The sequence below is a fragment of the Neoarius graeffei genome, chromosome 27, assembly GCF_027579695.1.
Source record: "Neoarius graeffei isolate fNeoGra1 chromosome 27, fNeoGra1.pri, whole genome shotgun sequence".
NCBI lineage: Eukaryota > Metazoa > Chordata > Actinopteri > Siluriformes > Ariidae > Neoarius > Neoarius graeffei.
Genome location: NC_083595.1, coordinates 9,506,774 through 9,650,952, shown reverse-complemented (window position 1 = coordinate 9,650,952; position 144,179 = coordinate 9,506,774). Strand labels below are relative to the sequence as shown.

Sequence of the window (144,179 nt, the reverse complement as noted above, 5' to 3'; positions counted from 1 at the left end):
ACAAGCTACAAGGCGAGAAAATACCCATATGCTCGCGGTGAATGGCAAATCGCAGTCTTAAGAGGGCGAAAAAAAAAAACGCAGCTCCAACCCGTTAAGGGTTTCCAAGACTCCAGCGATTGCTCTTAGAAAATAGTACTACTCGAATAATCTGCTCTGCACAAGAAGATGCAAAGAGAACGCTTCCGGGGTGAACGCACCTTAAGTACCGGTGCAGTGACATACATCACCCCCTGTCGCAAGCGACCTTGTTGGTATACACACTCTAACTGCATGCGCATGTGATGGACATCCGGGTGCTTAAAGCACCGCCTCTGGCGGTCAGGAGAAATGAAATAGAACAGCTGTTTGCATGCCTCTAGTTTTCACCCTGAGCCCACCAAACGTGGGCTCCCCTATAGTCAATTTTTACGTGTAAGGCGGATTTGCCAGAGGGATGAGCATTTCCTGATAGAGGCAGACAAAATGTACAAACAGTTTATCCAGCGTGGTTATGCCACTGATGTCCTTGTTTCTGCCCTGGGCCGGGTGAAATTTGAGGGCAATTCAGGTCGCACTTGTTCAGGTGCAAAACCACCGCGCAAGGATCCTCCTCTCATCTGCTGCACCACGTACACATCCTTTAGTCATCAGATAAAAAACATTGTTAAACAACACTGGCATGTCCTTCAAACTGATAATGTATGTTCTGAACTTTTTTCCCAGCTGCCTCTTTTTACATACTCTAGGTCTCCAAACCTTAAAGATAGGCTGGTACATTCAGATACCATTGATCACTCCAAACGCCCGTGCGCACGACTGGATGACATTACTGTTTTTTTCCCCTGCCGTAATTATGTGTCTTGCAATAATATTCATAAAACGGACTATTTTACCAGTTTCACAACAGGAAGACGCTATAGAGTGCTCAGAGATGATGCTAAAAATAGTAACACTGCGGTCTGCACGGCCATCTTGGAAGTCACTCGCTCCAGAGCGCTCATAGAGTACACATCATAGAGTACACATTCACAGATTCGTTTCCGCGTTAGAGGGCTTAGAAGCTTGGATTTTTTAAGAATTTAGACATCTGAAGTGATGGAGCACTACTGTGAAAGTTTGGATAAGCAGGCACGGGAGCATTATGCTGAGAAGGTACGTTTCATTGGGAATGTAGATCCATACACTGTTAGTGAGAAGGAATGGAAAGCTGACCCCAGCTTGTTCCCGCATGTGACATACATCGATCTTGTGAACTACCTAGTGTTTCACCCAAGTCCATTTTGTGAACTAAAGCATGTGTACATAATAGGGTTGCCACCTGTGTCTGACAAAAATCCTGGACATTTCGACCATCCAATCGACCTTTTTGCTTGTAAGCAACGGCGCCCTTCGCACATCTAACCCAAGACAAAAATCGCCCTTCTACGCTGAAATTGTATTGCTCTAATTAGTAAAAATGACGCTTTTGCTAGTTATTTGTTTAGTTAATTGCTTTACATAATAAAGCAGGTCTTCATTATTTTGGTTTATTTCCAACAGTTTTTGGTTGTGGACACATGGGGGCAGTAGTGGGCACAGGTAAAAGGGGAATACATAATTAAGTTCTGTTTGTTTGCTTATGTGGAATAAAAATAATTAATTTTTCATTGTATCTAAGAATACCTGAATGTAACAATGTAAGGTGTAGTGTCAAACAGCTTACCTGATTGCTTAGAGTGTGGTGTGTGCTTTGCTTGTGCTTGCCTGTGCCTCTGCTGCTTGCTGCTCTTGGCTAAACAAATACATAGGAGGACATGTAACTGATATAACTGGGCACATACAGGAGTATGTACTACACTATTTCATTTAATTCACCAAAACCTTACCTAATCTTCCATTTATATTTGGTGTTTTTCTTTGCTGCTGCTATGAGTCCTGGCTGATTTTCAATGAATGTCTTGAACTCAGTACAGGACAACTGAAAGTTTAGCCTGACTTGAAGCTCAGCCTTCACCATTGCAACAGAGAGTCTGTTTCTTTTATCAGTCCAAGCATCCTCCATTGCCCCTTTTCCACCAAAGTAGTTCCAGGGCTGGTTCGGGGCCAGTGCTTAGTTTGGAACCGGGTTTTCTGTTTCCACTGACAAAGAACTGGCTCTGGGGCCAGAAAAAACGGTTCCAGGCTAGCACCAACTCTCTGCTGGGCCAGAGGAAAGAACCGCTTATGTCAGCAGGGGGCGGAGTTGTTAAGACCAACAACAATAACAAGACTGCGAAAGATCGCCATTTTTAAGCGGCGAGAAGCAGCAGCTGTACAAACGCGAAGTCAGCCATCATTATTATTGTTGTTGTTGCTGCTGCTGCTTCTTCCATGTTTTTGCTTTGATATTCGCGCCAAGGTTTATGCAAACGTAGCGCCGTAACTGACGTATACAGCGACGTAAGTGACGTATACAGCAATGTAATGACGTATTCAGCGACATAATGACGTGGCCCCGCTTAGCACGGCGAGCTCGGAAAAGCAAACTGGTTCTCAGCTGGCTCGCAAGTTGAAATACACATTTTGCCCATTATGTATAAAAAACGGGATATTCAGTGTCCCGGATTTTTTTTTTTCCCGGGACAGACCATGAAAATCTGGGACAATCAGGAAAAACCGGGACAGGTGGCAACACTAGTGCATAAACATTACTAGGCCTAGATCTTAAATGCCATTTGATACAACAATGCACTGCTGTAGACATAAGCTACCTAATGTGACAAATATATCCATTAATCATTAAAAGATAATAGTTTGTATCACATTTATTTTAGTAACTATGGAATTCAAGACAATTTAACCTACCTGTCACAAAGTGATCAGAACAAATCCGGATACAGTCTAGTTGTCCTAAATTTGATCGGTTAATGGCAGCCAGCCACTGTCGTCTCCTCCGTTAGCTTTTCTCCTGTGCTGCAATTCCCTGGTTAGTCACGACTTTAGGGAGTCTGTGGAAGCTTTTGCCACCCTTTTCCCCCCGGCTACTACAGCCAACAATGACACACATATTTGGCATTGTCACCCCTTTTTGCTTCGCGGAACAACAACAATGCACTGACACAGCGACTTTTGACTTCCAATATGGCTGCCGCTGGGTTCGCGCTGACCTCGAAGCACTCTATAACATTAGAAAATTTCTCATCTCATCTCATTATCTCTAGCCGCTTTATCCTGTTCTACAGGGTCGCAGGCAAGCTGGAGCCTATCCCAGCTGACTACGGGCGAAAGGCGGGGTACACCCTGGACAAGTCGCCAGGTCATCACAGGGCTGACACATAGACACACAACCATTCACACACATTCACATCTACGGTCAATTTAGAGTCACCAGTTAACCTAACCTGCATGTCTTTGGACTGTGGGGGAAACCGGAGCACCCGGAGGAAACCCACGCAGACACGGGGAGAACATGCAAACTCCGCACAGAAAGGCCCTCGCCGGCCACGGGGCTCGAACCCGGACCTTCTTGCTGTGAGGCGACAGCGCTAACCACTACACCACCGTGCCGCCATTAGAAAATTTATAACATGTAATTCTATTAATGTGATCTACCTCCTAAGCTGTCCCTGTGGTTTACAATATGTGGGGTGCACCCGCAGACAGTTGAGAATCCGTCTCAATGAGCATCGGAGCGCGATATATGGGGGGGACTCTAAATCGCCAGTTGCAAGACACTTCAGTGAACTTAAAATCATTGTTTTATTTTATGGCCTTGGTGCCCTGGCTTTTGGCCTTTGTGCCCTCAAAAAATTGACCGCACAAAAGGCCAAGTGGCTTTGCCCCTAAAATGACAAAATTCCAGGCCTGCTTATGATGTACGCTACTCATCATAAACACCTCCTTTTATGTACCTTATATGGCACATTACTTTTACTTCACAGTAGCACATATGAATTACAGTCAATGCCTAAAACATTCTTCCGTTATAAGGCACAGCTTTAAAAGGTTTCATGACGTACATGACTCATCCAAGGGCATTGAAGGGGTTAAAACCATTGATGCTGTATCATTTTACTGGAATCTTATCAGTAAAGAGGATAGAAGTGGATTGAATTACTCATGGTTCATGTCATGAGATGATGTTCTTCGGATGTAAAGGTGAAACAGTGTTATCTATCTTTGTTGCTAAAAAGAGTGTCTATCTTTTGAACTCCTGAAACTGGCTTAAAATGGACAGACACGTTGACAGACAACAAAAAAAGTATGAAACATTCTGTGAGGACAGTGAGGAATATTTAAGCTCTGGATTGACATGCACGAACAGTAGTGTTGTGCATGAATGCGTTCAAAAGAACGCGTTCACTGAACACGCTCGTTTTTCCATGAACTTTGAACTGAACGCAACAACTTTGTAATGAAAGAACTTGAACGTGAATTCGTTCAAATTATGCGACATGAACGACAAACATGAAGATGAACGAAACATGAAACCTGATGAATCGAGTGGCACGTCTACTTGCAAGATATTTTACGTTCTACTACTTCACTGTCAGTCTGATGTTGTTGTCACTCACTGCCCTGAGGTGCCGCGTGTGTGCAATGCATCATGAATAACGCAGTGTGAAGCCGGAGATAGTGGATGGCTCTATGATTTGGCGCCATACTCCATACATGCTCCATACATGAAGCAGAGCAGAGTAGGTGTAACCCAGCGTTCCCTAGCTACAGGCAGCAGACAGCGTGCACACCACAGCCGGCGCACACTCACAGCAACATGGCCAGTGAAAGTTCAAGTAGCGGCACGGAGAACACAGATGAGACGAATTCTCCTGATGGTTATACAGCAATTTTACACAATTTCACACAAAGACTCGGACGGTAAAAACCTTACCTTTCTGTGTAAGCTCTGTCCACCTGCTCTGAAAAAACAAGTAAGAACATCGACAACGTCGTTCTCAAATTTGAAACGACACATTGAGTTGAAGCATCTGTCCAGTTTCAAAGCATATATGCAAGTCTTCGAGGATCAGAAGGGAAACCTGCATGTCTTTGGACTGTGGGGGAAACCGGAGCACCCGGAGGAAACCCATGCGGACACGGGGAGAACATGCAAACTCCACACAGAAAGGCCCTCGTCGGCCACGGGGCTCGAACCCGGACCTTCTTGCTATGAGGCGACAGTGCTAACCACTACACCACCGTGCTGCCCCGGAAAGGGCAAGAAGATCCCCTGCCAAAATCCAAGTCACACTGCCTGCAGCCTTCAAGAGTACCACTGTCTCCCAGCAGCAGGTAGATAAACTGATTATTGACTACATTGTGGAAGATTTACAACCACTAAGCAAAGTTGAGAAACCCTCGTTCATCAGACTAGTGACTGGCTTGCAACCACTTGAAGTCACGTGTAACGTTTTGGTGCAGTGGTTGAGTCAGTGAAGAAAACAAAATATTTTGTCCTTCTTCCATATATAGTATGTACAATAACTTCCATTTTGTGTGATAGAATATAATATCTATTAGGGTTGGGCGGTATTACGGTAAGAAGGTATCCCGAGGTATCCAAAAGTACCAAAGGTATCGGTCTCATTACCGTCATTTTAAAAAAATATATAATATCTAAATAAATATGGAGTACATGAGGTCATAATATAAAATAATAAATTGAAGATCATCCCGAATAACTGTGTGATCGTATTTTCACTAATTCTATCAATTTCCTAAAGAAGTTCTCATCGCGTGCAGGGTTGTTTATGTCGTTACCATGGCAACCCTGCGTGACATTGGGAGTCTGACAGAAAGCTTCGCAAGAGACTGAGACCGCGGTTGAAAGATGGCAAGTCAAGATAACGAGTTAGTGGCAAAAAAAAAATACAACATCGGCAGTGTGGCAGTATTTTGGTTTCAAACCAAACGAAAAGGAAGAGCCAGCAATAATGTAAATGACCGCGCAAAATCGAAAAAAATCTAATATGTCCCCTAAGGCACACCATAGCCTGGGGTACTCCACTTCCACGAGATCTCTCCAATGAGTTGTGTTTTGAGTAGGTTACATGAGTAACAACAAGGTAAAATAATATAACGTATGACATTTGGGATGTGGGTAATAAACGTTTGAAATGTCATCTACTGAAGAAACGGAAGAAAACATCGTAGCGTGAACTGTTCGGTTTCTGGTGGGAATTAGCAATGCGCTTGCTATCTTTGTTGGGTGTGTTAAACCGTATGGATTTAAGTGGAATAATTGTAAGGAGTTATGTGATCAAGACAACGTTTTAAGCAAGGTAAGGCCATTTGATTATTAATTTCCCCGCCATGGCATGACGTGGGCCCATATGATTTTGCCTTGTGCAGCTATCACGCATTTGAATTAGGTTCCCCTCATTTGCGCTGAAGAATATGGTTTATCGCGCAGTCTAAACGGACTTGGGTGTTGGTTGATTCTTTTTCTTTTATTTTTTTTATTTCCCATGCTTGAAAGGGTATGATCCTGCTCATCGTGTACTTTTTTTGATGGAGTAGGTGAAATAGTGCTGCAAATGGCGTTTCAACGCAGACGTGTAAACGACAGTTGAATGCTATTTTCAAGATGAAGGAAGAGTTGCGTGATGCTTTGAAATATCTCTTAATCCATTCATCAATGCACAAAATTCGCTTTGCTGCTTAATCCATACCACAATGCACATAATTCGCTATGCTGCTTTTAAATAGTACATTTGAGGCATAGGCGCAGGTCTGGACAAGGTCCGCCGGTATAGGCGCACGTTACACAGTAGGCCGAAACAAAATATTTTTTCTCGGTAATACCGTATACCCCGGGAAAACACAGACAGTTTAAAGGTATCAAAATTTGGATACCGCCCAACCCTAATATCTATAATATGTGAGTAATTTTGAGCTAGAATGTAGCATATGATTTTAGTCTTTATTTTCATCTCATCTCATTATCTCTAGCCGCTTTATCCTTCTACAGGGTCGCAGGCAAGCTGGAGCCTATCCCAGCTGACTACGGGCGAAAGGCGGGGTACACCCTGGACAAGTCGCCAGGTCATCACAGGGCCGACACATAGACACAGACAACCATTCACACTCACATTCACACCTACGGTCAATTTAGAGTCACCAGTTAACCTAACCTGCATGTCTTTGGACTGTGGGGGAAACCGGAGCACCCGGAGGAAACCCACGCGGACACGGGGAGAACATGCAAACTCCACACAGAAAGGCCCTCGCCGGCCCCGGGGCTCGAACCCAGGACCTTCTTGCTGTGAGGCGACAGCGCTAACCACTACACCACCGTGCCGCCCCCTTTATTTTCATATCCCACCTAAAAGTAAAATGAACTGAACTTTGAACTAGTTCAGAATTAAAACTAAACTATGAACGTGACCAGTTCACTTTTAACATGTTTGAACTGAACTTGAACTAGTTCAAAAAAAGTGTGAACTTGCACAACACTGACGAACAGTGGCTCGAAAGAGAAAAACATTTTCTCTCGCCATTCTATAAAGTCAAGTTTATTTCTATAGCGCTTTTAACAAGAGACATTGTCACAAAACAGCTTTACAGAATTTTAATGACTTTAAACATGAGCTAATTTTATCCCTAATCTATCCACAATGAGCAAGCCTGTGGCGATGGTGGTGAGGAAAAACTCCCTCAGACGACATGAGGAAGAAACCTTGAGAGGAATCAGACTCAAAATGGAGCCCAACCTCATTTGGGTGATAACAGATAGTGTGATAACATTTTTAACAGTTTTAACATGAAGTCTGTTTTGTTGATGTTATAAACTGCTCATTGATGGAAACTTGAGTGCAAAACTGTTCATGACAATCTCAGTCCCAAAGTTAGCAAGTCAACTGTAGTCCTCAGCCATAAAAGCATTACTGTAAGTGTCCAGAGCATCTTCCAAGTGTGACTTTCGACTGTCCATATGTGGCCGTTCTCCACAGGAACGATGTGATGAGACTCCAGCCAGACGTAGGGCATCAGGATGGATCAGGCAGGTCTAAGGAGCAGAAGAGGTCAGGATCTCGATCTCAGGATTGACACGTAACTCAGAGGGACAGACGGGGGGAGGGGAGAAAAAGAGAGAAAACACAGGTTGTTAGTGTGGCCTTGGGCAGAGAAGCAAGTGTTGACTAAATTTGACCTTAGACAGAAGAGCAATTACTGACTACGCCACCAGGGGACTTTCACCCCAGGAATATTAACCAGAAAACACTTCACAATGTTGACACGCAAGGTTCGTTTGACTAAAGACACCAGAGACCAAAGTTATGAAAATACAAAAAGGCTATTTTATTTTATTACAATGTTTACAAAAATAAAAATTCTTTCCTTTACTTCACAAACAGTCACTTTCATTCACACTCACAATCCAAAGATTTAACTGACATGTATGTGGGGCAAGGATAAGGGAAAAATCAATATTAACGGGGCTGAAGCCTACCAGCAGGGGGCAAGATACCAAGAGACAAAGGAGGAATCCAAGGAGGCACACCATACAAGCATACGTGTCACACTCACTGCAACAAATCGAAATAAATCAAATAAATCAAAAACACAGCAAAAAGAGAATTCCACGCAGGCACACGTGAACACACACACGGAAAATAGGGGAACACCACCACCTAAGGGATCAGCTGCCACCCCGCCTTGGGCACTCAGCACCTGAAAAGTAAATAAACAGAAAAAAGATATAAGAAAAGAAAATCAAACAAAGAAACAAAGAAATAACATACAGCTTGATCACAACAAACTAACCAATTAAAACACACAACCACACACGATATAAACTAAGGGAGGGAAACTACGTGGACCACTGATGATCCACAGCTTGCAATGGCCTCCCACCAGTACTGGCATACAACTGACAACAAAAGGCTGCTTGCCACAACAGAAAAATTGGGCAGACGTGGTTGCTAGCCGCACACAAATTCACATAAAATAAGCTCTTGTGAGCATTAAACCAAATAAACAGATAAGAAATAAAGAAAAAGCATTAACATAAATCAGGCCCAATAAGATAGCCCACTGGCTATCCACAGCTATAGAAAAAGAGCCTCCTGCCAGTAGGTAAAACCTGAGCAGGACTAAAGCAAATAAACAAAAATACCCAATTTAAAGGGATAGTTCGGGATTTTTGACATGAATCTGTATGGCATCCCCATCAATAGTGTCGTGCAAACACACTGACTTACCCCTGACAGCATCCTGTGAGTCCAGTTCTTGTCCAGTTTTGGTCCAGACGAAAGTAGTCCGGCAAGTTTGTTGGGGTCACGAAAGTAAAACGTTTTTCGTCTCAAAACAGTGTGTGTTCAAAAGAGTGATATAGTTGCATCACAAAACCGTTGCCAAATAAAAAGTCAGAACTCGAAATCGCTTGGCACTATTTTCTCTCCCTTCTTATCACTGCGCACTGCCGGCTTCATCCAGCTGCGGCTCCAGCTTCAAGGATAAGCTGGAGCCGCATAAGTAGGAGTCCCGGCGGGTGGTTTGTATTCGATTCGTTTATATCCCGACCTTGTCAGCTGTCACATTTATGTTCATGGACCCGGTAAGCTGGTAAATAATATTTATTTATTTTTTTCTTTACCAAATTCTAACAGAAAACGAGAGCGCCCGAAAGGGAAAACCGAGAAGAGCCGCCTCACGGCTGTAATGCAAATTGCTTTCCTCCTCAGTATACAAGTGCGCTTCCATGGCAGGGAAAAAGAAACTACCACTGCTGCCTATGTAGTGCCCTATTTATACAAATAGGAGTCATTCAGGATTCAGCCATGTTTTTGCTCCGCGTCATGGCTGAATCCTGAATGACTCCTATTTGTATAAATAGGGCACTACATAGGCAGCAGTGGTTGTTTCTTTTTCCCTGCCATGGAAGCGCACTTGTATACTGAGGAGGAAAGCAATTTGCATTACAGCCGTGAGGCGGCTCTTCTCGGTTTTCCCTTTCGGGCGCTCTCGTTTTCTGTTAGAATTTGGTAAAGAAAAAAATAAATAAATATTATTTACCAGCTTACCGGGTCCATGAACATAAATGTGACAGCTGACAAGGTCGGGATATAAACGAATCGAATACAAACCACCCGCCGGGACTCCTACTTATGCGGCTCCAGCTTATCCTTGAAGCAGGCAGCGCGCAGTGATAAGAAGGGAGAGAAAATAGTGCCAAGCAATTTCGAGGTCTGACTTTTTATTTGGCAACGGTTTTGTGATGCAAATATATCACTCTTTTGAACACATACTGTTTTGAGACGAAAAACGTTTTACTTTCGTGACCCCAACAAACTTGCCGGACTACTTTCGTCTGGACCAAAACTGGACAAGAACTGGACTCACAGGATGCTGTCAGGGGTAAGTCAGTGTGTTTGCACGACACTATTGATGGGGATGCCATACAGATTCATGTCAAAAATCCCGAACTATCCCTTTAACAGAAAAGCAAATATCCCTCATACCACACTCCAAGCACACATACACGCACACTAATTATAGGTGAATAATGATCAAGCACACAAACAGTCTCACACACCCTACAAAAGTTAAAACTAGTGTTAAAGTACTGTGGTGGTTTCGCAGCCTTCTTCATACAGGCAGCTGCACCAATCAAAGAAAGCAGCACTTGGTAGAAACGCGCTGGCAAGAACAGCAGCAAACCTGGACCAAAACCGGCAACACCTAAAAAACACGCAAAATACTCAATTAACACCACGCTTAATAAACTCAGAGTAGTAGGAATTCAAGGGGGAGGGGCACATACCACACGATCCAAAACTTCTCGCCTAATCCCAGCGAGGCTCACAGAATTCCATGGGTCATCTGCACTTAATACAGATGCCAAGAGAACATTCGGAAGTCACTGCACACAAAATGCACAGCTGGACAAGACCGGAGGAAAGCCAAACAGTGGATACACTGAAAAGCAACCAGAGCCGGTCACAAATAAACCAAACGAAAGTTAGCCAGAGTAACAGAGTTCCAAACAAGTGTGCTTACCGGCCACAGGTAAACGGGAAGGGGTGTGACAGGAAACAGCAGGGGGGGGGGTCGTCACGCCTCCAGAGTTCAAAATCACTCTACCATAAATAGGCTCGTGACGCACGCCATTGATTAATTGGACTGGCCCCTCCCAATGCAGCCAGATCTCAAGGAAACTGCGGAGCAAGAGGTAATTCCACCTGCTACATTCGGTATGCCCAATGTCACCTGATGAGTAAGAACAGTATACATTTTGCACTGAGTGCAAGCAGGGACTCTGGCAAAACTAACAATGACAGCATAACTAAAAGGAGAGAGGCAGAAGGTAACACAGGCATGAGGGCACCCCGGGACATAAAGCGGCAGCCACTACACCATCAACAAACTCGAGTGAGCAAGTGCGTGGGGGACTGACAGCATCCTTACATCCCAGTTTATCAAAACACTCTATTTCTGAGGACCCTCCAGATCTACTCCTTTACTGAATAAACACTATTAACAAAAGGCTTGACTAAACAGATATGTTTTCAGCCTCGACTTAAACGCTGAGACTGTGTCTGATTCCCGAACACTACTTGGAAGGCTGTTCCATAACTGTGGGGCTTTGTAAGAAAAGGCTCTGCCCCCTGATGTAGCCTTCACTATACGAAGTACCAGTAGATAGCCTGCACCTTTTGATCTAAGTAGATGTGGCGGGTCATAAAGGATCAGAAGTTTGCTCAGGTACTGTGGAGCAAGATCATTCAGTGCTTTAAAGGTCAATAGCAGTATTTTATAAACAGTACGGAATTTTATTGGGCGCCAATGCAGTGTGAATATTGCAGGGGTGATGTGGTCATATTTTCTAGTTCTAGTAAGGACTCTTGCTGCTGCATTTTGAACTAACTGGAGCAAAACTCTTAAAGCCAATCTTCCACTCGACTGGCATTGTCTGATCACATAATTATGCAAAATTAAGGTAGGAATAAATTTTTCAATAATGAAATGGCATCCTCCAATGGGTGGAGCTGTGATCCAACCACTATGTAACAATGTAACTTAGCCAATTTTGTATTATCACAGCTAAAGCAATTTCTTCTTGCTTATCTAGATTTCTGTCATATTTTAATATGTTGCACACCCCAGTGTACATCAGAGTGTACAATGCAAAACACGTAGTCTGAACTCGAGGAACCTGTCTGGTGTTACCTGTCAAAACTACAAATGGTTTTCTCATCTCATCTCATTATCTCTAGCCGCTTTATCCTTCTACAGGGTCGCAGGCAAGCTGGAGCCTATCCCAGCTGACTACGGGCGAAAGGCGGGGTACACCCTGGACAAGTCGCCAGGTCATCACAGGGCTGACACATAGACACAGACAACCATTCACACTCACATTCACACCTACGGTCAATTTAGAGTCACCAGTTAACCTAACCTGCATGTCTTTGGACTGTGGGGGAAACCGGAGCACCCGGAGGAAACCCACGCGGACACGGGGAGAACATGCAAACTCCACACAGAAAGGCCCTCGCCGGCCCCGGGGCTCGAACCCAGGACCTTCTTGCTGTGAGGCGACAGCGCTAACCACTACACCACCGTGCCGCACAAATGGTTTTGTGCCTTTTATTTATTTTTTTTAACACAGGCTTAGTTTTGCTCTGTGTCTCTACAGTATTTCTCCCTACTGATCAAATCAAATCAAATCAAATCAAGTTTATTTGTACAGCGCTTTTAACAATAAACATTGTCGCAAAGCAGCTTTACAGAATTTGAACGACTTAAAACATGAGCTAATTTTATCCTTAATCTATCCCCAATGAGCAAGCCTGTGGCGACGGTGGCAAGGAAAAACTCCCTCAGACGACATGAGGAAGAAACCTCGAGAGGAACCAGACTCAAAAGGGAACCCATCCTCATTTGGGCAACAACAGACAGCCTGACTATAATATTAACAGTTTTAATACTGATGTTATTGAGCTGCTATCAGGAAGTATTATTCCCCTGAACTAGTGTGTCTAGGTGTAAAATAGTCAAGTCAAAGTCCCTCTCATGCTAGAATCTGGTCTTCCCAGGCAGACTCCTGTCCCAGTACTAACCAACTCTTTAAGACGTATGAGTGCGTCACCAATCTCTGTTTTGATAGCCCTCTGCTTCTTGCCTATACAGCTAGGGTTACAGTGAGAGTTTGACTTCCCCACTCGCATCTATATTGCAGCGTGCTTTGCCAGATGGTAGTAGGCACCATTTTTATGATGGTCTTTGGTGTGACCCAACCGCAAGTAGAGCTCGCAATCTCATGGTTAAGAGGTGGACACACCAACCATTAGGCCAACTCGCAGTTGGTGTAAAACAGCCCACACCAAATTTCTCTCTATCTTGAAACTGAAGAAGGTGAGATCTCTGAACAGGGGAAAAACATTCTTGAGGGAGTTTCTGGAGCTGACAATATAGCTAAGCTGTGGAGGCAACGTTCCTCTGCTTTATTTAACTCCTATAAGGTGGATAATATTGACAATACATTGGGAGTTATAGCCAATGAGGTCTATCATGCAGTAACCTGACAAGAAAGCAAGTGTTTCGGATCAAATCACTGCAGAGCATCTCAAGTTTGCAGTTCTTCTTGCCATTTGTTTTACAGGCTTCATGACTCATGGACTGTTGCCGGACTCTATGCTGTCAGTTACTCTGATGTCTGTCATCAAGGATAAAGCTGGTAAAGTTGGGAGCCTTGCTATTTATCAGCTAGTGTGGTATCTAAAGTTTTGGAAAGGATTTTATTAGCTCATTGATGTGATTGTATTGGTACCACAGATCACCAGTTTAGTACTGAAATGTATCCACGCCTTGCTGAAATGTGTATGAGATCAAACTTGTCTGTCTTAATTGGCTTTATTGAGGCTTCGAAGGCTTCTGATTGCAGCAATCATCAAAAGTTGTCTTTGAACTTGAGTCAAAGGGGCATGATAAGAATCTTAACATACTGGTATGCAAATCAGAGTATGCGGGTCTAATGGGGCACCCTCATTAAGCATCTGATGTATGCTGATGATCAGGTTATTTTCCCCCCTCCCACGCACAGCTGTTGAATATATGCTCTGATAATGGGGTCAGATAAGATATATAATATAATGCCAAAAAAGATTATCATGATATGGAGAACAAAATGGAATAAGGATCTCATCTTTAGAAATTTATTTCTCAGGGCAAGTTCTGTCATGATGATGATGATGATGATGTGTATAGACAGTGCCTAGACAGTGCCATACATTATACAGTATGCTCAAGCTAACATGCTGGAAAGAAAATTTAATGTGTTCCAATCAGGTTAAGTATTTTTAAAGTGTACTGCACGCCTCTCTATACTGCCCCCTTGTGGCTCAAGTTTAAAAAGAAGAGCATGCATCAGCTGCAGGTTGCCTGGATGACTGGATGCAGATATTACTTAATCCTTTGGTGCCTGACCCTCCAGGAAGGATGAGGTAATGGTTGCTATGACAAAATAAAAATACCTTGAAAAAAAATTGTCTTACAAGACTTCTTTGAAATGGTATATAGAATAGAATAGAATAGAATAGAATGCCTTTATTGTCACTATACCCATGTACAATGAGATTAAAAGCAACTCCAATAACAGTGCAAACAGTGTGTATGAAAAAAAAGGTGAGGGTGTAAGGTGCACAGTCCTGAGGTGTATGTGTTGTGTTTCTCATTATGGAGTGAGGTATTGCACATTATAAAGTATTGCACAGAGAGAGTCATATTATAAAGTATTGCACATTATAAATTATTGTACGAAGAGAGTCACATTATAAAATAAAGTATTGCATGGGGGGTTAGACTATAAAGTCAGAGCATATTCAAGTTCAGGGTGGTTATGGCTTTTGGAAAGAAGCTGTTTTTGAATCTATTTGTTTTTGTCCTGATGCACCTGTAGCACCTCCCTGAGGGCAACAGGTCAAACAGATCAAAGGCAGGGTGGGAGCTGTCCTTGATAATGTTCTTAGCTCTGCTAAGGCAGCGGGAGGTATAAATGTCCATCAGGAAGGGGAGAGGGCAGCCGATGATCTTCTGTGCTGCCTTTACTTCTCTCTGGAGCCTCTCCCTGTCTGCAGCAGTGCAGCTGCCGTACCATACTGTGATACAGTACATCAGCAGGCTCTCGATGGATGAGCGGTAGAAGGTCAGCAGCAGGTTGGAGTTCAGGTTGTGCTTTCTGAGAACTCTCAGAAAGTGTAGCTGCTGCTGAGCCTTCTTAATGACTGCTGTAATGTTCTCTGACCAGGAGATGTCGGCGGAGATGAGGACGCCGAGAAACCGGAAGGTGTGGACCCTCTCCACATACACATTGTTTATGTAAAGGGGGGCGAGGTCAGTGCTGTGCTTCTTGAAGTCAACGATAAGCTCTTTGGTTTTCTTGGTGTTCAGGGCGAGGTTATTCTCTGAACTCCAGGCTGCCAACTTCAGGACCTCCTCTCTGTAGGCTGCCTCGTCTCCCTTTGAGATGAGTCCAACCACTGTGGTGTCGTCAGCAAACTTGACGATAAGGTTGTTGTTGGGGGTCAAACTACAGTCGTGGGTGTAGAGGCAGTACAGGAGGGGGCTCAGCACACAGCCCTGTGGAGAGCCGGTGCTCAACGTGCAGGTGGAGGAGAAATGGGGGCCAAGTCTCACAGTCTGGGGCCGGTTGGTAAGAAAGTCCTTTATCCAGGCACATGTGAGAGGGGGGAGGCCGAGTGTCCAGTTTACTGATAAGAATGTCCGGGATTATTGTGTTGAAAGCTGAACTGTAATCCACAAAGAGTATGCGGATGTAGCTCTGCTGCTGCTCCAGGTGGTTCTGTGCAGAGTGGAGAGCTACGGCAATAGCGTCCTCTGTGGATCTGTTCACACGATATGCAAACTGGTAGGGGTCGAAGTCTGGGGGGAGGTGGTCCTTGATGTGCTGAAGAACTAGTCTCTCGAAGCACTTAATGATTACCGGGGTGAGGACCACAGGACGGTAATCATTCAGGCTGGTGACGGGAGACTTCTTCAGCACTGGGATTATTGTTGCTGATTTTAGGCAGGGCGAGATGACTGCCTGAGCCAGGGAGAGGTTAAAGATCCTGGTGAAGGTAGGGGCGAGCTGGTGGGCGCACGCTCTAAGCACCTTACCAGGTACACCATCTGGGCCGGCAGCTTTCTTGGGGTTCACTGCCAAGAGCACCCATCTGACATTGTGCTCCTGTACAGTGAATGGAGTGGTGTAGGAACTGTGTGGTGGTGGGGGCAGGGCTGAAGCAGATGAGTGCTGCTGAGATGTTTCAAAGTGAGCAAAGAAGCAATTTAGCTCCTTTGCCAGCAGCATACTCCAGTCTCCTGTTGACGCATCACAGTCTCTGAAGTTTGTGATGTCTTGTATGACCCGCCACACGTCCCGTGTGTTGTTGCTGGACAGGTGGGACTCTATGCGCAGCCTATGGTCTGCCTTGGCTTTATTTATTCCTCTTTTCAGATCAGCTCGAGCAGCTCTGTACAGAGCTCTGTCACCTGACCTGAAGGCAGCGTCGCGAGCCCTGAGGAGTGAGCGGACCTGGCTGGTCATCCAGGGTTTCTGGTTTGGGAAAACCCGGATGTTTTTATCCTCCATCACATTCCCGATGCAGAACTTGATATAGTCCAGCACCATTCCTGTGAATGTCTCCAGCTCCTGGTGTTCAAATAAGTCCCAGTCTGTCTGATTGAAGCAGTCTTGTAGTTTGGAGAGTGCATTGTCAGGCCAGATTGTAACATTCCTAATGGTGGGCCTGGCTCTGTGTCTGAGGGGGGTGTAGGCTGGGGAGAGCAGGAGGGAAAGATGGTCTGACTGGCCGAGGTGGGGGAGGGGTATGGCTCTGTACGCGTGCTTGATGTTGGAGTAAACATGATCCAGAGTGTTATCCCCTCTAGTGGAACACTTAGCATGTTGGTAAAACTTTGGCAGTACAGTCTTTAAGTTGGCCTTATTAAAGTCTCCTGCGATTATGTGAACACCATCAGGGTGAGCTCGCTGCTGTTTGTTTACAGTGTTCAGCGGGAGAGAGAGCGCTGTGTTTACGCAGGTGTCGGGTGGAATATACACAGCTGTGACAATCACTACAGTTAGCTCTCTTGGTAGAAAAAAAGGCCAGCATCTTACAGACATGAACTCGAGGTCTGGGGAACAGTGTTTGTCTATAATTGTTCCGTTGTTACACCAATTATCATGCACGTAAATACAGAGCCCCCCTCCTCTGCTCTTACCAGAGTCCTCAGTCCTGTCCCAGCAGAGCAGAGTGCGACCTGCTAGCTGCAAGCTAGCATCGGGAATTTCTGGATGAAGCCAGATTTCGGTAATAATCAAAATACAGCAGTCACGAACATAGCGATTTCCAGCAAATTGTAATTCCAAGTCATCCATTTTATGCCCCAGGGATCTGGCATTGGAGAGATACAGGCTCGGTAGAGGTGGCTTGTGTGGTTGTTTTCTTAGCCTTAGCATAGCACCGGACCTGCGGCCCCGCTTCTGCTTCCTCTCCCTCCTCCGTCTGCGCCGCCTCTTAGACCTGACAACAATCCACGGAGAGCCCGGCGGTCTCACTATGTCATCTGGGATGTTATGCGTGTAGTGAAAGTCGCTCGAAACAGATATCTGATGTTGGTCACTGATGGACAAAAGTGTCTGGCAGGTGTACTGGATGTTCGCAGAACCGATGGTGCACAAACAAGCAAGAGAGAAATACAAAAACAAACAAAAAAAGAGCACTGAAAAGGAGAGCAGTGAGCCGCTGCAACCACACATGCCGCCATGTTAATATAACATGATGGGTCTCCTGAAGTCCAACCTCAAGCTATTTTTGTTTGAAGAGGCATTGGTGAAAATAGGGGAATTTTGAGCAGGCACCAAAGGGTTAATGGATTTTGAATCTGTCAATAAAGTTAAGTGTAAGTAAGTGTACTTCAAATTATCTCTACACCTTTCAGAGGAACAGAGTTGACCAAAAGTTGTTCTATGCACAACTCTATCAGAGAGGGTGAGAAGTTGAACCCCTTCAGAAAGCTAAAAACCAAAGTGTAGTCCTTCAATGTCTATATCAAGGACTATAGCAGTATTGAAATTTCCTTCCTGCAGTATTTGAAGAATGCCCCCTTGTGGTTTGTGGTAAAACTCCAACCAAACCACTCTGTTTTTAATGACGGGTCTCTTAATACTGTATACTGAAATTGTTGAGCTGAAAGAGTTTATGGAGATAGTTGTCCATTGCAAAAGGTTGCCTGATTATGCAAAGTCTTCAAAATATGTTTCATGAACTCTGCCACTTTTACTCTTCCTTGCAAAAGTGCTCCAAATCTGTCAGATTGCGAGGGCGTCTCTTGTGCACAGCCCTCTTCAGGTCACCCCACAGATTTTCAATTGGATTTAGGTCTGGGCTCTGGCTGGGCCATTCCAAAACTTTTTTGGGGTCATTGTCATGCTGAAAGATTAAATTCCTCTTCATCTTCAGCTTTCTAGCAGACACCTGAAGCTTTTGGGTCAAAATTGACTGGTATTTAGAACTGTTCATAATTCCCTCCACCTTGACTAAAGCCCCTGTTCCAGCTGAAGAAAAACAACCCCAAAACATGATGCTGCCACCACCATGCTTCACCGTGGGCATGGTGTTCTTTTGGTGATGCGCAGTGTTGTTTTTGTGCCAAACATATTTTTTGGAATTGTGGCCAAAAAGTTCAACCTTGGTTTCATCAGACCATAACACATTTTCCCACATGCTTTTGGGAGAGTTGATGTTTTTGTTTGTTTTGGGGTTTTTTTGCAAAATTTAGCCGGCCTGGTTTATGCCAAGGAAGAGCATATCAGATGCAATTTTTACTTTAAGAATGTTAATGGAGAAGTACAGATAAAGCTACATTGTGTATTTGTAGACCTGGAGAAGGCATACGATAGAGTGCCGAGAGATGAGTTATGGTATTGTATGAGAAAGAGTGGAGTGAATGAGAAGTATATTAGAGTGGTGCAAGACATGTATGAGAACAGTGAAACAGCAGTGAGGTGTGCAGTTGGAACGACTGAATGGTTCAAGGTGAAGGTGGGACTCCATCAAGGATCTGCTTTGAGTCCTTTCTTGTTTGCCATAGTGATGGATACACTACCGTTCAAAAGTTTGGGGTCACTTTGAAATTTCCTTATTTTTGAAAGAAAAGCACTGGTCTTTTCAATGAAGATCACTTTAAACTAATCAGAAATACACTCTATACATTGCTAATGTGGTAAATGACTATTCTAGCTGCAAATGTCTGGTTTTTGGTGCAATATCTACATAGGTGTATAGAAGCCCATTTCCAGCAACTATCACTCCAGTGTTCTAATGGTGCAATGTGTTTGCTCATTGCCTCAGAAGGCTAATGGATGATTAGAAAACCCTTGTACAATCATGTTAGCACAGCTGAAAACAGTTTAGCTCTTTAGAGAAGCTATAAAACTGACCTTCCTTTGAACAGATTGAGTTTCTGGAGCATCACATTTGTGGGGTCGATTAAATGCTCAAAATGGCCAGAAAAATGTCTTGACTATATTTTCTATTCATTTTACAACTTATGGTGGTAAATAAAAGTGTGACTTTTCATGGAAAACACAAAATTGTCTGGGTGACCCCAAACTTTTGAACGGTAGTGTAGCTTGATGGACGAAGTGAGGCAAGAGTCACCATGGAACATAATGTTTGCAGATGATATTGTGATTATATAGAACTGCCACCTTATTGTGGTGGAGGGGTTTGTGTGCTTGAATGATCCTAGGGGCTATGTTGTTGGGGGCATTACGCCCCTGTTAGGGTTTCCCAAGGCAGACAGGTCCTAGGTGACAGGCCAGACCAAGAGCAGTTCACCAAACCCCCTTATGGAAATGAGAAAATCAAGGATCGTGACATCGCCCGGTATGGCGCAGCCAGGGCCCCACCCTGGAGCCAGGCCCAGAGTTGGGGCTCGTATGCGAGCACCTGGTGGCTGGGTCTTTGCCCATGGGGCCTGGCCGGGCTCAGCCTGAAGTGGTGACGTGGGTCCGACCTCCTGTGGGTTCACCACCCACAGAGGTAGCCATAGGGGGTCGGTGCAGTGTGGATTGGGCGACAGTCAAAGGCAGGGACCTGGATGACCTGATCCCCGAACACAGCGGCTAGCTGTTGGGACATAGAATGTCACTTCGCTGGGGGGTAAAGAGCCTGAGCTTGTGCGGGAGGTTGCGAGGTACCGGCTAGAGATAGTCGGGCTCACCTCCACGCACAGCTTGGGCTCCGGAACCCAGCTCCTCGAGAGGGACTGGACTCTCCACTTCTCTGGAGTCACCCACGGTGAGCAGCGGCAGGCTGATGTGGGCTTGCTTATAGCTCCCCAGCTCAGCCACCATGTGTTGGAGTTTACCCTAGTGAATGAGAGGGTCGCCTCTCTGCGCCTTCGGGTCGGGGAGAGGGCTCTTGCTGTTGTTTGTGCCTATGGGCCAAATAGCAGTATAGAGTATCCGGCCTTCTTGGAGTCCCTGGGAGAGGTACTGAGAGGTGCTCAGACCGGGGACTCCATTGTTCTACTGGGGGACTTTAACGCTCACATGGGCAATGACAGTGACACCTGGAGGGGCGTGATTGGGAGGAACGACCTCCCTGATCTGAACCTGAGTGGTGTTTTGTTATTGGACTTCTGTGCTAGTCACGGTTTGTCCATAACAAACACCATGTTCAAGCATAGGGGTGTCCATAAGTGCACGTGGCACCAGGACACCTTAGGTCAGAGGTCGATGATCGACTTTGTTGTCTTTTCATCTGATCTCTGGCCCTATGTCTCAGACACTTGGGTGAAGAGAGGGGCTGAGCTGTCAACTGATCACCACCTGGTGGTGTGTTGGATCCGCTGGTGGAGGAGGAAACCGGACAGACCTGGCAGGCCCAAACGTATGGTGAGGGTCTGCTGGGAACGTCTGGCCAAGCACTCTGTCGGGGAGATCCTTAACTCCCACCTCCGGGAGAGCTTCTCCCAGCTTCCGAGGGAGGTGGGGGACATTGAGTCTGAGTGGACCATGTTCTCTGCCTCCATTGTTTGGAGTTGTGGCCGCAAGGTCTCCGGTGCCTGTCGTGGCAGCAATCCCCGAACCCGGTGGTGGACACCGGAAGTAAGGGATGCCGTCAAGCTGAAGGAGTCCTATTGGGCCATGTTGGCCTCTGGGACTCCTGAGGCAGCTGACGGGTATCAGCAGGCCAGGAATGCCACAGCAAAAACTCAGAACTGGGAGGAGTTCGGTGAGGCCATGGAGGAGGACTATCGGTCAGCCTCGAGGAAATTCTGGCAAACCGTCCGGTGCCTCAGGAGGGGGAAGCAGTACTCTGCCAACACTGTTTACAGTGCGGGTGGGGAGCTGTTGACCTCGACTGGGGATATTGTTGGGCGGTGGAAGGAATACTTCGAGGATCTCCTCAATCCCACCGTCACGTCTTCCATTGAGGAAGTGGAGGCTGATGACTCAGAGGTGGACTTGTCCATTACACAAGCCGAAGTCACTGAGGTGGTTTGCAAGCTCCTTGGTGGCAAGGCACCGGGGGTGGATGAGATCCACCCTGAGTATCTCAAGTATCTGGATGTTGTGGGGCTGTCTTGGCTGACATGCCTCTGCAACATCGCGTGGCAGTTGGGGACAGTGCTTCTGGAGTGGCAGACCAGGGTGGTGGTCCCTCTTTTTAAGAAAGGGGACCGGAGAGTGTGCTCCAATTATAGGGGAATCACACTTCTCAGCCTCCCTGGGAAGGTTTACTCCAGGGTACTGGAGAGGAGAATTTGGCCAATAGTTGAACCTCGGATCCAGGAGGAACAATGCGGTTTTTGTCCTGGTCGTGGGACACTGGACCAGCTCTATACCCTTCATAGGGTGCTCAACAGTTCATGGGAGTTTGCCCAACCAGTCCACATGTGCTTTGTGGATCTGGAGAAGGCATTCGACTGTGTCCCTCATGGTATCTTGTGGGGGGTGCTTCGGGAGTATGGGGTTCGGGGCTCTTTGCTAAGGGCTGTCCAGTCCCTGTATGAATGGAACAGGAGTCTGGTTCGCATTGCCGGCAGTAAGTCAGACCTGTTCCCAGTGCATGTTGGACTCTGGCAGGGCTGCCCTTTGTCACCGGTTCTGTTCATAATTTTTATGGACAGAATTTCTAGGTGCAGCCAGGGGCCGGAGGGAATCCTGTTTGGGAACCACAGGATTTCCTCTCTGCTTTTTGCGGATGATGTTGTCCTGTTGGCTTCTTCAAACCAGGACCTTCAGCATGCACTGCGGCGGTTTGCAGTCGAGTGTGAAGTGGCTGGGATGAGAATCAGCACCTCCAAGTCCGAGGCCATGGTTCTCGACTGGAAAAGGGTGGCTTGCCCTCTTCAGGTTGGTGGAGAAGTCCTGCCTCAAGTGGAGGAGTTTAAGTATCTTGGGATCTTGTTCACGAGTGAGGGAAGGATGGAGCGTGAAATCGACAGGTGGATCGGTGCAGCCTCCGCAGTGATGCGGTCACTTTACCAGTCTGTCATGGTGAAGAAGGAGCTGAGCCAAAAGGCAAAGCTCTCGATTTACCAGTCAATCTACGTTCCGACTCTCACCTATGGTCATGAGCTTTGGGTAATGACTGAAAGAACAAGATTGCGGATACAAGCAGCCGAAATGAGTTTCCTTCACAGGGTGGCTGGGCGCTCCCTTAGAGATAGGGTGAGAAGCACAGTCACTTGGGAGGAACTCGGAGTAGAGCCGCTGCTCCTCCACATCGAGAGGAATCAGCTGAGGTGGCTCGGGCATCTCTTTCAGATGCCTCCTGGATGCCTCCCTGGGGAGGTGTTCCAGGCATGTCCCCCTGGGAGGAGGCCCCGGGGAAGACCCAGGACACGCTGGAGGGACTGTGTCTCTCGGCTGGTCTGGGAGCGCCTCAGTGTTCTTCCCGAGGAGCTGGCTGAGGTGTCTGGGGAGAGGGAAGTGCTGCCTCCGCGACCTGGCCCCGGATAAGCAGAAGAAAATGAGATGAGATGAGATTGTGATATGTGGTGAAAGTAGAAAGGAGGTTGAGTTGGGTTTGAAGAGATGGAGGTATGCATTGGAATGAAGAGGAATGAAGGTGAGCAATAGCAAAACAGAGTACATGTGCATCAGTGAGAATGGGGATGAGAGTGTAGTGGAGATGCAAGGAGTAGATGTAAAGATTCAAGTACCTGGGGTCAACTGTGCAGAAAAATGGGGGCTGCGATAGTGAGGTGAGAAAGAGAGTGCAGGCAGGGTGGAGCAGTTGGAGAAGGATTTCGGGAGTCATTTGTGATAGGAAAGTCCCAGCAAAAGTGAAAGGTAAGATGTATAAGACAGTAGTGAGACCAGCTGTGATGTATGGATTGGAGACCATACCCTTAACGAAGAGACAGGAGGCAAAGTTGGAGGTGGCAGAATTGAGGATGTTAAGGTTTGCGATGGGAGTGACAAGGCTGGACAGGATAAGGAACGAGCACATCAGAGGGACAGCACATGTGGAGAGCTTGGGAATTAAGCTAAGAGAAATGAGACTGAGATAGTATGGGCACATCCTGAGAAGAGATGCAGAGCATGTTGGAAGGAGAATGTTGAGGATGGAGCTGCCAGGCAAATGAAAACGAGCAAGGCCAAAGAGGAGATACATGGATGCGGTGAGAGAGGACATGAAAGTGGCAGGTGTGGTAGAGAAGGATGCGGAAGACAGGCAGCAATGGAGATGAAAGATCCGCTGTGACGACCCCTAATCGGGAGCAGCCAGAAGAAGAAGCTGGGCCTGGATGTTTCTCTTTGACCCTCCCTCATAGTCCAGACATATGGAAAATATGGGAGATTATTGTCACATGTAGTACACAACCAGTACTTGGCAGAAATTCCTGCAGCTCCTTCAGTGTTGCTGTAGGCCTCTTGGCAGCCTCCCTGACCAGTTTTTGTCTCGTCTTTTCATCAATTTTGGAGGGACGTCCAGTTCTCGGTAATGTCAGTGTTGTCCCATTTTCTCCACTTCTTGATGACTGTCTTCACTGTGCTCCATGGTATATCTAATGCTGTGGAATTTTTTTTTTTGTACCCTTCTCCTCTGATGCTTTGTAAGCTTTCTGTGAACCCTGGCTTTTGCTGGAGGATGCAACTGAGTAAATGCCTGAACTTTATTTGGGGTTAATCAGAGTCATTGTAATTGATGGCAGGTGTGAACCCAAAAAGACTGAACACTAATTAAATCAAAAGGTGCTTCAACAAAGTATTAGTTTAAGGGTGTGCACACTTATGCAACCAGCTTATTGTATGTTTTTTATTTTTTACATTATTTTCCCCCCGAACAGATTTATTTGTTTTTCAATTGAATTGTACAGGTTTTAGGTCACATTAAAGGGGGGAAAAGTTTTGAAATTATTTATCGCAGTCTAATTTTTTTACATCAGAAAAACCGATCATTTTAACAGGGTGTGTAGACTTTTTATATCCACTGCACGTAAATAAGGAAGTAATTCTGTTTGTAAACAAATGAACTGATAATGTTCAACCTGTGTCAGAAAATGTTTTGTTCTACTTTCAAAGTATTTTCGTAGATCATGCTTTGTTCATCATTCGTTGTTGTTTGTATTAATTTCTAGTTTTGTAGTTTAGCAATAAATGTCAACAGGCAACTGACATTGTAACCACATAAAAATCCAGGTCAAAGGTCGCATGTCATTCCTCGAACCAAAATATAAAATGTCTACTGATATTGTAATATGTGGCTCTGATTGCTGCTGATCTGCTCTCTGCCCATCGAGAAAGTATGCCAGCTTGGTCTTTGATGAGGGTTTGTCCATCAGCTGTGTATAATGGTCTCAGCTCCCTTTGAAGTCAGCAATGGCACCAAACAAGGATGTGTCATGGCTCCCTTGCTGTTCAGCATAGTTTTCTCTGCCATGCTGCATGTTGCTTTCAGCAAGTGTGACACAGGAGTGATGATTCTCTTCAGGAGCGATGGAAGCATCTTCAACTTAAGAAGACTCAAGGCAAAAACCAGAACCTCTTCTATGCTGCTCCATGAATTACTGTATGCTGACGATTGTGCTCTGATTGTTAATTCCTTCGAAGATGCTCAGCACATCGTTGACGCCTTCTCAAGAGCATGCACCCGATTTGGACTCACAGTCAGCATCAACAAGACCGAAGTGTTGCACCAACTAGGACCTGGATCACCTCCTTCTACTCAAACCATCACTGTGAATGGAGAACCACTGAAGTCTGTGGAGAAATTTTGCTACCTTGGAGGAATCCTAGCACAGAATACAAAGATAGATGACGAGATCACCACACGCATCAGCAAAGCTAGCTCTTCTTATGGTCGTCTTCAGCACCGCCTTTGGTCAGATCGCGGCATACGACTGAGCACAAAAATTCAAGTATACAGGAGAGTGGTTCTAAGCACATTACTATACGGCTGTGAAACGTGGACACAATACCGATGCCACATAAAGAGGCTGGAGCAATTTCACCAGCGCTACCTTCGCAAGATCTGCAACTTGACATTGAAGGACAAGGTCCTGAACACCACCGTTTTAGAGCATTGTAACATCACAAGTCTGGAGGCCTTCATCACCCGAGCCCAACTGCGATGGTCAGGACACGTCACGCACATGGGAAAGGAGCGAATTCCAAAGGCCCTTATGTTTGGGGAACTGGCATCAGGCAGCCAATCCCAAGGAGGACAACGCAAGCGCTATAAAGATGTCCTGAAAGCCACCCTGAAGGCCTACAACATCGATCCTTCATCTTGGGAGAGGAAGGCCCAAGACCGTGCCCAGTGGCACAAAATATGCCAAGATGGCTGCAAAACCTTTGAAGAAAGAGGACTACCAGGCTGATAGAGAAACACCTGTGAAGGCATCATGCTGCTGCTTCCCCCGCCGCTGCACCTCAACCCATCACCCCCACACCATCATTTCATCTGTGATGTCTGCCAATGCGTGTGAGCTTCACGCATTGGACTCCTCAGCCATCGCAGGCATCGTCACTAAATGACCGGGAGAATGAGATTCGTTGTCTGTGACGACTCAGTCCACCACCACCACCACCACCATGTGGTAGATATTTACAACAAACTGCAAAAAAAAAAAATTATGAATGGAATAGAAAAATCTGAAGCATGTAATTTTTTATATGCTAGGAATTTAATTCTGGCCTAATTCTATTTATTGCAATCAGATTCCAAATACTCTATAAACATTCCATTCTGTTATGGATCAGAAAAAAATAAATTATAAATTACAGCACTTTTTTTTTTTTAAAGTACGTCATCTACTTCAACAATGTTACACAAAGATTGATCCATAACAGTTGTAAATGTCCCTTAATTCCACAGGGTGTCGATAACGGTGGACACTGGTGAAAGTGATCACTATTATCGATACCTCACGTGATGTCTCAAACGCAAGTTTAGATACAAAATGGCGACTGTCAAATGAAAGAGTAAGAAACAAAGTAGGTTTCGACAAGGAGATCATGAAATATAGGTGAATTTGATCAGTAAAAGCATGTCCATGATCTTTCCACCATGCTTACCTGTGATGATGACGTCCGGGTTTTCTGAAAAATTGCTGATCGTGCTGAAAAAAATTCCATCTCTGGTAACGAGCAAGACCATCAGACGACAAGATCAAAGGGCAAGGCAGGTCTTCCAGTTGATTAATTAACCAATAATAACTGTTGTAACTGAAACGCACCTTTGTAAAATTGTTTTTATTGGTAAATCTGAAAAGGTGTCGATAATTATGGACTGTCGATAACTGTAGCCACAGCTCTGGAAAAATTAGTTTCTTTATACAATTATGCAATTACACGACTATCACCATAGTCCAGCAGCTGAATTGAAAGAAACAGCCTGTTTGCTAATCGTTTTTCCAATGCTAAATTCCTGTGTGCACGGTCTGTTCAAAATCTGGTGCAAAAGTTAGTTTTCAGTGTACTTGAGGAAGAAATTCCAGGAGGTGTTTCGCAAACACATCAGTGATCACAGAGGTTCAAATAGGAAAGCATGGACTTCCAGTTGCCTTGCATACATACTTACACTCAACGGCCACTTTTATAAGAACTTGTTCTTGATTCTAAGGTTCTTGTTCTTGACTGGCAGGAGTGGAACCCAATGTGGTCTTCTGCTGTTGCATGCTCAGATGCTTTTAAGGTAGGTAAGGTAGGCAGATAAAAATGTGGATTTAAATCTGTTTATTATTATTATTATTATTATTATTATTATTATTATTATTAAACAGGCACACAAGTCCAAAAAAGTGATGCAAAATCATGGTCAAAACTCAGGTACGAGCTCAGGCGCTCGCTCGGCAAACAACATATATACTCAGTGGCCACTTTATTAGGAACACCCACCCACCCACCTGCTGTTTTATGCCATTCTCTAATCAGCCGATCCCTCGACAGCAGAACAATGCATCAAATCATGCAGATACAAATCAAGAGCTTCAGTTAATGTTCACAATGTTCAAACAAAAGAATGGGAAAAATTGTGATCTCAAAGTGTGACTGTGGCACGGGGGTTGGTTTGAGTATTTCAGAAACTGCTGATCTCCTGGGGTTTTCACACACAACAGTCTACACAGAATGGTGGGAAAAAACAAGTGAGTAAGCGAGAGTTCTGTGGGTGGAAACAAACGCCTTGTTGATAAGAGAGGTCAGAGGAAAATAGACAGATTGGTTCGAGCTTTTTTGCCAAGAAGGATAGAGTAACTCATAGCAACTCTTTACAACCATGGTGAACAGAAAAGCATCTCAGCATGCAACAGCAGAACAGAAGACCACACTGGGTTCCAGTCCTGCAGCCAAGAACGAACAAGTTCCTATTAAAGTGGCTGGTGAGTGTAAATACTTGGGCAAAATTTGTTAACAGCAGCTCGGTAAAGTCAGACAGAGTGCTGAAATCGTGTGACTGTGATTGGGTGCAGTGTGGAACAGGTGTACATGATCAGAAGTCCTGTGACTGTGAACAGTCACTCAGCATGTTGTATGGGTGTTGTAGTCCATGGTGGCCATGTTTGTAGGCTGCGGTGCATTCTGGGAAGCATAGTCTGGCGCTGACATGACCGTATACTCAGTAACTTAGTTAAAAGTTCAGTTGTGGGAATATGCAAATTAGTGTAATACAACCCCGATTCCAAAAAAGTTGGGACAAAGTACAAATTGTAAATAAAAACGGAATGCAATGATGTGGAAGTTTCAAAATTCCATATTTTATTCAGAATAGAACATAGATGACATATCAAATGTTTAAACTGAGAAAGTGTATTATTTAAAGGGAAAAATTAGGTGATTTTAAATTTCATGACAACAACACATCTCAAAAAAGTTGGGACAAGGCCATGTTTACCACTGTGAGACATCCCCTTTTCTCTTTACAACAGTCTGTAAACGTCTGGGGACTGAGGAGACAAGTTGCTCAAGTTTAGGGATAGGAATGTTAACCCATTCTTGTCTAATGTAGGATTCTAGTTGCTCAACTGTCTTAGGTCTTTTTTTGTTGTATCTTCCGTTTTATGATGCGCCAAATGTTTTCTATGGGTGAAAGATCTGGACTGCAGGCTGGCCAGTTCAGTACCCGGACCCTTCTTCTACGCAGTCATGATGCTGTAATTGATGCAGTATGTGGTTTGGCATTGTCATGTTGGAAAATGCAAGGTCTTCCCTGAAAGAGACGTCATCTGGATGGGAGCATATGTTGCTCTAGAACCTGGATATACCTTTCAGCATTGATGGTGTCTTTCCAGATGTGTAAGCTGCCCATGCCACACGCACTAATGCAACCCCATACCATCAGAGATGCAGACTTCTGAACTGAGCACTGATAACAACTTGGGTCATCCTTCTCCTCTTTAGTCCGAATGACACGGCGTCCCTGATTTCCATAAAGAACTTTAAATTTTGATTCGTTTGACCACAGAACAGTTTTCCACTTTGCCACAGTCCATTTTAAATGAGCCTTGGCCCAGAGAAGACGTCTGCGCTTCTGGATCATGTTTAGATACGGCTTCTTCTTTGAACTATAGAGTTTTAGCTGGCAACGGCAGATGGCATAGTGAATTGTGTTCACAGATAATGTTCTCTGGAAATATTCCTGAGCCCATTTTGTGATTTCCAATACAGAACCATGCCTGTATGTAATGCGGTGCCGTCTAAGGGCCCAAAGATCATGGGCACCCAGTATGGTTTTCCGGCCTTGACCCTTACGCACAGAGATTCTTCCAGATTCTCTGAATCTTTTGATGATATTATGCACTGTAGATGATGAGATGTTCAAACTCTTTCCAATTGTACACTGTCGAACTCCTTTCTGATATTGCTCCACTATTTGTCAGCGCAGAATTAGGGGGATTGGTGATCCTCTTCCCATCTTTACTTCTGAGAGCCGCTGCCACTCCAAGATGCTCTTTTTATACCCAGTCATGTTAATGACCTATTGCCAATTGACCTAATGAGTTGCAATTTGGTCCTCCAGCTGTTCCTTTTTTGTACCTTTAACTTTTCCAGCCTCTTATTGCCCCTGTCCCAACTTTTTTGAAATGTGTTGCTGTCATGAAATTTCATATGAGCCAATATTTGGCATGAAATTTCAAAATGTCTCACTTTCGACATTTGATATGTTGTCTATGTTCTATTGTGAATACAATATCAGTTTTTGAGATTTGTTAATTATTGCATTCCGTTTTTATTTACAATTTGTACTTTGTCCCAACTTTTTGGGAATTGGGGTTGTATAAGGATAAGCATACCTGGAGTTTGAATATGAACTGGATTGTGCGAGAGAGTGCCACAATCCAGTTTTACCAGCTAATATGAGAAGGTGTAAGGAAATCAGATCTATTTGTGACCTCCACTTCCTCCTCGCAGTACATTTCCACCACCAATAACAGGCTCAAGAGACCAGTGTGCATATGCACTTTCTTTTGCTTACTTCAGACCTTCCGATGAGATCTGCCCATGAGTGCAGATAGAGGGGGGGACGGGGGGGATTCGTCCCACCCAGATTTAAATTCACCTCGTTCGGTCCCCCCCACTTATAGGGAGGAAAAAAACGTCTATGCTGTCTTTCTTTGCATAAGGCAAACCTCACGGAAAAATCAAAAGACTAATTACCATTTGGTTTATTGAGGTGCACAGCAGTACATACATAGTTGCAACTGCGCAGACTGCACAGGTTGCGAGCTCGAGCTTGGTTGCTATGGTTACCCACAACAAGTTTGACAGGCATATCGGGGACATCTCCTCCTAGTTCAGGACCCCAACACGGCATGATGAAGGGTGCCAAAAGGCAGAAAACGATTGCATCGTTTTTTTCAAAAAACAACGACTGTAAGTAAACTGTGCCTTACTTTATCATATCACCTTGCAATTTTTTGATAGTCTGTTCAAAGTAATGTCGTAGTGAAAGTAAAATCGTACGGAGTAGAGATGCCTTTCTGGTAGCCTCCTTCTTTCGGTGGCAGCCTGTAGATACAGTGCTCAGAAGGCAGTTTTAATGTTTAATCTGGCGTTCCCTGCCATAATTTCAGCGAGCATATTGTTTCATAAGGAAACTTTGCGAAGAGTTGTTGACTGACTGCCGCTCATGCAACACACAGGCATAGTTAGAAAGTCAGGATGCACTGGTTTACACTTTATACACACACACACGTAGCCCAGCCTCTCGCTATGTTTAACAGTTGGAACTTAGCGGTTTTAAAACTAGTTTTGCAGTTTTGCAATTTCTGTGCGTGATGATAATGTGTAAACTTTGGATTTCCATAGGCTATGTTAAAATATTATCATTGTCCTGGCCTGCAGGTAGTTCCTGGTGATGGCAGTGAGGAAGGTGAAATAAAATGTATACACACTACCGTTCAAAAGTTTGGGGTCACCCAGACAATTTTGTGTTTTCCATGAAAAGTCACACTTTTATTTACCACCATAAGTTGTAAAATGAATAGAAAATATAGTCGAGACATTTTTCTGGCCATTTTGAGCATTTAATCGACCCCACAAATGCGATGCTCCAGAAACTCAATCTGCTCAAAGGAAGGTCAGTTTTATAGCTTCTCTAAAGAGCTCAACTGTTTTCAGCTGTGCTAACATGATTGTACAAGGGTTTTCTAATCATCCATTAGCCGTCTGAGGCAATGAGCAAACACATTGTACCATTAGAACACTGGAGTGAGAGTTGCTGGAAATGGGCCTCTATACACCTATGGAGATATTGCACCAAAAACCAGACATTTGCAGCTAGAATAGTCATTTACCATATTAGCAATGTATAGAGTGTATTTCTGATTAGTTTAAAGTGATCTTCATTGAAAAGAACAGCGCTTTTCTTTCAAAAATAAGGACATTTCAAAGTGACCCCAAACTTTTGAACGGTAGTGTGTGTACACACACACATATACATATTATATATACAAAATGGAATCATTTGCTGACAGCTCAGTCCCCCCCAGTTCAAAAATCCTATCTGCGCTCCTGGATGTGCCTGTTTTGTTTTGCACCCGTTTTCTTTTTAATCGATTGACAGGTCCTTATTAATCCTTTATGTATCTTGTGTTCTTTTTTTTACATTGTAATTTATTGGACTTGTTCTAATAAAGCATTTGAGTAACATCTCATCTCATTATCTCTAGCCGCTTTATCCTTCTACAGGGTCGCAGGCAAGCTGGAGCCTATCCCAGCTGACTACGGGCGAAAGGCAGGGTACACCCTGGACAAGTCGCCAGGTCATCACGGGCTGACACATAGACACAGACAACCATTCACACTCACATTCACACCTACGGTCAATTTAGAGTCACCAGTTAACCTAACCTGCATGTCTTTGGGGGAAACCGGAGCACCCGGAGGAAACCCACGCGGACACGGGGAGAACATGCAAACTCTGCACAGAAAGGCCCTCGCCGGCCACGGGGCTTGAACCCGGACCTTCTTGCTGTGAGGGGACAGCGCTAACCACTACAACACCGTGCCGCCCCATTTGAGTAACATGATTTTTTAAAATTATAAATAATTATACCCCCGCTCCCAAGGAGGGGGAGTAGACTGTTTTTTTACCTCTGTCCATCCGTCCATCTGTATCTCCGTCTGTCCGAAACACCCTTTTTCTCAGCAACCACAAGTCATAGCCACTTGGTGCCAAACATCAGCTTGGGGTTCTATACCGTGTATACCATTTTCAGGTCTGTCGCACATCGACTTCCTGTTTACCGACTGAATGTATTTACGAAATATATAGCGTGTATTTACAAAATTATCATAACACTTTTCTCAGCAATTACAAATCATAACTGCTTGATATTTGGTGCTCAGCTTCAGCTTGGGGTTCTATACCGTTTCTACCGTTTTCAAGTCTGTCACACATCAACTTCCTTTTTACCGACCGAATGTATTTACGAAACATATAGCGTGGATTTACAAAAATTTCCTAACTTTTCTCAACAACTACAAATCACAACTGCTTGATATTTGGTACCGAGCTTCAGCTTGGGGTTCTATACCATTTATACTATTTTCAAGTCTGTCACACATTGACTTCCTGTTTACCGACTGAATGTATTTACGAAACGTATAGGGTGGATTTTGACGCTATTTCAAGAAGCAAAATGCTATTTCAAAATGACAGTTTACCAGGATGCTATTTGAAATCCCTGAGGAGAGACACTGCTCTTTACTTAGTTGTTTCAGGGTTCATTATTTGTTGAAGTCAACATTCATAATAAGTCTCCTATTCCGTTGATCGCTTGCATTCTGATATAAGTGAGAGCGGGAGGATACATAAGTGAGCAGTAGCTCATAGTTGATCTTGTTATTTATAAATTTAATTATGGAACCCTTAACTGCCGCTTTCAGTCTCTTCAGTCTCATCTTCTCTGATTGCAGGTATGTACCAAGTAGGGCTGTGATTGCATTTCAGTGTAGCACGACTGCAATTCAGTGATGAAAAATGACCTTCACTTCTGATTTAAAAAAAAAGGCAGCATACAATTCTTTAAACAGGCAATCACCTGCTGATTTATTTTTCACTTGAAGAGCACAAGTGACATCAGAGCCATCAGAAACAGCTTTACTTTTCAGTGTGGAATATTTTCTGCAAGTTACTAACAGAAAGCGTATTCACCAGTTCAATTTTTTGATAAAATAACTCATCTATAAATACTATAAAAATATGATTTAACAGAACAGTTTTGTACAGACTGTATATAAATATTTCAGTCACATTTACTGGGCACTTTTTTTTTACAACTTGGTCAGTTACAATTTACAGATGTACAAAATGTAATCAGATTAAAAAACAAAGATATTCAGAAATCTTTTTTCTTTTGTCAATGAAATAAATACCACTGTCGAAAAATAAATAATGTAGAACATAAATGCTTAAGGAAATGGAAAAAATATACTTTTAAATAAATTGTAAATTTTACAACAGAGTTGATGCATGATAGATGATTACAGCCTTCTTAGTGTTTTGAAATTATGAAATATGTAACTTTACTTTGAACAGATAATAGTCTGTCGAATAGCCATCTTTTGTCGACTGCAGCTCTGCATATTGAAGCAAGATAAACCAATTAAAGGGGACCTGAAGGCAAATTTTTTTATCATCAAAATTCTATTTATCTCATTTTATTAAATACAGGAATGCATTTTGATCGCTATTTTGTCACTGCTAGCAAGGTACAAGTGTTTGAAATATGCTATGTAATATATCAGTCCATATGTCAAAGCAATGGCCATAAATGAGATTCGTTGAGACCTGTGCGAGACATAGTAGGACAGAAGTAAAACGTACAGCGGAAATCAAACCCTGTGTCCAAAATCGCTCACTCGTTCATGACTCCCTACTCCCTATATAGGGAATTACTATGAAGAGTACTATATAGTGAGCTCATTGGTAAAATGAAAAAAACCCTTTCGGACACTAGTCCGTCGCGCTGATATTTACGTCATTACTGTCGCACAATTAAAACGTGCCAGATCAGTCGGCTGGTGGGTTTCAAAATAATAAATACATGCATGTATTTTTGTGATAAATCCATATTATACTGAGCGCATTTCCCACATTAATCAATACAAAGTACGTGCATCTTTCAGTTCTTTTAAATCAAGGCTGAATACTTTCTTCTTTTATTAAATTCAATTTGAGACTTAATTTGATTTCTTTCAGCGCAACCACAATGCATGATGGGATAATATTGCTTTGGTTAGTGACTATCGGTTGTACACTACTTTTCGTGATGCATTGTGGGATACTTTGAGTGCACTATAAAGGGTGTAAATAATCCTCACTCAGGTTTCGGACAGCACTACAAAATGGCGTCCTCACTGTATAGTGCCCTATATAGTGAGTAGGGAGCGAGTTCAGACACAGGGAAAGTAACCAGCGTCTGCCAGCGTTGTCAAAAGATGCGCGTGCCCTCTTTTGAATGCTGATGTAATCAAACCGGAAGTTTTGTGTGTTTTGATAGCAATCAGGACAGTTTGAAAAAAGTAGGCAGTAATCATCATTTAAACTCGTTTTTGTGCAATATTTCGTTTGGAAAACAGTTTTCAAAATGGCGGCACTGACACCTGGCTGACACGTCACGTTTTGAAGTCTCACGCAAGTCTCGTGAAGATCACCCAGATAAGCGACGCCTGCCGTGGACCAAATGAACTAAATTCAACGTGGCTAAAAAACTAATAGGCCGATAAGTATAATATTTAATTGCAATTAGTTGCCAATACGAGTCATGATATAAGGTTACTAAAACCGAAAACGTAATTGAATAACACGTTAATTAAGAAATAAAGCAATTTTAAAAATGACTTCAGTTCCCCTTTAAAAATGGGTCAATATTTAATTAAATTTGATGAGCACCAAGAAACAACAAAATAAAAAAAACGGGGGGTTTTCTGTGGAATTCTATTGTCATTTTCAAACAAAAATTAAATTAACAAAACATGCATGGACCTGCAAGCTATATAAGGGGGATGAACATTGTTGTAGTAATTATTTTGTGTTATTTATTTATTTATTTATTTATTTTTGGTTGTACTGGACAGGCTCATGGCGGAGCAGAGTCTGTCCATGGAGTACTGGGCACGAGGAGGGAATACTTTGTAGGGGATGGCAGTTCATCACATACATTATACAACCATCATTTACACTTCAGGACAATTTAGAGTCGCCAATGTGCCTACCAGAATTTTTCAAGGGGAGTTAGAGGACCTGGAAGAAATCCACAGAGACATGAATTTTATGTAACATTTGACAGTGCATTAAGACCTGAGGGTTTTTTTTTTCTCCCAATGATTTTCCCCTGAATTTAATCATGGCCAATTCCCGGTCACTCGTGAATATTTTTATTGTGCTCTAAAGACGTATTGCTCTTGATCATGTCGGCCGTTTTAGGTCCTGCCAGAATGTTACTAGCTGCTGTGGGGAGCTGAGGATAGTTGTGATGACCCTGGCAAACTCACTGCGTTTATATACACCATTATAATAAGCCTTGAACTGGGACGGGTTGGGAGGATTCGAAGGTGTGAGTCCCAGTTTTTTCAAACATGCACCCACGTACGCATCCTCAATGTAAAATGGCTGTATGTCTTTCGAGACATTGACAAGCTTCTCTGAAAGATCATTGGAAAAGACATAACCCATCCCCAACAGGTATGGAGGGTAGATGTCCTCTGGGTACATTTCCTTTGGCACGTACCACTTGGATTGTCTGTTTCGAATGACAGGCCGGTTCCACATAACCATCCCAGTCATGTAGTTTTCTTTGGGCGTGTCTGGTGCCAGGAGCAAGCTCATGAGATTTTCCAGATTTAAGAACATGTCAGAGTCTATCTTCATGGCGTAGGATGCTTGAGGACAGTGTGTGGCGAGCCAGTGCATGATCACCATGGTCTTTGTGGTCAGGTTATTGTATGTGTCTATGAAGTTACTCTGGATCAGGTCATGGTACTTCTGGCTTTCCAAACTCAACTGCTTTTGCTGTTTCTCCCTGTCTGCTTCTCCCCTTAAGCCGAGTATGAACAAGACATTGACTTTTTTCTCTTGAACAACACTCTCGTTACCCCACGTGCTCCGGATGGCGTTGCGAGCCTCCAGTTGTTGAGGAGCCACTGGTACCATGAGAACCAAAAATGGCTTCTGTTGAGCACATATATCTGGCTCATCTATGATGAAATGGTAGTTTTGTGGATATGCTTCGTGGTAATGTTGTGTCATCGGAACGCTTGTCATTGTTACGTTCTGATTGATCGAATCTGTGGTGTTAAGTCCACTCGTCACAGTCACTACTACATGTGTGGTATTGAGTATCTCTTCCCCAGCTGTTTGGTTGTGGTGGAGAAAAGGAGGCTGCTTTATCAGCATTCGGTTGCCCATCCTTTGGATGTTTATTGAGAAGGGAAAAGAGTGAAGCCGTCGACCAACACTGGTGAGCCACACTTTGGAAGGTTCGAAGGAGATGTTGTACATGTTGACAAAGGCGAGCCCAATGAAGGCTACAAGGAGCAGGAAGATGAAGCAGGTTTTAAACCAGCCCTGGACGATGAAGGCCATTGTCTAAAAGAGAGAAAAAGTCACAAGGAAAGAGAATAGGTCATATAATGTTAACATTTGTTGAAGATGTTAAAGATAAATTCATCGCTACACTGTTGAAGACTCAGTCCATTTGCTCCAGGTCCAGTGTCCTGAAATAAACTGTTTTTATGCACCTTCGATTTCACATAGATTTTTTTTATACCTCCATGATCTGGACTTGTCCTTGTATAATATCTCAGTTGTATGCTACTTTTGTACCTTGTATATGTCCGCTCTGTGCTAGCACAACCGGGGTGCTTCTTTGATGTTGAACTTTTATGATTTTACACTTGTTTCAGTTGATTCTCAAATTGGTGGAAATGTGCGTGGGGGGGGGGGGGGGGGGGGATGGAGGACTGGCAGTAATAGCTGCATTAAAAAAAAAAAGCAATCAACTAGAGCCATCAACTTTTAAGATGATTTACACAACTAGTTTGTCAGTCTCTACAGCGGTCACAGATTGTTTATCAAATACGACTTTGCTGTTGAGGGCGGCACGGTGGTGTAGTGGTTAGCGCTGTCGCCTCACAGCAAGAAGGTCCAGGTTCAAGCCCCGTGGCCGGCGAGGGCCTTTCTGTGCGGAGTTTGCATGTTCTCCCCGTGTCCGCGTGGGTTTCCTCCGGGTGCTCCGGTTTCCCCCACAGTCCAAAGACATGCAGGTTAGGTTAACTGGTGACTCTAAGTTGACCGTAGGTGTGAATGGTTGTCTGTGTCTACGTGTCAGCCCTGTGATGACCTGGCGACTTGTCCAGGGTGTACCCCGCCTTTCGCCCGTAGTCAGCTGGGACAGGCTCCAGCTTGCCTGCGACCCTGTAGAACAGGATAAAGCGGCTAGAGATAATGAGATGAGATGAGACTTTGCTGTTGTTCAGTGCTGTTCACTGACATGGCATTCACTGACTTTAAGAAAGCTGTGCCTCAGCTTCATTCAGCCCTCGTTACCTTTATTCCCTCGAAGTGAGTCGCTAAGCTCGGGACCCTCAGCCTAGACAACACGCTGCAGTTGGACACCTTGATTCATGGCTGTGAGACTTTTATGCAAGGCATCTGTTTTTGCAACTCGCACTAGAGCTCCACAGGTCTGTGGTCAATGATTATGGCATCAAATTTGAAGGTTAATCCAAGTGACAGGACCACATACATTCTTAAATGATGATGCCAGCAATCGAAGTTGAGTTAATGTGTGTGAAATATTTAATGGCTATGATCTTTCAAAGGTTATCATCTCAGTTGCTTTGCTGCTTGACAGAAAAGAGCAGACGAATTGCAAATATGTCTGTCATCTCTGTTAGTTGTCTGTTGATGTTTTCCGAGGTGTTCACCAGTTACAAAGCTAGGTAAATTGGTACTAGAGGTAGTGTAAAAAAAAAAAGCTTGAGCCTCCAATCTAAGAAATGATTCATGGGGTTAGTAAGTATAGCTCAAAATCAAGGGCTTTTTCTGCATAAAAAAATAAGTTTATGTGTATGCATTATAATGAGTTGATAATTTAATAAGTTGGTCTAAATGAAAATAAATAAAATAGTCTTAACTCAATAATACATGAATTTTCAACAGATATTTCTGCCTTAACTCAACATAGAGGTGTATTCAGTTAGCACAACTTAAAAATTTGTTAAAAGCTGAGTACAAGGCCGACCTGCTCGGACAAGTTTAGCGCGAACAGAGCATGCACGTGCCTGTTGGAAGCATAAGGCTGGAAGACACAACTGAGCAGAGCACAGAGTTGGAGAAACGCGTTTGCAAGCTTTACGGTTTGGTGATTACAATTTTGACTCATTTTATTCACAACAGCTAATAACTGCATCAGCAGACAGTACGACAGTACAAGAAATCGTTTTACACAACACTAGATGCTTTTTCTTGGTCAGCAGTGGTAATGTGTAATTTTTTTAGTAGATAACTGTGGTGCTGTGGCTATGTAATGAGTTCTACAATTAAACAAAAAATAGCGAGGGCATGTTTACATAAAAGAACTGTGTGTCTATGTGGAATTTCCCCACTACAAATCCTTAAAACATTTATGTTTTTTATATTTTATTTTATGGGGCGGCACGGTGGTGTAGTGGTTAGCACAGCAAGAAGGTTCCGGGTTCGAACCCAGCGGTCGATGAGAGCCTTTCTGTGTGGAGTTTGCATGTTCTCCCTGTGTCTGCATGGGTTTCCTCCGGGTGCTCCGGTTTCCCCCACAGTCCAAAGACATGCAGTTAGGTTAATGTGGGGTGGCCTTGGGCTGAAGTGCCCTCGAGCAAGGTACCTGACCCCTGACTGCTCCCCGGGCGCTCTGGTGTGGCTGCCTACTGCTCTGGGCGTGTGTGCATGTGTTCACTGCTTCAGATGGGTTAAATGCAGAGGATGAATTTCACTGTGCTTTAAGTGTGCATGTGACAAATAAAGGTTTCTTCTTCTATATTGATTCTGACCTACCAGGATGGTGATGGGAATATTATGGGTGAACTGATGAAGATTGTCACAACACGAGGTGGCATGCCTGCAGCCCATGCAAAGATTGTCCTGGAGGGAACAGAGGTCCTAACAGATGTGGATATTCCCAGAGCCTGTGCCTTGCTAATGGGGCTGATATACGCACTCAACCTCAGCTTCCCAAAAGAACTGAAAAATACTTTTGTAGTGTTTCAAAAGATATTCTTTGAGTTGGATGATCTGAAAGCAAGTCCTAAGGTAACGTTGCTAAAAAATAAACTGCTGTGTGTGGCAGCGGGGGCGTGGTCAAGCACTGGTCTGTGAATGGAGGGCAGAGTCAGGGAAGGTAAGTGGCAGAATCACTGCACCTGACGGGAATTAACCTGTGTTTGTGTGTCTTCCCCAGTGACCGTGCCCTATAAGAGGAGAGGGAGAGCAGATGAAGGGAGCTCTTTCCCGAACCAGAATGCACGCACGCGCGTGTGTGTGAGTGCGCGTGTGTGACTGGGAGAGCGAAAGCTGAAAAGCTAAAATAAAAAGTTTTTTTTGAGAACTCAGTTCTGGCCTGCCGTGCTTCTGTGCTCCACCCACCTTAACACTGCAACAGTGGTGCCGAAACCCAGGACCGAGTACAGAAGAGAACAGCCTCATGGAGTCCTCCCCCTACCAGGACCTGGTCCATGCCCTTGCCACGGCCCAACAGAGCCAGCACCAGGCGCTGGCCACCCTCCAGAAGGAGCAGGAACAACGGTTCGAATCCCTGGTGCTGGCACAGCAGGAAGATTGCCAGGCGTTCCGGCACCTGCTCACATTGGCGGGGTCCACCGTCCCTACTGCTGCGGACCCTCCCCACCTCACCCTAATGAAGATGGGCCTGCATGATGACCCTGAGACCTTCCTCGCTCTTTTTGAGCAGGCAGCAGAGGCATGGGATTGGCCGGTGGAACAGCGCGTGGCACGCCTCCTCCCCCTGCTAACGGGCGAGGCGCAGCTGGCTGCGCTACAGCTCCCCACCGACAGCCGGCTGGTCTACGCTGACCTCTGCAGAGCCGTCCTCCAACGTGTGGGGTGCACTCCGGAGCAGCAGCGGCAGCGCTTCCCCGCACTGCGCCTGGAGGAGGTCAGCTGGCCATTCACGTTTGGCCAGCAACTCCGGGATGCCTGCCAGCGGTGGCTGAGGGCCGACAACTGCGATGCCGAGGGAATCATCGACCTGGTGGCGCTGGAACAATTCATTTATCACCTGACTTCCGGAAGAAACAGCGGAGTGGGTCCAGTGCCATCGCCCGGTGTCACTGGATCAGGCCATCGAGCTGGCGGAGGACCATATGGCAGCTGTTCCGACAGCAGGACAGCATGTCTCCTCTTCTCCCCTCTCCTCTCTCTCTCTCTCCCCCCTTCTGTTTGCCGTCCTCGCCCCATTCCCCCACCCTGGAGGCGGGGGCCGACTCCACCCCAGCCGGCCCGCCGCACCTGCGGTGCCCTACCATTTCCTACTTCCGTGTCTGTGTCTCCCCCCCCCCCCCAGGTGAGTGAGCTCCGGAACACCAGTGCAGAGGGAAACCCTGGGCCGGTATGCTGGTGCTGCGGGGAGCCGGGGCACCTCCAGCATCAGTATCAGCATCCTCAGCAATGGAGGTGGGTTCAGTGGTCCAGATACCCGACGCGCCAGGGACCGCCCTCGATCGGGCCGGAGCATATTTACCACCTCAATCTATTAAAACTTTGGAATGAGGAGGTCCCCGTGGCATTGGTGTCAGTGGTTCCAGAGAAGGCGGAGCTGGGGCCGGAGGTTCAAAGGGGAAAATTGACATCGCCCACCGCTCCTGTCCCCTGTGGAGACCACCTCTCCCCGACCCAACTCACGGAGGTCGCCCGGTTGCAGACAGAATTTTCTGACATGTTCTCACCCCTGCCCGGCCACACTGACCTCATAGAGCACCACATTGAGACACCCCCGGGGGTAGTAGTGTGCAGCCACCCTTACAGACTGCCCAAACACAAGAAAAAGGTGGTTCGGGAAGAACTCGAGGCCATGCTCGAAATGGGCATCGTCGAGGAGTCCCACAGTGACTGGAGCAACCCGGTGGTCTTGGTTCCCAAGGCTGACGGGTTGGTCCGGTTCTGTGTGGACTATAGAAAAGTCAATGTGGTGTCTAAATTTGATGTGTACCCAATGCCTCGTATTGATGAGTTGCTCGATCGACTAGGCACGGCTCGTTTTTATTCGACACTGGATTTGACAAAGGGATATTGGCAGATCCCCTTGACTCCACTTTCCTGAGAGAAAATGGCCTTTTCCACACCGTTTGGCTTACACCAGTTCATCACACTTCCCTTTGGGCTGTTTGGGGCGCCCGCTACGTTCCGGCGGCTTATGGATAGGGTTCTTCGCCCCCATGCCACCTACGCGGCCGCATACCTGGATGACATCATCATTTATAGTAATGACTGGCCACGGCACCTAGAACACCTAAGGGCCGTCCTTAGGTCGCTGAGGCAAGCAGGTCTCACAGCCAACCCAAAGTGTGCGCGATTGGGCGGGTGGAAGTACAGTATCTGGGCTTCCACTTGGGCAATGGGCAGGTGCGTCCCCAAATTAATAAGACCGCAGCGATTGCGGCCTGCCTGAGGCCCAAGACCAAAAAGGGGGTGAGACAGTTCCTGGGCCTGGCTGGCTACTATCGTAGGTTTATACCTAATTATTCAGACGTCACCAGCCCGCTAACAGATCTCACTAAAAAGGGGGCACCAGGTCCGGTCCAGTGGACAGAGCAATGCCAGCGGGCTTTCTCTGAGGTAAAGGCTGCACTGTGTGGGGGGCCACTGTTACACTCCCCTGACTTTTCTCTCCCCTTTGTTTTGCAGACAGATGTGTTGGACAGAGGGCTGGGGGCTGTTCTGTCCCAGGAGGTGGAGGGGGAGGACCGCCCAGTGCTGTACATCAGCCAAAAGCTGTTGGTGCGCGAGGGCAGGTACAGCACCATAGAAAAGGAATGCCTTGCCATCAAATGGGCAGTCCTTGTCCTCCGCTACTACCTGCTGGGGCACCCTTTCTCCCTCTGTTCGGACCACGCGCCCCTGCAGTGGCTCCACTGCATGAAGGATGCCAACGCACAGATCACCCGTTACCAATCTGGCATTCCAGCCGTTTAAGTTCAAGGTGGTCCACAGACCAGGGGCGCAGATGGTCGTGGCAGATTTCCTCTCTCATCAAGGGGGGGTCAGCTGCAGGCCTGACGGCTCCCCGGCCTGAGTCGGGCAGTGGGGGTATGTGGCAGCAGGGGCATGGTCAAGAGGCGGTCTGTGAATGGAGGGCAGAGTCAGGGAAGGTAAGTGGCAGAATCACTGCACCTGACGGGAATTAACCTGTGTTTGTGTGTCTTCCCCAGTGACCGTGCCCTATAAGAGGAGAGGAAGAGCAGAGGAAGGGAGTTCGTTCCCGAACCAGAACACACGTGTGTGTGTGTGTGTGTGTGTGTGTGTGTGTGTGTGTGTGTGTGTGTGAGAGAGAGAGTGCGCGTGTGTGACTGGGAGAGCGAAAGCTGAAAAGCTAAAATAAAAAGGTTTTTTTTTTGAGAACTCAGATCTGGCCTACCGTGCGTCTGTGCTCCACCCACCTTAACATTGCAACACTGTGCAAAAAAAAAAAATGTGATGAGTTAGACATTTAAGCTGTCCTCAAATTAAAGACGAAATGTTGCACTGTTATTTGCAATGTGTTGTTTACATACTGTACAGTCGGTGCACTGTTGAGAGTTTATTAACTACACCTAGTTCAAAGTAATGTACTTTTATACAAAAGAACTCAAATCAGTCTCAAGAGCATGACTGTCGATATGTTCAATCTTTCTGAGACAGTTTTACAGGGCTATTTTATGTTGTAAGTTTCCTGATTTATTTTATGAAGGCTACATTTTTGTGTACTATTAAAATGTCAGTATACACTCAGTCCTGTTACTGTAAGTGAGATGCTGACTGGTGTTTAAATTACCAGATCATAAAACTAGAATTTAAATGTGTGATTTATTCTGATTTAGATAAGTTCTTGTACTAAAAAAAATTAAGGTAACAATTTGCATGGACATTTCTGACTAGAATGAAAGGAAAAGAAATAAGTTGGAATAACTAAAAGGAGTAATTTTAACACAATTAAAATTAAGTTTCAATTTAAGCCCAATGATAAATTTGGCTTTTTTGGGATAGTTGTTGAAGTTGAACTTCCTGCAAAATTTTGCTTGCACCATTTTGAATGATTTTGTTTCCAAATAAGTAATAACATGGCGGCACAGTGGTGTAGTGGTTAGCACTGTTGCCTCACAGCAAGAAGGTCCTGGGTTCAAGCCCAGCGGCCGGCGAGAGCCTTTCTGTGTGGAGTTTGCATGTTCTCCCCGTGTCTGTGTGGGTTTCCTCTGGGTGCTCTGGTTTCCCCCACAGTCCAAAGACATGCAAGTTAGGTTACTTGGTGGCTCTAAATTGACCGTGAGTGTGAATGGTTGTCTGCGTCTATGTGTCAGCCCTGCGATAACCTGGCGACTTGTCCAGGGTGTACCTCGCCTCTCGCCCATAGTCAGCTGGGATAGGCTCCAGCTTGCCTGCGACCCTGTAGAACAGGATAAGTGGCTACAGATAAAGGATGGATGGATAAGTAGTAACACAAAATATTTTTCCTCCTTTTTCCAAGGCATTTTGACTAATAATTATTCGTTATGGTCTCCTCTCTTCAAATCTGAAAAATTAGAACAAGAACATTAATATAGGCAGAATTATTAGCCATGGCATGGGTTGCATGTATTTTCAGACACCCTGTATTTCTGTTTCTGGTTGAGAGTACACTGTATGCATTTTGGCTGCCACTTCTCACCAGAGCTTTTTCTTTTTCCCCTTTGTTTTTCTTTTTGTGATTGTATGATTTGATGTTTGTCCTTTGTTTGAATGTTTTGTCTGCCAGTTGTGGTGTAGCTCCAGACCCAGTTTTGGGCGTTGGTTCCCTTCAGGCCTTAGTCCGCCATGGGTGATGCCTGTGCTCCTCGCAAATGGACTGCAGTGAGCTTGTTGCTCTTTTTACGATCAGAGTTGTCCAGCGCTCTGTGTAGCAGTGTTTCTGTGCTTGGTTCGATGTTCCGAGCGATGTTACCTGGTGGCATCATGGTGGCTTTGCAGGCAGTTTGGGACATACTAGCGCTGTATGTGGCAGTGCTTCTGTGTTCGCTTTGTGGCTCCATGGCGCAGTGTTCCAGGTGATGTTGCCCGGTGGCACTGTGGCAGCTGTGCAGACAGTGTGAGACATACCTTTATGGGCCTTTTGGTGGGACTGTGGGCAGCTACGCCACTGGAATTACATCCTAACCCTCTTTTGGTGGACTTTTTTTTTTCTCTCCAATTGTAAAGCTACCTTGGAGGTGGTAATATCAGAGTAGCTTGGCAAGGCCTTAAATCAATAGCCTGTATTAATAAGCAGGAAGATGAGGCCAAGCAACATATCGCCATTAAAGGAGTATTGGATACCGAGTTACCAAATGCTTTCAATTGTTTTTTTTTTCGTTTCGAAAGTTGTGATTTTACTCAGAATGTCTCTGCATTGAAGAATTCTCTTGTACCCCGAACTGATTTTGTGATATGCAAAGATCAGGTTACAGCTTTGTTGAAGAAAACCAACATAAGGGAGGCTGCTGGCCCTGATGCTGTCTGTGGGCGCACACTGAGGTACTGTGCTAACCAGCTCAGTGGAGTTTTCTCTACACTCTTTCAGATGTGTGCCAATCATTGTCAGCTTCCTTCCATTTGAAAAAGTTCAACAATAATTCCAATCCCCAAAACAAAAAATCCTGGGCAACTAACTGAGTTTAGGCCTGTTGCTCTCATCACTTATTATGAAAATCTTTGAGAAAATCATGAAAGATGAGATTGTCTCTTTAGTATGTGACAAATTAGACCCCTTAGAGTTTGCATATCAAGCTGGAAAGGGGGTAGAGGATGCTAAACTCCTCATTCTTGACAAAATCTACAAGCACTTGGAGAAGCCAAAATCACATGCGAGACTTTTATTTGCTGATTTTTCTTCAGCTTTTAACAAGATGCAACCGCATAGTTTAATTCAACGACTCTCCTCTTATTTTAATTTATCTGATCAGTTCTTATTGTGGCGGCACGGTGGTGTAGTGGTTAGCGCTGTCGCCTCACAGCAAGAAGGTCCTGGGTTCGAGCCCCGTGGCCGACGAGGGCCTTTCTGTGTGGAGTTTGCATGTTCTCCCCGTGTCCGCGTGGGTTTCCTCCGGGTGCTCCGGTTTCCCCCACAGTCCAAAGACATGCAGGTTAGGTTAACTGGTGACTCTAAATTGACCGTAGGTGTGAATGTGAGTGTGAATGGTTGTCTGTGTCTATGTGTCAGCCCTGTGATGACCTGGCGACTTGTCCAGGGTGTACCCCGCCTTTCGCCCGTAGTCAGCTGGGATAGGCTCCAGCTTGCCTGCGACCCTGTAGAAGGATAAAGCAGCTAGAGATAATGAGATGAGATGAGTTCTTATTGTTGCTTTTAAACTTTTTAACTGATAGGAAGCAGCAGGTTTTAGTTAACGGAGCTTTGTCAGATGTCATGGTTTTAAACACAGGCTCCCCTCAGGGTTGCGTTTTATCTCCCCTTCTTTTTATCCTGTATACAGACAGTTGCAGGTCTCATAAAGAGGGCAGCTACTTGGTAAAATTTTCAGACGATACAGCACTTCTGACTCTCCTTCAAGGGTCAGAGTCGGACCATGGTAGAGCCCTGCCTGATTTTATTAACTGGTATGATGAAAATTTTCTTGACCTTAATGTGAAAAAAACAAAAGAGCTTGTCATTGATTTTAGAAAAAACGGTGTAAAACCTAGGGCAAGTTCAATTCATGGGAACGAGGTCGAAATTGTTTAAACTTGCAAGTACCTAGGTACTGTGTTTGATTCCCAGTTGAAGTCTGATAAAAAATACTGAATGTATTGTCAAACGAGGCCAGCAAAGAATGCATTTATTAAGAAAGCTGAACTCCTTTAATGTCTGTAACAGAATTTTGTGTATGTTTTATCAGTCTTTTATCGAGAGCATTTTAACTTTATCCTTCATCTGCTGGTTTGGTGGTTTGTCTTTAAAAGACAAAAACAGCCTTTGCAGCATTGTAAAGGTCTGTTCTAAAATAACTGGTGTCCAGCAGAGGGATTTGAGTCTTTTGTGGGAGAGGCAGGTGGTCCATAAAGCTAAAGGAATAACTTCCCAACATAGCCATATCCTGTTCTCTGAGTTCACGGTGATGCCTTCAGGCTGCCGTTTTATAGCACCTATTACGAAGACAAATAGATACGCTAAATCTTTCATTCCATCTGCCATTAGGCTCTTAAACCTGGATAGCCATATCTTCATATTTTGTAACTTTGTATTCATGTATGTGCAATGCATCTCTGTATGCCCACTTATTTATATTTATTTATTTATTTATTTATTTTATTTCATTTCTTCCCCTGTTACTTAACTGTGCCACTCCATACAATTATGTACTGGCCTGTTGTTTCTGACATATTGTACTCCAGCCCTGTGATGACCTGGCGACTTGTCCAGGGTGTACCCTGCCTTTCGCCCGTAGTCAGCTGGGATAGGCTCCAGCTTGCCTGCGACCCTGTAGAAGGATAAAGCGGCTAGAGATAATGAGATGAGATGAGATATTGTACTCCTGTCTGCTGCTTGTTGTCATGGTTGTTGTTGGTGGTGTTTTTTTTTTTATGTTCAGGAACTGCTTGAACTGAATTGCCCCCTTGGGGACTAATAAAGTTGTCTGAATTGAAAGGTGCTATATAAACTTAATAATAATAATAATAATATTAATGCTGAAATAATATTGCTAGCATGATTAAGTTAGCCTTTTTCCTATTAAATCTCTCAATGTTTCAGATGTTTTTAATAGAAATGGCTAACAGTTTGTGTCCAGAAAATTTCAAATAAGTCGGTATATGATGGTAAAGTCTGTGGTGAAGTTAGCTGGATAGCTATAGCTGATCTCTTCCAGGAAAGCTGTCAATCACATTATTCCCAAGTGTGTTCATGTCTTCTAACTTTATAGTCAAATAACGTTTTAAAACTAATTTCTGGGGAAAATAAAAAATGTGGAGATATCAGCATTGTGAAAACTAACTGTTCGAATTTGACACTATAGATGACAGACAGTTTAGACAAGAAAAGTGAGATGGAAAACAGGCTGTTTTGTCACTGAAACTCATGGAGATGAGCGGAGCTAAAAAATTGTACCGTAACCAGCCAGCAGGGGCACTAGACTTTTTGAGGTGGCTTCACTTTTTAGAGATGATGCGCTGTCCATGGTTGATACAGTCGATGACTGACTGACTGGTCCCAACCAAAAGCTTCTTGTTCTTATGCAGTTTGCCAGGCACTCTTAAATAAATGCGATATTTTGCTTTGCACCATCGTGGAGGAAACAGCAAAGCTCTTTTGCAACCTGACCAGCGACCCTGTTAATCAGTTGATCTGGAATCCTATGAAGGTTGAAAGGGTTCTGCATCTCTTCCACAGTTGCCATTCAAAGTCAAGTCAAAGTCCCTTCCACACCAGGATCTGGTCTTCCCAGGTAGTCTCCTGTCCCAGTACTAACCAGCTCGTTGAGGTGCATGGGTGTGATGCTGATCTCCATTTCCATAGCCCTCGGCCTCTCGCCTATACAACTAGAGTTACAGTGGGGGGCTAGTCCTCTGGTAATCGTGAGAGTTTGACTTCCCTACTCCCATCTGTATTGCAGCGTGCCTTGCCAGATGGCAGTAGGTACCATTTTTATGATGGTCTTTGGTATGACCTGACCGCACGTAGAACTTGTGATCTCCCAATCAAGAGGCTGACACCCTAACCATTAGGCCAGTTCACGGTCGCAGTTGCCAACACCTTCACGCTTATTTCTGTCTGTTTTGGATGCCCCAAGTTCCTGATAGATTTTTTTAACTCTTTTCATCAGGATCACGAAGGTCTTTCATGGCATCCATACAGTGGTGATTGAAAGTTTGTGAACCCTTTAGAATTTTCTATATTTCTGCATACATATAACATAAAACATCATCAGATTTTCATACAAGTCCTAAAAGTAGATAAAGAGAACCCAGATAAACAAATGAGACTAAAATATTATACTTGGTCATTTATTTATTTATTGAGGAAAATGATCCGATATTACATATCTGTGAGTGGCAAAAGTATGTGAACCTCTAGGATTAGCAGTTAATTTGGAGGTGAAATTGGAGTCAGGTGTTTTCAATCAATGGGATGACAATCAGGTGTGAGTGGGCACCCTGTTTTATTTCAAGAACAGGGATCTATCAAAGTCTGATCTTCACAAAACATGTTTGTGGAAGTGCATCATGGCATGAACAAAGGACCTCAGAAAAAGCGTTGTTGATGCTCATCAGGCTGGAAAAGGTTACAAAACCATCTCTAAAGAGTTTTTGAACTCCACCAATCCACAGTCAGACAGATTGTGTGCAAATGGAGGAAATTCAAGACCATTGTTACCCTCCCCAGGAGTGGTCGACCAACAAAGATCACTCCAAGAGCAAGGCGTGTAATAGTCGGCGAGGTCACAAAAGACCCCAGGGTAACTTCTAAGCAACTGAAGGCCTCTTTCACATTGGCTAATGTTCATGTTCATGAGTCCACCATCAGGAGAACACTGAACAACAATGGTGTGCATGGCAGGGTTGCAAGAGAAAGCCAGTGCTCTCCAAAAAGAACATTGCTGCTTGTTTGCAGTTTGCTAAAGATCACATGGACAAGCCAGAAGGCTATTGGAAAAATGTTTTGTGGATGGATGAAACCAAAATAGAGCTTTTTGGTTTAAGTGAGTTATGTTTGGAGAAAGGAAAACACTGCATTCCAGAATAAGAACCTTATCCCATCTGTGAAACATGGTGGTGGTACCATCATGGTTTGGGTCTGTTTTGCTGCATCTGGGCCAGGACAGCTTGCCATCATTGATGGAACAATGAATTCTGAATTATACCAGCGAATTCTAAAGGAAAATGTCAGGAAATCTGTCCATGAACTGAATCTCAAGAGAAGGTGGGTCATGCAGCAAGACAACAACCCTAAGCACACAAGTCATTCTACCAAAGAATGGTTTAAGAAGAATAAAGTTAATGTTTTGGAATGGCCAAGTCAAAGTCCTGACCTTAATCCAATCGAAATTTTGTGGAAGAACCTGTAGCAAGCAGTTCATGTGAGGAAACCCACCAACATCCCAGAGTTGAAGCTATTCTGTATGGAGGAACGGGCTAAAATTCCTCCAAGCCAGCATGCAGGACTGATCAACAGTTACCAGAAACGTTTAGTTGCAGTTATTGCTGCACAAGGGGGACACACCAGATACTGAAAGCAAAGGTTCACATACTTTTGCCACTCACAGTTACGTAATATTGGATCATTTTCCTCAATAAATAAATGACCAAGTATAATATTTTGTCTCATTTGTTTAACTGGGTTCTCTTTATCTTCTTTTAGGACTTGTGTGAAAATCTGATGTTGTTTTAGGTCATATTTATGCAGAAATACAGAAAATTCTAAAGGGTTCACAAACTTTCAAGCACCACTCTATATGCTCTTATCAGCCATCTCGTAATATTTTACATAATGCAAAGCCAACCAGTCAACCCTGACCTTTGCCCCAACAGTTGAAGCTTTGCTCCTCAGACAAGCAGACATCAAATCCTCCTTTTGTTGCATGAATGTTTTTGCTTCTGCCAAAGACTTTCATTGCATAGTCTGTTTGTTAAGCAGCTGAAATAAGATCCATCCATCCATTATCTGTAGTTGCTTATCCTGTACTACAGGGTCACAGGCAAGTTGGAGCCTATCCCAGCTGACTATGGGCAAGAGGCGGGGTACGCCCTGGACAAGTCGCCAGGTTATCGCAGGGCTAACACAGAGACAAACAACCATTCATGCTCACATTCACACCTACCAATTAGCCTAACCTGCATGTCTTTGGAGTGTGGGGGAAACCGGAGCACACGGAGGAATCCCACGCAGACATGGGGAGAACATGCAAACTCCACACAGGACATGAGTGTCATGGTAGTATTGGGCTTCAATATGGGATTTCTCTGAACTGCTCTTTTTCTCTGGCAGAATTATTAAATATTTAAGTTATTAAACTATTAACTTGTGAATCAAATCTACAAAAGTGAAGCATTTTCCTTATCACATAATGCTCTTAAAGGTTTACCTTGGACAATTTAATATATTACATTACATTAATCATTGGGCAGCACCAGTGGTGTAGTGGTTAGCGCTGTCGCCTCACAGCAAAAAGGTCCGGGTTCGAGCCCCGTGGCTGGTGAGGGCTTTCCTGTGTGGAGTTTGCATGTTCTCCCCTTGTCCGCGTGGGTTTCTTCCAGGTGCTCCGGTTTCCCCCACAGTCTAAAGACATGCAGGTTAGGTTAACTGGTGACTCTAAATTGACCGTAGGTGTGAATGTGAGTGTGAATGGTTGACTGTGTCTATGTGTCAGCCCAGTGATGACCAGGGTACCCCGCCTTTCGCCCATAGTCAGCTGGGATAGGCTCCAGCTTGCCTGCGACCCTGTAGAACAGGATAAAGCGGCTAGAGATAATGAGATGAGAGACATTAATCACATTTAGCAGATGCTCTTATCCAGAGCAACATACCCAGAGCAGCCTGGGGAGCAGTTGGGGGTGAGGTACCTTGCTCAAGGGCACTTCAGCCATTCCTGCTGATCCAGGGAATCAAACCAGCAACCTTTTGGTCTTGAAGCTGCTTCTCTAACCATTAGGCCATGGCTTTCCCCATAGATAATATCTATGAAGACTGTGGTTCTATCAAGGAGTCTAATTGGAAGTTAAAAATGCATAAAATATGGGCAACACAGTGGTGTAGTGGTTAGCACTGTTGCCTCACAGCAAAAAGATTCTGGGTTCGAGCCCAGCAGCTGACGAGGGCGTTTCTGTGTGGAGTTTGCATGTTCTCCCAGTGTCTGTATGGGTTTCCTCTGGGTGCTCTGGTTTCCCCCACAGTCCAAAGACATGCAGGTTAGGATAATTGGTGGCTCTAAATTGACTGTAGGTGTGAGTGTGAATGGTTGTTTGTCTCTGTGTGTCAGCCCTGCGATGATCTGGTGAATTGTCCAGGGTGTACCCCGCCTCTCACCCACAGTCAGCTAGAATAGGCTCCAGCTTGCCTGCAACCCTGCACAGGATAAGCGGTTATGTATGATGGATGGATGCTTGTGTAGGTCTGTGTTTGTTGGACTGTATTTCCTCAATGCATCTAGATATTCACTTTCAGTTTTTCACAGATGTAGGATAGCCCCCCGCCCAATAGCACACCAATGTTGGGATCAATGAGAGCTTGCATTGTGAAACTACATGGATTCAGGTGTGGCTTTATTTTGGAATAGGTAAATTTAACCAGGTCTGGAGTCAAATACTTTTATTCAAGACTCCATATATTGTATGTAGGGGTATCTCGAAAACTAAAGCACTTTTAATGTACTCAAGTGAAAGCAAGACAACTTTTAAATGTACTCAAGTATTAAAAAGTGAAAGGTTTAACTTGTGAAATGAAGGTAGTGTCACATTTTCATTGAAAAGGAACATTTATTACTTTTATAATAAAGCAATGATGCCGTTTTGCCTGAAAACATTTAATCTGTAAGTTGAACGATGGAAGTGCTACTCATGTACATGACTGTGGCAGCGGGGGTGTGGCCGAGTGGCAATCTGTGAATGGAGGGCGGAGTCAGGGAAGGTGAGTGGTCATGTTACTATGCCTGTTGTCAATTAACGTGTGTTTGTGTGTTTCCTCCAGTGACCACGCCCTATCAGAAGAGAGTGAGAAGGGGAGGTCGGGGCCGAGGGCTCGATACTTTCCTGTGTGTGTGTGTGAGAGAGAGAGAGAGAGAGAGAGAGAGAGTTTTTTGAGTCCTATGCTGAAAAGCAGCAATAAAGACAAATACTTCAAACGCAAACAACCACCTGCCGTGCTTCTGTGCTCCACCCACATCAGGGTCTCGCTACAATGACTAACCCAATAAAGATTGCTAATGAATTAACCAAAACTTAAATATCCCGTGAAGAACCAGGAGCTGGAACTGAACCTCTCACCTTGCTATGTTAAGCTACTGGAATCGATGCTAGTCTAACCTAGCATTAACAAAGAAAAGGCTAACTTGGTTAATTTGAGTCAGTTAATGTGAGCAAATAGCAAAACGTCCCTCAACATGCTTGTGGCATATGGGGTGCCAAGTGTCACCGGGCCCATTTCGTGGACGAAATGCATTCTGTGATGGACGAAATGCATTTCGTCCACGAAATGAGCCCGGTGACACTTGGCACCCCATAGTGGCAGCGGGGGCGTGGTCAAGCATCGGTCTGTAAACGGAGGGCAGAGTCAGGGAAGGTAAGTGGCAGAATCACTACACCTGATGTTAGTTAACCTGCATTTGTGTGCCTTCCCCAGTGACCACGCCCTATAAAAGGAGAGAGAGAGAGAGCAGAGGAAGAGATCTCTCCCCAACCAGAACGCTTGTGTGTGTGTGACTGGGAGAGTGGTACCGTAAATGACAGCTGAAAAGCTAAAATAAAGAGTTTTGAGAACTCAGTTCTGGCCTGCCGTGCTTCTGTGCTCCACCCACCTTAAACCAGTGCAACAATGCTATTTTGTTTTTCACATTAGATTAGTTCATGCCTTTTCTTAAGTCAAAGGAGACACATACAAGTCTTTACATACCCCAGCATTTTCAAACACAACCCTATATTGTGTGGCATGAGAAGACGACAAACTGCCACAATTCACGATTCTTGATTTTTTTTTTTCTACACTGATTGGATGTTTTAAACTGAAATGTAAATGAAATCTATTGTATCGAGTTATTGGGTGGATTAGAGAAGAGACTTGTAAAGGAATAAATTAAAGTTTTTCTCTTGAAGTATAGGAACGAAGTACAGTTACTCAAGGATATTCCATCCCTGAATATAAATATTGACATCCTGGACAGCTTTGTGCTGGATACAGAGTATAATTTAATATGAACTGATCATAAGTTTTATATGTAAACATGCAGATGATGTTTTCTCTTTCGCACCTGCCATAGGTTTATAAAATCCATGTCACTGGACAAACTGTAGCAGAGCCTCCTACTACAGAACAGCGCGCACACACACACACACACACGTATTTAACAGTTATTACATGGAATTGAGTCATACATGAGCTGATAGCTGACGAGACACGTAGCACCCAGTTGGCTTTAATCCATGTATGACAAGATTGAGTTTTTCTCTTGAAGTATAGGAACGAAGTACAGTTACTCAAGGATATTCCATCCCTGAATATAAATATTGACATCCTGGACAGCTTTATGCTGGATACAGAGTATAATTTAATATGAACTGATCATAAGTTTTATATGTAAACATGCAGATGATGTTTTCTCTTTCGCACCTGCCATAGGTTTATAAAATCCATGTCACTGGACAAACTGTAGCAGAGCCTCCTACTACAGAACAGCGCGCACACACACACACACACACACACACACACACACGTATTTAACAGTTATTACATGGAATTGAGTCATACATGAGCTGATAGCTGACGAGACACGTAGCACCGAGTTGGCTTTAATCCATGTATGACAAGATTGAGTGGAATAACTGCTTTATTCTATCCACATTCATTGGATTTTGAGAAACGGAGCATTTTTATTTTTTACAAATTCGATAAATAAAAGCTTTATACAAAACATCCAACAAAATCATTTCCGCTTAGAATGTAAACAAACTGGTGAAATGACAGGAGCAATTTGTGAAAAATGCGATAATCTCATCTCATTATTATTTACAGAACATATCTCGAAAAATGTCTCTGGCTACTGTGCTAGTGAGCAGCTTGATTACCACTGGAATTTATCTCATCTCATCTCATTATCTCTAGCCGCTTTATCCTTCTACAGGGTCGCAGGCAAGCTGGAGCCTATCCCAGCTGACTACGGGCGAAAGGCGGGGTACACCCTGGACAAGTCGCCAGGTCATCACAGGGCTGACACATAGACACAGACAACCATTCACACTCACATTCACACCTACAGTCAATTTAGAGTCACCAGTTAACCTAACCTGCATGTCTTTGGACTGTGGGGGAAACCGGAGCACCCGGAGGAAACCCACGCAGACACGGGGAGAACATGCAAACTCCGCACAGAAAGGCCCCCGCCGGCCACGGGGCTCGAACCCGGACCTTCTTGCTGTAAGGCGACAGTGCTAACCACTACACCACCGTGCCGCCCAAATGCAATAATAATAATCATAATAATAATTCTTGAAAAATAAAAAAGACATTCTTACCATCAAATACAACCCCAATTCCAAAAAAGTTGGGACAAAGTACAAATTGTAAATAAAAACAGAATGCAATAATTTACAAATCTCAAAAACTGATATTGTATTCACAATAGAACATAGACAACATATCAAATGTCGAAAGCGAGACATTTTGAAATTTCATGCCAAATATTGGCTCATTTGAAATTTCATTACAGCAACACATCTCAAAAAAGTTGGGACAGGGGCAATAAGAGGCTGGAAAAGTTAAAGGTACAAAAAAGGAACAGCTGGAGGACCAAATTGCAACTCATTAGGTCAATTGGCAATAGGTCATTAACATGACTGGGTATAAAAAGAGCATCTTGGAGTGGCAGCGGCTCTCAGAAGTAAAGATGGGAAGAGGATCACCAATCCCCCTAATTCTGCGCCGACAAATAGTGGAGCAATATCAGAAAGGAGTTCGACAGTGTAAAATTGCAAAGAGTTTGAACATATCATCATCTACAGTGCATAATATCATCAAAAGATTCAGAGAATCTGGAAGAATCTCTGTGCGTAAGGGTCAAGGCCGGAAAACCATACCGGGTGCCCGTGATCTTCGGGCCATTAGACGGCACTGCATCACATACAGGCATGCTTCTGTATTGGAAATCACAAAATGGGCTCAGGAATATTTCCAGAGAACATTATCTGTGAACACAATTCACCGTGCCATCCGCCGTTGCCAGCTAAAACTCTATAGTTCAAAGAAGAAGCCGTATCTAAACATGATCCAGAAGCGCAGACATCTTCTCTGGGCCAAGGCTCATTTAAAATGGACTGTGGCAAAGTGGAAAACTGTTCTGTGGTCAGACGAATCAAAATTTGAAGTTCTTTGTGGAAATCAGGGACGCCGTGTCATTCGGACTAAAGAGGAGAAGGACGACCCAAGTTGTTATCAGCGCTCAGTTCAGAAGCCTGCATCTCTGATGGTATGGGGTTGCATTAGTGCGTGTGGCATGGGCAGCTTACACATCTGGAAAGACACCATCAATGCTGAAAGGTATATCCAGGTTCTAGAGCAACATATGCTCCCATCCAGACGACGTCTCTTTCAGGGAAGACCTTGCATTTTCCAACATGACAATGCCAAACCACATACTGCATCAATTACAGCATCATGGCTGTGTAGAAGAAGGGTCCGGGTACTGAACTGGCCAGCCTGCAGTCCAGATCTTTCACCCATAGAAAACATTTGGCGCATCATAAAACGGAAGATATGACAAAAAAGACCTAAGACAGTTGAGCAACTAGAATCCTACATTAGACAAGAATGGGTTAACATTCCTATCCCTAAACTTGAGCAACTTGTCTCCTCAGTCCCCAGACGTTTACAGACTGTTGTAAAGAGAAAAGGGGATGTCTCACAGTGGGAAACATGGCCTTGTCCCAACTTTTTTGAGATGTGTTGTTGTCATGAAGTTTAAAATCACCTAATTTTTCTCTTTAAATGATACATTTTCTTAGTTTAAACATTTGATATGTCATCTATGTTCTATTCTGAATAAAATATGGAATTTTGAAACTTCCACATCATTGCATTCCGTTTTTATTTACAATTTGTATTTTGTCCCAACTTTTTTGGAATCGGGGTTGTATATTTATTCCATATTTTGTTGCTTTTTTGTATTTTTTGGAGTTTTGTTTTTGAGTAGAGTTTTTATTTCATCCTTGGTTGGTTCAGCAACACGCGCCGCCATTTTGTTTTTCTCTACTCAAGGTATATGAGCTGATATCCTAGTAGTACTGTAGCCAATCAGAGCGTGCGATTGCTCATATCCAGTGAATGTGGATAGAAAATAAATTTATTTATTTATTTAACAATTATTCACCGATATTCATTGAGCCTGAGGCAGATAATTGTTTTAGTATAAATGCACAGGTGATTTTTTTTTTAAATCATTTAAAAATCTTTTATTTCAAACCTCAAAAGTGGCGTACAAATGGAATAACGGCATGGCACAGACTTGTCACTTATCTACGCCGAGTCACGTAAAATACTTTTGTTTTGAAATCGATAAAATAAATCACAATCCCACCTTACCTTTGAATAGTTTTAGACTGAACTTCATAGCATTTTTAGAGCTTTTTGGAACAGCATTTTCTTTCTTAATTTGTAATTCTTCCTCATTTACGGTGACAAAGTGATTGGCCGCCATTTTGCCGAGTTGCTCGAGGTGATTATCAAGAAATAGTCTGAATCTCTCGACCAATCAGTGCACACGATTTCTTGTAAGCGCCTGCATACTAAATATACACACACGCTCGCTCTCTCTCTCTCTCTCTCTCTCAAACTAAAACACACAATCATTAACATACAGTTAGGTCCATATATATTTGGACACTGACACAAATTTTCTTTTTTTACCTGTTTACTGAAACATATTCAAGTTATAGTTATATAATGAACATGGACATAAAGTCCAGACTTTCAGCTTTCACTTGAGGGTATCCACATTAAAATTGGATGAAGGGTTTACAGTAGGAGTTTCAGCTCCTTAACGTGTGCCACCCTGTTTTTAAAGGGACCAAAAGTAATTGGACAATTGACTCAAAGGCTATTTCGTGGGCAGGTGCGGGCAATTCCTTCGTTATGTCATTCTCAATTAAGCAGATAAAAGGCCTGGAGTTGATTTGAGGTGTGGTGCTTGCATTTGGAAGATTTTGCTGTGAAGAAAACATGCGGTCAAAGGAGCTCTCCATGCAGGTGAAACAAGCCATCCTTAAGCTGCGAAAACAGAAAAAAAACCATCCGAGAAATTGCTACAATATTAGGAGTGGCAAAATCTACAGTTTGGTACATCCTGAGAAAGAAAGAAAGCACTGGTGAACTCATCAATGCAAAAAGACCTGGATGCCCACAGAAGACAACAGTGGTGGATGATCGCAGAATAATTTCCATGGTGAAGAGAAACCCCTTCACAACAGCCAACCAAGTGAACAACACTCTCCAGGAAGTAGGTGTATCAATATCCAAATCTACCATTAAGAGAAGACTGCATGAAAGTAAATACAGAGGGTTCACTGCACAGTGCAAGCCACTCATAAGCCTCAAGAATAAAAAGGCTAGATTGGTAGCCTAGTAAACTAGACCCACCCGCCTAGCGGGCAAAAATATTTTTGCCTACGAGTGGGTCTAGCCTCGGACCATATCAACAACACACCCCGGGCATCAAATCGTGCCCGCCAATCACAACGCAAGGTTTTTGTTTGGATTCTTTGGGCGGGCTTTTGCAGGAGTGACGACAAGGCTGCGCGACGCTGGAGAAAGCACAACAGAAAAGATGGCCACGGCTATTGAACAGCGCTCGTTTGACTCCGCTTTGGAATCAGTTTTAGAAGAATTAGACTTGGAGTTTTCATTGAAACATGAGCAGGAAGAGGCTCTCCGCTCATTCCTTTTCAAGAAGGACGTTTTCGCTGTTTTGCTGACCGGCTATGGCAAAAGTCTGATCTACCAGCTGGCTCTCCCACTGCTTTCTGTCGCTCTGACTACGTCACAGTCACTGTTGCGCTGATTGGTCAGAGCGTTGGCCTATACTCATAGAGACAGTTTGAAAGACAACGGGTTGTTCCTACCCACACCCTTCGGAAATGTCTACGACCGAGACCAGACTAAATATTCACATTTAGTCTGGCTTGCCAGGCTACTAGATTGGACTTTGCTAAAAAACATCTAAAAAAGCCAGCAAGGTTCTGGAAGAACATTCTTTGGACAGATGAAACCAAGATCAGCCTCTACCAGAATGATGGAAAGAAAAAAGTATGGTGAAGGCGTGGTACAGCTCATGATCCAAAGCATACCACATCATCTGTAAAACACGGTGGAGACAGTGTGATGGCTTGGGCATGCATGGCTGCCAGTGGCACTGGGTCACTAGTGTTTATTGATGATGTGACACAGGACAGAAGCAGCCGGAGGAATTCTGAGGTATCCAGAGACATACTGTGTGCTCAAATCCAGCCAAACTGATTGGTCGGCATTTCATAATACAGATGGACAATGACCCAGAACATAAAGCCAAAGCAACCCAGGAGTTTATTAAAGCAAAGAAGTGGAATATTTTTGAATGGCCAAGTCAGTCACCTGATCTCAACCCAATTGAGCATGCATTTCACTTGTTAAAGACTAAACTTCAGACAGAAAGGCCCACAAACAAACAGCAACTGAAAACCGCTGCAGTAAAGGCCTGGCAGAGCATTAAAAAGGAGGAAACACAGTGTCTGGTGATGTCCATGAGTTCAAGACTTCAGGCAGTCATTGCCAACAAAGGGTTTTCAACCAAGTATTAGAAATGAACATTTTATTTACAATTATTTAATTTGTCCAATTACTTTTGAGTCCCTGAAATGAAGGGATTGTGTTTAAAAAATGCCAAAAAATGCCATTTTTATGCAATCATTTTGTTCAACCCACTGAATTAAAGCTGAAAGTCTGAACTTCAACTGCATCTGAATTGTTTTGTTCAAAATTCATTGTGGTAATGTACAGAACCAAAATTAGAAAAATGTTGTCTCTGTCCAAATATTTATGGACCCAACTGTATGCTATCCTGGAAATATTCTCTGCTTTGCCTGTTCTTATCTCTTATCTGTTGCTCATTCATGGTCTATTTATAAGAATAATTCCGGTATTGCAAATAAGGTAGTTCATTGTAAAACCAGCCCTGGTTCTTAAACCAGATATGACCAAGTACAATAATTGGTCTATTTAATGTAACTGTAATCTGATGAGGTGGCACGGTGGTGTCAGTGGTTAGCACTGGTGCCTCAGAGCAAGAAGGTTCTAGGTTCGAGCCCAGTGGCCTGATGAGGGCCTTTCTGTGTGGAGTTTGCATGTTTTCCATGTGTAATAAGAGGTGATGGATGACTGGGTTCATAAACCACATAATCATCCCAGACAAAGGTCAACTTTTAGTGAAACAATAACCAGGTTCAACTACTTTTTGCCTTGTGTAAGATTACTAAGTAATAAAACACAGTGGCGTCATGCCTATTTCACCATCGGTCAGTGTAACTTTACTATTTATTTATTTTTCATTACATTATGTTACATTACATTGCAGGCATTTAGCAGATGCTCTTATCCAGAGGTAAACATACCCAGAGAGCAGCCTGGGGAGCAGTTTGGGGTTAGGTGCCTTGTTCAAGGGCACTTCAGCCATTCCTGCAGTCCAGGGAGTCAAACTGGTAACCTTTGGTCCCAAAGCTACTTCTCTAACCATGGCTTTTCCACATCATGTTTGTGTTTTCTTCCTCTTATCGGACAGCAATTTTTCAGCGACTATGTTTTTAGTTTATTAAGGAACAACATGATGTACATTTTGTCCTGTGATACTCGCATTTAATGTTGTGGAATATTAGTTTCTTGTCATCACTTACATTATAGCAGCCATTAATCACATTAATATATAAACAACTTTTTTTTGCAGTTAATAAGAGAGAAAAATGTCTTTTGGCTTTTTTTTATTTCCTGGTAACAACCTGTATGGCTTTCTTTCATCCATTATCTGTAACTGCTTATTCTGTGTAGGGTTGCGGGCAAGCTGGAGCCTCTCTCAGCTGATTATGGGCAAGACGTGGGGTATATCTTGAACAAGTTGCCAAATCATCGCAGAAACAACAATTCACACTCACGGTCAATTTGGAGCCACCAGTTAGCCTAACCTGCATGTCTTTGGACTGTGGGGGAAACCAGAGCACCCAGAGGAAACCCACGCAGACACGGAGAGAGCGTACATACTCCACACAGAAAGGCCCCTGTTGGCCACTGAGCTCGGACCCAGAACCTTCTTGCTCTGAGGCAACAGTGCTAACCACTACACCACAGTGCTGCCTCATCAGATTACAGTTACATTAAATAGACCAATTATTGTACTTAGTCATATCCTTTTTTTTTCTTATATTATTCTCCAAGTTTAATAGATCCACACATCCTAGCTCAGGGTGTTTTGCTTCCAATTAAAATGCAAACTCCACACAGAAAGACCCCCATCGAGTGACAGGTTCAAACCCAGGACCACTGTACCACCCATTTTAAACACTACTGCAGCGTCATTCATTCATCCATCTATCTTTACTTCAAGCATTGGGCTCATGTTCCACACAATAAAATTGAAAAGTCTTAAGAATCTAGATCAAATGGAAATCTTTTATCAAACCGGAAATATTCTAACGAGGCACTTGTGTACTCCCAATGAGTTCACGATGACACTTTTAATGACTGCGTAAAACGAAGCGCTTTCTGCTTCATCTTTCTCTTTTCCAGAAAAATTAGTCGTCATGTCGGCATAGTTTCCTCAAGAACCAAATGAACAAGTGATCGAAGAAGACTTACGGAACATTGTGCTGAAATCTTAACGGTCAGCAAACAGCCAAGGAAAAAGAAAACAATTCAACCCTACGAATGAGCTGAGAAAGTACAATTAGATAGAGAAAAATATGTTACAATACTCTGAACAGTACAGAATGATTCGACACAAATGTCTGTTGAAACCAAATCCATGACTGAGATCAAATGAAACTTTTTTTTTTTTAAAGGAAAATTTTGTACAGGGTTACATTAGTGATTACGTCTTTAGTCCAATGTACAGTCAAGATGTATTATGCAGCATGATCACAAAGCAGATGAGTGGGAAACTCAAATCTGTTATTCTTTGTTTGTTCAAGCCTGACAGACTGTAAGGAGGCTTTATGAAAATGTCATAGTGCTCTTGGCACTGGAGTCTGATTCATGACCTGCTTAAGCCTGGACTCTAAAATCGAACAAAAAGATGCAAATTGAGATGCAAAAACATCAAGGATGAGGATTAAAACACATGTGAGAGACTTAAGAGTTAAGAGAGTACATTTGTGTCTATAGTAGAACATATTTATTATAATGGTACAAAAGGAAATGAGATGAAAGAAAAAACAATGCTCACCTGAGCCAGTGGTGTCTGTTCGGTGTGTGTCTGTGAGTTATAAGGAGAGAACTGAGATACAGATGAATAGAAAGAGCAGAAATATCGCCCTGCCCCACAGATGAATCCTGTGAGATCGGCATCCCATGGAAACTCAGGTGTAATACCTCCCCCTTCCTCATCTGGAGTAACTGCATCACTAGTGAGATCCTTATTTAACCCCACCACACACACACACACCCTGTAAAAAAAACTATGCACATACAAACTTGGTTAATAAAAGGTGTGGAAATATTTAACGTTCTTGTGTCCTCAGAGAACAAAGAGGACTCAGGTTTATTCTTTTGTGTTGGTGTAACCTGCTGCAATTAGCGCTGAAAGGAGTTGTGTTTCTCAAACGCAACTGCTGGCTTTCTGTATTTTTGGCTCAATTTGGCTTCTCCAGCTTCATGTTTGCTCGAACGTACTCAACTTTGTACTGTACTTTTTTTTGTATTTTGCCCACTTTGGCATCTTGACTGTCCGTCGTTCACTAACTGCACTCTGTGTCGTGTGATGCCCATGATCTCTGATTGGGTCACAGAAGTGTTTAATATGGATTGGATTGGATGTAGACTAGTGGACATAGATAGTACATAGAATGTGCTGCATCAAAGTCCTTCTAAGGCTATACAAGTGTCTCTGGCTGCATTCTCACACAGAACGTTGGTGCAAAATATTTATAAACATCTGATAAAAACCCGCCGAACTAACATCAAACCCGCCCAATTTTTGTCAACCAGCCCAAGCCATTTTTTCCCTGCAAAGTAGAATTCAAAACTGCCCAATCTGGCAACACTGGGGAGAGGGGTGGTAGCAGGTATGGGAGTGCTGCTTCAGGATATGGCCTTCAGCAAGGCAGGACTGAATTCCTGTCCTGGATCCGGCGTGGAAGTCCCACAATCTATGGCGTGGATGGACTAGACCGGACTGTGACAACATGTGTGCACACACTGCCAGAGCTGCGTCAGAACACTACCGTGCTGCTTTGTGTGACAATTTTAATAATAATAATAATAATAATAATAAATGAAAGACAATGGCTCTTTTTCAGTTCAGTTGTTTCATTTTGTAGCATTCTACCAGGTGTTTATTCTACAGTTTCTACAAGCTAGTCAGTAAATCCAGTCGTTTCAGAGGCGTTAGGTTTTGTAAGCGTTGTGGCAATAATACAACAATGCATTGACAGAAAATGTACGGTACTTTTAATACTTAAGTATTTTGAAAAGAAACTAATTCAGTACTTAAGTAAAAAATTGACTGTACAACTTCCACTTGTGGCGGCACGGTGGTGTAGTGGTTAGCACTGTCGCCTCACAGCAAGAAGGTCCTGGGTTTGAGACCAGCAGCCGACAAGGGCCTTTCTGTGTGGAGTTTGCATGTTCTCCCCGTGTCCGCGTGGGTTTCCTCCGGGTGCTCCGGTTTCCCCCACAGTCCAAAGACATGCAGGTTAGGTTAACTGGTGACTCTAAATTGAGCGTAGGTGTGAATGTGAGTGTGAATGGTTGTCTGTGTCTATGTGTCAGCCCTGTGATGACCTGGCGACTTGTCCAGGGTGTACCCCGCCTCTTGCCCATAGTCAGCTGGGATAGGCTCCAGCTAGCCTGTGACCCTGTAGGACAGGATAAGCGGCTACAGATAATGGATGGATGGATGAACTTCCACTTGTATTGGAGTAACATTTCACCAGTGGGATCTTTACTTTGACTTAAAGGAGATAAGCAGAGCCTTTATTTTTAAATACATTTCTGAGTGGATAGTATCTCCACCCTTGACTCTTGTATGCTGTATAAATGGGAATTAAAAAAATATATTTTTGAGAGTTAAAATCGACCGCAAAGTTGGCATTCAAGCTGCCCCGCTGAGCCAGCCAGCCCCAAGTGTGTGGCATCACAGCAGGAACCGGTTTTAAGGCCGAGGCCTTTTACAGCTATAGACTAAAGTCATATAAATAAAAATGTATGGTGAAAGTAAGAAATACCGTGACCAACTTGTTCAACTACAACTGATTTGACTTCACTGATTGTGGGTTGACTCTCATTAAAACAGGATACAGAGCCTTGCAAAAGTATTCATACCCCTTGAACTTTTTTACATTTTTCCACATTACAACCACGAACTTAAAAGTTTTTTATTGAGATTTTATGTGATAGACCAACACAGAGTAGCACATAATTGTGAACTGAAACGAAAATGATAAATGGTCTTCAAAATTTTAAACAAATAAAAATCTGAAAAATGTGGTGTGCATTAGTATTCAGCCCCCTGTACTCTGATACCTCTAAATACAATCCAGTGCAATCAATTGCCTTCAGAAGTCATCTAATTAGTTAAGAGTGTCCTACTGTGTGTAATTTACTCTCAGCATAAATACACTTGTTCTGTGAAGGCCTCAGTGGTTTGTTAGAGAACACTGAAGAACAAACAGCATCATGAAGACCAAAGAACTCACCAGACAGGTCAGGGATAAAGTTCTGGAGAAGTTTAAAGCAGGGTTAGGTTATAAAAAAAATCCCAAGCTCTGAACATCTCAAGAAGCACTGTTCAATCCATCATTCAAAAATGGAAAAAGTATGGCACAATCGCAAACCTACCAAGACATGGCCATCCACCTAAACTGACAGAGCGAGCAAGGAGAGCACTGGTCAGAGAAGCAGCCAAGAGGCCCATGATCACTCTGGAGGAGCTGCAGAAATCCACAGCTCAGGTGGGAGAATCTGTGCACAGGACAACTATAAGTCGTACACTCCACAAATCTGGCCTTTTTGGAAGAGTGGCAAGAAGAAAGCCATTGTTGAAAGACAGGCATAAGAAGTCCCATTTGCAGTTTGCCAGAAGCCATGTAGGGGACACAGCAAACATGTTGAAGATGGTGCTTTGGTCAGATGAGACCAAAGTTGAACTTTTTGGCCTAAATGCAAAGCGCTATGTGTGGTGGAAAACTAATGCTGCTCGTCACCCTGCACACACCATCCCCACTGTGAAACATGGTGGTGGCAGCATCATGCTATGGGGATGCTTTTCTTCAGCAGGGACAGGGAAGCTGGTCAGAGTTGATGGGAAGATGGATGGAGCTAAATACAGGGCAATCCTGGAAGAAAACCTGTTGGAGGCTGCAAAAGACTTGAGACTGGGAAGGAGATTCACCTTCCAGCAAGACAATGACCCTAAACATACAGCCAGAGCTACAATGGAATGGTTTAGATCAAAGAATATTCATGTGTTAGAATGGCCCAGTCAAAGTCCAGACCTAAATCCCATTGAGCATCTGTGGCAAGACTTGAAAATTGCTGTTCACAGACGCTCTCCATCCAATCTGGCTGAGCTTGATGTATTTTGCAAAGAAGAATGGGCAAAAATTTCAGTGTCTAGATGTGCAAAGCTGGTAGAGACATACCACAAAAGACTTGCAGCTGTAATTGCAGCAAAAGGTGGCTCTACAAAGTATTGACACGGGGGCTGAATACTAATGCACATCACATTTTTCAGATTTTATTTGTTTAAAATTTTGAAGACCATTTATCATTTTCGTTTCACTTCACAATTATGTGCTACTCTGTGTTGGTCTATCACATAAAATCTCAATAAAAAACTTTTAAGTTCGTGGTTGTAAGGTGGAAAAATGTGAAAAAGTTCAAGGGGTATGAATACTTTTGCAAGGCACTGTAGGTGTTATAACTTATGCAACATACATGTACATGCATACATTTTCACTGATAAAACGTAAAAGGCTCATTAAATAATCAGATGAACTGAGACAATCACATTCTGAAGCAAATTAAATAATCTTATACCAGTAACTTAAACACACAATACAAGTTACATGTATTAATCTACGGTAAATGCAGGTAAACAACATGTTTTTGTTGTTTTATATCCAAATGAGAGTCGGAGCTTACCTGTCTGCATTCTCACTTCTTGAAGGCCGGTCTTGTGGCCGATTGTTTTGAAACAATCTGACTTTCAGTTGTTCGTTCAGTTCACCATTCATTCGCTTCTTCCATGTAAGGGTGAGATGGCAGCAATATCCAGTGAAGAAATCAAACAGCTGGTCCACTCATTCTCCATTTTCTCCATACTCAATACTCCGCCATTACTGCTCGGCTCAGGCAATTACTAAAACCCGGGACAAAACAGAACGTCACCAATTTTAGCAACAACTGCGGGGAGGTCACTGCCCGAGCATTGCCTGAGTATATCAGGCAAGAATGAGACAACATTTCTCTTTCAGAACTACAGCAATTGGTCTCCTCAGTTCCCAAACATTTACAGAGTGTTGTTAAAAGTAGAGGTGATGCAACACAGTGGTAAACATGCCCCTGTCCCAACTTTTTGGAAACGTGTTGCTGACATCAAATTCAAAATGAGCAGATATTTTTCAAAAAACAATAAAATTTCTCACTTTCAACATCTGATATGTTGTTTTTGTACTATTTTCAATGACATATACAGTAGGGGGCGACACGGTGGTGTAGTGGTTAGCGCTGTTGCCTCACAGCAAGAAGGTCCGGGTTCGAGCCCCGTGGCCGACAAGGGCCTTTCTGTGCGGAGTTTGCATGCTCTCCCAGTGTTCGCGTGGGTTTCCTCCGGGTGCTCCGGTTTCCCCCACAGTCCAAAGACATGCAGGTTAGGTTAACTGGTGACTCTAAATTGACCGTAGGTGTGAATGTGAGTGTGAATGGTTGTCTGTGTCTATGTGTCAGCCCTGTGATGACCTGGCGACTTGTCCAGGGTGTACCCCGCCTTTCGCCTATAGTCAGCTGGGATAGGCTCCAGCTTGCCTGTGACCCTGTAGAACAGGATAAAGCGGCTAGAGATAATGAGATGAGATTTTTAAAATCCAGACCACAAAAGGAGAACAGGACAAGCAAAGGGATATGCTGATGCACTTTACTGTAAGGCTCCATTCTGGAGATGTGAATAATTTGATTTGACACACCTTGGTTAAATCAAACAAAACACACTACCTTTGTGTAAGTCGAGGCTAATGACCTGAAGTTTCCTACTGATTGCAGGTGTTCAAGGTTCATAGGGTCATTTCGTGATAAGGTTGTAAGCTTTGATTCTTTTGACTCACCTTATATTGGAACAGGAAAATCGTCACATTGAGCTGAACTCCAGATGCTCTTGACAGTTGGTTGATCAGACTTGTTTCGTTGAATTTCCAGGAATCTCACATTCAATCAATCATTACAGCCAGGGGGATTTCCCCTTACTGCCTGTAAAGACCTACAACAGTACAAGGAGTGTACGAATGAGGGTGAATCCCTGGGCTTGTCCCCTGCTCCCTGGAGTGAAACAGCTCTGGGGAAGATTGAACATACTAGCTGGCAGAGATGGGACCAAGTCACACATGTGCAAGTCTCAAGTAAGTCTCAAGTCTTAACCTTCAAGTCCCAAGTAAGTCCCAAGTCTTTTTTGTCTTGGGCAAGTCAAGTCAAGTCACAGGCTATGTCAAGTCAAGTCAAGTCCTATAATAAGTCAAGTCAAGTCACCTTAGGCGTATTGGCGTAATTTTAGCAGCAGAATATGAATTTAATACATTGAAAAGGCAATACATAAGTAAATGTCAGTAAACATCCCTGGCACATGTGCCCAACCTGTTAAATATTTGCATTTTAAATACTCATGTTCTGTAAAATACATAAAACAAAACAGTATTAATGTCACAAAGTTATTTATTGATGGCAAAATTGATTGCAAGATTGAAAGCCAACCAAGTTTCTCACATTGTCATCAGCCAACAAGAAAAATAAACAGAGAATTGGCATTCTGTTATGTGCGTAGTTAAAAGAGGGTAGGACGACACCTTGGGTTAACAGGGGCATGAGCTCCTCCAATCTCTAATCACGTCAGATGAGATGATTATTAATAATAAGATACACGTGGAGAAACCTGAAGTGACTTCGATGTATGTTTGCGCCAGTAAAAAAAAAAAAACAAAGGATAGAGAAATGTGTCAGACATAATTTAGGTCTCAAAAAGAAGACCTGTTCGCCCGTGCAAAAGTGACATCATCTTACCCCATATGACAAGCTACAGAGGTGTGTGCAAAAGCGCTCTCTCCCTCTCCGAGGCTGCCTCAGCCTGTGCGGAGCGGGGACATATAGAACGACTTTGGCGCGGGAGTCTTGGTTCCCGCTATAATAGATTGTTATGAAAATAAATGTTAAATGAAATATGCATCCCATGCATTCCTTTCCACAGGAACTTTGCTCACAACGTTTCGGTCGTGGCTAACGCACTGTCCTCCTTACCACAAGTGCAACGTTTCGGGAACAATACGGAAAGGACAGTGCGCGGGATTCATCTTTCCTTGAACAATTACCCAGAGACTTTTTAAATAACCTCACTGGGAAATATCCAATGCACCTGTTCAGTTACAGAGTTGTGCTCTCTAAATTGTAGTCATTCAAACCATTGTTTTGGCGGCCTGGTAGCCTGATATACTAAATGTAAATTCACGGTTTGGATGACTGCACAATTTATTTTCGTAACACTGTGTTACAGCGGGAACCGAGACTCCCGCGCACAGTCAGCCTATTTTGCAGAGTTTAGTATTGCTGCTAGCCTGTATTCAAACAGCGAGTGGCATGCCGGGGAATCCAAATCGTGGCGCTTTTTTCAATAGTGCATGATAGGCAGTGGGACGGAGTTTTCTTTTCTTTTTTGATCGGGTAGTGTGACGAAAAAAATGTGCAGGTTGCTGCACTGCTATTTCAAACGGCTATGATAAACTCCCCTGCCTCTATGCCCTATGGACAGTCTGGCTAATGTACACGAACACATTTACACGAATTTGTACTGCTCATGAACGTGTACATGTTCACAAGCTGACCATTAGCTTAACCCTGAAACAGAACAACAGGGTAGGAAGCTGCTTATGTTATTCAGCATCACGACTGCAAAGTGCACAATCAACTTACTACTACTGATATACAATATCATTAAACTTGACGTAACTACATTGCTTACCAGCATTCACATAAGAATTTCACAATAATAAACTGAATCCCTAGCTACATCTGCAACGGCTAAAATCCTCCTACCGCTCACTCTCGTGGCTAACATTGGCTAACGAGGAGTTTAGCTGCTATCACCAAATAACAACACATTAATAAACTTACTGGGCAGAATGGATCTTCAAATGCCGGACGAAATTGGAGGTCGTGGTCTGGCTGTCAGAAATCGTCACGTTGCAAATCTTGCACTGCGCCGTTCGTCGGTTACCTTCTAGGCAGTAGCCCTTGAAGCCGAAAATGATGACTCTTGAAATGGCTGACATGATGATATGATGTGAAATCTGTGAACACATCGTGGCATGGGGCGTGCCGGTATATAGCCCACGCAGAGAGCGTGCCTGATGGACAGGGCAGTGACAACGCAACGGCAGTGCAATCAAAATTACTGAAGTATGTGCATATTACATTTTATTTTCACAATAAAAACACGATGGAAATAACACTCAAGTCACTCAAGTCATCGTGTGTCAAGTCAAGTCAAGTCCCGAGTCTTAAACTTCCAAGTCCGAGTCAAGTCTCAAGTATTTTCATGTTTTGTCAAGTCAAGTCACAAGTCATGAAAACAGTGACTCGAGTCGACTCGAGTCCAAGTCCCCAAGTCCCCACCTCTGCTAGCTGGAGTACTGTGGTGAGGGATGGCTGCAAACGAAAGGCAGTCCTAGAGAACTCTGATCACCGGCATGCTGTTAAATCTCGTGTTGTGAAACTTCAAGTTAGGTATACACAGAAAAAAACTGCCATTACTGGGACTGCCATGACCAACAATGTGGAACTGTCTACTGTAAAAATGAAGATGATCAGTGTATTTGCTACGAGATTCAATTCGAACCTTGATGCAGATACTCTCTGTCTCTTTCTACAAGGACAGATGAACCATGAGGTGAAGAGTAGGAAAATAGAGACTTCACGCAGTAGATATAGCTCCTTTTGCGGTACAGCTGAATGGGGCGACTGGAAGAAAATGTATAATCCCCTGTTTTGGTCTGCTGGGTCAGTCGTCAGACTTTACTTCGAGCCTCGCCGTACTAGAGGAGCAACTGGTGGGGCGAATCACCCAGAGAGAATCGGAGGGGGATTGCCCTGCCTAGAAGAGAGTGAGGGTCTGTCGGTCCCTGGTGCAGGAGCGTCCGCAGTCTCTACGGGCGTTAGCGGAGACTGAGGAGACCAGCAGCCCAAACGGGAATAACACAGACTCATAATGCAGGTGGTGTCCTACAACTCTCGTGGTCTCCAAGTAGGACACACAGCTGCAAACAAGGCAAGGTGACTGGTTGTGGATACACTTCTGGACGATTGTGATATCTTGTGCATTCAGGAGAGCTGGCTGGCCAAGCAGGACTTGGATAAATTAAGTAACCTGCACCCAGACTTCCATGGTGTGGGTGAATCTACCACGGACCTCAGTCCGAGAATCGTCATTAACATATGTTTAGCAAACAACGACTTATTATCTGTCAAGTCTGAATTAAAATCACCCAAAACATAGATGCAAGACAAGTTGTTATCTTCAATAAAGGATTTTACAAAAGCAAGCCTACTGACATATTCATCAACATGATCATATAATTCGTATGGAGCATATATACTAAGAATAATAAAAATCTTTCCATTGCATTTAACTTCAAGACCAATGGCCCAGTCCACATTAAGACGCACAACTTTAACCATAGGGTCATAGTTCATATTCCATAAAATAGCCACACCCCCAGCTATTTTGGTCTCATCCATCCACAAAACATTTTTCCAATAGCCTTCTGGCTTGTCCCCATGATCTTTAGCAAACTGCAAATGAGCAGCAATGTTCTTTTTGGAGAGCAGTGGCTTTCTCCTTGCAACCCTGCCATGCACACCATTGTTGTTCAGTGTTCTCCTGATGGTGGACTCATGAACACGAACATTAGCCAATGTGAGAGAGGCCTTCAGTTGCTTAGAAGTTACCCTGAGGTCCTTTGTGACCTCGCCGACTATTACACGCCTTGCTCTTGGAGTGATCTTTGTTGGTCGACCACTCCTGGGGAGGGTAACAATGGTCTTGAATTTCCTCCATTTGTACACAATCTGTCTGACTGTGGATTGGTGGAGTCCAAACTCTTTAGAGATGGTTTTGTAACCTTTTCCAGCCTGGTGAGCATCAACAATGCTTTTTCTGAGGTCCACAGAAATCTCCTTTGTTCGTGCCATGATACACTTCCACAAACATGTTTTGTGAAGATCAGACTTTGATAGATCCCTGTTCTTTAAATAAAACAGGGTGTCCACTGACACCTGATTTGTCTTCCCACTGATTGAAAATCAACTAATTATGTGACTTGTGAAGTGAATTGGTTGGACCAGCTCTTATTTAGGGGTTTCATATGAAAGAGGATGAATACCTATGCACACTCCAGATTTCTGTTTTTTCATCTTAATTAATTACTGTTTGTGCCACAATAAATAAATAAATAAATATCATCTTTAAAGTAGTAGACGTTGTGTAAATCAAATGGTTCTAACCCTCCAAAAAATCCATTTGAGTTCCATCAACAAAACAAGACAAATTCTTTTGCAAGACACTGTAGAAAATGGTGGTCATATTATAGTAAAACTTAAAAAAAAAATTTAATAATACACAAAGTTGTGCTCAAATAAAACAGTCACATTTCATGTTTATCATATGCCTCTGTTTTTATTAGACACTGCCAGTCATCGTCATAATCATAATTGTCAGTATCTTGCATGACAATATCTCTTGGAGCTCGCATTTTGAAATATTTTGCATGCTCATTATTCGAACACATGTCAGGGAAAATATACATGTTGGCATATGTGACATTTAGCTTCCATCCAGTACATATAGTGTACAAAACAGCTGGAATGCTAACTTCCAGGTGGACCACCTTTGTTAGCATTTCCAGGTTTGTCCTTTGAAGCAAGCGCGTCTTGTGTCTTGGCTGCAGCAAGTCCTGTGTAAGTCGTGGCAGTATCCTCTGGTCTCTTTCAGGGCAAAAAGGACAGCTTTATCATTGTACACAAAAGATATTTACATATTCTAAATTGAATCCAAATATGAATCTTCAAACATCCAAATGTCATTCATGGCGTACTTAATGTATCAAGGAAAGTGTTGTTCCAAGAAAAAGTTACATTTACAATTGTTGAGAAAATCTTGCCACCTGTTGCTGAAATTGCGCTTGCGTGTCTCACACGTGCAGAAACTAAACAGTAACCTGTCACCTTATCGCTCACTACTGTTAACCTGATAATCCGTAAACAGCGTGGCATGATTTTGTGACAACTCCAAACCATTCCACTGTTTGGACACATTACATAATGTGTTTGATCATGTCTTTAGAAACGGTACGCCTGTGTTTAAAAAGCAGACCTTCAAGAAAGAGACCACTTCAAGGTGCAATTACATGCCCAAGCCAGTCAACTACCAAACAGCTCAGCGATACGATAAAGCTCATGATAAAGGCACTTGAACTGCTTGCTGAACTATATAATGATGATGGAGGTAATGGGTAATGTCAACGATTGTGCAAAACTAGTCAGGAGCTGGTCATTATGGACCATGGTCTGTTATCAGGACGGCTCGAAGAATGCTGCCTCGGTCAAAGTTTCCTGGTGAAACTGTCATGTTATGATGCAAACAAGGAAAAAAAAAAACCTTAACCATGAAATATTAAACCTCTACATTTCGTCAACACTGGGTGTGTATCGTCTAAAGTTCAACAGAGTCAAAAAGATCATATGCTCATGATTTGCTCAGGGTGGTCTCGGACTTAAGTAAATATCATTGTCTCACGTTTGTAGCCTGTTCGTTTCCTCGTTTGAGTTGTCAAGTGACGTCATACCGCCCTCATCTTTCACATCAATAAGGGCTTGTGAGCAGGATGTCGCAGTGAGATCAGTGCACGTGCAAACCATCTGCATTCCTGCACTAGAAACCTGCATCAGGTTTTCGTCATCCATATTATATTCTCAGTTCCTTGTTAACACTTACACTGTGCTGATCTGACAAAGAGCTACATGAGTAGAAAACACACGCACGCATTACACACACACACACACACACACACACACACACTAGTGCATCTCAGAAAATTGTGAAAAAGTTCAATATTTTCCATCAGTTATTTAAGAAAGTGAAAATGTTATATATTATAGACTCATTACACATAAACTAAAATGTTTCAATCATTTTTCTATTTTAATTTTAATCAGTATGGCATACACTACAAAAACAAAGCCCATCTCAAAATATTAGAATATTTCATTTCGAGTGTGAGTAAAACAGTATGAAGCACGGGCGATTGCTCTAAGACAACGAGGGAGGCTCAGCCTCCTCTAAAAATGACGAACATCGTGTAGGATGAATTGCGCTAGGCTTATGTTATAGTCGACCTTATAACATTGCTATTTCAGATCCAGAATCATAGAAATATATGTGCTCAACCCAACTACAGTGCGAAATCATTCCGTTATAACTTTCCCCAGTTCGCCTAATGTGTGCGTGAGTTTTTCCCCCTCGTGACAGCGCGATGCAGCCCAGCCTCAGTGGACTTCAATGGCATTTGGGAGCTATGCACTTTTCAATATCAAAATGCAAGACGATTATTGGACAAATACTGCGAAAACGCCTGCCCACCGGACTCCCAGCCTCAGTGGACTTCAATAGCATTTGGGAGCTATGCGCTTTTCAATCTCGAAATGCAAGACGGTTATTGGACAAATACTGCGAAAATGCCCGCCCACAGACTCCCAGCCTCACAGTGGGAGGGACATGGCAAAGCTTTCCGCGAGGAGACTGGTGATTGGTGAAAGCGGCCGGATATTTTCTTTGATTGACAGCTCGTTTCAACTATAGACAGGCAGCGGTGAATCTCAGTTCAGTCCCATGCGGATTCGCAAGTGGTGTATTGTAAGAGATCGGCTTACATTTCGATTTCATTCATTACATACGGTTTCTACCAGCTTTTTTAGTTTGTATATATTTTCATTGTAAATAAAGTGTAAATATAGTGTTGTCAAGTTTGCTATCTTAGTTCCGGAAATTTCGTTTATTTGAGTGACTGAACTTGAACTTGAGGGGGCTAGTCAGCTAGCAAGAAAGATGCACACGGATGCCAAGCATTGCTGATTTAATTTTGGCGAAGCCATTTGCCAGTCTTCCTTTCGAGGAAAAAATTAAAATTAAAGAGCAGGGTAGACCAACGCCTCAAATTGACTTGGTGAAAAAGGTAGGGAATAATACTCGTTCCTTTCAGCTCTCCTGGTACGAGAAAGTGAATTGGCTAACAGCAAGTGACCCACATCAAAAACAGTAAATAGGCTACTTTAGTAATATGTCATGGATGGACCAAAAATATAGAATCTATTTAAAATGTTTATGCTGAGTATATTATATTGGAATATATATTTTTCTGGATACGAATTAAACAGGGCGGCACGGTGGTGTAGTGGTTAGCGCTGTCGCCTCACAGCAAGAAGGTCCGGGTTCGAGCCCCGTGGCTGGCGAGGGCCTTTCTGTGCGGAGTTTGCATGTTCTCCCCGTGTCTGCGTGGGTTTCCTCTGGGTGCTCCGGTTTCCCCCACAGTCCAAAGACATGCAGGTTAGGTTAACTGGTGACTCTAAATTGACCGTAGGTGTGAATGTGAGTGTGAATGGTTGTCTGTGTCTATGTGTCAGCCCTGTGATGACCTGGCGACTTGCCCAGGGTGTACCCCGCCTTTCGCCCGTAGTCAGCTGGGATAGGCTCCAGCTTGCCTGCGACCCTGTAGAAGGATAAAGCGGCTAGAGATAATGAGATGAGATGAATTAAACACAGCTACAATTTGGAAAACATTTTTAAACAAAAACACAGCTGAGAACATTTCACACTACAGACCTGGATTAAAAGTGAAGGGTTATCAAAATTCTCAATAAAACATTTCTCAGTCAAAATAAGTAAAATATAGGGAAAGTGTCATTGAATGAAATGTGTGGCACCCAGCTCTATGTTTGGCTCCCCAAGGTCAGTGCTTGTGCCTATTCCAGAACACGCTGCTGTTACTGCTGAGGTTCCTGACAAAGAGCTGCTTTCAATAATGATCAATTTTTAAACAACATGCCACATGCCACAATTTTAAAATATAAAATATTAAAATATACCCCCAACACTACCATCATGTATATTGGACAGTAGGCTAATGGGCCAAAAGAACCTGTTATTTCACAGTTTGTGACCCTGCCAACAATCAGCCAGATCAGAGGCAAGAGTATGGGCAAAATTGATGTGTTTTTTTCTTTTAAAATCTGGAAATATCGTAACCAACCAGCCTCCCCTGTTTGAAAGACTACCAGCCGCCACTGGTATGAACACAGTGTATCTCTCGGTCTAATTCAGTACACACAACCACAATTATGGGGAAGACTGCTGACTTGACTGTTGTCCAGAAGATGATCACTGATGCCCTCCACAAGGAGGGTAAGCCACAAAAGGTCATTGCTGAAAAGGGTGGCTGGAAAAGGTGCACAAGCAACAGGGATGGCCGCAGTCTTGAGAGGATTGTCGAGAAAAGTTGATTCAAGAACTTGGGAGAGCTTCACAAGGAGTGGACTGAGGCTGGTGTCAGTGTATCAAGACCCATCACGAACAGACATCTTCAAGAAAGGGGATACGACTTTTGCATTCCTAATATCAAGCTACTCCTAAGCCAGAGACAAATGTCAGAAGTGTCTTATCTGGGCTAAGAAGAGAAAGAAATGGACTGTTGCTCAGTGGTCCAAAGTCCTCTTTTCAGATGAAAGTACATTTTGCATTTAATTTGGAAATCACGGTTCTAGAGTCTGGAGGAAGAGTGGAGAGGCACAGAATCCAAGGGGTTTGAAGCCCAGTGTGAAGTTTCCACAATCTGTGATGATTTGGGGTGCCATGTCATCTGCTGGTGTTGGTCCACTGTATTTTATCAAGTCCAAAGTCAACACAGCCATCTACCAGGAGATTTTAGAGCACTTCATGCTTCCATCTGCTGACAAGTTTTTTGGAGATGCCAATTTCCTTTTCCAGCAGGACTTAGCACCTACCCACAGTGCCAAAACTACTACCAAATGGTTTGCTGACCATGATATTACTGTGTTTGATTGGCCAGCCAACTTGCCTGACCTGAACCCCATCGAGAATCTAGGGGGTATTGTCAAGAGGAAGATGAGAAACACCCGTCCCAAAAATACAGATACGCTGAAGGCCACTATCAAAGCAACCTGGGCTTCAATAACACCTCAGCAGGGCCACAGACTGATCACCTCCATGCCACACTGCATTGATACAGTAATTCATGGTAAAGGAGCCCCAACCAAGTATTGAGTGTATAAATGAATATACTTTTCAGAAGTTGGACATTTCTGTATTGTAAATCCTTTTTTTGATTGATCTTAGGGAATATTCTAATAATTTGAGATACTGGATTTATGATTTTCATGAGCTATAAGCCATAATCATCAAAATTAAAACAAAAAAGGCTTTAAATATTTCACTTTACATGTAATGAATATAGAATATATGAAAGTTTACCTTTTTGAATTAAATTATGAAAAAAAGGAACTTTTTCATGGTATTCTAATTTTTTGAGATGCACTAGTACACATGATCACACTGCATCCTGCATTCTCTGTTTGTGGACTGAATTTTTGGATCAAACATTAACTCGGAGTTTGTTCTTCGTGGGACAAAAGAACAACAATTACAAGAAGTACATTCATGTCTGATTAACACTTTTGCTTTGGCTTGGCAGAGAAATAATTATTTTCTTTCTTAAATACTGGAGGAATAGATTGTACTTTCGTCCAGGGAAGGATTAAATACGTGTCTGAAGGACTGTGAGAATACTTACAGTGTGTGTGTGTGTGTGGGGGGGGGGGGGGGGGGGGGGGGGGAGGGGGGGGAAATACTGCATGTTTCTTTGGGTTTCTGCCCAGAATACACTTCAAAGCTTGTTCGGTAACCAGATTTAAGACTTTTAAATGAGCTAAATTAGCATGGTGGCGTCAACGTTTTAGATTACACCATTTTTACACATAATGTGACTTATGGCATGACTTATGATGGTCTAGCTGACCACCGCCTGCTTGAGCATCATCATACCAGGTGGGACAAACACCCAGGACAAAGCGCTGCACCCTTCTTCTACCTCCCTGTTATCATGATGATCCTCACCACCACCACCCTTCTTCTTCAAGACCCTTTGCTTCGCCTCCAGCCCAAACGAAGGAAGCATTAAAGGATCAAAGAGAGGCATCTTGCCCAGCCCTGGAGCCATGTTGTTCTGACGGAGCACAGCTTCCGCCCCCATGTGCCCTGCAGACATGGAGAGATCGAGTGGAGAGGCACCCAGAGCCATGAGTGGCCCCGTGAAGGCGTGCAGGAGAGCCAGTGCAGCCCCAGGCAACATCAGATGAGCTCCTGCTGAAGCAGCAGGGGTTGAAGGATCTGTGGTTGTCGTGGTTGGTTCTGCACCTGTTGAGACAGAGTGGCCGTGGGCCTTGATGTGCTTACGGAGGGAACTGGGATCTGTGTAGCGCTTGGGACAGCCGGCCATCTTGCAACAGTAGGGTCTGTCCTCGTAGTGTGTTCGCGTGTGCTTAAAGCGGTCACTGGAGTTGGAGTAGCGCTTTCCACAACCCTCGTACGGACACGCGTATGGCTTCTCTCCTGAACATGAAAAAGTGGAAGGAGACAGATGATGAACGAATAAAGCAGTGTTACAATGACCGTCATAATGAATGATGCATAGCAGTGGTGTGAATGAACTAAACTGAAAAGGAAAGCGGTTCAAAATGGTATTGCCTTGAATAATTGTTAGACACAACGAGCATTCGGGGTACAAAGGAAAGGAAGAAACATGGATGCCTTGAACTAAAACCAAATACTTAAATAACATTAGCTGGCACTGAGTGGTCGAGTCCGACTCGTGCCCTAATTTTAAGGACTCGTGACTCAACTTGGACTTGAGCACTGATGACTCTGACTTTTTTTGTTGGTAACATACCATAATTTGACAGACGATATAAATATCTACATTAACTTTGTACTCATTTTGTGCAAGAGTGTCACACCTGCGCACCTTGGCGCGTGCATCAGAAACTCTCGGGTGCGCTCCGGACAGCGCGCGCTCCAAGCGGACTCTCACACGCGCCATAAACAATTCGCACCTGCAGAGGATTAAGGCGCAATCAGTGCGCCGATATAAAAACTATCAAAACACACTTACTTTGCAAAGTATTGAGTTGCATTCCTGACACATTACCAAGCCTTATTTCCTTGTTTGGTTTCCTGATCCCTGATTTCCTGTTTCTCATCTTTGATTCTGCCAAGTCTACAATAGCCTGTTTGTGCCTCGCTCGACCTGTCGCCTGTTTCACCGTTTTACGATTTCGCCTGCCGTTCTGGATTGTTTACGTGTCTTCACTTGTATTAATAAACACACCTTCTGCGCTTACATCCGTCTCCCAGCCGTCTCGGACAGAATACTTCACACTCCCTGATAAAGAGAAGCACATTCACCTGTTCATACGTCACGCTCAGGAACAAACTAATGTTAATGATGCTGAGACAGCCGCCGTCACATGGTGCGGTTGGAGTCTTGTTCTCAGACTCGACTCGGATCAATAGCGGAGTCGACTCGAAATTTTTTTTAATGACTTGGACTTGAACACTGGGGACTCGAGACTGGTCTCGGACTGGTGGTATATCAAATATATTCCATTCAGATACCATGATACTGAACGAGTCGAAGACAAGTAGTTGAATGGAATATATTTGATATACCATGAAAAAAAGCCAACCAATATTATTATTATTATTATTATTATTATTATTATTATTATACATACACTTTACTTTTGGGTGTTCAATGCGTCTTTCTCATTCAAAATTCTCTCAAAATCTTCTGTATTTAATGAAGCAAACCTGGAGACCATGTTTGTTTACAAATTGTCACAGTCGCTCGCTAGTGCGGAAGTTTTACATCTCTGACATGTGACGCCATGTTGTCTTGACAACCATGCAATATCGTAAACCATATTCAATGCTCATTCTCCATTGGGTAGAGTAATGTCATACACATTATAGGATAAGCGATATGCTAACAATATTGCATGGTATCAAACCAAATGAATGAAACCCGCTAGATCTCTGAACATGCTGAACTCTGCTTCCCAAGTTTTCATTAATCTCACCATTTGTCTCACTAAAACAAGGACTGACTGTGATGATACGATAATTGGTGTGGCTGTAAACTGTGGTATGATGTAAGCAGACTGTGGTTGCCTCACCTGTGTGTGAACGGGTGTGTATTTTGAGGTTCTCCAGCCGGGAAAAGCTCTTGCTACAGATGGGACACTGATGGGGTTTCTCATTGGTGTGTGTGCGGATATGGATCAGCATTTTGTACCTAACCCAAGAGACATGTGTTATTATCATCACCACCTTATTTTTATATTTTATATATACACACACACACACACACACACACACACACAAATTGCACATTGTTTTATTGTGACACAAGCAATAATTAAGATGAAAAAACAGAAATCTGGAGTGTGCATAAGTATTCACCCCCTTTCGTATGAGACCCCTAAATAAGAGCTGGTCCAACCAATTCACTTTATAAGTCACATAATTAGTTGATTAAGATCCACCTGTGTGCAATCAAAGTGTCACATGATGTCTGTATAAATCAACCTGTTCTGGAAGGACCCTGACTCTGCAACATGACGAAACAAGCAACATGAAAACCAAGGAGCCTCCAAACAGGTCAGAGACAAAAGTTGTGGAGAAGTATAGATCACGGTTGGGTTATAAAAAATATCCCAAACGTTGAATATCCCACAGAGCTCCATTAAATCCATTACAGCAAAATGGAAAGAATATGGCACCACTACAAACCTGACAAGAGAAGGCCCCACCCACCAAAACTCACAGACCGGGCAAAGAGGGCATTAATCAGAGATGCAACAAAGACAACACTGAAGGAGCCGCAAAGATCCACAGCGGAGATGGGAGTATCTGTCCATAGGACCACTTTAAGCTGTACACTCCACAGAGTGGGGCTTTATGGAAAACTGGCCAGAAAAAAGCCATTGCTTAAGAAAACACGTTTGGAGTTTGCCCAACAGCATGTGGCAGACTCCCCAAACACATGGAAGAAGATTCTCTGGTCAAATGAGACTAAAATTGATCTTTTTGGCCATCATGGGAAACGCCATGTGTGGCGTAAACCCAACACCCTGAGAACACCATTCCTACAGTGAAGCATGGTGGTGGCAAGATCATGTTGTGGGGATATTTTTCATCTGCAGGGACAGGAAAGCTGGTCAGGAATGAAGGAAAGATGGATGGCACTAAATACAGGGCAATTCTGGAGGAAAACCTGTTTGAGTCAGCCAGAGGTTTGAGACTGGGACGAAGGTTCACGTTCCAGCAGAACAATGACCCTAAACATACTGCTAAAGCTACACTGGAGTGGTTTAAAGGGAAACATTAAAATGTCTTGGAATGGCCCCGTCAAAGCCCAGACCTCAATCCAAATGGGAATCTGTGGCACAACTTGAAGACTGCTGTACACCAACGCAACCCATCTAACTTGAAAGAGTTGGACCAGTTTTGCCTTGAGGAATGGGCAAAAGTCCCAGTGGCTAGATGTGCTAAGCTAATAGAGACATACCCCAAGAGACTTGCAGCTGTAACTGCAGATTTCTGTTTTTTCATCTTAATTTTTGTTTGTGTCACAATAAAACAACAATTTTCACTTTAAAGGAGAACTGAAGGCAAATTTATCATCAAATTCTATTTATCTCATTTTATTAAATATCGGAATGCATTTTTGATCGCTATTTTGTCACTGCTATAGCAAGTTATGAGTGTTTGAAATATGCTCTGTAATATATCAGTCCATATGTCAAAGCAGTGGCCGTAAACGAGATTCGTTGAGACCTGCGCGAGACATCGTAGGACGGAAGTAAAACATACAGCGGAAGTCAAAGTGACCGACATCTGCCAACGTTGTCAAAAGACGTGTGCGCCCTCTTTCGAATGCTGATGTAATCAAGCCGGAAGTTTTGTTTGTTTTGATAGCAATCAGGAAAGTTTGAAAAAAGTAGGCAGTAATCGTCATTTAAACTCGTTTTTGTGCAATATTTCGTTTGGAAAACAGTTTTCAAAATGGCGGCACTGACACCTGGCTGACACGTCACGTTGCAAAGTCTTGCACAAGTCTCGTGAAGATCGCGCGGATAAGCGACGCCTGCCGTGGACCAAACGAACTAAATTCAACACGGCTACAAACCGAACAGGCCGATAAGTATAATATTTAACTGCAATTAGTTGCCAATACGAGTCGCAATATAAAGGTTACTAAAACCGAAAACGTAATTGAATAACACGTTGAGAAATAAAGCAAGTTTAAAAATTACTTCAGTTCTCCTTTAAAGTGGTAGGCATGTTGTGTAAATCAAATGGTGCTAACCCCCCAAAAATCAATTTTAATTCCAGCTTGTAATGTGACAAAACAGTACAAACACCAAGGGGGATGAATACATTTGCAAGACACATTTTATATATGCACACAAACACACACACACACCTTTGCATTTGGGGATTTGAATTGTGCTTTGGACAGTTTGCTCGGGACAGAACAGAGCTGTCATTAGGATTATTTAAACATCAGTCTTCTCAGATTCACTCTCATGACAGCATGCATGATGGTTCCAAAAAGGAACAAACAGAAACATCTCATCTCATCTCATCTCATTATCTCTAGCCGCTTTATCCTTCTACAGGGTCGCAGGCAAGCTGGAGCCTATCCCAGCTGACTACGGGCGAAAGGCGGGGTACACCCTGGACAAGTCGCCAGGTCATCACAGGGCTGACACATAGACACAGACAACCATTCACACTCACATTCACACCTACGGTCAATTTAGAGTCACCAGTTAACCTAACCTGCATGTCTTTGGACTGTGGGGGAAACCGGAGCACCCGGAGGAAACCCACGCGGACACGGGGAGAACATGCAAACTCCGCACAGAAAGGCCCTCGCCGGCCACGGGGCTCGAACCCGGACCTTCTTGCTGTGAGGCGACAGCGCTAACCACTACACCACCATGCCGCCCTCAAACAGAAACATGATAAAAGCAAATATTCAGGGATCTCAACAAGCAGCCGTCTTTATTTGTCCTCACTGTGCTCGTCATACCCAGGGAAATAAATAATTTTTTAAAAATTCACAACTATTCCACGAAATCGAGTCGTACACGAGCTATAATCCATGTACAATGAGATCGAGTGGAATAACTGTTTTATTCTATCCACATTCACTGGATTTTGAGAAACAGAGCATTTTTATTTTTTGCAAATTCGATAAATAAAAACCTTATACAAAACATCCGACAAAATCATTTCCACTTGGGCGGATTTCTTAAAAACCTATCGATGGCTGCACAAGTTGACTTTAGTGTTGTTTTCCTTGTAGAAAGCGCCATTTTGGAATCGTGCCGAGGTATAGAATAGCTTTAGACATGTATTTAATTCTTCCTTGAACATTTCAGTTCTGTAATTTTCAAACTTCTTTGAGCTTTTGAACCAGTGTAAATAAAAATTCAACAAATTTTAATGCTTAAAGATGAAGAATGTAAACAAACCGGCAAAATGACAGGAGCAATTTGTGAAAAATGCGATAATAATAATAATAATAATAATTATTGAAAAATAAAAAGGTACATTCTTACCGTCAAATACTTTTTATTCTATATTTTGTTGCTTTTTTTTTGTATTTGTCAGTGTTTTGTTTTTGAGTCGAGTTTTTATTTCGCCCTCGGTTGGTTCAGCAACACGCGCCGCCATTTTGTTTTTCTCTACTCATGGTATATGATCTGATAGCCTCGTAGTAGAGTAGCCAATCAGAGCGTGCGATTGCTCATATCCAGTGAATGTGGATAGAATAATGATGTTTGTGCGATGTGGAAATCCATCCTTTTAGAGAAATTAAACAACTGTTTGTTGGAAATAACACGTCTTGCGGACGTTCCACAACATTACACGTCACTATAACTGGATAAAAAGCATGATGTGTTGTTCGTTTGAGAATTTGCTGTGGGATGAGAAGAATAAAGCACGTGCTGTTGTTGGAAAATAATCCACTTGGGGTTGGTGAGAGTAAAATACCACTTGGGTGGATGAAATAAACATTTCCTTTTCCTCCTTGAACTTAGAATGCCTTTTATTTCTGTGATATCGATGTTTTATTCTGCTCGTTCATAGTAAAATGAGTAATAATTGTACAAACACTTTGAGATGCATTGTAAGAGTCTGTCACCTGGCGTTGAAGCCGCGGCCCTTGCGCGCGCACCCCTCCCAGTGGCAGCAGTAGCCTGAGCTCCTCTCTGGCTTTACATGGGACTCGGTCACATGATCCACCAGATCCTGCAAGCACTCGAACAGCAGGTGGCACTACAGAGCCATGCAGAAAGACAAAATGGAGGACAGCGTGTTAAAACTGACACCAGGGGCCACTAGAACTTGGTTTTATTCCTGATTCGGAGGAACCAGCAGGAACATCACTCCATTTATAACTCAGCAGTGAGGTTGAAATAAAGCTACGTTTAAATTCTAGTAGTTTTCAAAAAGAAACACTTCATGCAGGTGTAAATACCTCTTTAAGGGTGTATTCAGACCAGGATAGTTCGATAGTTCACTTGCTTTGGTCCGAACCAAATGTTTTTTTTATTTTTTCATTTTGGTGCGGTTCGCTTTCACACTGTACATTTTAGTAAGCGGACCAAAATCTGTCAACAAAGCCACGCGCCCTGAGGTCGTTCAGCTATTGGTCAGAGACAACACGCGCACAAAGCGTTAAGTTCAAAAGTAGTCACCGTGCTGTTATTCTTTTTAATGTCATCAAAGCTATAGGTTTTTTCCAGTTTTTACTGTTTTCACAATTGTGCGATTACTATGCTGTTGTACAAGTAATTTATCAACGACGACGACAAAGGGCAAGGCGGCTACGGAGGATAGCGCTGATGAGCGCACATCATGTTGTGACAGTTCTGGCTCTTCATGCAATAGATGAATTTCTTTTTTGCGTCGCTAGTACCGCCACTTTTTGAAAGAATGCCCCTGATTTTAATGTAGGTCTGACGGAGTTTCTTCACTTTTAGCCGACATTGTTCTGGGGAGCGCATGAACCCCTTTCTCCTTCATTTTCTCACTGAATACAGCAAACACGTCGGCATTTTTGTGTGTTCTCTCCAAAAGCTCAGATATGTGGACATCTGCCCATATATCCACAAGGGTACGCGTTTCTTCCTCGGCCCACGTTTGCCCCCTACTCATTTTTTGTACTCGCCTACCACTGGTGACTGAACGACCCTTGACAACCGAAACAGTGTTTGCACTTTGCGGTGGAGTGTCAAGACTCTGTTTCCCATAATGCTCGACAAACGACGGAAGCTCCCAAGGTACAAAAAAGCAAAACTGTCGGATTAGGTCCGGTCTGTTTTCACACCTCCAAAAGATCCGCACCAGGGTTCCTTTGGTCCGGACCGAGTCCGACCTTGCAACTCGGTCTCGGTCCGCTTGTTTGGTCCGGACCAGAGTTCGGTGGTTTGTATTCAGACCAACCCAAAAGGTCCGGACCAAGGGAAATTTGGTTCGTTTGGTCCGGACCAAACAACGTAGGTGTGAATACGCCCCAAGGCAACCCTGGTTTGTATATTCTCTGTCCTTTGACATTTACTACAGTGTGATTACTAGAGTGGCGGCTTCAATTATCGACAGTCCATAATTATCAACACCTTTTCAGATGTACCAATAAAAAACAATTTTACAAAAGGTGAGTTTCAGTTCCAACAGTTATTAATGGTTAATTAATCAACCGGAAGACCACTGTCACCCTTTGATCTTGTCGTCTGATGACATAGCTCGTTACCGGAGATGGAATATTTTTCGGAAAACCCGGATGTTATCATCGCAGGTAAGCATGGTGGAAAGATCATGGGCATGTTTTTACTGATCAAATTCACCGATATTTCATGATCTCCTCGTTGAAACCTACTTTGTTTCTTCAGTCGCCATTTTGTATCTAAACGCGCGTTTGAGAAGTCACGTGCGTGAGGTGTCGATAATAGTGATCACGTTCACCGGTGTCCACCATTATCGACACCCTGTGGAATTAAATGACATTTACATCTGTTATGGATCGATCTTCGTGTAACATTGTTGAAGTACTTTAAAAAAAAAAATAAATAAATAAATAAATAAATAAAAAGTGTTGTAATTTATAACTTTTTTCTGATCCATAACAGAATGGAATGTTTATAGAGTATTTGGAATCCGATTGCAATAAATAGAATTAGGCCAGAATTAAATTCCTAGCATATAAAAAATGGCATGCTTCAGATTTTTCTATTCCATTCATAATTTTGTTGTAAATATCGACCACATATTACGATATCAGTAGACATTTTATATTTTGGTTCAAGGAATGACATGCGACCTTTGACCTGGATGTTCATGTGGTTACAACGTCAGTTGCCTGTTGACATTTATTGCTGAACTACAAAACTAGAATTTAATACAAACAACGAATGATGAACAAAATGTGATCAACGAAAATACTTAGAAAGTGGAACTAAAAGATTGTCTGATGCAGGTTAAACATTATCAGTTCATTAGTTTACAAACATTAGAATTACGTCCTCATTTACGTAAACACAGACATTGATATATTTATAGAAAAGATATTTTGTACTAAATATAAGTCTATGGAAAACAAATTTACTTAACACCACATACCGATTTTTTTTTTAAAATAAATTATCATCTGGGTGTCGATAACTGTGGACAAAGGTGTTGATACTTGTGGAACGCTGTCACGTGATCTGATACGCTAAGTAATCAGGAATCAACTCATTTTTTGTCCAGTGGAAGTTTGAGTAATTATTCATGCACAATTTATGTAATGAAAGTCTTTTCTCCTTTTGCAACGGCCAAAAGATCGTTAAGGTGTCAATAATTGTAGCCACAGGTCTACTTACTTGGACCTAGCAAGTTGATTGATTAAATGATTAATTACTGAGATTTTAAGGATCCTCAGCAAGGTCACTTGTCATGGGCTGTCCAGGATATCATCACTCAAAGGGATGTGTCCTGACATAGCGTTTTTGCATTTCGAACAAATCTGTGAACAGCCTATTTATTGTTGTAGAGAAATCTGGTATCGAGTGTTTAATGAAGGTTCTTCTACTCTTGTTGCTCAAAGGAATCTGCTTGCTCACCCGGAGCCAGCGGCAGGCGAGCTGTTCATCCGCTGGTTCAGGAGATTCCCGTCTGTCCCGGCGCTGAGCACTGAGTATCGAGCTGGGTGGGAGGAGGCTACCCCCTGCCCCGATCGGCAGGAAAAACTGGAAACCCGGAGGACGTAGAGGAGGAGGAGGAGGAGAAGCAGCAGCTTCACCCTCCAGGTAACCCATCGTCTCTGAATCCTGTGTGTGAAGGACAAGCTAGTGTTGGTTTGTGTCTGTGTGTGTGCACAACCATAGAAAAAACAAAATCAACTATGCGCTACTGCTCACTTGTGTATCCCCCCACTCTCGCTTATATCAGAATGCAAGAGATCGAAGGAACAGGACACTTATTATGAATGTTGACTTCAACAAATAATGAATCCTGAAACGAGTAAGTAAAGAGCAGTGTCTCTTGCCAGGGATTTCAAACAGCATCCTGGTAAACTGTCATTTTGAAATAGCATTTTGCTTCTTGAAATAGCGTCAAAATCCACCCTATATGTTTCGTAAATACATTCAGTTGGTAAACAGGAAGTTGATGTGCCACAGACCTGAAAAAAATAGTATACACGGTATAGAACCCCAAGCTGAAGCTCCGTACCAAACACCAAGTAGTTGTGATTTGTAGTTGCTGAGAAAAGTGTTACGAAAATTTTGGAAATCCACACTATGTTTCGTAAATACAACCCCAATTCCAAAAAAGTTGGGACAAAGTACAAATTGTAAATAAAAACGGAATGCAATGATGTGGAAGTTTCAAAATGCCATATTTTATTCAGAATAGAACATAGATGACATATCAAATGTTTAAACTGAGAAAATGTATCATTTAAAGAGAAAAATTAGGTGATTTTAAATTTCATGACAACATCTCAAAGTTGGGACAAGGCCATGTTTACCACTGTGAAACATCCCCTTTTCTCTTTCCAACAGTCTGTAAACATCTGGGGACTGAGGAGACAAGTTGCTCGAGTTTAGGGATAGGAATGTTAACCCATTCTTGTCTAATGTAGGATTCTAGTTGCTCAACTGTCTTAGGTCTTTTTTGTCGTATGTTCTATTTTATGATGCGCCAAATGTTTTCTATGGATGAAAGATCTGGACTGCAGGCTGGCCAGTTCAGTACCCAGACCCTTCTTCTACGCAGCCATGATGCTGTAATTGATGCAGTATGTGGTTTGGCATTGTCATGTTGGAAAATGCAAGGTCTTCCCTGAAAGAGACGTCGTCTGGATGGGAGCATATGTTGCTCTAGAACCTGGATATACTTTTCAGCATTGATGGTGTCTTTCCAGATGTGTAAGCTGCCCATGCCACATGCACTAATGCAACCCCATACCATCAGAGATGCGGGCTTCTAAACTGAGCGCTGATAACAACTTGGGTCGTCCTTCTCCTCTTTAGTCCGAATGACACGGCGTCCCTGATTTCCACAAAGAACTTCAAATTTTGATTCGTCTGACCACAGAACAGTTTTCCACTTTACCACAGTCCATTTTAAATGAGCCTTGGCCCAGAGAAGACATCTGCGCTTCTGGATCATGTTTAGATACGGCTTCTTCTTTGAACTACAGAGTTTTAGCTGGCAACGGCGGATGGCACGGTGAATTGTGTTCACAGATAATGTTCTCTGGAAATATTCCTGAGCCCATTTTGTGATTTCCAATACAGAAGCATGCCTGTATGTGATGCAGTGCCGTCTAAGGGCCCGAAGATCACGGACACCCGGTATGGTTTTCCGGCCTTGACCCTTACGCACAGAGATACTTCCAGATTCTCTGAATCTTTTGATGATATTATGCACTGTAGATGATGATATGTTCAAACTCTTTGCAATTTTACACTGTCGAACTCCTTTCTGATATTGCTCCACTATTTGTCGGTGCAGAATTAGGGGGATTGGTGATCCTCTTCCCATCTTTACTTCTGAGAGCCACTGCCACTCCAAGATGCTCTTTTTATACCCAGTCATGATAATGACCTATTGCCAATTGACCTAATGAGTTGCAATTTGGTCCTCCAGCTGTTCCTTTTTTGTACCTTTAACTTTTCCAGCCTCTTATTGCCCCTGTCCCAACTTTTTTGAGATGTGTTGCTGTCATGAAATTTCAAATAAGCCAATATTTGGCATGAAATTTCAAAATGTCTCACTTTCGACATTTGATATGTTGTCTATGTTCTATTGTGAATACAATATCAGTTTTTGAGATTTGTAAATTATTGCATTCCGTTTTTATTTACAATTTGTACTTTGTCCCAACTATTTTGGAATCGGGGTTGTACATTCAGTCGGTAATGCCCAGGTCAGATGGCAGAAAGACGCATGCTGCGACCTGCAATCGGTCGGGTGGCGATCGCAGGTGGACGCAGGCGTTTTGCATCAAATCCTTCGTTGTGGTCAGACGTATTGCAAGACGCGGAGTTTTTAAGCTGAATCAACCAGACGGAAGCAGATGCAGCTAGACGCAGGTTGACGCAGTGCACAGAAAACCTTTATATAAGGCCATAAGACTGCTCACATGTTGCTGTAAACTATTTGCAGGTGCAGTCTGCGTCTACCTGCGATGCATTGCAGCCATCTCTAAAGACTTGTCTTCCCCTGCGTCTAGCTGCCACTACCTGCTTCAACCTGCGATTGGTCATTCAAGCACTGCATGACCGCCTGCCTCTACATGCGTCAACCTGCTATATGCACTGATTGGAAGCGAATCGCAGCTGAAATGCGAACAGATCGTGATGCACTTGCATCAACCTGCCTCTACTAAAGACCCTCTGCAACAATCTGCCATTACCTGCATCATCTTGCGTTTATCTGCGATTTTATCATTGTGGGTAGATGCAAGTAATTGAAAACTAGTTGAAACAGGAAGTTGATGTGCGACAGACCTGAAAAACGGTATGCATGGTATAGAACCCCAAGCTGAAGTTTAGTACAAAGTGGCTATGATTTGTGGTTGCTGAGAAAAAGGATGTTTCAGACGGACGCAGATACGGACGGACAGAGGTAAACCAGTATCCCCACCCTCCTTCGGAGCGGGGCTATAATTAGGAGACCACTTTTAACGGTGGTACCCAAAAAAAAATTCTTCTTGTTTTTAATACAAGATCTGTTGATGTGACTTGGGGACGGATGTACTGGGCTTTTCAAAGTGGACTGTTCGCATCCCAGTCTGTAATTAGAACAGGCCAGTTACAAAAGTGCATGTTGCTTTTGTAGAATCTCCTCTGAGATTTTTTTTTTCATGGTACCGCCCATCATTAACATATAACCACTTATTGCAGTATGAATCAAGAAGATAGAGCCGTGTAAACTCGAGTCCACGAACCACAAGTAAAACATTCAAAATTTCCAAAAAAATCAAACATTAAGTGCTGTATTGGATATTGTAACAGATTTCTGATTTTGGATTAAACCTTGGTTCACTTGAATGACCAGTCAAAGAACTTTAATAGCATTATCCGCTCAATTAACATTAACATTCTTTCCATGACGCTAGATTCAGATAAAACATGTGATTTGACGTCTACGGTTTGCCAGGCGACATTATCTGAACTGACCACAGTATCGGAGTCATAACCAACTCCCCGTTTTGATAAATTTCTGAGCCACCATGCACTGAGGCAACTCCCATAAACACTCATGTTCCCCAGGGTTCTTTTTCACCACGTAAGGCAGTTAGCTGTTGCTAGTTCAGGTTAGCTTGGCATGATGGCTTACCCAGTCTTCGGGATGTGATAGCTGTAGAAATATTGTATGAATGTATATTTATTCTGGATCATTTGTTTCAAATGTACACAAGACTCTGGATGTCATCATAAAAACCCGACACGTGAAAACTGTGGTAAAACATTCCGTGGATGTGGATGACGGAGTTCTTGTTTAGCCAATCAGAGCAAAGGTATTTACATATTTAATATTTAAAAGCACAGCTGCAAAATCAGCTTGCCTTATCTGAAAAGGTTTTCATGCACAGAAGGCGGGGGGGGGGGGGGGGGGGGGGGGGGGGGACAATAGGTTTTTTTAATAAAAATAACCACAAATCTCAGGGAATAATATAAAATTGAGAAGCGTATTGCATGTCCCCTTTCATATTTTCATCGCTGTAATATGAATTCGTGTCCTTTTTGTTTTACGGGAAGATGTTGGAAAGTTGGGCGGCACGTTGGTGTGGTGGTTAGCGCTGTCGCCTCACAGCAAGAAGATCCAGGTTCGAGCCCCGTGGCCAGCGAGGGCCTTTCTGTGCGGAGTTTGCATGTTCTCCCCGTGGGTTTCCTCCGGGTGCTCCGGTTTCCCCCACAGTCCAAAGACATGCAGGTTAGGTTAACTGGTGACTCTAAATTGACCGTAGGTGTGAATGTGAGTGTGAATGGTTGTCTGTGTCTATGTGTCAGCCCTGTGATGACCTGGCGACTTGTCCAGGGTGTACCCCACCTTTCACCCGTAGTCAGCTGGGATAGGCTCCAGCTTGCCTGCAACCCTGTAGAACAGGATAAAGTGGCTAGAGATAATGAGATGAGATGTTGGAAAGTTAGACGGTTGTTCTCGGTGGAATCTGGCAACAAAACCACAATCCAAAACTTAAATAATGAATAGTAACAAGTTTAAGTTCTGCCATTACTCTCTCAGCCCACAGAATGGCAAGCATACATAAAGACTGGGAAATATAAAAACTGAGAGGATCCAGAAGTAGTAATGAATGCAAAATGAAGCATGGTGGTGGTGGTGGTGGTGGTAACACCATGTAGTGGGGATTCATTTCATGAGCAAGTTAACTAATTAACGTTAAGGGCATGATGGACAGAACCAAATATAGTGAAATCAGAGAAGAAAACCCTGTTCTGGTCTGTATGAGATTTGACACGGTTTACGGTTATTTAGCACAAGTCTTTTCGCACAAATCCAAAGTCTTTTAGCGCACGTTCTCAAGTCTCTTAACACAACTTCATCTTTATTATGAATACTTACTGATCATGTTTAAAGATGTTTGATGGATTTTTTTTAATGAAAGTTGCCAATTCCGATCGAAAAACGAGCGATTGTATTTCCCCACTCCGCCATCTTGAAACTGCCGTGTTTAATGTAGTCTGTATGTTAGTCACCAATCCTCCCTCCAAATTATTTAAACACAGCACATACCCTGACCCGGTACACCGCTACAGCCAACTTCCAGGTTTGTTTTGTCTTTATTAAGTCAAGTCAATTTTATTGTCAAATATGCTATACATGCTTGACATACAGCACAGATGAAATTATAGTCCTCTCTGATCCACAGTTCCATGGTGCAAATAGGCAATGCAATAAATAAAAATAGAATAATTGAAATAAACAAACAGTATAAACACTCTAGATAAGAACTAGACATAGACTAAACACTCACTCACATACACATTATTATTTTATATATATATATGAGCAAATAAACAGTTAAGGGCACTTGAGGTATAGCAGGTAAACATGAAATAAGCAGTATAAACAATAAACTAATAACTGTTAAGGTGAGGTAGTGCGGAATAGTGCAAATGAGCGAGGGAAAGTGAAATGTGCAGTCCCTGAGTTCAGTGTGTGAATGAACGTTGAGTGTGTGTGTGTTGGGGGGTGGGGACTGTGAGGGTGACATGTCAGATGCTGAAGGGGGGCAGGGGGATGTGCAGGCAGAATCTGTAGCAGGGGGCAGAGGGGGGAGGAGGGGCAGAACATGCAAACTGGAAAGGGTCCAGGGTGGGGGGGTGGGGGGAGGGCAGACTTGATATGCCGCATGACTAGCCGCTCGAAGCACTTCATGAGGATGGGAGTGAGTGCGACAGGGCGGTAGTCATTGAAGCAGGATGGTGACTGCTTCTCCGGGACCGGGATGATGGTGGTGGCTTTGAGGCACGTGGGGACAACAGCCTGGCTCAACAAGATGTTGAAGATGTCTGTAAAGACATCTGTGAGCTCCTCGGCACAGTCTCTCAGGACACGACCAGGAATGTTATCAGGACCCGGGGCTTTCCGTGCATTTGTCGTCCTGAGAGCTCTCCTCACGCTGTCTGGGGACAGCGTCAACACCTGGTCGCCGGGAGGTGGTGGGGTCTTCTGTGCCGTGGTGCTGTTGTCTGCCTCAAAGCGAGCGAAGAAGTCGTTCAACTGATTCAGCAGAGATGTGGAGTTGTCACAGGTCTGTGGCGAGGGCTTGTAGTCTGTGATGGTCTGAATCCCCCGCCACAGGTTCCTGGTGTCTCTGCTGTCGTTGAAATAGTCAGCAATGTACCTGGAATACTGTCTCTTGGCCACCCTGATGCCTCGTGACAGGTTGGCCCTAGCTGTCCTCAGGCCCAGCTCGTCCCCAGCTCTAAAGGCAGCGTTCCAAGCCCACAGGAGCCTGTGGACTTCCCCTGTCAGCCATGGTTTCTGATTGGCCCAAATGGAGATGGTTCTGGTGACTGTAACGTCGTCCATGCACTTCCTCATGTAGGCAGTGACTGTCTCTGTGTACTCTTGGAGATCTGTGGAGTTGTTGTAGGTGGCCGCCTGTCTGAACATGCTCCAGTCAGTGGTGGAAAAACAGTCCTGGAGTGCCTCTGAGGACCCCTCTGGCCACACACGTATCTGCTTTGTAGCTGGTTTGGTGACTTTAACCAGCGGCCTGTATGCTGGCATTAGCATAACAGTGGAGTGATCTGAGGCCCCAAGGTGGGGGAGGGGGAGGGCTTTGTAGGCGTCTTTATGCATGGTGTAAACATTGTCCAGATTATTGTTTCCACGTGTGGGAAAGTTGATATGTCCATTTATATTAAAAAGTGCTAAGCTTAAATTATATCATATTTACAATTTGCTAATTTGATAAAGAATGAAAAGTCAAGCGAAATTTACAAGATAAGAGGGTTTTTTTTAAAGATTTTTTGGGGGCTTTTTTCACCTTTATTGGATAGGACAGTGTAGAGACAGGAAATGAGCTGGAGAGAGAGACGGGGAGGGATCGGGAAATGACCTCGGGTCGGAATCGAACCCAGGTCCCCGGATTTATGGTATGGTGCCTTAGTCGACTGAGCCACGGCTCCCCCAAGATAAGAGTCTAAAGAAAGCTTTTTGTTTGGTTATTTTAATTTTTTACAAAAGAAACACGTGTTGCCAGACAAAACAAACCTCGCCCGTCAGCACTTATTTCATACCTATAGAGGTTTTCAACCCACGTGACCGTTGCCATGTCAACAAGTAGACGGCGCCATTCTGATGGTCACAAATATGGTGACTACCGGTAGCGATACACTGTTGATCATGACGAAGTCTCATTGTCGAGTATTTTATCCGGCCTAGATGACGCGAGTAAGAAGCGATATCACCAGAAAATCAATGATGCTGGTGTATGTGATCCGTACACGTTACCAGGCTATCTTTTTCTGGCTTTGCAGCGCTGCAGCGCGGGTGATCTTCCTGACCTGCAGTCAGGCGTGTGGGAAATACCAGGGAAAAAACATAAAAGAAAAAGGAGCGAGATGCAGAAAACACCTTCACTATCCAGCGACATAGGGCATTTACAGGGCGAGCAGAGGGAGAGGTATTTGCAAAAATTGAGGTTAGCAGGCTTAGAGAATGACATTTACCTGCTTCCACCAGGATTGTTCACTGACGTACGGAAGTACACGAAGCCCTCGTCTTTACCTGACTTCGGCCCACATGATCTGTATACTTATGTCGTTAAAAACCAGGCTGGGTAACATGCCTACATCAGCGGGTCGTCCCTGGAGCCGGTGGTCGCCATCTTATTACAGCTAAGGTTTGTTTACATTTTCATTTACTTTCGGTCCTCAGGATAAATAAAATGTTATTAAATGTCATTGAAATAACTTCTTAGTCTGTTGAGACATGGCCCGTTATAAATTTGCTGTTACCAGGCAATGACCAAGAACTGTATTATTAGGGTCGGTGTAGTTGTAGCAGTGCACTAGCAGCTAGCTGTTAGCACTAGCTAATGTCAACAACATAGTAGCTGGTATGTTACTGTAGCAATGTTTACGTTCAGTCATTTGGATGACTGTTAAAACCTTTCAGTCTCAAGTTTTTCCTTTACTGTATTTACTAGTTTACTGAGCTAGCGCGCTCGCTCCCAGCCTGCCCGAGCTAGCGCGCTCACTCCCAGCCTGCCCGAGCGCGCTAGTTCAGTAAACTAGTAAATACAGTAAAGGAAAAACTTGAGACTGAAAGGTTTTAACAGTCATCCAAATGACTGAACGTAAACATTGCTACAGTAACATACCAGCTACTATGTTGTTGACATTAGCTAGCTTGACCTTCAAAATGGCAGACACCGGGGCGTCACGTGACCTGTGACGTCACGTCGAAATCCTCTACATGTTGATGATGGTAATATTTCTCAATCATCAGCTGTCAGGTTACAGTCCTATGAAAATCCATGACCTTGAGCTTGACATTTCAGAAAGTCATTCAAAGTCAAAGGTCATGGTGCCAAATGAAAGCCAGCATGGCACTTCCTATAAGTTGATAACAGTAAATATCTGTCTGCCATCAACCATTTTCAAGTTACAGCCCTCTGAAAATCCGTGACTTTGAGTTTGACCTTTCAGGGTCCAAGGCTACGGCAACTTGGCAGGCAAGTCCATAGAAAGTCATTTCTCTCACCAGACTGTATAGTTATTGCAACTCACTTTAAAAGCACAGACAACTTTGTTGCAAGCTTTCTCTTGGAATAAAATGTTGACATGCCTCAATATGCTCCCGCAGGTTGGACGGCGAGTTTTGGTAGGCTGTAATGTGCTCCATTTTAGGCAAACAAAGCAAACATTTAAAACGAAACAAATATTTAATCCTTTCAAAAAACTGAAACATGGGTTCATGGGCCATAGGTGCATGCATTCCCCAGAAGAACCGCTTCCTTCCATTCTACCATCAACTGATTGTGTTTAAATAATGCTGCGGAGAAATCATTCAACTTGATTTTATACAGTCTATGGACGTGACGTGACCCTAGTGATTTACTGATTGGCTGTCTCAGTGTCACCTGCGAAAAAAACAATCACGATTTAGAAAAGAAAAGAAACGAGTGCTCTGAGAGCACATCCCCCGCTGGCAACTCGGCCATAACTCTGGTAAAATGCGACTGAATTGAACAAAGTTACAATCTGCGCATTACCGACATATAACAAAGAATCCTGCAAAGTTTTGTGAAATTCCTCCAAAAATTGTGAGAGGAGTTGATTTCAGAAGGCGAGTACCCTTCCCGGGACAGATGGACATCGCCACGACATAATCCCCCTTCGAGCCTTTCAGCCAGCGGGGGATAAAAATTGTTTGGGAAGTTGATTTCAGAAAGCAAGCACACCTTGATGAAATTGCCAAAGTACAAGTTTGTTAATAATCAAGGGCATAACTCTGGTAAAATTTGCCCAAATTAAATGAAATTTCAGTATGCGTATAACTGTCAGATAACAAAGCCTTTTGCCAAGGTTGGTGAAATTCCTCCACAAATTGTGAGAGGAGTTGATTTCAGAAGAATGTACACCCTCATGAAATTGTCAAAAGTACAAGTTATTTAATCAAGGGTCAAAACTCTGGGGAAATTTTCACAAACAAAATTAATTCGCAATATGCGTAATACTGTCACATAACAAGGCTTTTTGCCAAGCTTCGAGAAATTCGTCCAAAAATTGTGAGAGGAGTTGATGTCAGAAGGCAAGCACACCTTCATGAAATTGTGAAAGGACAAGGTTGTTAATCGAGGGCTGTAACTCTGGTAAAATGCGACCGAACTGAACGAAATTACAATATGCGTAGTACCGACATAACGATATCTTTCGCCAAGTTTTGTAAAATTCCTCCAAAAATTGTCAGAGGAGTTGATTTCAGAAAGAAAACACACTCATGAAATTGTCAAAGTATAATTTTGTTAATCAAGGGCTGTAACTCTGGTAAAATGTGACCCAATTTTACAAAATCACAATGTGTATTAACGACATAACAAAGAATCCTATCAAGTTTCGTGAAATTCCTCCAAAAATTGTGAGAGGAGTTGATTTCAGAAGGTGAGCACACTTCCCGGGACGGACGGATGGACATCGCCACGACATAATCCCTCTTCGGGCCTTTTGGCCAGCGGGGGATAAAAAACAAACAAACATTCACTTTCAAAGCTGCTTCACAGTAATGAATAACGAGGACCTTGATAGAAATGTAGTGGAGTGAAAAGTACGATATTTATCTTTCAAATGTAGTGAAGTTAGTCATAAGTTTCCAAAAAAATAATACTCAAGTAAATGTCCTTCATTATCGTCCACCTCTGGTGATTAGTATGGTGATTAGCCTGTTTACTAACTCACTATCTAGCATGCTACTTGATAAAACAGTGTAATAATGCGACATTAAAACCAGTTTTAATGAAGAAAATGTAATATCTTATTAATTTTCTTTCGATATTAAGTAATTTATCATTCCTGCTTTGCTAAAATGTCCTCTTTATCCATCGTCTTCTGGTCTCTCTTGCGGTTTCGAACAGGAAATTGCATCATCTGGCAATGCCTTGTGGGTAAGTTCTGTTCCTGAAATCTATCCTGATGATTCAATCCTTTACTTCCCTTCAGCTGATTAAGTCTGGGATCTGTCTGGAACACAGCGATGGGGATTCGAGAACAAATTAAGGAGAATGTGTTAAAACCAATATTGGAACACAGCCCAGGAGGGAGTGTGTTTAATTTCCCTCTTGTCTGTGATGGTGTGCGTGTGTGTGTTAAAGCTCACCCTGGCCTGAGGGGGCGACAGGGGACCACAGCTGGAAGAGGAGTGTTGAGGAGAGGGAGGAGATGAGAGACACACACTGAGGTCTGGCTTCGAGGATGTGGGAGAGTCCACGATATCTGCAAACGCAAAATCGGGATTAAAACCCCAGCTCTGTATAGTGTGTGTGTGTGAGAGACTTAAATATTTACATATTCAAATGTGAAATATGAACCTTTGACTGTTTTAAGGTTAATCTATTAAAACACACGTTTCGCCAAAGTCGAGTCAAAGTGTTCTGAGTAAACGGCACACTGTCCGCTTTCCCACCCAACGTTACGCAACATCATGCTGCTATATTTTCTGATGAATTTCTCAATACAAGAGTCATCAGGAGATGATACAGTGGATATAAAAAGTCTACACACCCGGTTAAAATGATATTTTTTTTTTACATCAGAAAAAAAACAGAGACCATGATAAATAATTTAAAACTTTTCCCACCTTTAATGTGACCTATAACCTGTACAATTCAATTGAAAAACAAATAAATCTGTTGGGGGGACACCAAAAAAAAAAACGTACAATAAGCTGGTTGCATAAGTGTGCACACCCTTAAACTAATACTTTGTTGAAGCACCTTTTGATTTCATTACAGCATTCAGTCTTTTTGGGTCAGAGTCTATCAGCCTGCCACATCTAGACTTGGCAATATTTGCCCACTCTTACTTGCAAAAGTGCTCAAAATCTGTCAGATTGTGAGGGCGTCTCTTGTACACAGCCCTCTTCAGGTCACCCCACAGATTTTCAATTGGATTTAGGTCTGGGCTCTGGCTGGGCCATTCCAAAACTTTTTTGGGGTCACTGTCGTGCTGAAAGATGAAATTCCTCTTCATCTTCAGCTTTCTAGCAGACACCTGAAGGTTTTGGGCCAAAATTGACTGGTATTTAGAACTGTTCATAATTCCCTCCACCTTGACTAAAGCCCCTGTTCCAGCTGAAGAAAAACAACCCCAAAACATGATGCTGCCACCACCATGCTTCACCGTGGGTATGGTGTTCTTTTGGTGATGCGCAGTGTTGTTTTTACGCCAAAACATACCTTTTGGAATTGTGGCCAAAAAGTTCAACCTTGGTTTCATCAGACCATAACACATTTTCCCACATGCTTTTGGGAGAGTTGATGTTTTTTTTTTTTTGCTAAATTTAGCCGGGCCTGGATGTTTCTCTTTGACCCTACCTCATAGTCCACACATATGGAGAATGCGGGAGATTGTTGTCACGTGTAGTACACAACCAGTACTTGGCAGAAATTCCTGCAGCTCCTTCAGTGTTGCTGTAGGCCTCTCTGCAGCCTCCCTGACCAGTTTTCGTCTTGTCTTTTCATCAATTTTGAAGGGATGTCCAGTTCTCGGTAATGTCACTGTTGTCCCATATTTTCTCCAATTCTTGATGACTGTCTTCAATGTGCTCCATGGTATATCAAATGCTGTGGAAATGTTTTTGTACCCTTCTCCTGACTGATACCTTTCAGCAATGAGATCCCTCTGATGCTTTGTAAGCTCTCTGTGAACCCTGGCTTTTGCTGGAGGATGCCACGGAGTAAATGCCTGAACTTTATTTGAGGTTAATCAGAGTCATTTTAATTGATGGCAGGTGTGAACCCAAAAAGATTGAATGCTGTAATTAAATCAAAAGGTGCTTCAACAAAGTATTAGTTTAAGGGTGTGCACACTTATGCAACCAGCTTATTTTCTCCATGTTTTGTATTTTTTTATATTTTTCCCCCCTAACAGATTTATTTGTTTATCAATTGAATTGTACAGGTCATAGGTCACATTAAAGGGAGGAAAAGTTTGGAAATTATTTATCATAGTCTCTCTTTTTTTTACATCAGAAAAACCAATCATTTTAACGGGGTGTGTACACTTTATATCCACTGTATATCCCCCCTCCCCCCACATGAAACCCCAGTCCAAATTTTCCTAAGTTGAACTGGTTGCCATGGAAATACAGAAAAAATAAAAACCACAGAAATCCCAAAATGTCAAAAGGCACAACTCATCTAGTCACTTAACATAATAGGTTTCGTGGGAAAAAAAAATCCTAATAGTTTTTGAGTTATGCTCCGGAAACTAAAATGTTTACAGATGAACAGACAAAGTGACAGCTATAATAATCAGACCATTCCCATGGTAACGAGTTAACATAACACCACCCATTCGCGTGACTTTGTGTTCAGGTCTTCTCTTTTATACACATTGCTACTATGTAGTGAGCATATGGAGTGAATATTGGGGATTTGAGCACACAGTACTATACATGTTCCAGGTCAGATGGAATTTTTCAACCGAGGTTAGAATTTGTAACCCAGTTTATAATTTGCTACTTGTATTAGAGAAAACGTACTATATCTAGGGTTCGGATTTGGGAACACTTTGGATTTTAAACTACCTGATGATGTAATAATACTGTTCAAAATATACATCACTCACTCCTTCCATCGCAATCATCGCTGGTCTAGTGGTTAAGGTGTTGGGTTAAGAGTCTGAAGGTATAAAAATGCTAAACGTACCGTAGATAGGAATAGACAGACAGACAAGAGGAAATACTAGGTAGGTGTAGAGAGAGAAGAAGTGGATGGAATAAAGAGAGGCAGAAGAAGTGATGGAAAATCCCTTTAGGTAATCCAAAATTTTACCTTGGCTGGAAATTATGAACTAGGGGAAACATTTTTAACCCAGATCAAAAATAAATCACCGAGGTTGAAATGTTTTGACCTGGAACATACATTCTGAAACCCTAACGTACACATCTGTATTCAGACATAACTCCAGACTTGATGAGACAGAGAAAGCAGGGTTTGAGTAAATCAGAGAAGGCAGGGTTTGAGTAAGTCAGAGAGGGCAGGGTTTGAGTAAGTCAGAGAGGGCGGGGTTTGAGTTGATCAGAGAGGGCGGGGTTTGAGCAAGTCAGAGAGGGCGGGGTTTGAACAAGTCAGAGGGCAGGGTTTGAGTAAGTCAGAGAGGGCAGGGTTTGAGTAGATTAAAGAGGGCAGGGTTTGAGTAAGTCAGAGAGGGCGGGGTTTGAGTAGATTAAAGAGGGCAGGGTTTGAGTAGATCAGAGAGGGCAGGGTTTGAGTAGATCAGAGAGGGCAGGGTTTGAGTAAGTCAGAGAGGGTGGGGTTTGAGTTGATCAGAGAGGGCAGGGTTTGAGCAAGTCAGAGAGGGCAGGGTTTGAGTAGATCAGAGAAGGCAGGGTTTGAGTAAGTCAGAGAGGGCAGGGTTTGAGTTGATCAGAGAAGGCAGGGTTTGAGTAAGTCAGAGAGGGCAGGGTTTGAGTTGATCAGAGAAGGCAGGGTTTGAGTAAGTCAGAGAGGGCAGGGTTTGAGTTGATCAGAGAAGGCAGGGTTTGAGTAAGTCAGAGAGGGCGGGGTTTGAGCAAGTCAGAGAGGGCGGGGTTTGAACAAGTCAGAGGGCAGGGTTTGAGTAAGTCAGAGAGGGCAGGGTTTGAGTAGATTAAAGAGGGCAGGGTTTGAGTAAGTCAGAGAGGGCGGGGTTTGAGTAGATTAAAGAGGGCAGGGTTTGAGTAGATCACAGAGGGCAGGGTTTGAGTAGATCAGAGAGGGCAGGGTTTGAGTAAGTCAGAGAGGGTGGGGTTTGAGTTGATCAGAGAGGGCAGGGTTTGAGCAAGTCAGAGAGGGCAGGGTTTGAGTAGATCAGAGAAGGCAGGGTTTAAGTAAGTCAGAGAGGGCGGGGCTTGAGTAGATCAGAGAGGGCAGGGTTTGGGTAGGTCAGAGAGGGCGGGGTTTGAATAAGTCAGAGAGGGCGGGGTTTGAGTAAGTCAGAGAGGGCGGGGTTTGAGTTGATCAGAGAGGGCGGGGTTTGAGCAAGTCAGAGAGGGCGGGGTTTGAGCAAGTCAGAGAGGGCGGGGTTTGAGCAAGTCAGAGAGGGCAGGGTTTGAGTAGATTAAAGAGGGCAGGGTTTGAGTAAGTCAGAGAGGGCAGGGTTTGAGTAGATCAGAGAGGGCAGGGTTTGAGTAGATCAGAGAGGGCAGGGTTTGAGTAAGTCAGAGAGGGTGGGGTTTGAGTAGATCAGAGAGGGCAGGGTTTGAGTAGATCAGAGAGGGCAGGGTTTGAGTAAGTCAGAGAGGGTGGGGTTTGAGTTGATCAGAGAGGGCAGGGTTTGAGCAAGTCAGAGAGGGCAGGGTTTGAGTAGATCAGAGAAGGCAGGGTTTGAGTTGATCAGAGAAGGCAGGGTTTGAGTAAGTCAGAGAGGGCAGGGTTTGAGTTGATCAGAGAAGGCAGGGTTTGAGTAAGTCAGAGAGGGCAGGGTTTGAGTTGATCAGAGAAGGCAGGGTTTGAGTAAGTCAGAGAGGGCGGGGTTTGAGCAAGTCAGAGAGGGCGGGGTTTGAACAAGTCAGAGGGCAGGGTTTGAGTAAGTCAGAGAGGGCAGGGTTTGAGTAGATTAAAGAGGGCAGGGTTTGAGTAAGTCAGAGAGGGCGGGGTTTGAGTAGATTAAAGAGGGCAGGGTTTGAGTAAGTCAGAGAGGGTGGGGTTTGAGTTGATCAGAGAGGGCAGGGTTTGAGTAAGTAAGAGAGGGTGGGGTTTGAGTTGATCAGAGAGGGCAGGGTTTGAGCAAGTCAGAGAGGGCAGGGTTTGAGTAGATCAGAGAAGGCAGGGTTTAAGTAAGTCAGAGAGGGCGGGGCTTGAGTAGATCAGAGAGGGCAGGGTTTGGGTAGGTCAGAGAGGGCGGGGTTTGAATAAGTCAGAGAGGGCGGGGTTTGAGTAAGTCAGAGAGGGCGGGGTTTGAGTTGATCAGAGAGGGCGGGGTTTGAGTTGATCAGAGAGGGCGGGGTTTGAGTTGATCAGAGAGGGCGGGGTTTGAGCAAGTCAGAGAGGGCGGGGTTTGAACAAGTCAGAGGGCAGGGTTTGAGTAAGTCAGAGAGGGCAGGGTTTGAGTAGATTAAAGAGAGCAGGGTTTGAGTAAGTCAGAGAGGGCGGGGTTTGAGTAGATTAAAGAGGGCAGGGTTTGAGTAGATCAGAGAGGGCAGGGTTTGAGTAGATCAGAGAGGGCAGGGTTTGAGTAAGTCAGAGAGGGTGGGGTTTGAGTTGATCAGAGAGGGCAGGGTTTGAGCAAGTCAGAGAGGGCAGGGTTTGAGTAGATCAGAGAAGGCAGGGTTTGAGTAAGTCAGAGAGGGCAGGGTTTGAGTTGATCAGAGAAGGCAGGGTTTGAGTAAGTCAGAGAGGGCAGGGTTTGAGCAAGTCAGAGAGGGCGGGGTTTGAACAAGTCAGAGGGCAGGGTTTGAGTAAGTCAGAGAGGGCAGGGTTTGAGTAGATTAAAGAGGGCAGGGTTTGAGTAAGTCAGAGAGGGCAGGGTTTGAGTTGATCAGAGAAGGCAGGGTTTGAGTAAGTCAGAGAGGGCGGGGTTTGAGCAAGTCAGAGAGGGCGGGGTTTGAGCAAGTCAGAGAGGGCGGGGTTTGAACAAGTCAGAGGGCAGGGTTTGAGTAAGTCAGAGAGGGCAGGGTTTGAGTAGATTAAAGAGGGCAGGGTTTGAGTAAGTCAGAGAGGGCGGGGTTTGAGTAGATTAAAGAGGGCAGGGTTTGAGTAGATCAGAGAGGGCAGGGTTTGAGTAGATCAGAGAGGGCAGGGTTTGAGTAAGTCAGAGAGGGTGGGGTTTGAGTTGATCAGAGAGGGCAGGGTTTGAGCAAGTCAGAGAGGGCAGGGTTTGAGTAGATCAGAGAAGGCAGGGTTTAAGTAAGTCAGAGAGGGCGGGGCTTGAGTAGATCAGAGAGGGCAGGGTTTGGGTAGGTCAGAGAGGGCGGGGTTTGAATAAGTCAGAGAGGGCGGGGTTTGAGTAAGTCAGAGAGGGCGGGGTTTGAGTTGATCAGAGAGGGCGGGGTTTGAGTTGATCAGAGAGGGCGGGGTTTGAGTTGATCAGAGAGGGCGGGGTTTGAGCAAGTCAGAGAGGGCGGGGTTTGAGTAAGTCAGAGAGGGCGGGGTTTGAGTAAGTCAGAGAGGGCGGGGTTTGAGTAAGTCAGAGAGGGCGGGGTTTGAGTAAGTCAGAGAGGGCGGGGTTTGAGTTGATCAGAGAGGGCGGGGTTTGAGCAAGTCAGAGAGGGCGGGGTTTGAGCAAGTCAGAGAGGGCGGGGTTTGAACAAGTCAGAGGGCAGGGTTTGAGTAAGTCAGAGAGGGCAGGGTTTGAGTAGATTAAAGAGGGCAGGGTTTGAGTAAGTCAGAGAGGGCGGGGTTTGAGTAGATTAAAGAGGGCAGGGTTTGAGTAGATCAGAGAGAGCAGGGTTTGAGTAGATCAGAGAGGGCAGGGTTTGAGTAAGTCAGAGAGGGTGGGGTTTGAGTTGATCAGAGAGGGCAGGGTTTGAGCAAGTCAGAGAGGGCAGGGTTTGAGTAGATCAGAGAAGGCAGGGTTTGAGTAAGTCAGAGAGGGCAGGGTTTGAGTTGATCAGAGAAGGCAGGGTTTGAGTAAGTCAGAGAGGGCAGGGTTTGAGCAAGTCAGAGAGGGCGGGGTTTGAACAAGTCAGAGGGCAGGGTTTGAGTAAGTCAGAGAGGGCAGGGTTTGAGTAGATTAAAGAGGGCAGGGTTTGAGTAAGTCAGAGAGGGCAGGGTTTGAGTTGATCAGAGAAGGCAGGGTTTGAGTAAGTCAGAGAGGGCGGGGTTTGAGCAAGTCAGAGAGGGCGGGGTTTGAACAAGTCAGAGGGCAGGGTTTGAGTAAGTCAGAGAGGGCAGGGTTTGAGTAGATTAAAGAGGGCAGGGTTTGAGTAAGTCAGAGAGGGCGGGGTTTGAGTAGATTAAAGAGGGCAGGGTTTGAGTAGATCAGAGAGGGCAGGGTTTGAGTAGATCAGAGAGGGCAGGGTTTGAGTAAGTCAGAGAGGGTGGGGTTTGAGTTGATCAGAGAGGGCAGGGTTTGAGCAAGTCAGAGAGGGCAGGGTTTGAGTAGATCAGAGAAGGCAGGGTTTAAGAAAGTCAGAGAGGGCGGGGCTTGAGTAGATCAGAGAGGGCAGGGTTTGGGTAGGTCAGAGAGGGCGGGGTTTGAATAAGTCAGAGAGGGCGGGGTTTGAGTAAGTCAGAGAGGGCGGGGTTTGAGTTGATCAGAGAGGGCGGGGTTTGAGTTGATCAGAGAGGGCGGGGTTTGAGCAAGTCAGAGAGGGCGGGGTTTGAGCAAGTCAGAGAGGGCGGGGTTTGAACAAGTCAGAGGGCAGGGTTTGAGTAAGTCAGAGAGGGCAGGGTTTGAGTAGATTAAAGAGGGCAGGGTTTGAGTAAGTCAGAGAGGGCGGGGTTTGAGTAGATTAAAGAGGGCAGGGTTTGAGTAGATCACAGAGGGCAGGGTTTGAGTAGATCAGAGAGGGCAGGGTTTGAGTAAGTCAGAGAGGGTGGGGTTTGAGTTGATCAGAGAGGGCAGGGTTTGAGCAAGTCAGAGAGAGCAGGGTTTGAGTAGATCAGAGAAGGCAGGGTTTGAGTAAGTCAGAGAGGGCGGGGTTTGAGTTGATCAGAGAAGGCAGGGTTTGAGTAAGTCAGAGAGGGCGGGGTTTGAGCAAGTCAGAGAGGGCGGGGTTTGAACAAGTCAGAGGGCAGGGTTTGAGTAAGTCAGAGAGGGCAGGGTTTGAGTAGATTAAAGAGGGCAGGGTTTGAGTAAGTCAGAGAGGGCGGGGTTTGAGTAGATCAGAGAGGGCAGGGTTTGAGTAAGTCAGAGAGGGTGGGGTTTGAGTTGATCAGAGAGGGCAGGGTTTGAGCAAGTCAGAGAGGGCAGGGTTTGAGTAGATCAGAGAAGGCAGGGTTTAAGTAAGTCAGAGAGGGCGGGGCTTGAGTAGATCAGAGAGGGCAGGGTTTGGGTAGGTCAGAGAGGGCGGGGTTTGAATAAGTCAGAGAGGGCGGGGTTTGAGTAAGTCAGAGAGGGCGGGGTTTGAGTAAGTCAGAGAGGGCGGGGTTTGAGTTGATCAGAGAGGGCGGGGTTTGAGCAAGTCAGAGAGGGCGGGGTTTGAGCAAGTCAGAGAGGGCGGGGTTTGAGCAAGTCAGAGGGCAGGATTTGAGTAAGTCAGAGAGGGCAGGGTTTGAGTAGATTAAAGAGGGCAGGGTTTGAGTAAGTCAGAGAGGGCGGGGTTTGAGTAGATTAAAGAGGGCAGGGTTTGAGTAGATCAGAGAGGGCAGGGTTTGAGTAGATCAGAGAGAGCAGGGTTTGAGTAAGTCAGAGAGGGTGGGGTTTGAGTTGATCAGAGAGGGCAGGGTTTGAGCAAGTCAGAGAGGGCAGGGTTTGAGTAGATCAGAGAAGGCAGGGTTTGAGTAAGTCAGAGAGGGCAGGGTTTGAGTTGATCAGAGAAGGCAGGGTTTGAGTAAGTCAGAGAGGGCAGGGTTTGAGTTGATCAGAGAAGGCAGGGTTTGAGTAAGTCAGAGAGGGCGGGGTTTGAGCAAGTCAAAGAGGGCGGGGTTTGAACAAGTCAGAGGGCAGGGTTTGAGTAAGTCAGAGAGGGCAGGGTTTGAGTAGATTAAAGAGGGCAGGGTTTGAGTAAGTCAGAGAGGGCGGGGTTTGAGTAGATTAAAGAGGGCAGGGTTTGAGTAGATCAGAGAGGGCAGGGTTTGAGTAGATCAGAGAGGGCAGGGTTTGAGTAAGTCAGAGAGGGTGGGGTTTGAGTTGATCAGAGAGGGCAGGGTTTGAGCAAGTCAGAGAGGGCAGGGTTTGAGTAGATCAGAGAAGGCAGGGTTTAAGTAAGTCAGAGAGGGCGGGGCTTGAGTAGATCAGAGAGGGCAGGGTTTGGGTAGGTCAGAGAGGGCGGGGTTTGAATAAGTCAGAGAGGGCGGGGTTTGAGTAAGTCAGAGAGGGCGGGGTTTGAATAAGTCAGAGAGGGCAGGGTTTGAATAAGTCAGAGAGGGCAGGGTTTGAGTAAGTCAGAGAGGGCAGGGTTTGAATAAGTCAGAGAGGGCGGGGTTTGAGTTGATGAGAGAAGGCAGGGTTTGAGTAAGTCAGAGAGGGCAGGGTTTGAGTTGATCAGAGAAGGCAGGGTTTGAGTAAGTCAGAGAGGGCAGGGTTTGAGTTGATCAGAGAAGGCAGGGTTTGAGTAAGTCAGAGAGGGCGGGGTTTGAGTCGATCAGAGAAGGCAGGGTTTGAGTTGATCAGAGAAGGCAGGGTTTGAGTAAGTCAGAGAGGGCAGGGTTTGAGTTGATCAGAGAGGGCGGGGTTTGAGTTGATCAGAGAAGGCAGGGTTTGAGTAAATCAGAGAGGGCAGGGTTTGAATAAGTCAGAGAGGGCGGGGTTTGAATAAGTCAGAGAGGGCGGGGTTTGAGTCGATCAGAGAAGGCAGGGTTTGAGTTGATCAGAGAAGGCAGGGTTTGAGTAAATCAGAGAGGGCAGGATTTGAGTTGATCAGAGAAGGCAGGGTTTGAGTAAGTTAGAGAGGGCAGGGTTTGAGTTGATCAGAGAGGGCGGGGTTTGAGTTGATCAGAGAGGGCAAGGTTTGAGTTGATCAGAGAAGGCAGGGTTTGAGTAGATCAGAGAGGGCAGGGTTTGAGAGTGAGAGAGGGCAGGGTTTGAGAGTGAGAGAGGGCAGGGTTTGAGTTGATCAGAGAGGGCAGGGTTTGAGTAAGTCAGAGAGGGCAGGGTTTGAGTTGATCAGAGAAGGCGGGGTTTGAGTAAGTCAGAGAGGGCAGGGTTTGAGTTGATCAGAGAAGGCAGGGTTTAAGTAAGTCAGAGAGGGCAGGGTTTGAGTTGATCAGAGAAGGCAGGGTTTGAGTTGATCAGAGAAGGCAGGGTTTGAGTTGATCAGAGAGGGCGGGGTTTGAGTTGATCAGAGAAGGCAGGGTTTGAGTAAGTCAGAGAGGGCAGGGTTTGAGTTGATCAGAGAAGGCAGGGTTTGAGTAAGTCAGAGAGGGCAGGGTTTGAGTTGATCAGAGAAGGCAGGGTTTGAGTAAGTCAGAGAGGGCAGGGTTTGAGTTGATCAGAGAAGGCAGGGTTTGAGTAAGTCAGAGAGGGCGGGGTTTGAGCAAGTCAGAGAGGGCGGGGTTTGAGTTGATCAGAGAAGGCAGGGTTTGAGTAAGTCAGAGAGGGCAGGGTTTGAGTTGATCAGAGAAGGCAGGGTTTGAGTAAGTCAGAGAGGGCAGGGTTTGAGTTGATCAGAGAAGGCAGGGTTTGAGTTGATCAGAGAAGGCAGGGTTTGAGTAAGTCAGAGAGGGCAGGGTTTGAGTTGATCAGAGAAGGCAGGGTTTGAGTAAGTCAGAGAGGGCAGGGTTTGAGTTGATCAGAGAAGGCAGGGTTTGAGTAAGTCAGAGAGGGCAGGGTTTGAGTTGATCAGAGAAGGCAGGGTTTGAGTAAGTCAGAGAGGGCGGGGTTTGAGCAAGTCAGAGAGGGCGGGGTTTGAGTAAGTCAGAGAGGGCAGGGTTTGAGTAGATTAAAGAGGGCAGGGTTTGAGTAAGTCAGAGAGGGCGGGGTTTGAGTAGATTAAAGAGGGCAGGGTTTGAGTAGATCAGAGAGGGCAGGGTTTGAGTAGATCAGAGAGGGCAGGGTTTGAGTAAGTCAGAGAGGGTGGGGTTTGAGTTGATCAGAGAGGGCAGGGTTTGAGCAAGTCAGAGAGGGCAGGGTTTGAGTAGATCAGAGAAGGCAGGGTTTAAGTAAGTCAGAGAGGGCAGGGTTTGGGTAGGTCAGAGAGAGCGGGGTTTGAGTAAGTCAGAGAGGGCAGGGTTTGAGTAAGTCAGAGAGGGCGGGGTTTGAATAAGTCAGAGAGGGCGGGGTTTGAGTTGATGAGAGAAGGCAGGGTTTGAGTAAGTCAGAGAGGGCAGGGTTTGAGTTGATCAGAGAAGGCAGGGTTTGAGTAGATCAGAGAGGGCAGGGTTTGAGAGTGAGAGAGGGCAGGGTTTGAGAGTGAGAGAGGGCAGGGTTTGAGTTGATCAGAGAGGGCATGGTTTGAGTTGATCAGAGAAGACAGGGTTTGACTAAGTCAGAGAGGGCAGGGTTTGAGCAAGTCAGAGAGGGCGGGGTTTGAGCAAGCCAGAGAGCGCGGGGTTTGAGCAGGTTAGAGAGGGCAGGGTTTGAGCAGGTTAGAGAGGGCAGGGTTTGAGTAAGTCAGAGAGGGCAGGGTTTGAGTAGATTAAAGAGGGCAGGGTTTGAGTAGATTAAAGAGGGCAGGGTTTGAGTAAGTCAGAGAGGGCAGGGTTTGAGTTGATCAGAAAGGGCAGGGGTTGAGTAAGTCAGAGAGGGCAGGGTTTGAGTTGATCAGAGAAGGCGGGGTTTGAGTTGATCAGAGACGGCGGGGTTTGAGTTGATCAGAGAGGGCGGGGTTTGAGTAAGTCAGAGAGGGCAGAGTTTTAGTTGATCAGAGAAGGCAGGGTTTGAGTTGATCAAAGAGGGCGGGGTTTGAGTAAGTCAGAGAGGGCAGGGTTTGAGTAGGTTAGAGGGCAGGGTTTGAGTAAGTCAGAGAGGGCAGGGTTTGAGTAGATTAAAGAGGGCATGGTTTGAGTTGATCAGAGAAGACAGGGTTTGAGTAAGTCAGAGAAGGCAGGGTTTGACTAAGTGAGAGAGGGCAGGGTTTGAGTTGATCAGAGAGGGCATGGTTTGAGTTGATCAGAGAAGACAGGGTTTGACTAAGTCAGAGAGGGCAGGGTTTGAGTTGATCAGAGAGAGCGGGGTTTGAGCAAGTCAGAGAGGGCGGGGTTTGAGCAGGTTAGAGAGGGCGGGGTTTGAGCAGGTTAGAGAGGGCGGGGTTTGAGCAGGTTAGAGAGGGCGGGGTTTGAGCAGGTTAGAGAGGGCGGGGTTTGAGCAGGTTAGAGAGGGCAGGGTTTGAGTAAGTCAGAGAGGGCAGGGTTTGAGTAAGTCAGAGAGGGCAGGGTTTGAGTAGATTAAAGAGGGCAGGGTTTGAGTAAGTCAGAGAGGGCAGGGTTTGAGTTGATCAGAGAGGGCAGGGTTTGAGTAAGTCAGAGGGCAGAGTTTTAGTTGATCAGAGAAGGGAGGGTTTAAGTAAGTCAGAGAGGGCAGGGTTTGAGTTGATCAGAGAAGGCAGGGTTTGAGTTGATCAGAGAAGGCAGGGTTTGAGTTGATCAGAGAGGGCGGGGTTTGAGTAGATCAGAGAGGGCGGGGTTTGAGTTGATCAGAGAAGGCAGGGTTTGAGTAAGTCAGAGAGGGCAGAGTTTTAGTTGATCAGAGAAGGCAGGGTTTGAGTAAGTCAGAGAGGGCAGGGTTTGAGTTGATCAGAGAGGGCAGGGTTTGAGTAAGTCAGAGAGGGCGGGGTTTGAGTAAGTCAGAGAGGGTGGGGTTTGAGTAAGTCAGAGAGGGCGGGGCTTGAGTAGGTTAGAGAGGGCAGGGCTTGAGTAAGTCAGAGAGGGCGGGGCTTGAGTAAGTCAGAGAGGGCGGGGTTTGAGTAAGTCAGAGAGGGCGGGGTTTGAATAAGTCAGAGAGGGCGGGGTTTGAGTCGATCAGAGAAGGCAGGGTTTGAGTTGATCAGAGAAGGCAGGGTTTGAGTAAATCAGAGAGGGCAGGGTTTGAGTTGATCAGAGAGGGCGGGGTTTGAGTTGATCAGAGAGGGCAAGGTTTGAGTTGATCAGAGAAGGCAGGGTTTGAGTAGATCAGAGAGGGCAGGGTTTGAGAGTGAGAGAGGGCAGGGTTTGAGAGTGAGAGAGGGCATGGTTTGAGTTGATCAGAGAAGACAGGGTTTGACTAAGTCAGAGAGGGCAGGGTTTGAGTTGATCAGAGAGGGCGGGGTTTGAGCAGGTTAGAGAGGGCGGGGTTTGAGCAGGTTAGAAAGGGCAGGGTTTGAGTAAGTCAGAGAGGGCAGGGTTTGAGTAAGTCAGAGAGGGCAGGGTTTGAGTAAGTCAGAGAGGGCAGGGTTTGAGTAGATTAAAGAGGGCAGGGTTTGAGTAGATTAAAGAGGGCAGGGTTTGAGTAAGTCAGAGAGGGCAGGGTTTGAGTTGATCAGAGAGGGCAGGGTTTGAGTAAGTCAGAGAGGGCAGGGTTTGAGTTGATCAGAGAAGGCGGGGTTTGAGTAAGTCAGAGGGCAGAGTTTTAGTTGATCAGAGAAGGGAGGGTTTAAGTAAGTCAGAGAGGGCAGGGTTTGAGTTGATCAGAGAAGGCAGGGTTTGAGTTGATCAGAGAGGGCAGGGTTTGAGTTGATCAGAGAGGGCGGGGTTTGAGTTGATCAGAGAGGGCGGGGTTTGAACAATTCAGAGGGCAGGGTTTGAGTAAGTCAGAGAGGGCAGGGTTTGAGTAGATTAAAGAGGGCAGGGTTTGAGTAAGTCAGAGAGGGCGGGGTTTGAGTAGATTAAAGAGGGCAGGGTTTGAGTAGATCAGAGAGGGCAGGGTTTGAGTAGATCAGAGAGGGCAGGGTTTGAGTAAGTCAGAGAGGGTGGGGTTTGAGTTGATCAGAGAGGGCAGGGTTTGAGCAAGTCAGAGAGGGCAGGGTTTGAGTAGATCAGAGAAGGCAGGGTTTAAGTAAGTCAGAGAGGGCGGGGCTTGAGTAGATCAGAGAGGGCAGGGTTTGGGTAGGTCAGAGACAGCGGGGTTTGAATAAGTCAGAGAGGGCGGGGTTTGAGTTGATCAGAGAAGGCGGGGTTTGAGTAAGTCAGAGAGGGCAGGGTTTGAGTTGATCAGAGAAGGCGGGGTTTGAGTAAGTCAGAGGGCAGAGTTTTAGTTGATCAGAGAAGGGAGGGTTTAAGTAAGTCAGAGAGGGCAGGGTTTGAGTTGATCAGAGAAGGCAGGGTTTGAGTTGATCAGAGAAGGCAGGGTTTGAGTTGATCAGAGAGGGCAGGGTTTGAGTTGATCAGAGAGGGCGGGGTTTGAACAAGTCAGAGGGCAGGGTTTGAGTAAGTCAGAGAGGGCAGGGTTTGAGTAGATTAAAGAGGGCAGGGTTTGAGTAAGTCGGAGAGGGCGGGGTTTGAGTAGATTAAAGAGGGCAGGGTTTGAGTAGATCAGAGAGGGCAGGGTTTGAGCAAGTCAGAGAGGGCAGGGTTTGAGTAGATCAGAGAAGGCAGGGTTTAAGTAAGTCAGAGAGGGCGGGGCTTGAGTAGATCAGAGAGGGCAGGGTTTGGGTAGGTCAGAGAGAGCGGGGTTTGAGTAAGTCAGAGAGGGCGGGGTTTGAATAAGTCAGAGAGGGCGGGGTTTGAGTTGATGAGAGAAGGCAGGGTTTGAGTAAGTCAGAGAGGGCAGGGTTTGAGTTGATCAGAGAAGGCAGGGTTTGAGTAAGTCAGAGAGGGCAGGGTTTGAGTTGATCAGAGAAGGCGGGGTTTGAGTAAGTCAGAGAGGGCAGGGTTTGAGTTGATCAGAGAAGGCGGGGTTTGAGTAAGTCAGAGGGCAGAGTTTTAGTTGATCAGAGAAGGGAGGGTTTAAGTAAGTCAGAGAGGGCAGGGTTTGAGTTGATCAGAGAAGGCAGGGTTTGAGTTGATCAGAGAAGGCAGGGTTTGAGTTGATCAGAGAGGGCAGGGTTTGAGTTGATCAGAGAGGGCGGGGTTTGAACAAGTCAGAGGGCAGGGTTTGAGTAAGTCAGAGAGGGCAGGGTTTGAGTAGATTAAAGAGGGCAGGGTTTGAGTAAGTCGGAGAGGGCGGGGTTTGAGTAGATTAAAGAGGGCAGGGTTTGAGTAGATCAGAGAGGGCAGGGTTTGAGCAAGTCAGAGAGGGCAGGGTTTGAGTAGATCAGAGAAGGCAGGGTTTAAGTAAGTCAGAGAGGGCGGGGCTTGAGTAGATCAGAGAGGGCAGGGTTTGGGTAGGTCAGAGAGAGCGGGGTTTGAGTAAGTCAGAGAGGGCGGGGTTTGAATAAGTCAGAGAGGGCGGGGTTTGAGTTGATGAGAGAAGGCAGGGTTTGAGTAAGTCAGAGAGGGCAGGGTTTGAGTTGATCAGAGAAGGCAGGGTTTGAGTAAGTCAGAGAGGGCAGGGTTTGAGTTGATCAGAGAAGGCAGGGTTTGAGTAAGTCAGAGAGGGCAGGGTTTGAGTTGATCAGAGAAGGCAGGGTTTGAGTAAGTCAGAAAGGGCAGGGTTTGAGTTGATCAGAGAAGGCAGGGTTTGAGTAAGTCAGAGAGGGCAGGGTTTGAGTTGATCAGAGAGGGCAGGGTTTGAGCAAGTCAGAGAGGGCGGGGCTTGAGTAGATCAGAGAGGGCAGGGTTTGGGTAGGTCAGAGAGAGCGGGGTTTGAGTAAGTCAGAGAGGGCAGGGTTTGAGTAAGTCAGAGAGGGCAGGGTTTGAATAAGTCAGAGAGGGCGGGGTTTGAATAAGTCAGAGAGGGCGGGGTTTGAGTCGATCAGAGAAGGCAGGGTTTGAGTCGATCAGAGAAGGCAGGGTTTGAGTAAGTCAGAGAGGGCAGGGTTTGAGTTGATCAGAGAGGGCGGGGTTTGAGTTGATCAGAGAGGGCAAGGTTTGAGTTGATCAGAGAGGGCGGGGTTTGAGTTGATCAGAGAGGGCGGGGTTTGAGTAAGTCAGAGAAGTCAGGGTTTGAGTAGATCAGAGAGGGCAGGGTTTGAGAGTGAGAGAGGGCAGGGTTTGAGTTGATCAGAGAGGGCATGGTTTGAGTTGATCAGAGAAGACAGGGTTTGACTAAGTCAGAGAGGGCAGGGTTTGAGTTGATCAGAGAGGGCGGGGTTTGAGCAAGTCAGAGAGGGCGGGGTTTGAGCAAGTCAGAGAGCGCGGGGTTTGAGCAGGTTAGAGAGGGCAGGGTTTGAGCAGGTTAGAGAGGGCAGGGTTTGAGTAAGTCAGAGAGGGCAGGGTTTGAGTAGATTAAAGAGGGCAGGGTTTGATTAGATTAAAGAGGGCAGGGTTTGAGTAAGTCAGAGAGGGCAGGGTTTGAGTTGATCAGAAAGGGCAGGGTTTGAGTAAGTCAGAGAGGGCAGGGTTTGAGTTGATCAGAGAAGGCGGGGTTTGAGTTGATCAGAGACGGCGGGGTTTGAGTTGATCAGAGAGGGCGGGGTTTGAGTAAGTCAGAGAGGGCAGAGTTTTAGTTGATCAGAGAAGGCAGGGTTTGAGTTGATCAAAGAGGGCGGGGTTTGAGTAAGTCAGAGAGGGCAGGGTTTGAGTAGGTTAGAGGGCAGGGTTTGAGTAAGTCAGAGAGGGCAGGGTTTGAGTAGATTAAAGAGGGCATGGTTTGAGTTGATCAGAGAAGACAGGGTTTGAGTAAGTCAGAGAAGGCAGGGTTTGACTAAGTGAGAGAGGGCAGGGTTTGAGTTGATCAGAGAGGGCAGGGTTTGAGTTGATCAGAGAGAGCGGGGTTTGAGCAAGTCAGAGAGGGCGGGGTTTGAGCAGGTTAGAGAGGGCAGGGTTTGAGCAGGTTAGAGAGGGCAGGGTTTGAGCAGGTTAGAGAGGGCAGGGTTTGAGCAGGTTAGAGAGGGCAGGGTTTGAGTAAGTCAGAGAGGGCAGGGTTTGAGTAAGTCAGAGGGCAGAGTTTTAGTTGATCAGAGAAGGGAGGGTTTAAGTAAGTCAGAGAGGGCAGGGTTTGAGTTGATCAGAGAAGGCAGGGTTTGAGTTGATCAGAGAGGGCGGGGTTTGAGTTGATCAGAGAGGGCGGGGTTTGAGTTGATCAGAGAGGGCGGGGTTTGAGTAAGTCAGAGAGGGCAGAGTTTTAGTTGATCAGAGAAGGCAGGGTTTGAGTAAGTCAGAGAGGGCAGGGTTTGAGTTGATCAGAGAGGGCAGGGTTTGAGTAAGTCAGAGAGGGCGGGGTTTGAGTAAGTCAGAGAGGGCGGGGTTTGAGTTGATCAGAGAGGGCGGGGCTTGAGTAGGTTAGAGAGGGCAGGGCTTGAGTAAGTCAGAGAGGGCGGGGCTTGAGTAAGTCAGAGAGGGCAGGGTTTGAGTAAGTCAGAGAGGGCAGGGTTTGAGTTGATCAGAGAGGGCAGGGTTTGAGTAAGTCAGAGGGCAGAGTTTTAGTTGATCAGAGAAGGGAGGGTTTAAGTAAGTCAGAGAGGGCAGGGTTTGAGTTGATCAGAGAAGGCAGGGTTTGAGTTGATCAGAGAAGGCAGGGTTTGAGTTGATCAGAGAGGGCGGGGTTTGAGTTGATCAGAGAGGGCGGGGTTTGAGTTGATCAGAGAGGGCAGGGTTTGAGTAAGTCAGAGAGGGCAGAGTTTTAGTTGATCAGAGAAGGCAGGGTTTGAGTAAGTCAGAGAGGGCAGGGTTTGAGTTGATCAGAGAGGGCAGGGTTTGAGTAAGTCAGAGAGGGCGGGGTTTGAGTAAGTCAGAGAGGGCGGGGTTTGAGTTGATCAGAGAGGGCGGGGCTTGAGTAGGTTAGAGAGGGCAGGGCTTGAGTAAGTCAGAGAGGGCGGGGCTTGAGTAAGTCAGAGAGGGCGGGGTTTGAATAAGTCAGAGAGGGCGGGGTTTGAGTCGATCAGAGAAGGCAGGGTTTGAGTTGATCAGAGAAGGCAGGGTTTGAGTAAATCAGAGAGGGCAGGGTTTGAGTTGATCAGAGAGGGCAGGGTTTGAGTTGATCAGAGAGGGCAGGGTTTGACTAAGTCAGAGAGGGCAGGGTTTGAGTAGATTAGAGAGGACAGAGTTTGAGTTGATCAGAGAAGGCAGGGTTTGAGTAATTCAGAGAGGGCAGAGTTTGAATTGATCAGAGAGGGCGGGGTCTGAGTAAGTCAGAGAGGGCGGGGTCTGAGTAAGTCAGAGAGGGCGGGGTCTGAGTAAGTCAGAGAGGGCGGGGTCTGAGTAAGTCAGAGAGGGCGGATGTGGCAGTGGGGGCGTGGTCAAGTGGCGGTCTGTGACCGGAGGGTGGAGTCAGGGAAGGTCAGTGTCAGAATCACTACACCTGATGTGAATTAACCTGTGTTTGTGTGTCTTCCCTGCAACCATGCCTTATATAAGGAGAGAGAGAGAGAGAGAGAGAGCAGACAAAGGGAGTACTCTCCCGAACTAGATGTCTTGTGTGCGCGCGCGGGGCTGGGAGTGTGCGCGCACGGGGCTGGGAGAGTCTACGTGTGTCACTGAAAAGTGCAAAAATAAAGAGTTTGGAATTTCAGTTCTGGCCTGCCGTACTTCTGTGCTCCACCCACCCGTTGAAAGGTCTACAGTGGTGCTGAAGCCCGGGACCCAAGCACAGAAGAGAACAGCCCCATGGAGTCCTCCCCCTTCGCAGACCTGATCCAGGCCCTCACCACGGCCCAACAGAGCCAGCACCAGGCGCTGCTCGCCCTCCGAAAGGAGCAAGAACAACGGTTCGAGGCCCTAGTGCTGGCGCAACAGGAAGATCGTCAGGCGTTCCAGCACCTCCTCGCGTCGGCGGGGTCCACCATCTCCACCACTGCGGGCCCACTCCATGACCCTGAGGCCTTCCTCATGCTATTTGAACAAGCAGCAGAAGCCTCGGGGTGGCCGGTGGAACAGCGCGTGGCACGCCTCCTCCCCCTGCTAACGGGCAAGGCGCAGCTGGCCGCGCTACAGCTCCCCGCTGACAGCCGGCTGGTCTATGCGGACCTGCGCCGGGCCGTCCTCCAGTGTGTGGGGCGCACCCCTAAACATCGTCAGCACTTCTGCGCTCTGCGCCTAGAGGAGGTCGGCCACCCGTTCGCATTTGGCCAACAACTCTGGGACGCCTGCAGGCAGTGGCTGAGGGCTGACAACCACGACGCCGAGGGAGTCGTCGACCTCGTGGCACTGGAGCAGTTCATCGTGCAACTTCCCCAAGGAACGGCGGAGTGGGTCCAGTGCCATCGCCCGGCGTCGCTGGATCAGGCCATTGAGTTGGCGGAGGATCATTTGGCGGCTGTTCCTGCGGCAGGATCACAGATCCCCTCTTCGCTTCTCTCCTCTCTCTCCCCCTCCCCTTCTGTGTCTCGTCCTCGCCCCATTCCCCCACCGCGGAGGCAGGGGACGGCTCCCTCACAGCCGGTCCGCCGCACCCGCGGTGTCCTCCCGTTTCCCACTTCCGTGTCTGTCTCTCCCCACCAGGTGAGTGAGCCCCAGAGTACCGGTGCAGAGAGAAAGCCCGGGCCGGTTTGCTGGTGCTGCGGGGAGCCGGGCCACCTCCAACAGCAGTGCTCGGTGATGGGAGTGGGCGCAGTGGTTCGGATCCCCGACGCGCCAGGAGCCGCCCTCGATCGGGCCGAAGCGTATCACATACCGGTGAGTATCCAAGGGGATACATATCAGGCTTTGGTGGACTCTGGCTGTAATCAGACCTCAATTCACCAAAGCCTGGTGCAAGACGAGGCATTGGGGGAGCACAGGGGGTGAAGGTGTTGTGTGTACACGGGGATATTCACAGCTACCCTTTAGTGTCAGTCAACATTTTTTTCAGAGAGGAAAAATTTAGAGCAAAGGCGGCGGTTAATCCTCGCCTCACCCACTCGATAATTTTAGGGACTGATTGGCTGGGATTCGGGGAGTTAATGAGTCATTTAGTGAAGCATGGGTCCTGCCATATTTCAGCAAGGGGAGGTCCCGGTGTCGCTTTGGCAAGAGCAGCTGTCACAGAGCCGTCTACGTCATCTCCGCGTCAGAGTGAGGAGCCGCCAGCTCCTCCTCCCTCTCTCGCGGAATCCCTTGGGGATTTCCCGTTAGAGCAGTCGTGAGACGAGACTCTGCAGCATGCATTTGACCAAGTGAAAGTAATCGATGGTCAAACGCTCCAGCCAAACGCCACTCCGTCCTTCCCCTATTTGTCTATTATGAAGGATAGATTATACCGAGTGATGCAGGACACTCAAACTAAAGAACAAATCATGCAGCTCTTGATTCCAAAAAGCCACCGGGAATTGGCATTCCAGGCGGCTCACTTTAATCCCATGGCTGGACACTTAGGGCAGGATAAAACACTAGCCCGAATAATGGCCCGGTTCTATTGGCCAGGGATTCGCGGTGATGTCCGTAGGTGGTGTACGGCGTGCCGCGAATGCCAGTTAGTAAATCCAGCGGCCATCCCAAAAGCGCCTTTGCACCCTCTCCCATTATTCGAGACCCCATTCGAAAGAATTGGGATGGATTTCTTCGGACCATTAGATTGGTCAACACGAGGGTACTGCGTTATATTAGTTCCAGTGGACTATGCAACGCGATACCCAGAAGCAGTGCCTCTTCGCAATATCTCAGCACGCAGTATTGCGAAAGCGCTCTTCCGCGTCATCTCCCGAGTTGGAATTCCGAAAGAGATTCTGACTGATCAAGGCACCTTGTTTATGTCACGAACACTGAACAAACTTTATGGGTTATTAAGCCGATCCACACCAGCGTTTATCACCCACAAACGGACGGTTTAGTCGAACGATTCAATCGCTCCCTCAAAAATATAATTAAGAAATTCATAAGCGAGGATGCACATAATTGGGATAAATGGCTCGAACCCTTGTTGTTTGCAGTGCAAGAGGTCCCACAAGCCTCCACGGGGTTCTCCCCATTCGAATTGTTATATGGGCGTAAGCTGCGCGGCATTTTAGACGTGCTGCGAGAAAATTGGGAGGAGGGACCTTCACCAAGTAAAAATGAAATTCAATACATTATTGACCTGTGCGCAAAACTCCACACACTCACGCAGCTAACCCAGGAGAATTTGCGGCAGGCCCAAGAACAGCAAATCCACCTGTACAACAAGGGTACGAGCCTTAGGGAGTTCACACCAGGAGATAAAGTACTCGTACTGTTGCCCACATCGAGCTCGAAATTAATCACCAAGTGGCAAGGACCCTTTCAGGTCACACGGTGAGTCGGGGACATCGACTACGAGGTGAGGTGAACGGACAGGGGTGGAGCGCTACAGATTTACCACCTCAATCTACTCAAACTCTGGAACGAGGAGGTCCCCGTGGCATTAGTGTCAGTGGTTCCGGAGAAGGCAGAGCTGGGGCGGGAGGTTCAAAAGGGAGCATTGGCATCGCGTACCTCTCCGGTCCCCGGTGGAGACCACCTCTCCCCGACACAACTCGCGGAGGTTGCCCAGTTGCAGACAGAATTTTCGGACGTGTTCTCGCCCCTGCCCGGCCGCACCGACCTCATAGAGCACCACATTGAGACGCCCCCGGGGTGGTAGTGCATAGCCGCCCTTACAGGCTACCCGAACACAAGAAAAAAAGTGGTTCGGGAAGAACTCGAGGCCATGCACGAAATGGGCATCGTCGAGGAGTCCCACAGCGACTGGAGCAGCCCGGTGGTCTTGGTACCCAAGGCCGACGGGTCGGTCCGGTTCTGTGTAGACTATAGAAAATTCAACGCGGTGTCTAAATTCGACACATACCCAATGCCTCATATTGATGAGTTGCTCGATCGACTAGGCATGGCTCGCTTTTACTCGACACTGGATTTAACAAAGGGTTATTGGCAGATCCCCTTGTCTCCATTATCCCGAGAAATAAAACGGCCTTTTCCACACCGTTCGGCTTACACCAGTTTGTCACGCTTCCTTTTGGGCTGTTTGGGCCGTCCGCTACGTTTCAGCGGCTGATGGATAGGGTCCTCCGCCCCCACGCCACGTATGCTGCCGCATAGCTTGACGACCATTATTTATAGTAATGACTGGCCGCGGCACCTACAACACCTGAGGGCCGTCCTTAGGTCGCTGAGGCGGGCGGGTCTCACAGCCAACCCAAAGAAGTGTGCGATTGGGCAGGTGGAAGTACGGTATCTGGGCTTCCACTTGTGCAATGGGCAGGTGCGTCCCCAAATTAACAAGACTGCAGCGATTGCAGCCTGCCCAAGGCCCAAGACCAAAAAGGGGGTGAGACAGTTCCTGGGGCTGGCTGGCTATTATCGTAGATTTATACCTAATTATTCAGACGTCACCAGCCCACTGACTGATCTCACTTAAAAGGGGGCACCAGATCCGGTCCAGTGGACAGAGCAATGCCAGTGGGCTTTTTCTGAGGTAAAGGCTGCACTGTGTGGGGGGCCACTGTTACACTCCTCTGACTTTTCTCTCCCTTTTATATTGCAGACGGATGCGTCGGACAGAGGGTTGGGGGCTGTTTTGTCCCAGGAGGTGGAGGATCGCCCAGTGCTGTACATAAGTCGAAAGCTGTCAGTGTGTGAGGGGCGCTACAGCACCATAGAGAATGAGTGCCTGGCCATCAAGTGGGTGGTCCTCGCCCTCCGTTACTACCTGCTAGGACGCCCTTTCACCCTCTGTTCGGACCACACGCCCCTCCAGTGGCTCCACCGCATGAAGGATGCCAACGCGCGGATCACCTGTTGGTATCTGGCACTCCAACCCTTTAACTTCAAGGTGGTCCACAGGCTGGGGGCGCAAATGGTCGTGGCGGACTTCCTCTCCCGTCGGGGGGGGCAGTCGGCCACGGGCCGGACGGCTGCCCGGCCTGAGTCGGGCGGTAGGGGTATGTGGCAGTGGGGTCATGGTCAAGCATCGGTCTGTGACCAGAGGGTGGAGTCAGGGAAGGTAAGTGGCAGAATCACTACACCTGATGTGAATTAACCTGTGTTTGTGTCTTCCCAGCAACCATGCCCTATATAAGGAGAGAGAGGGCAGAGGAAGGGAGCACTCTCCCAAACCAGTTGTCTTGTGTGTGTGTGTATATGCGTGTGGCTGGGAGAGTGTACATGTGTCACTGAAAAGTGCAAAAATAAAGAGTTTGGAAACTCAGTTCTGGCCAGCCGTACTTCTGTGCTCCACCCACCCGTTGAAAGGTCTACAGCAGGGTTTGAGTAATTCAGAGAGGGCAGAGTTTGAGTTGATCAGGGAAGGCACGGGTTGAGTAAGTCAGAGAGGGCGGGCCTTGAGTAGATCAGAGAAGGCAGGGTTTGAGTAGATCAGAGAGGGCAGGGTTTGAGTAGATCAGAGAAGGCAGGGTTTGAGGAAGTCAGAGAGAGGGCAGGGTTTGAGTAGATTAGAGAGGGCGGGGTTTGAGTAGATCAGGGGTGTCCAAACTGATCCATAAAAGGGCCGTGTGGCTGCAGGTTTTCATTCCAGCCATGCAGCAGCACACCTGACTTGGCTCATTCAATCAACTGAACTGTCTTCACACAGTCAAATACTTGCAGCCACACCCACCCTTGATTAAAGGGTGGGTGTGTCAGTTGATTGAATAAGCCAAATCAGGTGTGCTGCTGCATGGCTGGAATGAAAACCTGCAGCCACATGGCCCTTTATGGATCAGTTTGGACACCCCTGGAGTAGATCAAAGAGGGCAGGGGTTGAGTAGATAAGAGAGAGCGGGGTTTGAGTAGATCAGAGAAGGCAGGGTTTGAGTAGATCAGAGAAGGCAGGGTTTGAGTAGATCAGAGAAGGCAGGGTTTGAGTAGATCAGAGAAGGCAGGGTTTGAGTAAGTCAGAGAGGGCAGGGTTTGAGTTGATCAGACAAGGCGGGGTTTGAGTAAGTCAGAGAGGGCGGGGTTGGAGTAAGTCAGAGAGGGCGGGGTTGGAGTTTATCAGACAGGGCGGGGTTTGAGGAAGCCAGAGAGGGCAGGGTCTCAGGAAGCCAGAGAGGGCGGGGTCTCAGGAAGCCAGAGAGGGCGGGGTCTCAGGAAGCCAGAGAGGGCGGGGTCTCAGGAAGTCGGAGGCATATTTCAGTTAAGTGCAATTTTGATCTGTGAACTTCTCGTGTGGCGGCACGGTGGTGTAGTGGTTAGCACTGTCGCCTCACAACAAGAAGGCCCGGTTTCAAGCCCCGTGGCCGACGAGGGCCTTTCTGTGTGGAGTTTGTATGTTCTCCCCGTGTCCGCGTGGGTTTCCTCCGGGTGCTCCGGTTTCCCCCACAGTCCAAAGACATGCAGGTTAGGTTAACTGGTGACTCTAAATTGACCGTAGGTGTGAATGTGAGTGTGAATGGTTGTCTGTGTCTATGTGTCAGCCCTGTGATGACCTGGCGACTTGTCCAGGGTGTACCCCGCCTTTCGCCCGTAGTCAGCTGGGATAGGCTCCAGCTTGCCTGCGACCCTGTAGAACAGGATAAAGTGGCTAGAGATAATGAGATGAGATGAACTTCTCGTGTTTTCTTTACGATCTCAACTTGAGCAAGAGGCAGTATGACCTCCAGCACCGCCTGCCTCACATTTCTGTCTATTCAAAATCTGTCACGTTAAAATTCCTGTAAATATACTCAATAAAGAAATGAGAGAACGCCAGGTGAGTGTGTAATTTAAGGCTCGGGTAGAATATAAGGCGACTGGGATATTAATTACAAACGCATTTGTATTTAAATCCAATCAGATATTTTTCCAAATGCAGTTTGACAGCCCTAATATGCACATGTGTATCTATCTATCATATATATATATATATATATATGTGTGTGTGTGTGTGTGTGTGTGTGTGTGTGTGTGTGTGTGTGTGCTGACCCGTGTCAGAGCTGCGTGTCGGGCGTGGTATTCTGGTTCGGGCGAATCGTAGCGGGGCACAGATGGATGTTCTGTGAGTTCTGTCCCGGCTCGATGAGACCTTCAGGTCCAGTGGCTCATCTAAGGAGAGCATGGTGTGCCTGTGGAATAAAAAAGTAAGAGAAAATTCTAAATGTTTCTCACACACACACACACATTCAAAATGTCCCTCCCTCACTCTGCACGCACACAGCTGGAAAGAGACGGACTAAATTTACTTCAGGCAACTGTAAGTGATTTACATTTCTTTCTGCTAGACGAGTACCAGCTACACACCCACACACACAATTACATCCTCCATCACGCATGCTGACAAGGTACAGTTGTCTCGGCATCTGGCCTATATCCACAGGCAGCACCCGCATATGCATGCGCACGTGTGTGTGTGTGTGTGTGTGTGTGTGTGTGTGTAAAACAGGTCACTAAGTGCACTCTCCCCACCACACTTTCATGCAGTTTTGCTTTGCAATGTTTTCATACTGTTTTGCTTCCACTCAGTGGCATTGCGAGAAGATTTCATTCCCAACAGTATCACATGACTCAATCATGAAGCAACACACACACACTTTCTCCCTCTCCAAGGAAACTCCCCTCAGTTGAGGAACGCAGACATTCGTGGTCTTGCTGGCCACTCCTTGGAAACACACACTCTCACTCCTCTCACATTTTCTCTCTTCTCCCCTTTCTTTCTTTTCTATACCCACCAGAACACACACACACACACACACACACACTCTCTCTCTCCTCCCTGCACTTTTCTTCTCCTCCCTTGTCATTCCTCTGTGTTTTCGCCAGTTACTTTTCCCCTCCTTCACTCTGCCTCCTGACTTTCCTACATGCCAGCGCTCACACACACACACCACCTGAAGCGACTGATCCTTGAGTGCTCACTGTTCCCTCACAGAATCTAAACAGACTACAACGCTGAATGCTGATGAAAATGAAATGTAACATGAAAACGGTGTCATATGATCTCGAATTGAGAACATGAAGCACTTTTTTCTTTTTACGAGCACACTTTCCTCTCCAAGTGAGTTGTGCACGCAACGCAGCTCTCTGTTGCGCTGCTTACGTTTTTGAATCCTGCCTTCACCACAGTGATTTGTTAAACCCTAGACTGAACCAGCTCGTGAAAAGCAGCACGTTTCGGAGACGTGTGAAGGCCTGGGTTTTATTTTAACCGCCATAGGCTCTCTCTCGTTTTTCTACACAGGCCATCATTCCATCCCTCTCTCCACTTTTCCTGACTGTAAGCTCCAACTTTTGACTCTCCTCTACATCTTCCTTCCTTCTTCCCTCTACTCCTTCACCGCTCGCATCAGTTTCTCTACCTTTCCCCTCCTTTGTGAAATTGTTCCTCTGGGTTTTTTTTTTCCTTCTGTCCCCGACTCAACCTCACTTTCCACTTCTCCAAGCTTAATGCCAACTTTTCTTTCAGCCAGCCGTTCGCTCTGGACCCTTCTCATAGCTTTCCTCGCCTTTTTCACCACCGTGGCTCGGACTCTCTACGTTTATCTTTTTCCCGTACGGTTTCTCTATAACGATTTTACTTTTCGATTCAATTTCTCTCACAATGCCGAATTTCTGTAAATGTTTATCTTTTCTACTTGTGATGTCTCATATTTAACATTCTCGTGTTTTCTCCCTCCCTCCCTTGGTCTCTTTTACCGGCAGTGACTCCTTCCTTCCAAAGCTCTTATGCACTGCCCATATTCAGTCCACACACACACAGTCTGTAAGCCACATGCAATCCAAGTGTCTCCTATTATAAAGGAGTGGCTCACTCACGCAAATATCCACACACACACACTTATGCATAACAGGATGAGGTCTGAGCACAAAGCAGAGCTGACTAATGAGCCGCTGATGAGAGAGACACAACAGCTTCCAAAAAAGAGATGAAAATTCACCCCTCCTTCCTTCGTTTTCACTTGTGGTTTTAATTTTCAATCCAAACTTAGATGTTTCTCTGGAAGGACCAGACATTCTTCCAGTCTAAGCACTGGTGAGCTTTATGAAAGCACAATCTCGCCTAAATATTGCAAACAGTTGTATCGCATGCAGATTTCTGAACGTACCAATGGTGTCGTTCGTACACTGATGAATATGAAAGTGCTATTCGCTCAGTTGTTCCATGGCCAGGTGTGCGGTAGGTATTCCCATGTTGGCCCGCTCTCAAATAAGCAGATAAAAGGTGTCGAGTTGATTTCGAGTGTGGCATTTGGATTTGTACCCTGTTAACTTTCGATATGAAGTCCAAAGAGCTGATACTGCCAGTGATCAAGCCAAGGTTAGACTGAAAAATCGAAACAAACCCATTAAAGGAGGTCGCAGAAACATTAGGTTTGACCAAATAAACCATTTGGTACCTTCTTGCAAAGAAAGATCGCACTGGTGAGCTCAGAACTGGTGAACATCAAAAAGCCTAGAAGACCATGGAAAACAACTTATGGTGGATAACAGGAACTCTTTCCCTGGTGAAGAAAAACCCATAGCTAGATCAAGAACACCTACCAGGAGGTAAGCATATCTGTGTTCAAGTCAACAACTTCACCAGAGGGTTCACCCTCAAAAACAGGAAGACCAAAACATCTTGGGGAGGCAAAAAAGTCGGTACAGTTCTAGAACAACATCCTATGGACACATGAGAAAGATGAACTTGTCCCAGAATGAGGAGAAGAGAAGGAACTGCTCATGAGTCAAAGCAGACCACCATGTATTACAGCTGCCAATGGAACTGGCTCCCTTGTACTGATTGACTGCTTGATGTGACTGCTGAAAAGCAGAAGGATGAATTCTGAAGTGTTGAAGGCTGTATAATCTCCTCAGATTCAGCTTCAAAACTCATTGGACGGTGTGTCACAGTGCAGGTGGACAATGACCCCAGGCAGATGTTACAGGTGATTTTTGAAATCAGGTGAATCTGGATTTACCTAGGTGAATTAGGTCAACATTCTTAAAAAAGGATTTTTCAGGAGGGGACTCTTAAACAAGAGTGCTCTGAGAACACAATATCCCCCGCTGGTAACTTGGCTATAACTCTGGTAAAACACGACTGAATTGAACAAAATTGCAATATGCGTATTACCGACATATCACAAAGAATCCTGTCAAGTTTTGTGAAATTCATCCAAAAATTGTGAAAGGAGTTGATTTCAGAAGGTGAGCACCCTTCCCGGGACGGACGGACATCACCACGACATGATCACCCTTCGGGCCTTTCAGCCAGAGGGGGATAAAAATTGTGAGGGAAGTTGATTTCAGAAAGCAAGCACACCTTGATGAAATTACCAAAGTACAAGTGTGTTAATAATCAAGGGCATAACTCTGGTAAAATTTGCCCAAATTAAACAAAATTTCAATCTGCGTATAACTGTCACAAAGCCTTCTGCCAAGTTTGGTGAAATTCCTCCACAAATTGTGAGAGGAGTTGATTTCAGAAGAACGTACACCCTCATGAAATTGCCGAAGTACAAGTTATTTAATCAAGGGCTGTAACTCTGGTAAAATGTGACCCAATTTAATGAAATTACAATATGCGTACTAGCGACATAAAACAAAGAATCCTGCCAAGTTTCGTGAAATTCCTCCAAAAATTGAGAGGAGTTGATTTCAGGTGGTGAGCACACTTCCCAGGACATTGCCACGACATAATCTCCCTTTGGACCTTTCGGCCAGCAGGGGATTTAAAAAAAAAAAAAGGGACTTGGATTTTTTTGGGGGGGTTCATAAGTCCAAGTCATTAAAGAAAATTTCGAGTCGAGTCTGAGAACAAGACTCCGCCCGCACCATTTAACAGTGGCTGTTGCTGCCTTTCTGTGAAACCATCCCTGCTACAGTCAGTGCATTTACATGCACATAGAGAAAATCGAATTTCTGCCGTAGCTCGACTGAAATCGAAGTTCTAAATGCCATGGAAACACCTTAGCTCGGCTGAAATCGAACCGAACTGGATTTCTCGTAATCGAGCTACGCGACCTAGATTATGCGACTGTAGCCGAGCTACTTAGTGCATGTAAACCCTATCGAGCTACGTAGTCGAGCTGCTTACTTCAGCACTGCCCCTTCCGGAAGTGATGAGTGACGAGACCACAAGCGGGAAACACAACAGCCTCGGTCGGCATGACAACAGTAGTAGAAACGTGCACTTCTGGAGCAATGAGTAGATAGAGTTCATGCTCATTCAGCTTAAGGAGTTGTGTGTATATATAATTAGTGCTGTCAAGCGATTAAAATATTTAATCGCGATTAATGTCGCGACTGTCATAGTTAACTCGCAATTAAATCGCACATTTTTGTCACATGAAAAACCATTGTAATTCTCTTATCAGCATAAAAAAGTGAATGGGCTTGCTTTGTACCAATGTTTTTTTTTTATTGCAGAGCATAACACGTCTTGTCACAGCCACTGACATCCATAACTTCCATATTAGATGAGAAAACCAAGGGATGAAAAATAAAGTGCATATCACTGTGAAAATAAAAAAAATGTTTTTTTTTACTCTTCATTAGTTTCTTTTGAAGAGAAGTATTTGCCATAAAAGAAGAAAAAAAACAGATAAAAATAAAAACATTCATCATACGTTCAAAAACGTTCATCATAGTGTGGCGCTGTATTCTCTAATTCTCACTGCTTATAACTCTACACCTACCCGGTGGAGATGAGCTGGGAAACTGAAGACTGAAGGAACAGTATTGAAAAGTATTTTTCCAGTCTCACCTGTGAAAGGTAATCCCATGTGATCTCGTTTGGACGGTAAACCTGTTGGTAAACGCAGCACATGAATGAGGCGTCTTTATTCTCGGCTACTGTCTAGATGCTATACCAGAGACGGTTGAAGAATCTCCACTTTGCCCCATCCAATATGGCGGCGAGGATGTTTATATGTCTATGCCTTTCTCCATCACTCACACGTACTCTTATTGAAGCAGCGCGCGACAAGCCTCAACAGGAACTATGGGTGACTCGCAGGCCCAAATTAGAATTTGCGTTAACAGCACTATTTTTTTTAATCGCGATAAATTGAGACCGCATTAACGCGTTATTATCGCGTTAACTTTGACAGCACTAATATATATATATATATCGATGTTGCTGTCCTCGTCGTTGTTCTTCTTGTGAGCACGGAACTGATAACTTTGTTTATACTCTCGAATAGCTCTTCTTCATGACGACAACCGGAAGTGTACCAACACAATGGGGCGTGTAGCGCCACCTGTGGCTCGGGTGCACAATGTACCTCACACAATAGCTCGATTTTCTTGTGTGCGTGTAGGATTGGATTTCTCTGGCACCCCTGCTGGGCCCCTTAGCTCGATTACCGACAGTAGCTCGATTTGGATGTGCATGTAAACGCACTGAGTGTTGGACTAATGTTACTGCTCGACTGCCCCATTTTAGTTAATAGGCTACAGATAACAAAGCTTGTTCATCGCTCAGCAAGCCCCGCCCATTATCAACAGAGCAATGAACATGGCGTGTCACTTCCTTCTCTGGGTGGAGTCTCACCAAATGATTGAAGTTCGAGGTTGTCCCCGTCGTCTCTTCGATAGTTCTTCTACATATGGAACACACAGCAGTGCATTTTTTTCCCCACTGCACGAGAAGTCTGTATAAGCAAAGCAGACAATCCTAGCAGCGTCCTCTCCAGCATTTTAGTGACATTAACGTTAGTTTGTTCCTGAGCATAGCGTATGAACAGGTGAATGTGCATTCTCTTGCATGAAATTAGTATAAAAATTAATGTAGATATAAATATCTTATGCCTGTTGCAAAAAATAGAAAAAAAAAGAAAAAATCCGAGTCCTCGATCCAATTTACGAGTCCGAATGCAGTTAATGCACGAGTCCAAGTCAAGGCACGAGTCCTTAAAATTAGGGCACAAATCGGAATCGAGTACTACAAGCCTGGTACTAATCAATGAAGAAATTAAACATTCCACTAGATTACCCAACCCTAAATCCTAATTCACCAAGGTAAATCTAGACTCACCTAGGTGAATCCACATTCACCCAAGTTCAAAAACGACCTGGAACACGTACTTCGAAAGCAACCCAAGACTTTTTTTAAGGTAAAGAAATGGAAAGTTCTGCATTGGCCAAGTCGATCACCAGAGCTGAATCCAACCGAGCTCCATTTTAAAGCAAAATGCCTCAAGAACAAGCAGGAACTGAAGACGCTGTGGTTAAAAACCTGGCAGAGCACCAGCAGTGAAGAAACCCAGTGTCTGGTGATGTCTGTGGGTTCCAGTCTTCAGGAAGTCATCGACCACAAAGGATTTAAAACCGCATATTTAAAATGGCACTTTAATGAATGGTTAGGTTAGTTTGTCCAATTAATTATGAGCTCATATTCATTATTTAATTTAAACGCCAACATACTGTGGTAGACAGCTGAAATAACGAGGTCCATTAACTATTAAATAACAAAAACGTGTCCAAATACTTATATTCCCTCACTGTATGTATCTGTAGGACCAATAAAAAAGTACGAGCTCTGATGTGATATTGGGCTCGTCCCAGGTCCTCAGGCTAATGATTTGTCCACCCTGTGAGGTGAGGCTCCCTGGCCATCCTGGGATTCAAACTCAGTCTGATGACCTTTCCTGGTAGCCTCGAAGAAGATCAGAGGAACAGGCAGGAGCGAGACTGAAAGGATTTCAATTCGGAAAAACGCTGAAGGGAAAACGAAAGAACCGTACCGGATCGGGACTGAGTGTTGCTGAGAAGCCGGGCAGCTGATTTTTGAACAATCTTGCTTCTTCAGCGTCTGGTTCCCCCCATCACCACCTCCATCTCTCCTTCAAGTCTGAACACACACATTTATATACATTCCTCAGTGCGCAGCAGATTCACTCAATTTGTTTTCAATGTGCTTTTGTGTGTGGAACAGAAATGCAGGGAAATGCGCCAAGCTAATAAACAATAACAAAAACCAGCTGCAGGCCTGACATGCTGAGAGAAAGTGTGTGTGTGTGTGTGTGTGTGTGTGTTGCCTTTACTTCAAGAGGTAAAATAACATAGCCGTAGGTGATCCAGAAATCCTCTGTCATCACACACTCTCGGTCCTTCTACCCTGAGAACATCTTTGCTTGACTTTTCTCTCTTTCTCTCACTCAGGTTATATTTTCCATCCCCACACACACACACACACAGAGGGGGAGAGGAATTCTCTGCGTGTTTGTTTTGGAAATACATCGCCCTGCAGGGACTGAGAGAAAGAGAGAGAGGAGCTGAGGTGGTTTGATGTCTCACAAGAAAAGAATGTCTTTCTGTGATGCTTTACCAAACCACTAAACTTGATGACCTTCCTAACGTTACTGACTGAGTTGTCACACACGTACACACACACACACACACACCCACTCACTCTTACAGTCATATAGGCATGCCAAACATCTCTCCTTCGCCACTCTTTCCCCTTCTCCGGCTGCTGTTTTGCACACGCTAGCTTCACTCTTACACTCAGTTGCATCATTACCGCTTTGCAGTTTTGGCTTATTTTCAGGCCAAGACATGTTGCTAAGGAACCAGCTCTGTCCTGGCGACTGGAAAAAACTAAGCTACATACTATCAAATTGCATACTTCCATGCTAAATACCACATTAGTGTGTATTATCAGACTAAATGGTATCGCCGTTTTACTTTAAAGACGTTATTTTCCTCCACACTACCAAGCTAACTGAACATTAACATACCATATGAGATGGCGTCATTTCATACGACCAAGTTATTTCCTTGCAGCCTCCCGTATTAAACTGTAACTCAGTCTACACATCCTAAATAGTACGTATAAATAGTACGCTACCTCCTCAAACAGTATCTAAGATACTACCAGACCGCATGGTATACAACACTTTTCTCTCAAAGAAAATGAATATTACTTGACTAAAAAGCACGTCAGAAGAGTTCTCCTTCATACTATCCTACTAAACAGTGTATAAAAAGAGTACAGTACGCTAATATCCCAGTTGCGTATCAGAAACTTAGACATCACTTTCTTCCATACTGCCTGTACTACATAGTATGTAGTATAATCGTAAATATAAGTTCTGTCCCCATCTCCATACTAAACATCCATCCATCCATCCATTATCCGTAACCGCTTATCCTGTGCAGGGTCGTGGGCAAGCTGGAGCCTATCCCAGCTGACTATGGGCGAGAGGCGGGGTACACCCTGGACAAGTCGTCAAATCATCGCAGGGCTGACACAGAGACAAACAACCATTCACACCAATTTAGAGTCGACAATTAGCCTAACCTGCATGCCTTTGGACTGTGGGGGAAACCAGAAGAATCCCACGCAGACACAGGGAGAACATGCAAACTCCACACAGAAAGGCCCCCATCGGCCACTGAGCTCGAACCCAGAACCTTCTTGCTGTGAGGCGACAGTGCTAACCAGTACTAACCACTACACCACCGTGCCGCCTCCATACTAAATACTTTGACAAAATTATACCAGTCATCTTCTTAAGAGTTCTGAACATTTCATCTACTTAGGCAGTGCAGTTACCAACACAAACTCATCAGACTTGGAGGTAGACCGCCGGATTCAAGCCACCGCCAAAGCCTTCGGTGCATTACAAAAGCAACTATGGTCTCGCCATGACAGCAAGAGAACCACCAAGTTGAAAGTATACAATGCTGCAGTCTTACCATCTCTGCTTTACACCACCAAATGCATGACGCTCTACCGGAAACATTTCAAGAAACTGACCAGGCTACAACTCCAACACCTGCGTCAAATCCTCAAAATAAGATGGCAGGACAAGGTCCCCAATGTAGAAGTCCTCAGGCAAACCAGTACAGTAAGCATGGAAGCCCCGATCACAGCCTCCTAACTTCATTGGGCTGGACACACCTGGCGCATGCCTGACATGCAACTACCCAAAGCCATTTTCTATGGAGAACTGAGCCGAGGAAAGAAGAGACAAGGAGGATAAAAACTGAGGTACAAAGACGTCTTGAAGAGGAACATGAAGAATGCCGGAGTTATCGATCAGACATGGGAAAGGGATGAGCCTCGGATAGAGCAACATGGCGAAGCATAATTAAAAGCTCAGTGTCCGCAATTGAAGACAAGCATTAAAGGGAGTATACGAGGGCTCACGAAGCCAGACATTCCATGGCAGCTCAGCCAGGCCGTTTGTGCCACCGCTGTGGACAACTCTGATGCTCTGGTGCAGCCCATCTGCGTTTCGGCGCATCCTAATGAAGCAGTCATCATGGACAGCAGCCGCAGAGTCATCTTCTTGCATACTACCATAAGAGTGTGTACTAAATAGTATGTCAACTCAACATGTACTTCCATCCTTAGTATAGGATGTATAGTAATTAAAAGAGTAGATTAAAAGTGGCGATACCACGAGTTGGCCTTGTGGTTAGCATGTCCACCTCTCAACTGGGAGATTGAGAGTTCGACTTGCGGTACCAAAAACCATCATAAATGTACTGCACACCACAATACAGATGTGAGTAGGGAGTCAAACTCTCATGGTTACCAGAGGACCAGCCCCCCCACTGTAACCCTAGCTACATAACAGGTAAGAGCTATAGCGAGCTATAGAAACGGAGCTCGGCGCTACCCAATATGCCTTCAAGGCCTGGTTAGTACTTGGATTGGAGACTGCCTGGGAGTACCAGGTGCTGGCACAGGAAGGACTTTGACTTCTGATTAAAGTGGCATATTAGGAGGCTGTGTAATCATATGTAAACATCATGAGAACCGTAGTATGCTACCATGAGAAATTCAAGAGATGGCGTACTATTCCAACATACTTTTAAAGTCCCAATGATCTGGCATTACATGACATGACATGAGATTCATATCACAGCGTGCTGAAGCGTTTGACAACACTTTACACAACAACCAATAGCATTTGAGATTCTCCACATTCCCTTGGAATTGAAACAAATCTGACAGGAGCTTCTGCCAGGATCAGACGACATGATATTTTTGTCTTTCTTAATGGATGCTGTGTCAGATTTGGCAATCATAATGCCATAAATTGTTGCTGGGTCTTGGTCAGGAGACAGGCAACACTACAAGTTTGGCCCCGACCAATCATCATTCACATCCTTGCGTATCACCAGGGAGGAGGGTCATTTTTCAAATGGTCAATCATGGCCATCAAGGAACAGGTTGTAGGATTTGTCAAACTGGACAAGAAAATACAAAACTTTTCATCGTGGTGTCTATTCATGCCACATTGCTGTTTTTTCGATTATGTCACACTACTGTAGTGATTTTTGTCAATTTTGGACGGAGGACGATGATGGATGACAGACACATGATCACATAAGCTCATCCAGCCTGGCCTGAGGCCGGATAAGCTAATAAAAACCACTGCTGTGGTCATCACTATCCTCTTGCAATAGGACCAGTTTGGATGGCAAAAACAATGTTAGTAGGACCTTAAATTTAATTGGAATACAAAAATATCAACTCATCATGCCAAAAGAGTTAAAAAGAAAAGTTTTGAGTGAGAAAAAGAAAGGTTCACTTCTGGTTTTACTGGCAGGGGGATACAGTGTGCGTCAGGTTGCTTCCATCCTCAATATTTCAAAGACGGCAGTTCATAAGAACAAGGTCAAGCAGCAGACATTGGGGACAACAAAATTACAGACAGGAAGAGGGCAAAAACGACTCTCCACTGACTGGGATGATCATCAACTCTTTCGTATGTCACTCAACAACCGTAGGATGGCATCAAGTGACCTACAAAAAGAATGGTAAATGGCAGTTGGGATTAAATCCACCGCAAGGACGGTTCGAAACAGGCTTCTCCGGATGGGGCTGAAGTCATACAAAGATAGAAAAAAAGCTCTTCATCAATGAGAGGCAAAGAAGAGCCAGGCTGAGGTTTGTGAAAGACTATAAGGATTGGACCATAGAGGACTGGAGTAAGGTCATCTTCTCTGATGAGTCCAATTTTCACTGTAACTCTGATTAAATATGATGTAAATTCAACATTATTTTTCTCACCAACGCTTCTCTCATAGACGAGCAACTAGCATTGCTGGAAAGTGGTTCCATTTCATGTGATATGCGATCCTTGCGACGAACAGTTCGTGAGCAATTTAACGGAGAAAATTCACCGGGATGTGAATCTGGACCTGATCTGCGTCCATCTTGTGAGCCGTAGCGATCTCGTGCACTACTGTTGCGCGAGTTTTGCTAAAAACTGAGCTAAGCAGGCTAAAATGTAAACTATAAACTGACGCCACACGTTAAGATCAAAAGTAGCAGCGTTATCTTGACTGGCTGTCAAAGTTTCAGCAGTTTGACTGAATCTTGCATATTTTTTGTCCTGCTATTAGTTAGTAAGTATATCTTCTTTTTTTTTTAAAGTTACACTGTATGAACCCATTAGTGGATCGACTAAAAAAAAAAAAAAAAAATAGTCTCAGGCTATAGTCAATGAGCGATAATCCAACAAGAGCGGCGTTAGTGGTTAGCACTGTCGCCTCACAGCAAGAAGATTCTGGGTTCCAAGACCAGGTAAATTGGGGAGGGTTGAGTCAGGAAGGGCATCCAGTGTAAAACCTATACCAAATCAAATATGCGGAACAGATCTGCTGTGGCGACCCCGAAAAACAAGACCAGCTGAAAGTTGTTGTTCATAAGTCAGTAGAAAAAGTTAGATTGTACAAACAGCTAAGTCGATCAACTTAGAAAAAAATAGGTACCCTATGGGTTTTATTACTCTTAGTTTTCACAAAGGAGCTGATTTATTCCCACATGGGACTTATGTAATTGCACACTGAGCGGATCGCTCAAAAGATTCCAACGTTGTCTTCGCTGCCTTCTCGGGGTTTTGTTGAATGGCTGGAATTCTTGGCATAAAAATCTGCCAGAAAGCTAAAAAAAAAAAAAAAAACTTACAAAACCTTTCATCTGACCTTTCAGAAGGACCAAACAAAAGCTGTGATAATCAAAAGGTAAATTTTCTTAAAATAAACACCACTTACTTGATATCGAATCAGTAGCCTTGGCGAACCATGAGGTGAATTTTGTTTATCCTTTAATCTGCCGATTATCTTCCAATAGTGAGATCTTGCGTGGAGCCCCAGATCGAGGGAGATTATCAGTGGTCTTGTATGTCTTCCATTTTCTAATAACTGCTCCCACAGTTGATTTCTTCACACCAAGCTGCTTACCTATTGCAGATTCAGTCTTCCCAGCCTGGTGCAGGTCTACAATTTTGTTTCTGGTGTCCTTTGACAGCTCTTTGATCTTGGCCACAGTGCAGTTTGGAGTGTGACTGTTTGAGGTTGTGGACAGGTGTCTTTTATACTGATAACAAGTTCAAACAGGTGCCATTAATACAGGTAACGAGTGGAAGACAGCGGAGCCTCTTAAAGAAGAAGTTACAGGTCTGTGAGAGCCAGAAATCTTGCTTGTTTGTAGGTGACCAAATACTTATTTTACCGAGGAATTTACCAATTAATTCATTAAAAATCCTACAATGTGATTTCCTGGATTCTTCCCTCCCCCATTCTGTCTCTCATAGTTGAAGTGTACCTATGATGAAAATTACAGGCCTCTCTCATCTTTTTAAGTGGAAGAACTTGCACAATTGGTGGCTTACTAAATACTTTTTTGTCCCAATGTATGGCACCTTTAAAGTGCATATTCTGGACCAATTTCGGGGGGGGGGGGGGGGGGGTTATATGAAAGTATGTCCCTTTACACACTCATCCAGAAGGGTAATTTTGCACAAGGCCATCGGTCTACAGCAGAAAAAAATAAAACAACAAAACGCGTCTGGAAAAATCCCAAGGGAGTCTGGAGCCAGATTTGTGACGTTACCTGCGGAAGCACCAGCAGGCTGCGCGAGGTTGCACGGTTTCAGTGCACAGCCTGTGTAGACCAAGCGCTCCCATTTCTCTCTCATTGTCCGGTCTTTTGGAAAATGATGAGTACTAATCCCATCAAGACTGGTGTTGCTACACCCTCCTACGATACATCTGTTAACCATTTTAAGAAACTTTTATTATTCGTCACATGCACACTTCAAGCACAGTGAAATTCATCCTCTGCATTTAACCCATCTGAAGCAGTGAACACACGCACACACCACACCAGAGTGCCCGGGGAGCAGTCAGGGGTCAGGTACCTTGCTCAAGGGCACCTCAGCCCAAGGCCGCCCCACGTCAACCTAACTGGATGTCTTTGGATTGTGGGGGAAACCGGAGCACCCAGAGGAAACCCACGCAGACACAGGGAGAACATGCAAAATCCACACAGAAAGGTCCTTGCCAGCCGTTGGGTTCGAACCCAGAACCTGTGCGGTTTCCCCCACAGTCCAAAAACATGCAGGTTAGGTTAACTGGTGACTCTAAATTGAGCGTAGGTGTGAATGTGAGTGTGAATGGTTGTCTGTGTCTATGTGTCAGCCCTGTGATGACCTGGCGACTTGTCCAGGGTGTACCCCGCCTTTCGCCCGTAGTCAGCTGGGATAGGCTCCTCCGCTGTGAGGCGACCGTGCTAACCACTACACCACCGTGCCGCCCACATAATAATTACGTGATAACATTGAAGAAATTTGCAGAAAACCACCAGGTCGTTTTCTCATAAACAAACCAGCGCTGATGTAGGATTCAGAAGGAGGCATCCCGCACGCAATGTCACGAAAATCAATGTTTGCCGGGAAATCCAAATCCCAAGTTTTATCAGAGGCGGACCAATTCGCCTCAAATGGCTTGATTTCAACTGAACTTTTCTGGTATTGCGCAAGGTTTTAAAAAAAATTGCAGAGAATGCGACAGATATTTAACCAAAGTTTAATATAAAATAGGAGAATTACATTGATCTTGCGGGTGGCACAGTGGTGTAGTGGTTAGCGCTGTCGCCTCACAGCAAGAAGATCCGGGTTCGAGCCCCGTGGCCGGCGAAGGCCTTTCTGTGCGGAGTTTGCATGTTGTCTGCGTGGGTTTCCTCCGGGTGCTCCGGTTTCCCCCACAGTCCAAAGACATGCAGGTTAGGTTAACTGGTGACTCTAAATTGACCGTAGGTGTGAATGTGAGTGTGAATGGTTGTCTGTGTCTATGTGTCAGCCCTGTGATGACCTGGCGACTTGTCCAGGGTGAACCCCGCCTTTCGCCCGTAGTCAGCTGGGATAGGCTCCAGCTTGCCTGCGACCCTGTAGAACAGGATAAAGCGGCTAGAGATAATGAAATGAATGAAATGAATCACTTTAAAGACTTGAGTCAGAGGTCTTATAGATGCCAAAATTTACAAAATTAAGGGATTATTAGTGTTTAAAAACAAAAAACTGTAGAGCAAGACAAGCTCCCATGGGGCATGACAGCAATTCTCTAGGGAGCATTTTAGTGGATGAAGATGAGACTAGTACAGGATGACATCATAATAATAATAATAATAATAATAATATTGTTCTCTGAGAATATCTCCAAAACTTGTTGTTTTTCCTTGCTGTACTATGCCAGTAGTGTCAGTAATAATAAAGGGAATTCAAATCTCTAATCATTTCCGGTTACACACCTTCATCACTCGCCGACGTGCTGTGGGACGTTAGCTTATAGCCGTGCACTGATGCGCGCGCGCACCGACTATGAACACGACGGATTCGTTACACCTGTAGCTTCCTGTCGCGTGACAGTAAATGCATCATGTCACGCGCGCACCCTGCTCCACTGAATATACATACAGTATATCGAGTTTAGTGTATATAGAGTGTGCATGGTGTGTGTGTGTGTGTGTGTGTGTGTGTGTGCAGTTATAGCCAGACGGTCTGAGATCGAGCCTCAATGTCAGTCAGCTGGCCAGATGTTTCCGATATAACTCAGATGTGAGATTGGAGCCTACCTTTAAAGGGTGTTTTTGAAGGATTTAGTCGGTGAGGTCGCTCCTGGTTTTCCTCTAGAGGATTTGGGACACTTGATGATGATGATGATGATGATGTCTTCTGGGAAAAAAAAAACTCCAGAGATGAAATAATAATAATAATAATAATAATAATAATAATAATAATAATAATAAATCGACGAAAAGCAGCTTTGCTTCTCTTTAAATTTATTCTGTCTTCTTGGACACTTGTAGCCTTCTGGAGAACTTGTCTAATGTAATGTCAAAAATCAAGTTTCATAAAGGGAAAAAAAAACCCACTTAGTGTTGCTTTGTTTTCTAGAAGAACAGAGTAGCATCGCTCGTGCACGACGCCTGTCAAGTGTGCGTGTGTGCGTTTCTCTCTCGCGTGCGGCCACCGTCTGGCCCTCCTCTTTCCGCGTGCCCGTGTGGCAGCTGCGCGCGCCCTGGACACGTGACCGCTCGAGAGCTACCAGTCCACGCATATCCACACCCACAATCCCAAATGACCCCGTATTACACCGCATAGTGCACTACTTACAGCGTGGGAAACCCGTATTGTTTCTACACCCCTAAGTAGTGCACTGAAATAGGTGATCGAGAGCTATTTGAGATTCGACCAGCTCAAAGGCGCCACCACGCGCCCACGTGCGGTGCAACACTCTCTCTCTCTCTCTCTCTCTGTTTTCCAATCACGAGCTTTGTGCCAGACTGCGCAGACTCAATAGCCTGTTCCAAGGGCGTAGGTTTGGTATTCACATTAGTAGAGAGTAGTTATCCAGCCAGAGCAGGTCATGATATATTTTTTACCATATTAACATGCCATTGTTGTGTGTTATGCCTGATGTAAAGACTCTCGTCTCTGCGAGCCTACCATACAGATTTAATACTTGTCATTTTTAGGGCATACCTAACAACATGTGTTTTCTTTCTCTCTCTCTCTTCCCCCCCAATCTGTCCGTCTGAGTTACATGTTGGTCCTGGGATTGAGATGCTGGCCTCTTCTGGCCCTCGGACCTGCTTGATCCATCCTGGTGCCCTGTGTCTGGTCGGAGTTTTATCACACCGCTCCTGTGAAGGACGGCCCTTTGAGGACAGTTGAGGGTTATACCTGTTAAAACTGTTAATATTATAGTCATGCTCTCTGTTGTTGCCCAAATGAGGATGGGTTCCCTTTTGAGTCTGGTTCTTCTCAAGGTTTCTTCCTCATGTCGTCTGAGGGAGTTTTTCCTTGCCACCGTCGCCACAGGCTTGCTCATTGGGGATAGATTAGGGATAAAATTAGCTCATGTTTTAAGTCGTTCAAATTCTGTAAAGCTGCTTTGCGACAAAGTTTATTGTTAAAAGCGCTATACAAATAAACTTGATTTGATTTGATTTAGTGATGGGAATTTCGGCTCTGGCGGCACGGTGGTGTAGTGGTTAGCGCTGTCGCCTCACAGCAAGAAGGTCCTGGGTTCGAGCCCCGGGGCCGGCGAGGGCCTTTCTGTGTGGAGTTTGCATGTTCTCCCCATGTCCGCGTGGGTTTCCTCCGGGTGCTCCGGTTTCCCCCACAGTCCAAAGACATGCAGGTTAGGTTAACTGGTGACTCTAAATTGACCGTAGGTGTGAATGTGAGTGTGAATGGTTGTCTGTGTCTATGTGTCAGCCCTGTGATGACCTGGCGACTTGTCCAGGGTGTACCCCGCCTTTCGCCCGTAGTCAGCTGGGATAGGCTCCAGCTTGCCTGCGACCCTGTAGAAGGATAAAGCGGCTAGAGATAATGAGATGAGATGAATTTCAGCTCTTTTTCGGGAGCCGGCTCTTTTGGCTCTTCTCACTACAAGGAGCCGGCTCTTTCGGCTCCCAAACGGCTCCTGAGATTTTATTTTTGATTTAATTGCTGCAATTAACTAGTTAATTAATTACATTATTATTTATATTTTATCAATAGGATGTTTTCCATTTTATTTTTTAGTTTTTGTAGCCATTGTAAAGCTTTGTAAAGTATAGCAGTGTAACAATGTTCTAGCTATAGAAATAAAACTTACTTACCAATTAATAAATTATTTTCTCACAAACATAATGCAAAACTGTGTTATATTACCAATATAAAATACACAGAAGACATCAACTGTTTATCCTTTATGGCTTTATTTCACACTCGACCTTGAACAAAATGCCACAAAATAAATTATGAAGTATAAATCAGGCCTAAGAAACTATGAAGCAAAGTTGGAAATTATTTTAACAAACACAGAACAATGTGCAACAAAATATTTTATTAAATAAAATATTAAATAAGTATATAAAATAAGTATAAAAAGTATAAAGTACAGGGCGGCACGGTGGTGTAGTGGTTAGCGCTGTCGCCTCACAGCAAGAAGGTCCTGGGTTCGAGCCCCGGGGCCAGCGAGGGCCTTTCTGTGTGGAGTTTGCATGTTCTCCCCGTGTCTGCGTGGGTTTCCTCCGGGTGCTCCGGTTTCGCCCACAGTCCAAAGACATGCAGGTTAGGTTAACTGGTGACTCTAAATTGACCGTAGGTGTGAATGTGAGTGTGAATGGTTGTCTGTGTCTATGTGTCGGCCCTGTGATGACCTGGCGACTTGTCCAGGGTGTACCCCGCCTTTCGCCCGTAGTCAGCTGGGATAGGCTCCAGCTTGCCTGCGACCCTGTAGAAGGATAAAGCGGCTAGAGATAATGAGATGAGATGAGATGAGAAGTATAAAGTACAATGAACAAAGAAGTAAAAATTACAAAGAAGTGTCAATAACAAAAAAACTATTTACATTAAGGCTGCACAAACTCCCAGAATAAGTCTTTAGTGGAGATTGGCATTGAGGAAAACCAAGTGTCTCAACTTGGAAGGGCTGATTCTATTTCTCCTCTCAGTTATAATCTGTGGAACAGCAAATATGCTCCTGTTATAATGACTGCTGTCTCGTTGTATACCGCAGATTAATCTGGCCATGCCAAGGTGGTTGCCGACCGAACCTGTCAATTTATGAGCGACAATTTATATCATGAGCTTTAGGAATTCACAGCAACAAAACAATGATCATGGTTGTCAAATAGACAATCATCCTTCAGCTGAGCTGAACTCTCTCTCTCTCTCTCTCTCTGTCTCTCTCTCTGAGGCACCTAAGGACAAAAAACTAATTCGGCTCCCCAACTCGGCTCCCACCGAAGAGCCGGCTCCCGTCGTTCACTTCAAAGAGCCGGCTCTTTGAACCGGATCGTTCGCGACCGACACATCACTAGTAGAGACCCTTGGATAGGATGCCATTGTGATGTATTGATTAGCAGTAAGGGGAGACTATTTTCCTCTTGTGACTTCCGCTTTGTTTTGAAAAATAGCTGCGAATGTCCAGCTTCTTTTCTTTCCTGACATCTCACTCGACGATCTCTTCATCGATCACTCGACAACGTTCGCACGAGAAAAGTTTTCAGCCGACCACTTTCAAACGAACCCCCTCGAGAACCAGTCCGTTCAGTGGATGTACTAGTGCATCTCAAAAAAATTAGAATATTGTGAAAAAGTTCAATATTTTCCATCAGTTATTTAAGAAAGTGAAAATGTTATATATTATAGACTCATTACACATAAACTAAAATGTTTCAAGCATTTTTCGATTTTAATTTTAATCAGTATGGGTATACAGTACAAAAACATAAAAAAAAAATTCTCAAAATATTAGAATATTTCATTTCGAGTTTGAGTAAAACAGTACGAACACAGTGTATCTCTCGGTCTAGTTCAGTACACACAACCACAATCATGGGGAAGACTGCTGACTTGACTGTTGTCCAGAAGATGATCACTGATGCCCTCCACAAGGAGGGTAAGCCACAAAAGGTCATTGCTGAAAAGGGTGGCTGGAAAAGGTGCACAAGCAACAGGGATGGCCGCAGTCTTGAGAGGATTGTCAAGAAAAGTTGATTCAAGAACTTGGGAGAGCTTCACAAGGAGTGGACTGAGGCTGGTGTCAGTGTATCAAGACCCATCACGAACAGACATCTTCAAGAAAGGGGATACAACTTTCGCATTCCTAATATCAAGCTACTCCTGAGCCAGAGACAATGTCAGAAGTGTCTTATCTGGGCTAAGGAGAGAAAGAAATGGACTGTTGCTCAGTGGTCCAAAGTCCTCTTTTCAGATGAAAGTACATTTTGCATTTAATTTGGAAATCACGGTTCTAGAGTCTGGAGGAAGAGTGGAGAGGCACAGAATCCAAGGTGTTTGAAGCCCAGTGTGAAGTTTCCGCAGTCTGATGATTTGGGGTGCCATGTCATCTGCTGGTGTTGGTCCACTGTATTTTATCAAGTCCAAAGTCAACACAGCCATCTACCAGGAGATTTTAGAGCACTTCATGCTTCCATCTGCTGACGGGCTTTTTGGAGATGCTGATTTCCTTTTCCAACAGGACTTAGCACCTACCCACAGTGCCAAAACTACTACCAAATGGTTTGCTGACCATGATATTACTGTTTGATTGGCCAGCCAACTTGCCTGACCTGAACCCCAGAGAGAATCTATGGGGTATTGTCAAGAGGAAGATGAGAAACACCCGACCCAAAAATACAGATACACTGAAGGCCACTATCAAAGCAACCTGGGCTTCAATAACACCTCAGCAGTGCCACAGACTGATCACCTCCATGCCACACCGCATTGATACAGTAATTCATGGTAAAGGAGCCCCAACCAAGTATTGAGTGTATAAATGAATATACTTTTCAGAAGTTGGACATTTCTGTATTGTAAATCCTTTTTTTGATTGATCTTAGGGAATATTCTAAAAATTTGAGATACTGGATTTCTGATTTTCATGAGCTATAAGCCATAATCATCAAAATTAAAACAAAAAAGGCTTTAAATATTTCACTTTACATATAATGAATATAGAATATATGAAAGTTTACCTTTTTGAATTAAATTATGAAAAAAAGGAACTTTTTCATGGTATTCTAATTTTTTGAGATGCACTAGTATATACCCAGGATATGACGTTTTCAAAAGAGAGGCGGGAGTAATCAAAAATTTCTGATCAAGGTGGCGGAGGCTGTTATGCTTATTACGTGAAAATGTTTTATTTGATTAAAAGGTGTCTGGGCCACGAACAATGTCCACATCACCATCGGGTTGTTTACCTGGGTCATGTTACACGAACTTGGTCAGGGTCTTAACTGAAGCGCTTCAAATTAATGGTTAGCGGGCTGCTAAAGTTTGCAGGCACTTCACAAGCAAGACTCGGTGCAATATTAGCCAACATTAGCACAGTTTGATATGATTCAATGTCTTTGTGACCTTAATGAACACCAGTTGTTGTCGGTATCAAATCGGATTGTTATTTGCATGCCACACAAACTTAGAAAACAGTCATATTCGCATGTTGTCATTGTCATTTTTATACACTGAATACGAACTGATTCATTGTACAAGCTAATCTAATGTTACATTGCTCAAGGACAGCTTGCTAGCTAGCAGATGGTCACTGCACTGTAACCGCACTTGCTAATTGACATGGTAGCCAAACTTGCTTGCTGTTTTTGCGACCACGCCCCCAGAGCGAATATTCATGAGCAAATTTTGCATGGTTTCGCCCAGTGGAAACCTATAGTAACCATTTGTGTACCACGCACGGAGCATGATTTAGAAATATTAGTAGGGACATATCAGCTGTCGTTTGATATTGGTAGGGACACGTCCATCCCATCCATACCCAGTTTTTCCTATGGCCTGTACACTATTTATCAGTCTGCATGCTATTTAGTGCGGTACTGTATCCAGTTCTGGACGTCGCCTCCTCATAACGCGGTTTTCAGAGGAAATACAGCCTGTTCATGATGAACTGAAGTATTATGTTTTTTAGAAATTTCAATTCAACCCTGAACACACACCACCTGGCGGTTACACTTCAAAAACGTTTCCTCATAAAAAAGTACGTGAAACCAATCGACCAATCAGAACTGTCCTCCGGTGACATCCATCCATCCATTATCTGTAGGCGCTTATCCTGTCCTACAGGGTCGCAGGCAAGCTGGAGCCTATCCCAGCTGACTATGGGCGAGAGGCAGGGTACACCCTGGACAAGTCGCCAGGTTATCGTAGGGCCCTCCGGTGACATCAGATGGCCAAATATGGTTAGATTCATGCGCATTGTCCGTGAATGGCTTATTGATAACAAGCTATCCCTCCATCTTGGGAAGACAGAATCCATACTCTTTGGCTCCAAACAGAGACTCGATACTTCTGAGTCTATAGACATCACATGTGATGGTCAAACCCTTGCCAGGAAAACAGGTGTTAAATATTTAGGAGTTGTTCTTGACCAGTCACTATCCATCCATCCATCCATCCATTATCTGTAGCTGCTTATCCTGTCCTACAGGGTCGCGGGCAAGCTGGAGCCTATCCCAGCTGACAATGGGTGAGAGGCGGGGTACACCCTGGTTATCGCAGGGCTGACACATAGAGAGAAACAACCATTCACTCTCACATTCATGCCTACGGTCAATTTAGAGCCACCAATTAGCCTAACCTGCATGCCTTTGGACTGTGGGGGAAACTGGAGCACCCGGAGAAAACCCACGCAGACACGGGGAGACCATGCAAACTCCACACAGAAAGGCCCTCGTCAGCCGCTGGGCTCGAACCCAGGACCTTCTTGCTCTAAGGCGCCAGTGCTAACCACTACACCACCATGCCACCTGACCAGTCACTATCAGGGAGCCAAATCGCTGACACTGTCATTCGCAAATCCAACACTAAACTTAAATTCCTGTATAGGCAGACCAGACGATTCGACATGGCTACCAAAAAGCTTTTGGTATCAGCTCTAATACAGTGTCATTTTGATTATGCCAGTGCTTCTTAGTACTCTGGTCTTACCAAGATCGTCTGCAGACCACTCAGAACAAAATAGTTCGATATCTACTCAGTGCCTCTCTTCGGACCCATATAGGTCATGTTGAGTTTGAGCAGGTCAAGATGTTGCCAGTGAGCCTACAAGTCAAACAGCTTAAATTACATCACATGCACAACATTATTCATGGTAATGCTCCACAATATCTAACATCTGCCTTTATTCCAAACTCTTCCCGCCATAATACCCGTTCAGGCCCCCTCTCTCTGTTTATCCCTTCTGTTAGATCTTTTGGACAGTCCTTTTTCACATATACTGGTGCTTGCTTTTGGAATGGTTTATTTAGTCATATACGGTCTCAGTCTTCCAAAAGTGCTTTCAAACATCTAGTCTGAACCTTTTTATCTCAACAGCTTTTAGAGGAAGAACTCAACCCTTTTATTATGTCATAATCTAACCAGTCCTCTGTTATTATATTGTCTTTGTCCTGTTAATTTTGATACAGGTATTTGTTTACTTGTATTTTGCACTAAGTACTTTTGTACAGTATTATTGTTTTATATTTATATTAGTATCATTGAACAGTGAAACAGCAGTGAGGTGTGCAGTTGGAACGACTGAATGGTTCAAGGTGAAGGTGGGACTTCATCAAGGATCTGCTTTGAGTCCTTTCTTGTTTGCCATAGTGATGGATAGCTTGATGGATGAAGTGAGGCAAGAGTCACCATGGAACATGATGTTTGCGGATGATATCGTGATATGTGGTGAAAGTAGAAAGGAGGTTGAGTTGGGTTTGGAGAGATGGAGGTATGCATTGGAATGAAGAGGAATGAAGGTGAGCAGTAGCAAAACAGAATACATGTGCATCAATGAGAATGGGGATGAGAGTGTAGTGAAGATGCAAGGAGTAAACGTAAAGAAAGTTGGTGAATTCAAGTACCTGGGGTCAACTGTGCAGGAAAATGGGGGCTGCGATAGTGAGGTGAGAAAGAGAGTACAGGCAGGGTGGAGCAGTTGGAGAAGGATTTCGGGAGTCATTTGTGATAGGAAAGTCCCAGCAAAAGTGAAAGGTAAGATGTATAAGACAGTAGTGAGACCAGCTGTAATGTATGAATTGGAGACCGTACCCTTAACGAAGAGACAGGAGGCAAATTTGGAGGTGGCGGAGTTGAGGATGTTAAGGTTTGCGATGGGAGTGACGAGGTTGGACAGGATAAGGAACGAGCACATCAGAGGGACAGCACATGTGGAGAGCTTGGGAATTAAGCTAAGAGAGATGAGACTGAGATGGTATGGGCACATCCTGAGAAGAGATGCAGAGCATGTTGGAAGGAGAATGTTGAGGATGGAGCTGCCAGGCAAACGAAAACGAGGAAGGCCAAAGAGGAGGTACATGGGTGTGGTGAGAGAGGACATGAAAGTGGCAGGTGTGGTAGAGAAGGATGCGGAAGACAGGGAGCAATGGAGACGAAACATCTGCTGTGGCGACCCCTAATCGGGAGCAGCCAAAAGAAGAAGAAGAAGATTTATATTATTATCATAGGGGTGGCACGGTGGCGTAGTGGTGCGCTGTCGCCTTAGAGCAAGAAGGTCCTGGGTTCGAGCCCAGTGTCCGACAGGGGCCTTTCTGTGTGGAGTTTGCATGTTCTCCCCGTGTCTGCGTGGGTTTCCTCCGTGTGCTCCGGTTTCCCCCACAGTCCAAAGGCATGCAGGTTAGGCTAATTGGTGGCTCTAAATTGACCATAGGTGTGAATGGTTGTTTGTCTCTGTGTTAGCCCTGCGATGATCTGGCGACTTGTCCAGGGTGTACCCCGCCTCTCACCCATAGTCAGCTGGGATAGGCTCCAGCTTGCCTGCAACCCTGTACAGAATAAGCAGCTACAGATAATAGATGGATGGATTATTATCATATTTATTTATATTTATTTTTACTACTCATGTTATTTGTTATCAATGTATATATGAGTGATT

The 144,179-nt window shown here is 44.8% G+C and overlaps 2 protein-coding genes across 5 annotated transcripts; both read right to left on the bottom strand.

The window, feature by feature from the left end:
- Window positions 1-33,294: 33,294 nt before the first annotated feature.
- On the bottom strand, window positions 33,295-61,419 carry b3galt10.1 (beta-1,3-galactosyltransferase 10, tandem duplicate 1). Its single transcript, XM_060911381.1, has 2 exons — window positions 61,268-61,419; window positions 33,295-36,500 (listed from the first exon to the last, which is right to left on the bottom strand). The coding sequence occupies exon 2, from the start codon at window positions 36,495-36,497 to the stop codon at window positions 35,322-35,324; it is 1,176 nt and encodes a 391-aa protein (XP_060767364.1). The 5' UTR covers window positions 36,498-36,500; window positions 61,268-61,419; the 3' UTR covers window positions 33,295-35,321.
- Window positions 61,420-76,197: 14,778 nt separating this feature from the next.
- glis2a (GLIS family zinc finger 2a) lies at window positions 76,198-135,872 on the bottom strand. Of its 4 annotated transcripts, none has more exons than XM_060911374.1 (8): window positions 135,364-135,872; window positions 127,232-127,338; window positions 120,492-120,631; window positions 96,341-96,456; window positions 85,600-85,806; window positions 82,641-82,774; window positions 78,598-78,716; window positions 76,198-76,975 (listed from the first exon to the last, which is right to left on the bottom strand). In XM_060911374.1, the coding sequence occupies exons 3-8, from the start codon at window positions 120,622-120,624 to the stop codon at window positions 76,374-76,376; spliced, it is 1,311 nt and encodes a 436-aa protein (XP_060767357.1). In that variant the 5' UTR covers window positions 120,625-120,631; window positions 127,232-127,338; window positions 135,364-135,872; the 3' UTR covers window positions 76,198-76,373. The 4 variants fall into 4 exon arrangements, with proteins under 4 accessions (XP_060767357.1, XP_060767355.1, XP_060767356.1 ...); XM_060911372.1 differs by lacking the exon at window positions 127,232-127,338 and having other exon boundaries at window positions 135,364-135,463; window positions 135,664-135,872; XM_060911373.1 differs by lacking the exon at window positions 127,232-127,338 and having other exon boundaries at window positions 135,364-135,460; window positions 135,664-135,872.
- Between the last annotated feature and the right edge of the window lie 8,307 nt (window positions 135,873-144,179).

Excerpts from the sequence above, each read along its gene's own strand:
- b3galt10.1 (XM_060911381.1), bottom strand. The coding sequence starts at position 36,497 with ATGGCCTTCATCGTCCAGGGCTGGTTTAAAACCTGCTTCATCTTCCTG.
- glis2a (XM_060911374.1), bottom strand. The coding sequence starts at position 120,624 with ATGCTCTCCTTAGATGAGCCACTGGACCTGAAGGTCTCATCGAGCCGG. Across the intron at positions 78,717-82,640 it reads GGCCGCGGCTTCAACGCCAG|GTACAAAATGCTGATCCATA; the intron begins GTGACAGACTCT and ends CTCTTGGGTTAG. Across the intron at positions 76,976-78,597 it reads ACACACCCGTTCACACACAG|GAGAGAAGCCATACGCGTGT; the intron begins GTGAGGCAACCA and ends TTTCATGTTCAG.